Source organism: Lonchura striata, chromosome 27 (assembly GCF_046129695.1).
Source record: "Lonchura striata isolate bLonStr1 chromosome 27, bLonStr1.mat, whole genome shotgun sequence".
Taxonomy (NCBI): Eukaryota; Metazoa; Chordata; class Aves; order Passeriformes; family Estrildidae; genus Lonchura; species Lonchura striata.
Window position 1 is genome coordinate 8,596,920 of NC_134629.1, and position 137,381 is coordinate 8,734,300.

Sequence of the window (137,381 nt, forward strand, 5' to 3'; positions counted from 1 at the left end):
CGGGACCAGCCGGACCCATCCCCTCGCCCCAAAACCGATCCTTCCCCGCCCTCGCCCTCCGCGATTTGCCATCCTCCGCCAGGAGTTAATTGGGGCCGCGTGGTCCTTTGGGGATAGGACAGCAATTAACACCCTAATCCCGGCCGGGAGCCCCATCACGCATATTAAAAGTGGGATTTTCCGCGTGGGATGCTCGGGAAAGGGGAGCAGCGGCTCGGGCAGCACTTCCAGCAAAGCTGCTTAGGGGCTAAAGCTTTATGGAATGAGCCGGGGCGGTGATGGGATTTGGGGGGGCCGATTAACGGGGACCCGGGGCCGCCACCGAGGGCTCGGGGAAGGAAAATCTCCGACCGGGAATTGCCAGCCGCCTTTTGTCACCCCCAGTGTGACAGTCGGGGTGGAGGGTGTGGCGAGAAGGGATTCAGGAGTGGGAATCACCCCGAAACGGATGGTTGGAAGCTCCGGGAATGTGGCCGGAGCTCAGGGAGAGGCATCTCCCAGATAAAATTCAACATCTCCCGAATAAAACCCACTGGAAATGGAGAGGGAAATAAGTGGGAAAAAGGAATCGGTAGGTGCTGGTGTGTCTGGAGGGAGATGCTCCCGGCGTGCTGAGGATTCTCGCTCTGGGGTCCCTCCCTTGCAGGTGCCCCAGGCCTGCGGCCACCCCCGGCCATGGCCGAGCTGGGCAGCGGCCAGGCCTGGCTGCAGGAACCGCCGGCAGCCGGGGCCGGGCTGAAGGAGGACAACGCCGCGGCCGCTCCCTTCGCGCTGCTGCCGGCCCTGCCCGAGGAGCGCGACAGCGTGGAGGAGGAGGAGGAGGAGGAGGAGGAAGAGGACGGTGAGAAGCCCAAGCGGAGAGGCCCCAAGAAGAAGAAGATGACCAAGGCCAGGCTGGAGCGGTTCCGGGCGCGGCGGGTCAAGGCCAACGCCCGGGAGCGCACGAGGATGCACGGCCTGAACGACGCCCTGGACAACCTGCGCAGGGTCATGCCCTGCTACTCCAAAACCCAGAAGCTCTCCAAGATCGAGACGCTGCGGCTGGCCAGGAACTACATCTGGGCCCTATCCGAGGTGCTGGAGACGGGGCAGACGCCCGAGGGGAAGAGCTTCGTGGAGATGCTCTGCAAGGGGCTGTCGCAGCCCACCAGCAACCTGGTGGCCGGCTGCCTGCAGCTGGGCCCGCAGCCGCTCTTCGTGGAGAAGCACGAGGAGAAGCCCTGCGAGCCGGCCCTGCCCGGCCACTCCTTCGGCTACCAGGGGCTGCCCAGCCCGCCCTACGGCTCCATGGAGTCCCACCTGCTGCACCTGAAGCCGCCGGCCTTCAAGAGCCTGGTGGACGCCTCCTTCGGGAGCCACCCCTCTGAGTGCTCCACGCCGCCCTACGAGGGGCCCCTGACGCCGCCCCTGAGCATCAGCGGGAACTTCTCCCTGAAGCAGGACGGGTCCCCGGAGCTGGAGAAGCCCTACCCCTTCATGGCCCACTACCCCTCGGGCAGCCTGGCCGGGGGCCACGGACACGGCTCCCACTTCCAGAGCCCCGTGCCCCGCTACGAGATCCCGCTGGACGTCGCCTTCGAGTCCTTCCCGCCCCACGTGGCCGGGCCCCAGCTCGGTGCCATCTTCAACGAGTAGCGGGGCCGGGCGCGGGTTTGGGGTGGGGAGAGGTCGGGCCTGGAGCCGTCCCCGGGACGGGCAGGGCTGGGTGAGGGACCTCGAGCATCTCCGCAGGACGTGACCCTGGAGGTGGCCGGTGTCACCGCGCCGCTGTCCCGGCTGTCCCCAGGAGCCACGGGGACCCTCCTGGGCTCTGAGTGTCACTGCTGCGTCCCCCAGAGATGCTCCCGAAGGTGTTTCTGCCTCCAGGATGTCCGTTCTGACACCAGGTCCAGCCCTGGGATTGTCCATCCTCCCCCTGTCCCCCCTGGTGTGGGGACACAGCCCCTCCTGCCACTTGGGGTGAGCGCTGTCCCTTCCCCGAGCTCCAGTGGGGTCATGGATTTCCCAGTCCAGCAGTGGCCGGGTGGGAATGAGCCGGACACTTGTGGGAAACCAGCACGAAAATTCCCACCCCAGGGAGAACCTTCTCCTTCTGCCATCACGAATGGGGGGACAGCGTCCAGGGATGGGGGGACAGTGTCCAGGGATAGGGGGACAACGTCCAGGGATGGAGGGACAATGTCCAGGGATGGTGGGACAATGTCCAGGGATGGGGGGACAATGTCCAGGGATGGGGGACAGCGTCCAGGGATGGGGGGACAGTGTCCAGGGATGGGGGACAGCGTCCAGGGATGGGGGGACAGTGTCCAGGGATGGTGGGACAATGTCCAGGGATGGGGGACAGCGTCCAGGGATGGAGGGACAGCGTCCAGGGATGGGGGGACAGCGTCCAGGGATGGGGGGACAGCGTCCAGGGATGGAGGGACAGTGTCCAGGGATAGGGGGACAACGTCCAGGGATGGAGGGACAGTGTCCAGGGATGGAGGGACAATGTCCAGGGATGGGGGGACAGTGGCCCATTGTCCTGTGGCCCTCCCTCCACTGCTCCCCTCCCCAAACTCATCTCCCCTGTGCCCCACAACAGCCCTGGGAACCTCGGATGGGATCCCACTGATCCCTCCCAGAATCCCAGTGGGATTGGGATTGGTCTGGATGGGATCCCATTGATCTGGATGGGATCCAGCTGATCTGGGTGGGATTCCCACTGGTCTGGGTGGGATCCCACTGGTCTGGGTAAAATCCCGCTGATCTGGGTAAAATCCTGCTGGTCTGGACTGGGATCCCACTGATCCCTCCCACAATCCCAACTGGAACAGGAGCCACCGACCCCCTCTCCCTTCTTGGTTCACATTTTCCCCTCCCCTGCTCCGAGTCCTGATCGCCAACAAAAACCTTAATTCCCTGCTTTATTTATTAATTAATCACTGTGTGTGAGGAATCCTAATTTATTTCCTCCCGTTTTCCATGGAAATCTGGGATGTGCCCAAGGTTTTTCCCCCTCTGCCTTCCAGGCTCGTAGTGGGAATTCCCGGCTTGGAGACCTCGTGGTTTTTGCCGTGCTGGCACTCCAGGGTTATTTATTAGCCATTATTTATTTAATTTATTTCCCTCACCACCTGTTTTGGTTCTTTTTCTCGTGATAAACCCCAATATTTCCAATATTTCCATGTTTAACTCCGTATTTAACGGGTGTTCCAAGGATTTGGGGTCCTGCCAACAGCTCCCAACTCCTCTGAGCATTTTGAGATGAGCAATAACTTTTAAATGCTATGCAACGATTTTATTTTGTTTCGCAAAGAAAATCCAAGCAACTATTTTTGATGCCCCACTGGCCTCGCGAGCCCAGCTGGCCAAATCTCCCTGGTTTTGTATAAAGTTGGGAATTTGGAGATGATTTGAGGTCCCTGCCCAGCCCCCGGGTCCTGGGGCTTCTTCCCTTTTGTACTGAAAATGTTTTATCCTTTTGTAAAGAGAACAGATTTGGGGTTTTTAGCTCAAATAAAGTCGTGGTCTTGTTTCAAGCTTCTCCCTGGAGCTGTTTGTCTTTTTTGGGAGGCTGGGGTGAGGGTGGGGGGCTGCCAGAGGATCTGAGCCCCCTGTGCTGGGGTCCAGCCGGGATCCCAGACCTTGGAGTGGGGCTCGGTGGGACTGGGGAGATTTGGGGTCCCAGGAATGGGGTAGAGAAGGGTACTGGGGGGATTTGGGGTGCCAGGAATGGGGTAGAGCAGAGCCCTGAGGGTGCTGGTGGGATCTGGGGTCCGAGGAATGGGGCAGAGCAGAGCCCTGAGGGTGCTGGTGGGATTTGGGGTCCAAGGAACGGGGGCAGAGCAGAGCTCTGGGAATACTGGGGGGATTTGGGATCCCAGAAATGCGGTAGAGAAGGGTGCTGGTGGGATTTGGGGTCCAAGGAATGGGGCAGAGCAGAGCCCTGAGGGTGCTGGTGGGATTTGGGGTGCCAGGAATGGGGCAGAGCAGAGCCCTGAGGGTGCTGGTGGGATTTGGGGTCCGAGGAATGGGGCAGAGCAGAGCCCTGAGGGTGCTGGTGGGATTTGGGGTCCAAGGAACGGGGGCAGAGCAGAGCCCTGGGAATACTGGGGGGATTTGGGGTCCCAGAAATGCGGTAGAGAAGGGTGCTGGTGGGATTTGGGGTCCAAGGAATGGGGCAGAGCAGAGCTCTGAGGGTGCTGGTGGGATTTGGGGTGCCAGGAATGGGGCAGAGCAGAGCCCTGAGGGTGCTGGTGGGATTTGGGGTGCCAGGAATGGGGCAGAGCAGAGCCCTGAGGGTGCTGGTGGGATCTGGGGTCCAAGGAACGGGGGCAGAGCAGAGCCCTGAGGGTGCTGGTGGGATTTGGGGTCCGAGGAATGGGGCAGAGCAGAGCCCTGAGGGTGCTGGCGGGATTTGGAGTCCCACAAAATGGGGCACAGCACAGTCCCGGGGTCCCAGGACCGATTTGGCCTCCCAGAAACTGGGGTGCAGGACAGCCCCGGGGGTACCGAGGGGATGTGGGGAGCTGAGCTCTGCCCCAGCCGCTCCACGGAGGGGACACGGCCGTCCTGACTTCACCCCGTCTCCTCCCCCGCAGCACCCCCGGGCTCCCTCCGTCCCTCCCCAGCTGTGCCCCGATCCCCGGCAGCGTCTGGCGGCCTTGGGGGCGCGTCCCCCCCGCGTCCCCCGGCGCGGGGACCCCGCTCCGCGCGTCCCCCGGCCCCGCGCCGGCTGCGCCGAGCCCGGGGGAGCCGCCGCCGCTCGGCCCCGCAAGCTGCGCCCGGCTCGGGCAGCGGGCGGGGGGCTCTCCCGGGGCCCCCGCAGCTGCAGCCGGGCCGGGGGGGCCCTGCGGGACCGCTCCGAGCGAGAAGCGGGCCGGGAACGGGCGGGGGGCGGGGGGGACCTCGTGTGTCCCCAGAAAAAGGGATTTAGGGACAGGGATGCGCCGGGAGGGGATGGAGCTGCCTGGGAGGGACCCACCTGGGCGGGATTTACCTGGGAGGGGGCTCAACCTGCCCCGCGCCGGGGGAGGGGAGGGGGAGCGGGCGACATCAACGCGTCACCCAGCCGCGAGTGCACGGAGGGACACAAATAGAGGGGTGGGACACAAATAGAGGAGTGGGACACAAATAGAGGGGTGGGACACAAATAGAGGGGTGGGACACAAATAGAGGGGTGGGACGCAAATAGAGGAGTGGGACACAAATAGAGGGGTGGGACACAAATAGAGGGGTGGGACACAAATAGAGGGGTGGGACACAAATAGAGGGGTGGGACACAAATAGAGGAGTGGGACGCAAATAGAGGGGTGGGACGCAAATAGAGGGGTGGGACACAAATAGAGGAGTGGGACGCAAATAGAGGGGTGGGACGCAAATAGAGGGGTGGGACACAAATAGAGGAGTGGGACGCAAATAGAGGGGTGGGACACAAATAGAGGAGTGGGACACAAATAGAGGGGTGGGACACAAATAGAGGAGTGGGACACAAATAGAGGGGTGGGACGCAAATAGAGGGGTGGGACGCAAATAGAGGAGTGGGACACAAATAGAGGGGTGCGACACCAGCACCGGGCTGGGGCAGAAACAGAGATTTGTGACACTAACAGAGGGGTGTGACACAAACCCCGGGCTGTGACACAAACCCCGGGCTGGGACACAAACCCCGAGCTGGGACAGAAACAGGGACTGGGACAGAAACAGGGGCTGGGACACAAACCCCGGACAGAAACAGGGGCTGGGACAGAAACAGGGGCTGGGACACAAACCCCGGGCTGGGACAGAAACAGGGACGGGGACAGAAACGGGCTGTGACACAAACCCCGGGCTGTGACACAAACCCCGGGCTGGGACACAAACCCCGGGCGGGGACACCCCCTGAGCCCCACACGCCCCCACGGCTCCGTGCCAGGCGCCCCCACGCCCCCTCGCACCCCCCCAGTGGCATCGGGACCCCCCCAGCCATGCCCTGGCCGGGGCCAGCGGCCGGGCCGAGGGTCCAGCTGTGCCCCGGCCCCGCTGCGCTGGCCGCTGGCCAAAGCCCGCTCGGTGCCAGCTCCCCCGGGCACGTGTGCGCCCTCGCAGCGGCCCCGGCCCGTGCCAGCAGGGCAGGAGCCGTGCCAGGCCCGCGCTGCCAGGGCACAGCTGGCCCCGGCTCGCGTGGGGAGGGGGCGCGGGGCACCCGGGGGTGGGGGCGGCCCCCGTGTCCCCGCAGGACGCCAGGACGGGGGGGTGGCACTGCTGAGGATGGGCAGCTCGCTGTGCCCAGCCCGGGGCCGTGGGGAGGGTCCCGCGTCCCCTCTGGGGGTCTCTGGACAACCCAGAGCCCCCCCAGGGGTCCCACGGGCGGGGGGACATGGGGCAGGTGGGGTGGGGGGGCAGCTTCCCATCCCACCCCACCTGGGGAATTATTGGGGGGGTTTGAGGGGTCCAGCCCTGGCCAAAGCCAAAGGAGGGGACACTGACCCATGGAGGGGACAGGAGGGGACATTGACCCCCGGAGGGACTCCCTGACCCACAGAGGGACACCCTGACCCACAGAGGGACTCCCTGACCCACAGAGGGACTCCCTGACCCCCGGAGGGACACCCTGACCCAAAGAGGGACTCCCTGACCCATGGAGGGGACATTGACCCCCGGAGGGACACCCTGACCCATGGAGGGACTCCCTGACCCACAGAGGGACGCCCTGACCCACAGAGGGACTCCCTGACCCACAGAGGGACACCCTGACCCACAGAGGGGACACCCTGACCCACAGAGGGACTCCCTGACCCACAGAGGGACTCCCTGACCCACAGAGGGACACCCTGACCCATGGAGGGACTCCCTGACCCACGGAGGGGACATTGACCCCCGGAGGGACACCCTGACCCACAGAGGGACACCCTGACCCCCGGAGGGACTCCCTGACCCACGGAGGGACTCCCTGACCCCCGGAGGGACACCCTGACCCACAGAGGGGACTCCCTGACCCACAGAGGGACTCCCTGACCCACGGAGGGACTCCCTGACCCACAGAGGGACTCCGTGACCCACGGAGGGACTCCCTGACCCATGGAGGGGACACCCTGACCCATGGAGGGACTCCCTGACCCCTGGAGGGACACCCTGACCCCCGGAGGGACTCCCTGACCCATGGAGGGGACACCCTGACCCACAGAGGGACACCCTGACCCACGGAGGGACACCCTGACCCACGGAGGGACTCCCTGACCCACAGAGGGACACCCTGACCCACGGAGGGACTCTCTGTCCCACCCCCCAGCCCCGGGGGTCAGCGTTTGGGGCCGCCCTGGTTTCCCTGGCAGGGTGGGGCTGCCCAGGGCTGGATAATTGCTCATCCCCCCTAAAGCCCGGCTCTCAGGGCTGTAATTCTGATATTTGTCTGTAATCTGATAACGCCGCCGGCCAGGAGCTCCTAATGTGCCCGGCTCGGGAACCCACGCGGATTTTCCCACTAAGCCGGGATATCAGGCTGTGGGGTCTCCACTTAATCGTCTTTTCCCTCCTGGGGACGGCGGATTTCGGCAAACGAACTTTCCCTGCTGAGCGGAGCGGGGAGAGGAGCCGGGAGGATGGAGGTGGTGGCACGCTGGTGGCCCGGGGAGGCAGGGGTTAAATGGGGCCGTGCAGGGCCGCGACCCCCGGGTGCAGAACCCCTGTCAGTGCCACCCTGGGGAGGTGCCAGTGCCACCCTGGGGAGGTGCCAGTGCCACCCTCGGGAGGTGCCAGTGCCACCCTGGTGGCCTCGGGAGCAGCTCCTGCTCTCCGCCAGCCCCAGGGGCTGGTCCTGCATGAGGCTGTGAGGGTGGGGGGCTCCTGGGTGGGGTGTCCCATCCCTGCGGTGTCATCCGTCCGTCTGTCCACCCATGGGTTCTGTCCATCCATCCATAGGTTCTGTGCATCGATGGTTCTGTCCGTCTGTCCATCCATCCATGGGTTCTGTCCATCTGTCCGTCTGTCCATCCATCCATGGTTCTATCTGTCCATCTGTCCATCCATCCATGGGTTCTGTCCATCCATCCATGGTTCTGTCCATCTGTCCGTCTGTCCATCCATCCATGGGTTCTGTCCATCCATCCATGGTTCTGTCCATCTGTCCGTCTGTCCATCCATCCATGGGTTCTGCCCATCTGTTCGTCCATCCATGGGTCCTATCCATCCATCCATCTGTCCATCCATGGATTCTATCCATTCGTCTGTCTGTCTGTCCAACTGTCATCCATCCATCCGTCTGTCCATCTGTCCATTCTACCATCCATCCATGGATTCATCCATCCACCTGTCTGTTTGTCCATCCATCCATCCATCCATCCATCCATCCATCCATCCATCCATCCATCCATCCGTCCCTGTGTCCATCCATCCATCCATCCATCCATCCATCCCCTGCACATTCCCTGGCCAGGGCAGGAGCTGTGCCCTGCAATGCCACCGAGGGCTGGGAACACCGGGAACACCGGGAACTGGGAATACTGGGAACTGGGAATACTGGGAACACCAGGAACACCAGGAATGCTGGGAACACTGGGAACACCGGGGAAACTGGAAACACCGGGAACACCGGGAGCCGTCCCCAAGGCCGGCCGGGCGGCGATGGCACCGGGGCCGTTCTCCCCGTGCCGGGCGATCCCCGGAGCCCTCCTGGGAGGCTCCGGGAATCCCACCCAGCCCCTTGCCGGCAGCTGCCGAGGCAAACTCTCACAAACCCCAGCTTTGGTTCTTTTTTTCCCGTTCTAAAGCAAGTTCAGGGAGCTCCCGGCTTAATCCGCACCAGATAAACCAACAGCGCGGAGATTTGGGGTTATTGACGGAGTCTCTGCTCGGGCGAGATTAGAGCTCGGCTTAGCGACGTTGCAGGAGGGTTTGGGGCCGGTTTAATCAGAATTTGTACAGCAATAATCCCATCTTTAAACTCGTCCCCGGGCCAATCCCTCCCACGTTGCAGTCGGGGGGGAGATGAGGAGGTCTCGGGGGGGAGATGAGGAGGTCTCGGGGGGGAGATGAGGAGGTCTCGGGGGTGTTTCCAGCCCAAATGAGTCGGGGGGAGTTCACAGGGCAGAGAGGAGATTTAGGGGGGCGTCGGGGAGAAATTCCTGCCTGTGAGGGTGGGGAGGGCCTGGCACAGGGTGCCCAGAGGAGCTGGGGATCCCTGCAAGTGTCTGAAGGGGGTTTGGAGCAGGCAGGGACAAGGGGAGGTGGCCCTGTGGCCCTGCCGGGGTGGCACGGGCTGGGCTTTGAGTCCCTCCAGCCCAACCCGGTCTGGGTTCGAGCATGTTCGAGCATCCCCGCCTTCGATTCTTCCACGGAATCCCTGCACCAAACCCCATAAATCAAAACCGAGCCGCGAACTCAAACCAGCACCGAGCCCCGGCTCTGCCATCCCCCCCCCCCCCCCCCAAAACCCTCCACGAGCTCCTCTCCCGTGCCTCAGTTTCCCCCCGGGGAATCACCGAAACGTCGCCCGGCGGGGCCGCGGCGGCTTTTGTGGCTCCGCGGCGCTTTCAGGGAGCACAAAGGGGCCCCGGCGGCACAGATGGAGCCTTTCAGAGGGGAGCCGGGCTCCTTTCGCCGTCTGCCGCCGGGCGCTGCCTCCCGCCGCAATCCCCCTTAATTGAATCCACACTTTCATAGCTCATTACCCCCCTGATGGATTGGATTAGCGGGGGCTGCGCCCGCCGGCCCCGCCGGGGAACAGTTGGCAGCTCCGCGCCGCTCCGCGCTGCTCCGCGTCCCCGCGGGCGGCGACACGAGGGGGCCGGGGGGCCCGGGGGTCCTGGCCACGGGCAGCAGCGCGGGGGCGACGGGCGCGACCCCGGTTTGGGTCCCCAGCGGGCCGGGCCAGCTGCGGGCCAGCGGTGCTGGCATCACCTGGGCATCCCCGAGACCCCCTGGGCATCCCCAAAACCCCCTCGGCATCCCTGGAACCCCCTAGGCATCCCTGGAACCCCCTGGGCATCCCTGAGACCACCTCGGCATCCCTGGAACCCCCTGGGCATCTCCGAGACCTCCTGGGCATCCCCGAGACCCCCTCAGCATCCCCGAGACCCCCTGGGCATCCCCGAGACCACCTGGGCATCACTGAGACCCCCTGGGCATCCCTGAGACCCCCTGGGCATCCCTGGAACACCCTGGGCATCCCCGAGACCTCCTGGGCATCCCTGAGACACCCTGGGCATCCCCGAGACCCCCTCAGCATCCCCGAGACCCCCTGGGCATCCCTGGAACACCCTGGGCATCCCCGAGACCCCCTGGGCATCCCCGAGACCCCCTGGGCATCCCTGAAACCCCCTGAGCATCCCCGAGACCCCCTGGGCATCCTCGAAATCCTCTCAGCAGCCCCAAAACCCCCTGGACATCCCCGAGACCCCCTGAGAATCCCCAGCACCCCCTCAGCACCCCCATGGCATCTGCAGCACCCCCTCACCCGGGGGACCCCTCAGAGGATGCGCTGTGGGGCATCAGAGCCCTTGAGGGGCAAATCTGGGGTGCTGGATCCCCCGGAGAACGAAATTTGGGGTGTTTGGGCCCCTGAGGACAAGGTGTGGGGTGCTGGATCCTCCGGGAAATGAAATTTGGGGGTGTTGGGGCACCCGGGGACAGGCTTGGGGTGCTGGAAGCCCCCAGGGTTTGGTTTTGTGAGTGGTCGATCCTTGGAACAAGCCCTGGCAAGGGAGGGATGAGGGAGGGGGGGATCAGCGCCCTCCCCCCGCCCCTCGGGGGGCTCGAGGAGGGGGTGGGGGGTGGGTTCCGCCTCCCCCCGCCCCAAAACGGGGGCAGGAGCCGCCCCCTCCCCATCCCCGGGTCCATATGGGCCCAACGGCCCTGCCTCAGTGACCCCTGCCCCGGGTGGGACCCCCGGCCCAGCTGCCAGCGGGGCTGGGGGGTCCCGGGGGGCTCGGCTCTGCTCTCCCCCACCCCTCCGTGCCCGGGCTAAATCCCTGGATTTGCCATCCCAAAAAACCTTCCCGGGCCCGAGCCCCTCCCCGGTGCGCCCCTGGGCTGGGGGATGCTTCGGGGGTCCCTCCCCAGCTCACGGACACCGGGGTTGGGATTTTGGGGTCGGTTTTCCCTTCCTTTGGTGCTCGGGGCTGCGCCGGAGGGTGCTGAGACTCTTGGGGTGCTCCCAAACGCAGGAATCCCCACGGGGCTTTTTGGGATTGGCCCAGTGATTTTTTGGGATCAGCTCAGTGTTTTTTTTGGGATTGGCCCAGTGGTTTTTTTTGGGATCAGCTCAGTGGTTTTTTTTTGGATTGGCCCAATGGTTTTTTTTGGGATCAGCTCAGTGTTTTTCTTGGGATGTGCCCAGTGTTTTTTTGGGATTGTCCCAGCAGTTTTTTTGGGATTGGCCCAGTGATTTTTTGGGATCAGCTCAGTGGGTTTTTTTTGGGATTGGCCCAGTGGTTTTTTGGGATCTGCTCAGCAGTTTTCTGGGATCAGCTCAGTGGTTTTTTGGGATCGGCCCAGTGGTTTTTTTTGGGATGTGCCCAGCAGATTTTTGGGATGTGCCCAGTGGTTTTTTGGGATTGTCCCAGCAGTTTTTTTGGGATTGGCCCAGTGGTTTTTTTGGGATGTGCCCAACAGATTTTTGGGATGTGTCCAGTGGTTTCTTGCGATGTGCCTAGCAGTTTTTTAGGATCGGCCCAGCGGTGATTCTCTGGGGCTGGCTCCAGCTGCAGATCCCGTCCCGACCGCCGTGGATGAGGAGCTGCAGGGCTCTAAAGGGTTTAACAAATGCCCATCCTCATCCTCATCCTCATCCTCATGCTCATCCTCATCCTCTTAGGCCGCTCTGGAGCTCCCGGAGCAGCTGTGGCCGGAGCCCATCGGGGCAGTTAGGGCCGGATCGGTTACGGGGGGATTAGGGAGGCTCCGCTCCCCGGGGCCGCTCGGATTAGGGCCGAAAGCCGCCCTGGCGGGGGCTCAGCTGCAGCCAGAACCCTCCTCATCCTCACCGGCTGCGGGGCTGAATCCCGCGGGGATCCCCCGGGGAGCCGGAGCCGAGGCGGGACCAGGGACGGGAGGGGGACAGAGCCCGAATGTTCCGCACCCATCCTAAAATCCATCGGGGGTCTCTCCTTCTCTGGGGTCTCTCATTCTCTGGGGTCTCTCATTTTCTGGGGTCTCTCATTCTCTGGGGTCTCTCATTCTCTGGGGTCTCTCATTCTCTGGGGTCTCTCATTCTCTGGGGTCTCTCATTTTCTGGGGTCTCTCCTGTTTCTCTGGGGTCCCCCGGGGAGCCGGAGCCGAGGCGGGACCAGGGACGGGAGGGGGACAGAGCCCGAATATTCCACACCCGTCCTAAAAACCATCGGGGGTCTCTCAATTTCTGGGGTCTCTCATTCTCTGGGGTCTCTCCTGTTTCTCTGGGGTCCCCCGGGGAGCCGGAGCCGAGGCGGGACCAGGGACGGGAGGGGGACAGAGCCCGAATATTCTGCACCCATCCTAAAATCCATCGGGGGTCTCTCATTTTCTGGGGTCTCTCAGGAGCTGGACCCAAGGTGGGACCCAGCAGAGGATTTGGGGAGCGTTTCCTCCTCCCGGGACCCAAAATATTCTGCACCCATCCTAAAAACCATCGGAAAACCATCGGGGGTCTCTCATTTTCTGGGGTCTCTCATTTTCTGGGATCTCTCCTGTTTCTCTGGGGTCCCTCGGGGAGCTGGACCCAAGGTGGGACCCAGCAGAAGATTTGGGGAGCGTTTCCTCCTCCCGGGACCCCGAATATTCCTCACCCATCCTAAAAACCATCGGGGGTCTCTCATTCTCTGGGGTTTCTCAGGGGTCTCCCTGAGAGGGAGGGGATGATCCCCGGATTCCGTGGCAGAGCACGGGAAACGCGGGGGAAAACAGGGAGAAAAGCCAAGAAAACAAGGGGGGAAATAACCCAAGAAAACATGAGGGAAACAGGGAAAAAGTCCAAGAAAGCATGGGGGAAACAGGGAAAATGGGGAACAAACGTATTATATATAATAATATATAATATATAATATATAATATATAATATATAATATATAATATATAATATACTATATTTAATACTATATTTAAATATAAGATACTCTAATATATATTAATATACTTTATGAATGTATATATATACGTTTTAATATACTGTATATGCATCTATATATTAAAAAGTAACTTTACATATATAAAGTATATCTATAAAGTATATATATAAAGTGTATATATCAGTGTTATATATGAGTATCATATATATTTTATATATAAAGATACTTTTTAATATACATATGTGTATATATATGTTTTAATATACTTTATATATATATTTATATTTATATACATAAAGGTACTTTAAAATATACATATATGGTTTATATAACCCAGGACGCCCTGAGCACCCTCCCAGTGCCCACCCACCCTCGGGGCACACCAGGACCCCCTGAGCACCCTCATTGTGCCCACCCACCCTCGGGGCACCCCCTGAGCACCCTCCCAGTGCCCACCCACCCCCGGGGCACCCCCTGAGCACCCTCCCAGTGCCCACCCACCCCCGGGGCACCCCAGGACCCCCTGAGCACCCTCCCAGCGCCCAGCACCCACCCCCGGGGCACCCCAGGACCCCCTGAGCACCCTCCCAGCGCCCAGCACCCACCCCCGGGGCACCCCCTGAGCACCCTCATTGTGCCCACCCACCCCCGGGGCACCCCAGGACCCCCTGAGCACCCTCCCAGTGCCCAGTGCCCACCCCCGGGGCACCCCCAGGAGCCCTGAGCACCCTCCCAGCGCCCACCCACCCCCGGGGCAGCCCCTGAGCACCCTCATTGTGCCCACCCACCCCCGGGGCACCCCCAGGACCCTCCCCGGGATGGGCTCGGAAAGCGCCGGAGGCCGCGGGCGCGGGGCTCTGTGTGAACCTGGGGGCACCGGGGACCTTCGGCGTAGCCAGGCCGGGATTTGGCACCCGGGAGGCGGCGGGAGCCGAGGAGGCGGCTCCGGTGCCAGGCGGGCGGGGGCACCGCTGCCCGCCGCTCCCGGCCGGGCACCGGAGCCGCCTGGAGCATCCCCGGTGCCCGCAGCCGGTCACCCCGCGTCCGCCCGGCTGCGGGGGACACCCCGCGTCCCCCCAAACCGCGCTCCCCCCAGTTCCCAGCGCATTTCTATAAATCAAGCTCTGGCATGCCCCCTCCCCCCGGCGGGGTTTGGGGGTCACCCGTGACCCCGGCAGATGGCGCGGGGCTCGCAGGAGCCGCCGCGGCCGGACCATCTGTCAGAGCTCCGAGCGCCCGGCCCCGCCGCCCCGGGACCCCCGGGAGCCCCCCGAGCGCGGCCCCGGGGCTGAGGAGGAGGGGACGGGGCAGCGCGGGGAGCTGGGGGCTGTCGCCCCCCTCCCGGGACCCCCCAAATCCGGGGGTGCTGCGTGGCCTCGGTCGTGTCCCGGGAGCGGGGAGTCATCCTCACGGCCCGGCCCGCAGAAAGGGCCTGGGGGTCCCGGGGGGTCCCGCTGCCCCCCGGGCTCTGCGCTGTGCCCCTGAGGGCGCTGCCGGAGCAGCTGGAGCCCCGAGCAGCCCCAGCTCGGGGGATTTGGGGGTCCCCGGGGAGCCGCGGCCCTCGGGGAGAGCTCAGCTGGAAGGGGTCGGGGAGGCACCGAATTCCCGGGGAGGGGCTCCAGGGGATGGAGCCCCCGGGACCGGCGGTGTCCGGGGGGGACAAGGCCTCGGGGGTGGCTCAGAGGGGGGGCGGGAGGACAAACGGAGGGAGAAATGGGGTGCGGGGCTGGATAAAGGGGCGCTGCTGCACCCAGAGCCCAGCGCTCCTCCAGCCAGGGCAGCGTTTATTCCGCTCAGCGTCCTCCTTTCCGTGCCAAACCCTTCCCTTCCCGCCGCTCTTCTGCCGAGCCCGGGCCCGCCACACGCGGCGGGGTCTGGGGGTGTCCCCTGCTCCCCTCCCCGCAGGGTTCGGTCCCCGCCGCCCCTCCCAGGCCCCTCCGGGCCCCCGGGCCGGGCCCGCGGTGCCGCCGCTCCCGTCCCGCGGCCGGAGCGGCCCGAGCAGCGCGGGGACGGCCCCGGAGCTCGCCCACCGCCGAGCCCCCTCAGGTCGACATCACGTAGGCGGTGGCGATGAACCTCCTGCCGCCGCCGTAGGTGGATTTGGTCCAGGGGTAGGTCTGGATGCTGAGGCGGTGCCCGCCCAGGCTCAGGTGGCATCTGTGGGGGCACCGCCTGTCACCGCCCTGCTCCGTGCCTGGGACCTCTCTTGGTGTCCCCACAGCCGCGGGGCCCCAGCCCTGAGCCCCTCATCCCACAATCCCATCTCCAGGATGCTCTTGGTGTCCCCAGGCAATGCTGTCCCATCCCATCCCCATTTCCATCCCATCCCATCCCCATTTCCATCCCATTTCCATCCCCATTTCCATCCCATCCCATCCCCATTTCCATCCCATCCCATCCCCATTTCCATCCCATCCCCATCCCCATTTCCATCCCATCCCCATTTCCATCCAATCCCATCCCCATCCCCATCCCCATTTCCATCCCATCCCATCCCACCCCAAATTCAGGGCCAGCCTCAGCTCTGATGGGGCTCAGGGAGGTCCCGCTGCCCCCAGGACCAGGCTTGGGATGGACAGAAGGACACGGGGTGGACAGAAGGACACGGGGTGGACACAGGGACTCAGGATGGACAGAGGGACTCAGGATGGACAGACAGACACAGGGTCAGCACTCACGCCCGGCCGGGCCGTGCGAGGAAGCAGAGGGAGTAGAGGCCGAACTCGAACTCGGGGCTGCAGCCGATGAAAGCCGAGCCCACCTCCTTGTAGAAGCCGTCCCAGCTGAACTGGAGCCCCAGCACGTCGGGGTACGAGTCCCACTGGGGCCGGAGCAGGGTTTGGGCTCAGCAGGGTGGGGATCCATGGCCAGCACGGCCAGGAACCCTCAGAGCCCCACCAGGGTGGGAATCCACACCCAGCCTGGCCAGGAACCCTCACTCCAGGGAGGGAATTCACACCCAGCCCAGCCAGGAACCCTCACTCCAGGGAGGGAATCCACACCCAGCCCGGCCAGGAACCCTCAGAGCCCCTCCAGGGAGGGAATCCACACCCAGCCCAGCCAGGAACCCTCATTCCAGGGAGGGAATCCACACCCAGCCCGGCCAGGAACCCTCACTCCAGGGTGGGAATTCACACCCAGCCCGGCCAGGAACCCTCACAGCCCCTCCAGGGTGGGAATCCACACCCAGCCCGGCCAGGAACCCTCACTCCAGGGAGGGAATTCACACCCAGCCCGGCCAGGAACCCTCACAGCCCCTCCAGGGAGGGAATCCACACCCAGCCCAGCCAGGAACCCTCACTCCAGGGAGGGAATCCACACCCAGCCCAGCTAGAACCCTCACTCCAGGGAGGGAATTCACACCCAGCCCGGCCAGGAACCCTCACAGCCCCTCCAGGGAGGATCCAGAGCAGCTCCCGGCCAGGCTGAGGGGTCCCAGCAGAGCCCCCCAGCCTCAAACCTCTGGCTCATGGCTTGGGGGAGGGATTGTCCCTGGCACTGTGGGTTCTGGCCCACCCCACCCCGCAGCAGGGATGGGGCAGGGGCAGCACCCCGATGCTGTGGGTTCACCCCCGTGGGCTGAATTCGGGGTGCCCCGGCCCCCCAGGAGCTCTCACCGGCCCGTTGAAGTTGTGGCTGAAGTAGTTGACGACCCCCTGCTTTTCCAGGAGGTAGAAGCGGATCCAGTTGTGAAATCCAGACACTTTCCCCTTTTTCACCTCCCCTAAAACAGCAGAGGAGAGGCCGGGATGAGCCCCCGGGGCCGGCGCTGCCCCGGCCCGGCCCCGGCGGGGGCTGTACCTGAGAAAACGTGCTCGAAGCCGCTGGAGTCGCGCTCTCCGTCCCCTCGGGAGTACAGCCCGAACCACATCTGCGCCAGGTCCTGCAGGAACTCCTGCTCCGAGCCGTAGCGATCTGCAGGGAAAGGTGGGAGCACAGGGAGAGGCGGAGCTGGGGCTCTGCTGCAGCTCCGGGGGCTGAGAAATTTGGATTTTCTGTGCTGACAGCCTCTGACCCCCAGGAGAACGCTGCATTTGACCTCAGGCCGTGGAGAAGGCTTCTAAAATTGATCGATAGTGCTGGGATTGTGGGTGTGTGATGTCAGACTTTAGGGTTTTAGAATATAGGAAAAGGAGGCTGGTCCTTCATCTTCCCTTTTTTCTTCATGGGTTTTGGGTGGTGTTTTGTAATTGAACAGAAAAATCCGCACTGAGGACTTTGAGGGGTTAGTTATTGGGTTAAAAGTGAAATAATTTAGGTGTCATTCCTTAATTGGAACCTTAAAACACCTCGTAACAAGAGGTAGTGAACCATTTTGTGCCTGGTTAATGAGGGACTGCAGAACTCACTGCTGTGAGACTGTAACATGGAAAAGGAATGATAAACACCTGAGTGTGAATGTGAAATATCCTGACATGGAAAAGAAATTACAGACATCTGAGTGGGAATGTGAAATATCGTGATAAAAAATAATAAACGCCTGAGTGTGAATGTGAAATATCCTGACATGGAAAAGAAATAATAAACACCTGAGTCTGAATGTGAAATGTCATCTCAAGTGCCTGAAATCCTGACCTCGAAAAAGGAAGCTGAGAACCAGCGGGGTTCCCCCATCCCTTCCCTGCTCCTGTCCCTCGGGAATTCTCCCAGGAAGTTTTCCAGTGACTTCTGACAGCCAAGGAGAAGGAGAAGTTTGAGAATAGGATCCACGTTTAGCCCTGAGAGAATTTCCTACCATGGTCGTTGACACAGAAACCAAGAAAGAAAAAGAGAAATCAGAGAAAGCTGGTCAGAAAAGGAGAAATCACAGAAACCTGACCAGAAAAGGAGAAATCACAGAAACCTGCAGCTGCCTGTTCCAACGAGCACTTTTGTTTGTCTCTCCTGACCAAAGTGTAAATGTAGGAGATTTGTAAGAATGTATAAAAAGCATGAATGATAAAGTAAAAACAGGTTTGAAGCCTTCTGGAAATGGAGCGTGCAGCCTTGGATCGTCTCCCTTTGGGGTCCCCCGGCCCTGCCCTGCCCCACACTCACTTTTTCCCTGCAGGAACACGAAGAGTTTCTTCATGAGCTCCGTTTTCATCACCTCCTCCAGGAAACGCTCCTGCTCCTGCAGCTCCTCGGCCGTCACCTCCTCCTCCCTGCCCGTGGCCCTCTGGTAATTATCCAGCAGCTTAATGAAGCTGGCGTAGGTGGGCTTGGAGAAGAGCTCCTCGTTCACGTATTTGTAGAGCCTGGGGGAGAATTCCTGGAATTGCAGCTCCCTTCCCGCAGCCAGCCCGGCTCGGGTGGCCGTCCCTGCCCCGGGGCCACTCACGGCTGCGGGGACCGGTCCTGCTTGTCCCCGGTCTCCTCGGGGCCCGCCAGGTGCTGGGGGTTGATGGCGATGTCGCCGGGCCGGGCTTTGTTGTGATCCAGCCCGTAAAGCTGCTCCGAGAGCTCCAGCAGCTCCTGCTCCGTGATGGCATCGCTGCTGCGGGAGGACCCGGCTGTGGGGACAGGCAGGGGCTGGGGACAGCGCTGGGATCCACGGGGAGGGAGTGGGACCCAGGGGATCCATGGAAAGGGAGTGGGAATCCAGCTGGGTCCATGGAAAGGGAGTGGGACCCAGGGGATCCATGGAAAGGGAGTGGGAATCCAGCTGGGTCCATGGAAAGGGAGTGGGAATCCAGAGAATCCATGGAAAAGGGAGTGGGATCCAGCTGGATTCATGAAAAAGGGAGTGGGATCCAGAAGATCCATGGAAAGGGAGTGGGATCCAGCTGGATTCATGGAAAGGGAGTGGGATCCAGAGGATCTATGGAAAGGGAGTGGGATCCAGCTGGATTAATGGAAAAGGGACTGGAATCCAGAGGATCCATGGAAAAGGGAGTGGGGTCCAGAGGATCCATGGAAAAGGGAACTGGATCCAGAGGATCCATGGAAAAGGGAGTGGGAATCCAGCTGGGTCCATGGAAAGGGAGTGGGAATCCAGAGGATCCATGGAAAAGGGAGTGGGATCCAGCTGGATTCATGGAAAAGGGAGTGGGATCCAGAGGATCCATGGAAAAGCGAGGATGTCCCTGTGGGGACAGGCAGGGGTTGCGAGTGACACCCGAGGAATGGGGGGACACCCAAGGCACAGGGGGACACCCGAGGAGTGGGGGATACCCGAGGAATTGGGGGACACCCGAGGAATGGGGGACACCCGAGGAATGGGGGGACACCCGAGGAATGGGGGACACCCCGAGGCACAGGAGGACACCCGAGGAATTGGGGGACACCCGAGGAGTGGGGGACACCCGAGGAATTGGGGGACACCCGAGGAATTGGGGGACACTCGAGGCACCCGGGGCCGCTCTGCCCCTCCCGACTCACCGCGGCTTCGAGCTCCATCCTCGGCGCCTTCGGCACCTGCGGAGCAGAGAGGAAAGGGAGCTCAGGGGGATGGGGACACCCTGGGGACACCCTGGGGACACCTCAGAGGCTCGGGACCAAGCCCCGGCCCCCTCGGCAGGGGTGGGGACACCCAAATCCCTGTGGCCGGGCGCTCACCGGGCCCGCAGTGCCTCTCGTGGTCCTCGCAGCAGTTGTTGTGTGCCACGCACTCGGGGTGACAGTGACACTCGTCCTCCTCGCTGAAGGGCTCCCCGCAGCGGCCCTCGCACGAGTCGGGGGCTGTGTACAGATCTGTGGGGGCACAGAGAGGGGGCGACCCTCAGGAGGGGCTGAGTGCGGCCACCCCACCCCGGAGCACCCCCAGGCCCACCTCTGTCCCCTCCGGGCCAGCCCCCGGCAGCGCGGCAGCCACCGGGGATTTTTGTCACCAGGGTCGCTCCCGGGATGAGCCCAGCGCCCCGGGACCCCGGGACTGCTCCCCGTGATTCACCCCGGAATGAGCCCCAGGACCCCGGGATGATCCCGGAATGAGCCCGGGACTGCTCCCTGTGATTCACCCCTGGATCTCGGGATGATCGCGGAATGATCCCCGGGCCCCCGGGACTCCTCCCTGTGATTCACCCCTGGATGAGCCTGAGCACCCCGGGGCCCCGGGCCTGCTGCCCGTGATTGAGCCCGGGATTCCGGGATGATCCCGGGATGATCCCAGCCCCGGGCCCCGCCGGAGGAGCTGCCGCATTCCAGGCAGCGCTCGTGTCCTGCCTGGGAAACTGGGAGCACTGGGAAATCTCCTTCCCCGGCTGTTCCTAAGGAACGAGCTGCTGGGCGCCCGCTCTGGGAGCGAAGCAGAGCTGAAAACTGCAGCGCTGAGGCTTTGAAGGGGACAAGGGACACTCTCAGAGGGACAAGGGACACTTGTCACCGAGCAGTGAGGAGCTGGAGGTCACCAAGGGGTTGGGATTGTCCTGGGAAAATCCCAAAATGAAAGAATTCAATAGAAAGCAAACTAGTATTTTTTAAAAACACAAAAATGTGTTTTGTTCCTTCTGCTTTGTTTCTTCTTCTTATTTTATATTATATGACCAATTATTTTAGAAATAATTGATCTGAATTTCAGCCTTGGGTTACATGTGAAGGCACAGAACAGTCTGGCTTTATCCAACACCAGTTTTGGTGGAATTTGGTGTTTTTCACAGTGGCTCCACGTTGATTTCTGTACTTTAAAGGGTTTCTCACGCTGTCCTGTGCTGAAACGTGGAACTACAGATCACCAAAATCATTTGGGGTTGGGATTGTCCTGGGACAGCCCCGAGGAAGGAGCTCCTGCTCCTCACCAGCTCCTGACCGGAGGAATGGCACAGAAAGAGCCAAAAAAACACCTCAGAGGGAGGGTGGCACTGTCCCGGCAGGGTGACACTGTCCAGCAGGGTGACACTGTCCCGGCAGGGTGGCACTGTCCAGCAGGGTGACACTGTCCCGGCAGGGTGGCACCGTGCCCAGCCGTGCCAGCAGCCCCGTCCCAGCAGGGTGGCACTGTCCGGGCAGGGTGGCCCTGTCCCAGCAGGGTGGCACCGTGCCCAGCCGTGCCAGCAGCCCTGTCCGGGCAGGGTGGCACTGTCCTGAAGGGTGGCACCGTCCCAGCAGGGTGGCACCGTGCCCAGCCGTGCCAGCAGCCCCGGCCTGCCCGCAAACGCAGCCCTGGAGGATCGGGCGTTGCCCTCGCTGGCAGAGCCGCAATCTCCGGGCGGCTGAGGCACCGCGGGCTCGCCCAGCTCGGCTGAAAGGTGGCCCCGGGGCAAATCCTGCTGCGGCACGTCCTGCCCAGGCGGTGACAGCGCCATCCGGGCCGGGAGGGTGGCATCAAACGGCTGGTTTGTCCCCTTTGTCACTTCTCGCCGATTATTTGTGCCCGGTGATGTCACCCAGGCCCTGCGGGTGCTGGGGGACCCCTTGGCTCCCCTCGGCCCCCCAAATCCCAGCTCCTGGGGGTGTCCTTGCCTTGGTTTTCCCTCTTGGCTTCCCATTCCCTGCAAACCCACTTTAATCAGGAGGATTTTAGCAGCGGGAGGGTCTCGATGTTCTCCCGAAGCCCCCGAGAAGAGCTGGAGGAACTCCCAGGGCAGGGACATCCCATGGATGGGTCGCTCCCAGTCCGACCAGCCCAGCCCAGCGCCGTTCCCGGGCGCTGGGATAAACCCCCCGGGATCCCCCACGCTCCTTTTCCAGCCGCACTCGCGGGGGTTGTGCAAGGCGGGAGCTGCCCACGCTCCCCGCCACCGCCGAGCCCGTCCCGCTGCCGGTCCCGCGGGCCCGGGGGTGTCGCGGCGGCCCCGGCGTGTCCCGGCAGGGCCCGAGCCTGACTCAGCCCTCGGAGGGGCGGGCTCAGCATCATCCCGAATCCCCGGTCCCGAATTCCCAGTGCCACGGGGCTCCTGAGCGGACTTAGGACACGAGAACGGCTCCTCCTCCTCCTCCTCACTCAGACACGACCCTAAATCGACCCTAAACGACCCTAAATCAGCGCAGGGTTCTCAGCTGTCCCTGGTGGGGCGATCAGAGGCTCAGCATCATCCCAAATCCCAAATTCCCAGAGCCACGGGGCTCCTGAGCAGTCCCAGGGCAGGGGAAGGCTCCTCCTCCTCACTCAGACCCCAAATCGACCCTCAATCACTGCAGGGCTCTCAGCTGTCCCTGGTGGGGCGATCAGAGGCTCAGCATCATCCCAAATCCCAAATTCCCAGAGCCACGGGGCTCCTGAGCGGTCCCCTGCTCCAGCCAGTGAAGATTTTTTTGGCTGGTCCTGCCCCAGGATTTTCTCTGGCTGCACAAAGCACAGAAATATTTCTCCTTCTCAGGGACCAGACCTCTCCCTCCGCTCCCAAACTCGGTTTGCCTTTGCCAAAGTGGCCTCGTGGCCGAGGGAAGGGGATTGTTCCCTGCCCAGCTCCGTCCTCCGAGCAGTGGGGAGGTGCCGGAGCTCTCCCAGTGCTCCCAGTTTGGTTTCGGGCACGGGGATGAGTCAGCTCAGCCAGAGCCGCGTCCTCAAGCCCCTGGCCTGACTCAGGCCCTCGTTCCTCCAGGAAAACGCGGATCCAAACCCAGCCCAGGCTCCAGAAGGGACAATTTGAGGGACAAATGAGCCTGGAGCAGAACTATGGACAGCCTGAGCTCCCCAAAGCCTCAGCTCCTGTCCCAGAGCCCCGGCTGTGGGACAGGGAACATCTCCTGCTGCCCACGCGAGGAGAAGTGAGGAGGCTCCAGGCCACCAGACAGGTCCTGCAGGTGGCCAGGGCTGACCACGAGGCAGCCGAGCTCCTCAGCCACCTTCACCACGGGTTTTCCTTTGGAACAGCTCGGGACTCACGTGGAAAGTTTGGAACTCAGGACTCACACGGGAAATTTGGGAGCTCAGGATTCACATGGGAATTTGGGAGCCCAGGACTCACACGGGGGTTTGGGAACTCAGGACTCACACGGGAAATTTGGGAGCCCAGGACTCACACAGGAGCTTGGGAAATCCTGCTCCCAGCCCCACGCTGGGTTTGCAGCTTCTCCTGGGAGCTGGCCTTGCAAAACTCCTCATCTTTCATCCCGAGGGGACTCATCCTCTCCTGGGACATCAGATACGAGCTCCTGGCAGCGTCGGGGCTGATGAAATCCTGTCCTTGGTGCCAGTGGATCACGCTTTGTGCAAGAATTTGGCACTGCCAGCACCTCCTCACCCCCGTGGCTGCCAAATCCTGGTGGCCCCGAGCTCATCCCTACAGCCGGGGCTCCTCTCCCTCGCCCACCTCGAGCCTCTCGTGGGCACCTCGGGGCCGGGAGGGGTGGCACAGCCCGGCCCGTGCTGCCTTTGCCACCTGAGCTGCCCCAGTGGCCACGGAGGGAAGGTGGGTACGGGATGGGGACTGGAGAATTCCCAAAGCTGGTTTTCCATGGATAAATGGGAAGGAGGAGCCAGAGGAGAGTTCCCTGTGCTTTGCAGGACCGGCACAGGCTCAGAGCCACCAGGAACCCACTGCTGGGCCAGGCTGCGGAGCAGGGAATTCGGACAGTCCATCCCCAGCCCGGGCTGGTTTTCCAGCAGGGAATTCGGGCAGTTTCCAGCAGGGAATATTGACAGTCCATCCCCAGCTCGGGCTGGTTTTCCAGCAGGGAATTCGGACAGTTTCCAGCAGGGAATTCGGACAGTCCATCCCCAGCCCGGGCTGATTTCCAGCAGGGAATTCCAGCAGGGAATATTGACAGTCCCTCCCCAGCCCGGGCTGGTTTTCCAGCAGGGAATTCCAGCAGGGAATTCGGACAGTCCCTCCCCAGCCCGGGCTGGTTTTCCAGCAGGGAATTCCAGCAGGGAATATTGACAGTCCCTCCCCAGCCCGGGCTGGTTTAAAGCCCCCGCTCCATCCCAGCTGCCCCAGCGGAGCCCAGCTCCCGGTGGAAGGTCCCCGCTCCCCGCTGCTACTCACGGCCGGCCGCGCAGCCCAGGGCGGTGGCGGCGCCGAGCAGGAGGATCCAGCGCTCCATGGTGCCCCGGCAGCGGCGGGCAGTGCCCGAGCTGCCCGAGCTCCCGGCTATTTGTGCGGGGAGCGAGGGAGGGGCGTGATGGCAGCGAGGGCTCCGCGGGCGGGCTGCACCCAAACTTCCCCAAAACTCATTAAGAGCGCGGCTAATTACAGGCTGCCCGCAGTGGGAGGAGGGCTGGTAAATCCAGAATCCCGGGCTTGCGCCACGGCTCCCGGGCCTGACCCCCGGGGGAGGCCGGGGCTGCGGGGCGAGGGTCCCGGGGGGGCTTTGCCCACCCCCAGAAGCGGCACCGGGGGCACAGCCGGGTCCCTGACCGGGCATCGCGCTCGGGGAGGCTGCTGCGAACTGGGAGCAGCGTTAATTGGGGTAATGAGCTCCCCTAACTCACCTGGGAGGTTGTGACCCCCCCCCTCAGCACGGATCCTTGGAGCCTCCGGGTGCTCCAGGACAACCCGAAACTCCACCGCAACCCCGGGGTGAGGTTTTGGGGTTACTCCAGCCTGGTCCCACTCCCGGGGTGAGCCCAGAGCTGCTCCAGGGACCCTCCAAGGTCCTGGGGGGCTCCGGCCAGGCCTGGGGGGTCCCAGCCCCTTCCCTGCCCCGGCTCAGCCCCGCCAGCCCCGATGGGAAACGTTCCTGGAGCCTGCCCGGCGCTGAGCAGGGGCTTTGCCAGGGAAATCGTGAAGCACCAGCAAGGTCCCTCTTGGGCACCACCGGGCTCTGCCTCCTCTTCCTCACCCCCTGGCAGGTATTCCCACAAAACCGCATCCCAAAGCCGCAGGGTTTGCTCCAAACAGCCCAGGGTGGCCAAGAGCGGCTGCTCCTGGTGGCCCAGGTCCCTCTGGCTTGCCCCGGGGCAATTCCAGGCAGGGTCAGCGTTTGGGGGGTCCTGGGGCAGCCCCTGGCACATGGCCCCGGTGCTTTGGGATCCGCCACGGCCCCAGGACAGCGTGTCCCCCACCCAAGGGGAGGCTCACACCCCGTGCCCCACACCTGGGCAGGTGAGACCCGACCCCAAAGAGCCCCCGAGGAGCCGGGGCGATCCCCGGGATCCCTCCCGGGGCAGGGAGCGGTGCCTGCTGTGCCCAGGCGGTGCCAGCTGGCACGGGAGCGGCGTTTGGTGTAATAAGGGCCGGGTTTGGCTTCTCCCTCAGCCCTCAGTCATTTCCTGACCCGTCCCCTGCTGCTGCCAGCGCTGTGTCACCTCCCCTGGGGCTGCTGCAGTCACACTGGGGGTGCAGGAGCAGGGGCTGACCCCGAGCTCGGGGAAGAACAGGAGCGCAGCCGTGAGTACAAAAATACCTCTATTGCTCCACCCTCACCTGCCCGCAGCTCACCGGGGCTCGGCTGCCCACGGGGTCGGGTGTGAGTCCATGGCCGAGCTCTGGGTGGCTCCAGCAGAGCTTGGGGCAGGGTCTGAGTCCATGGCCGAGCTCTGGGGCAGCTCCAGCAGAGCCCTGAGCCCATGGCCGAGCTCTGGGGCAGCTCCAGCAGAGCTTGGGGCAGGGTCTGAGTCCATGGCCGAGCTCTGGGGAGGCTCCAGCAGAGCCCTGAGCCCATGGCTGAGCTCTGGGGCAGCTCCAGCAGAGCTTGGGGCAGGGTCTGAGTCCATGGCCGAGCTCTGGGGCAGCTCCAGCAGAACCTGGGGCTGGATCTGAGCCCATGGCCGAGCTCTGGGTGGCTCCAGCAGAGCCCTGAGCCCATGGCCGAGCTCTGGGGCGGCTCCAGCAGAGCCCTGAGCCCATGGCCGAGCTCTGGGGTGGCTCCAGCAGAGCTCTGAGTCCATGGCCGAGCTCTGGGGCAGCTCCAGCAGAGCCCTGAGTCCATGGCCGAGCTCTGGGGAGGCTCCAGCAGAACCTGGGGCTGGATCTGAGTCCATGGCCGAGCTCTGGGGCAGCTCCAGCAGAACCTGGGGCTGGATCTGAGCCCATGGCTGAGCTCTGGGTGGCTCCAGCAGAGCCCTGAGCCCATGGCCGAGCTCTGGGTGGCTCCAGCAGAGCCCTGAGCCCATGGCCGAGCTCTGGGGAGGCTCCAGCAGAACCTGGGGCTGGATCTGAGTCCATGGCCGAGCTCTGGGGGGGCTCCAGCAGAACCCGGGGCTGGATCTGAGCCCATGGCCGAGCTCTGGGTGGCTCCAGCAGAGCCCTGAGCCCATGGCCGAGCTCTGGGGCAGCTCCAGCAGAACCCGGGGCTGGATCTGAGTCCATGGCCGAGCTCTGGGTGGCTCCAGCACAGCCTGTGGCACTGGGAGCAGAGCCAGGGGCTGCCCCGCTGCCAGCAGCCAGGCCCCCATCCTCGCTCTAGGCCCCCATCCTAATTCTGGTGTCCCATCCCCATTCTGGACCCCCATCCTCTCTTTGGGCTCCCATCCTCGTTCCTGACCCCCATCCCCATTCTGGGCCCCCATCCCCCCTCTGGTCCCTCATCCTCAGGACTCCCATGGGAAATTTGGGAACCCATCTTTGCTCCAGACCCCCATCCTCACTCCAGGTCCCCATCCCCATTCTGGGTACTCAGCCCCGCTCTGGACCCCCGTCCTCACTCCGGACCCCTGTTCCTGCTTTGGGTCCCATCCCCATCCCGGGCCCCCATCCCCATTCCGAACCCCGTCCCCTCTCTGCTCCTCCATCCTCTCCTGGGGCCCCCATCCCCGCTCCAGCCCCGCTCCCTCAGGGCTCCAGCTCCCGGGAGAGCCTCAGCAGCTCCTTCTGGCTGTCGATGGCCCTCAGGTGCTGCAGGTAGGCCCAGGTGGACACGGGGCTCCGCGCGCTCAGCGACTGCTCCGAGCCTGCGGGGAGGGATGAGCTCGAGGCTGGGGTCCCCTCCGTGCCCCCAGCACAGCATCCTGAGCCCCTCCATCCCTGCAGGACCACCCCCGCCTCCCCCTGTGTCCCCCCAAACCTCCCCAGCACCCAGCACAGCATCCTGAGTCCCTCCATCCCTGCAGGACCACCCCCACCTCCCCCCGTGTCCCCCCAAACTTCCCCAGTGCCCAGCACAGCCTCCTGAGCCCCTCCATCCCTGCAGGACCACCCCCGCCTCCCCCCGTGTCCCCCCAAACCTCCCCACCACCCAGCACTGGCTGCTGGGTCCCTCCATGGATTCTCTGTCTCCATCCCCTCTCCCTCAGCTCGGGGACCCCCCCAGAGGGTTGGGGGTCCCCTGGAACCAGAGGAGGGGTGGGATTGAGGAACTCCAGACGCACACGTGGAGATCCTGACGGCCTTGGCGTCCTCGGGCCGGTGCGGGGAGCGGCTCCGCAGTGGGGACAGAGGTGCTGGGGGGACAGAGAGAGCGGGGCTCAGGCGTGTCCCCCTGTCCCCAGGGACTGAGCCCTGTCCCTGTCCCTGTCCCCAGGGACTCAGCCCTGTCCCCAGTGGCTCAGCCCCATCCCCAGGGGTTCAGCCCCATCCCCAGGGACTGAGCCCTGTCCCTGTCCCTGTCCCCAGGGGCTCAGCCGTGTCCCCGTGTCCCCGAGGCCCAGCCGTGTCCCCGTGTCCCCGAGGCCCAGCTGTGTCCCCGTGTCCCCGAGGCCCAGCTGTGTCCCCGTGTCCCCGAGGCTCAGCCCTGTCCCTGTCCCCAGGGGCTCAGCCGTGTCCCCGAGGCCCAGCCGTGTCCCCGTGTCCCCGAGGCCCAGCCGTGTCCTCATGTCCCCGAGGCCCAGCCGTGTCCCCAGGCCCTCTCCAGGACCCCCCCGGCTCCCCGCAGCGCTCACCGTGCGCGTGGCCCCGGCAGCGCTGCAGGACTCGCACGGTCTTGGCCATCATGTGCTGCAGGTGAGGCACAGAGGTCACCTGCTGCCACCTGGCCCCGCCTGGATCCCCAAAAACTCTGTCCCTGCCACGGCCGTGACCGTGCCGGGACCCCCCTGGTGGTTCCAGCGGCAGAGCTCCGCGTGCCGGGGCACGGGGGCACAGCAGGTCACCACCCCGCTCACCATCTTCTCAAAGTTGATGAGGTTCTCGGCCAGGGTGCGGTTGCCCTCGTGGATGAAGGTCATGTCTGGAGGGGTTTAGGGGTCAGAGCGGGGCCCCTGGGAGGGCTGGACACACCCAGAGGGTCCCCAAAAGCCGACACCCACCTTTGAGCAGCAGGGGCACAAAGGGGATGATGGGGGGGCTCAGCTTGGCCACGGCCAGGCGATAGACACGGTGGTTCCACGAGGGGTCCTGGGGACAGGCAGGGACACGGGGATGGAGGGGACAGGGGGGACAGTGCCACCCCCTCCCCATTGCCCCAGGGGCAAATCCCACAGGGAAGGGGGACACGGGGAGGGGCAGGGGACACAGGGAAGGGAAGGGGACATGGGGAAGGAAAGGGGGACACGGGGTGGGAAGGGGACATGGGGAAGGAAAGGGGGACACGGGGTGGGAAGGGGACACGGGCAGGGTGGGCTGCGCTCACCAGCATCCTCTCCAGGGCCGAGTGCAGCTTCCGAATCTTGTGGGGCAGCCTCTGTGCAGGGACGGGATCACGGGGCTGGTACCTGCCTGTCCCACCCAGAGACCCCCGGCTGCCCCTCCCCAGAGACCCCCGGCTGCCACTCCCCAGAGACCCCCGGCTGCCACTCCCCAGGGGCTGTTTCCCCCTCCCGTGACCCCCCTGCTGTCCCCCCGCTGTCACCTCCCAGGTCTTGGCCAGGCGAGTCACGGCCGTGTTGCTCACACCGAACATCACCGCGAAGAAGGAATTCAGGTTCTTCTGCTCCTTGAGGCTGCAGGCGGGGACGGGACGGGTCAGTGATGGGGACACGGGGACAGGGACAGTGATGGGGACACGGGGACAGGGACAGTGACGGGGACACGGGGATGGGGACAGTGATGGGGACATGGGGACAGGGACAGCGATGGGGACACGGGGACAGGGTCAGTGATGGGGACACGGGGACGGGTCAGCCATGGGGACACGGGGACGGGGACAGCGATGGGGACTCACTGCGCCGCCAGCTTGATGAACTTGCGCAGGAGCTGCGCCCTCCGCCCCAGCTCGGGGCACAGGCACAGCTCGGTGGCCACCCAGAACTGCAGCTCGTTGAAGCGCCGCATCACCCGCGCCAGGTTGGCCGTGGCGACCTCGTGGGACTTGTGCGGCCCCACGATGTAGTGAATCATCTCCACCTGCGAGAGGAGGCAGGTGAGGGGCGCCCCGAACCCCCCAGCCCGCCGCGCTCCCGGGGACACCCGGTGGATGTCCCCCACCTGGTGGGTGTCCCCCTACCTGGTGCATGTCCCCCCACCCAGTGGATGTCCCCCCACCTGGTGGGTGTCCCCCTACCTGGTGCATGTCCACCCATCTGGTGGGTGTCCCCCCATCTGGTGCATGTCCCCCCACCCAGTGGATGTCCCCCCACCTGGTGAATGTCCCCCCACACGGTGGATGTCTCCCCACCTGGTGGATGCTCTTGAAGAGGTTCCAGTCGTAGTCGGTCAGGTGGCTGGCCAGCTCCTTGGAGCTGATCAGGTCCAGGGTGTCCGAGGAGCCGGCGTGGGGTCCCAGCTGCTCAGGGTGGGGGGTCTGGGCACAGCACAGGACCCCTGACCCCTCCTGCCCTCAGGAGGGGCAGACGCCCCAAACCGAGGCACCCCCCAACCCCTCTGGGGGCCCGCCCGGTGCTGCCCACCCCGGCCCTCACCCCGCGCTCACCAGGCTGCCCAGCTCGTCCGTGCTGACCACGAAGAGCCTCTCGTTGAGGCCCAGCGCCGTGAACACCCCCACGGCGTCCTGCGGCAGCACCGCTCGCTCTGCGGGCAGGGAAGGGCGGGCGGCATGGAGCGGGGACAGACCCTGGCTGGCCACGGGGACAAGGCCACCCCGGGGGAGTCCCTCACCTCCGGCCGAGTTCACCTTGACCAGGACGTGCTCCCGGTCCCGGCGCAGCCGCGGCGCCAGGGCCCGCAGCACGTCCCGCACCGCGGCGTTCACGGGCAGCACCGGCGCCACGCACGAGTGGTCGGCCCTGAAGATCTCGTAGGGCACTGCGAGGGGACAGAGGGACCTCAGCGTCCCCGCGCCGCGGGGTGCATCCCCTCCGTGGGGGCACTACCTTTGTCCTGGGCTCTCAGGGCGCAGCCGCTGTCCGGGATCGCCTCCTCGGGGCTCCCGAGCCACATCCCCGAGCTCCGGGCCTGCCGGGGGGGACAGGCGGGAGGACGCGGCCGCTGCCACCGGCCCGCTGTGGCGCGTCCCCAAAGGGCACAGGGGACCCCCAGCCTGCCCCATACCCCCTCCGGGGCTCCCTACCTTGGGCTGGGGGGACACGCTGCCGTCTCCGTTCTCCAGCCTGCGGGAGGGGATGGGGGACGGTGGAGCCGCCGCTCCCGGTGGGAACAGAACCGGGACCGGCCACTCCGGGGGCTGTGGTCACTCCGGGGACTGTGGTCACTGCGGGGGCTGTGGTCACTCCGGGGGCTGTGGCCACTCCGGGGGCTGTGGCCACTCCCGGGGACTGTGGTCACTCCGGGGGCTGTGGCCACCTCCGAGCCCCCCTGTCCCACCCGGCTGCCCGTGCCACCCTCCCCACGGCCGGGGACACCCACACCGGGGACAAGGTGGCACCAGAGCCGCGCCAAAAGCTCCTCCCCAGGGAAGCGCCGCCCGCGGTGGCACCCGGGGACACCGGGGGGACAGCAGGGGGACACTGGGGGGACACGAGGGGACACGAGGGGACACGTGGGGACACGAGGGGACACCAGGGGGACACTGGGGGGACACGAGAGGACACGAGGGGACACCAGGGGGACACTGGGGGGACACGAGGGGACACCAGGGGGACACTGGGGGGACACCAGGGGACACCAGGGGACACCAGGGGGACACTGGGGGGACACGAGGGGACACGAGGGGACACCGGGGGGACACGAGGGGACACCGGGGGGACACGAGGGGACACCGGGGGGACTCACGGCCGGGGTCGCCGCCGCTCCTGGCCCTGCTCCTGGCCCAGCCCGCCCAGCTGGGGGTCCCGGCTCGCCAGGTCCGCCAGGTTCTGCGGGGACAGGGGCGCGGGGGTGAGCGCGGGGCGGTCCCGCCGTGTCACCGTGTCACCGTGTCACCGTGTCGCCGTGTCGCCCTGGCCGTACCTGCAGCAGCGCCGTGGTGCTGCGGTCACCCTGCAGCAGCCGCCCGTAGAGCAGCACCCACTGGCTGACGAGCCGCAGGATTTTCCGCCGCTTCCGCAGGGAATAGGCGGCCTTGTCCTGCTCCGAGCCCTCCAGCGGCTCCGCGCGGAAACTGGCACCAGTCAAGGGCACCAGAAAAACGTGGAGAGGGGTGGGGAACCCCCAGGGATGTCACCCCGGGAGATGGGGATGCGCCCGCGAGCATTAAAAGGGGACGTGGGGCTCCCCACGAGGTGACAGGGACAGTTCTGAGCGTGTCCCCAGCCCCAGGGATGTCACCCCGGGAGATGGGGATGCACCTGACAGCACTAAAAGGGGATGTGGGGCTCCCCACGAAGTGACAGGGACAGGGCTGAGCGTGTCCCCAGCCCCAGGGATGTCACCCCGGGAGATGGGGATGTGCCCACGAGCACTGAAAGGGGACGTGGGGCTCCCCACGAGGTGACAGGGACAGTTCTGAGCGTGTCCCCAGCCTGCGGCGGAGCCCAGTCCCCCCAGTTCCCGCTCCGAAGGATACTGGTGCAGCAGGGCCCGGCAGAGCTGCGAGGTCGGCATGAACACGGTGTAGGTGAGCAGGAAATCCCCGAGCAGCGTGTCTGAGCGGGACCGGGGCACCGTCACTGCTGTCCCCAGCGCCTGGGGACACGGGCACCCAGCCAAGGACCCCCCCGTGCCCTGCCTGGGGTGGCCCCAGGGTGGCCCGGGGTGTCCCCACCGCGGGGACCCCGCTGCTGGCGGGGCAGATTCTGTTCCTAAAGCCCACGGGAGGGGCCGGATCGCAGACCCCGGGGATGCAGGGAGGGATCGCAGATCCCGGGGAGGGAATGCAAAACCCAGGGATCCAGATTGCAAATCCTGGGGACCCAGGGAAGGAGCGCAGATCCCGGGGATCCAGATTGCAAATCCCGGGGATGCAGGGAGGGGTCACAAATCCCGGGGAGGGAATGCAAATCCCGGGGATGCAGATTGGAAATCCCGGGGACCCAGGGAGGGAGCGCCGTTCCCGGGGATGCAGGGAGGGATCACAAATCCCAGGGAGGGATCGCAGATCCCGGGGACCCAGGGAGGGAGCGCAGATCCCGGGGAGGGAATGCAAATCCCGGGGATGCAGATTGCAAATCCCGGGGACCCAGGGAGGGAGCGCAGATCCCGGGGATCGGCTCCCAGGCAGCGCCGGTGTCCCCGGCCGGGATGTGTGACCCGCTGGGGACATCTCCTGGCTCCCGGCTCGCCCGGGTTTCTCCTCTCGAAGGCAGAGGGAGACCGAGAGGCGCGGCGGAGCGGCCGCTCCCCGCCCCGGAGCTGCCGCCCTCTCCCGGCCTCGGCTTTTGGGCTTTTAGCGATCCCAGGGTGGCACGAGCGGGATTTGGGGTTGGACACCGGGAATGAGGAGCCCCGCTCGGTGCCACCGCCCCGTCTGTCCCCTCTCGGTGGCTCTGGGACGGTCCCCGGCGCAGGGGGACACCCCCACCCAGGGGGGACACAGGGGGGACACCCCCACCTACCCACGGGGTCGTAGAGGGTGGCATCGAGCCTCATGAACTCCAGCAGGTGCTCCAGGATCTTCTCGGGCGTCCCGGCCATCACCAGGTACCTGCTGGGGACAGGAGGGGCCGAGGTGACACCTGGTGCCAGCGGTGCCACCACGGGCTGGTGCCACCACGGGCTGGTGCCACCACGGGCCGGTGTCCCTGCTCCTCATCCCCTTGTTCCTCCCCAAAACTGCCCCGAGAGAGGCTGGAAAGGGCAGAGGGGGAGGCTCAGGGGACAGGGGTGACACCTGCCACAAGGACAGGGACACGAGTGTCACCTGCCACAAGGACAGGGACACGGGTGGCACCTGCCACAAGGACAGGGACACGGGTGGCACCTGCCACGGGGGGCACAGCGGTGTCACCTGCTGCTCCGCGCCGAGGCCGCCTGGCCGCTGCCCCCCTGCAGGTCCTTCTGCAGCACCAGCACCACCTTGCCGTGCTCCTTCAGCCGCACCGTGTTGGCCTCCACGTCCTGGGGGGCGATCCCGCCGTCAGCCCGGCCGGGAGTCCCCAAAATCCCCCCTAAAATCCCCCCTAAAATCCCCCCAAAATCTCCCCAAAATCCCCCCGAACCGGCGGGGAACGGAGCCCCCGGGCCCACCTTGAGGATGCGGTTGAAGTCCTGCTTGTCCACGCGCAGGAAGTGACAATTGTCCTCGCGCAGGAGGATGGTGGCCGCCCGCGGGGCGTCGTTCACCAGCGCCAGCTGCCCGAAGTCGTCCCCCTCGTGCAGGGTGGCCACCAAGCCCTGGGGACAGCACGGGGTGTGAGGGGTGGTGGCACTGGGGTGTCCCCGGGGTGTCCCAGCAGTTCAAGGTGGCCACCAAGCCCTGGGGACAGCATGGGGCGTGAGGGGTGGTGACATTGGGGTGTCCCCGGGGTGTCCCCACAGTTCAGGGTGGCCACCAAGCCCTGGGGGAGTGAGGGATGGTGGCACTGGGGTGTCCCTGAGGTGTCCCCAGGGTGTTCCCGCAGTTCAGGGTGGCCACCAAGCCCTGGGGACAGCCCGGGGGGTGAGGGATGGTGGCACTGGGGTGTCCCCGGGGTGTCCCCACAGTTCAGGGTAGCCACCAAGCCCTGGGGGGATGAGGGTTGGTGGCACTGGGGTGTCCCTGAGGTGTCCCCAGGGTGTTCCCGCAGTTCAGGGTGGCCACCAAGCCCTGGGGACAGCACGGGGTGTGAGGGGTGGTGACATTGGGGTGTCCCCGGGGTGTCCCCGCAGTTCAAGGTGGCCACCAAGCCCTGGGGACAGCACGGGGTGTGAGGGGTGGTGACATTGGGGTGTCCCCGGGGTGTCCCCGCAGTTCAAGGTGGCCACCAAGCCCTGGGGGGATGAGGGTTGGTGACACTGGGGTGTCCCCGGGGTGTCCCCAGGGTGTCCCCCTCGTGCAGGGTGGCCACCAAGCCCTGGGGGGATGAGGATTGGTAGCACTGGGGTGTCCCCGGGGTGTCCCCGCAGTTCAAGGTGGCCACCAAGCCCTGGGGACAGCATGGGGCGTGAGGGGTGGTGACATTGGGGTGTCCCCGGGGTGTCCCCCTCATGCAGGGTGGCCACCAAGCCCTGGGGGGATGAGGGTTGGTGACACTGGGGTGTCCCCGGGGTGTCCCCAGGGTGTCCCCACAGTTCAGGGTGGCCACCAAGCCCTGTGGAGGTGAGGGTTGGTGACACTGGGGTGTCCCCGGGGTGTCCCCAGGGTGTCCCCCTCATGCAGGGTGGCCACCAAGCCCTGGGGGGATGAGGGTTGGTGACACTGGGGTGTCCCCGGGGTGTCCCCAGGGTGTCCCTCCGGCGCGGGGACAAACCCACCTTGCCGTGGGTCACCACGTTGACCGAGCCCTTCCAGATGATGTACCAGGAGGTGCCTTTGTCACCTTGGCTGAACACTGGGACAGCGCCCGGGAAAAGACGGGGGGGAGGGAAATCCACGATTTTGGGAACGGCCCCGGTGCCCCCAGGCCGGGGACCCCGGGCGCCCCCGGTGACTCACGGACGGTGCCCGCACGCTGGTGCCCCTCGAACATCAGCACGGCCGCCAGCTCCCGCTTCACCTGCGCCAGGGGACAGCGCTGTCACCCGGCTGGGCCAGCGGGGACAGGCAGCGGCGGGGAGGGCCCCAGGGAGGAGCAGGAACATCGGGAGGAGATGCTCGGAAAGGAAGCAAAGGGGTGCAGAAGGATTTGGGGAGGAAGCCAGGACAGGAATCGATGGGCGTCAGGAGGATTTGGGGCCCAGGGGACGTCCCAAACCCGGCGGCTCTCACCGAGTTGGAGAGATGAGCCACGGCTTTGATGTGAAGCAGCTCCTCAAAGATCAGCTCCAGCTCGTCCTGCGTGCGCTGGGCAGGCCTGGGGGGGCCGGGGGCTCAGCGGCTCCCTGCGCCCCCCAGCCGCGCTGATTTTGGGTTCATTTTAGGATCTTTTGGGGTTGGTTTTTGGAGTAGTTTCGGGGCTGCTTTGGGGTGATTTGGGTGTTGGTTCTTGGGTGATTTGGGTTTGACTTTGGGGTTGTTTGGGGGCTGATTTTGGGCTGAATTTGGGGTGATTGCACAGTGATTTTTGGGGCAGTTTGGGGATGGTTTTTGGGGTGATTTTGGCTGATTTTGGGTTTGAATCTGGGCTGATTTGGGATGAATTTGGGGGTGATTTCGGGGTGATTTTGGGGCTGATTTGGGGTCTGTTTTGAGGTTGATTTTGGCTGATTTTGGGGTTGGTTTTTGGAGTAGTTTTGGGGCTGCTTTGGGGTTGATTTTGGGGTGTGTTTTTTGGAGCCCAGCCCCTTTCCCTCCTCGGCTGGCATCGCTGGCTCACCCAGCGCAGCAGCCCCGCGGCTGCTCCAGAGCCCCCAGCAGGGGCCAGGAAGGTTCCAGAAGGTGCAAAAAGGAGCCCCCCGGGGCACTCACGGCTTGCGCAGGGCCATGGAGAGCAGAGCGTCGGGGCCCAGCTGGGCCAGGAACCCCAAAGCCTCCAGCAGCTCCTCGGGGTCCCGCGGCCCCGCGCCGGGCTCGGGGCTCAGCTCCAGCTCGGCGAAGCGATAAAACTGCGTCTCCTTGTCCTGGAAGTGCCACTCCTGCCTCACTGCGGGGCACAGCGGCTGTCAGCTGGGCTCTGCGCCCCCCGAGCCCCCCAGAGCACTCCTGAGACCCCCAGAGCCCCCCCAGCCTCACCGTGCGTCAGGACCCCCCCGTCCAGCAGCACCTGCCCGATGCCCACGGCCTGGCCGCGCGTCTGCACGGCCGCGCCGGCGCCCAGCAGCCAGTCCACCAAGTCCTTCCCCGAGCAGCAGCGCCTGGAGGGGGGGACAGGGGGTGAGAACCCCCCCGGGACAGCACCCCCGGAGCCCCCCGGGGGTCCCCCAGCTCCCGTCGCACCGGTGGTGCCGCAGGTGGTGCTTGTGGTCGCGGATGAGGCCGGGCCGGGAGCTGCTGAGGTGGGCCAAGAGGAGTTTGCCAGCGCGCCGGATCCTCTCCGGGGATGCCTGGGGGTGCCAGGGGGACAATGGGGTCGTGGGTGGGGGGCTGGGGTGTCACCCGTCCCCCCCCCAACTCCAAGCCCTGGCATCGCCGTCACCCACCCCAGCAACGGCCGAGCCCAAGGAGCATCGCGATGGTGCCGGGATGTCGGGGTGCTCCGTCCCTTCACCCCCCCCCCGCCTCCCCAAATTCGGTCCCCGGGGGCTTCCCCGGCCCCCCCACCTGGGTGATGCTGTGGCCGCAGTCCAGGCTGGATTCCGAGTCCAGGAGAGGGGTCTGGGAAAGCAAAGGGGAGGGGGTTGGGGGCTGTGGGGGCTCTGCTGTGTCCCCATCACCCCACACAGCCGGGGGGGGTCTGGCACCCCCAGAGCAGCCCCAGCTCTGCAGCAGGTGAGGGGCAGCACCCAAATCCTGAACCCAGCACCCAAATCCTGAACCCAGCACCCAAATCCAGCAGCCAGATCCTGAACCAGCACCCAAATCCTGAACCCAGCACCTAGATCCTGAACCAGCACCCAAATCCAGCACCCAGATCCTGAACCCAGCACCCAGATCCTGAATCCAGAACCCAAATCCTGAATCCAGCAGCCAAATCCTGAATCCAGAACCCAAATCCAGCACCCAGATCCTGAACCCAGCATCCAATTCGTGAACCCAGCAGCCAAATCCTGAATCCAGCAGCCAAATCCTGAATCCAGCAGCCAAATCCTGACCCCAGCACCAATTTCCTGACCCCAGCACCCATTTCCTGACTCCAGCTCCCCTCTCCAGCTCATTTTTTCCCCTCTCCAGCTCATTTTTCTCCCAGCTGTCTCACTCGGAGATGCTCCAGGTAAAAAAACAAAGGCGCGGAGGGACGAGCCGCGGTCCCCGCGGCCCCGCCCGGACCGGGGGGCAAAGGCCGGGCCCCGGTGCCGGCGCTGCCCGCAGGGACCGGGGCACCCGAGCTCCCTCCTGGCACGGCCCTGGACAAACAAGCCGGGCCCGACCCGTCAGACCAGTTCCCGGCACCGGGAGCGCTCACCCGGCACGGGGCACGGCCGCCCCTCCGCGGGACACCCACCCGCTCGGGGGGCGCCCCCGGGGGGATTCCGGGGTCCCCTCCGGGTATTCCCGGCTCTGGGGGCCCCGCAGCTCCCGGGAGGGCACCCAAAAAGCGGCCGCAGGGATCCCCCCGGGGTCCGCGGGCTCCGGGCGGGGGAGGTTGGAGCGGTCCCAGCGCAGGGGGACGGTCCGGATGGATTTCCAATTAAGGAGGGCAGAAGTTAATTAGCGCAGGAACTAATAAGCGCCGGATCGGCGAGGCTGAGCCTCTCCCCGCTCCCAGCACTCGGCAGCGGGCTCGGGGTGATTCGAGGAGCCGGTGGGAAACGAGCGGCTCTGGGACCGCTGCAGGTCCCGGGGGATTGTGCCACCCGGCCGCGGTGTCACCAAAGCTGGGCCTCAGTGTCCCCGGGCAGGGACACGGTGACTCAGGTGCTCTGCAAACTCTGCCGAGCCCCGTGACGGCCGCGGGGAGCGGGAACCGCTCCGAGCAAATGTTTGCGAACGGAGCCGGAGGCGGCCGGGGCGTGGGGCTGCTCCGGGGACACGGAGGTGGCACCCGTGGGGGCCAGAGGGCCCTGTCACCCGTGGGTGCAGGAGATCTGTGTCACCCCGTGGGGGCCAGAGGGCCCTGTCACCCGTGGGAGCAGGAGATCTGTGTCACCCCGTGGGGGCCAGAGGGCCCTGTCACCCGTGGGTGCAGGAGATCTGTGTCACCCCATGGGTGAAGGATGTTCCTGTCACCCGTGGGTGCAGGAGATCTGTGTCACCCCGTGGGAGCCAGAGGGCCCCGTCACCCGTGGGAGCAGGAGATCCCTTTCACTCAATGGGAGCAGGAGATCTGTGTCACCCCATGGGTGAAGGATGTTCCTGTCACCCGTGGGAGCAGGAGATCTGTGTCACCCCGTGGGGGCCAGATGTACCTGTCACCTGTGGGTACAGGATGTCCCTGGCACCTCTGTGGGAGCACACCTGTGGGTGCAGGAGGTCCCTGTCACCCGTGGGAGCAGGAGATCCGTGTCGGTGCAGTAGGTCCCTGGCACCCCTGGGTGCAGCAGGTTCGTGCCACCCCGCGGGTCCAGGTGTCACCCCGCGGGTCCAGGTGTCACCCCGCGGGTCCCGCTGCCCAGGTCCCCAAGGGCCTCTGCTGTCCCCCGGCAGCGAGCTCTGTCCTTGGGGCACAGAGCCAGGCTGTGCCCCGGGCCACGCTCCAAGGACACCGAGAGAGGCACAAAAACCCCGCTCAAGGATCAGCTTCCTCCTTCCCGGGGGTTCCTCAGAGCCGGGACAGCTCTGGGATCACCCAAACCCTCCCGCTGTCCCCACAGCCCCTCCCTGCAGGGGTCGGGACCGGCAGGACGACCCCGACCCCCCCTCCTTGTCACGGCCTGGCTCCAAGCAGCTTCCTAAGGAGTTGCCTTTTCCATCTTCCTGCCCACGGGCCACGCCGGGATCCTGCCTTTCTCCAGGATTCCGGCAGCGCCGGGCGCCCGGCCAAGGCCGCCGCCGGCCGTTCCGCGCTCGCGGCCGCTTTTGTTTGGGATCCCGAGGAAAACAAGCGCGGCTATTTCGGGCCTCACGGCTCCGGAGAAAGTCCTCGCCCATCCGCAGCCTCCGCAGCCTCCGCAGGCGCGGCCGCCGGCCGGGGCTCGGTGTCCTCCGGGAAGGGGCTCGGCACTCCCGGGAAGGGACTCGGTACCCCCGGGATTGATCTTGGCTCCCCCGGGAAGGGGCTCGGCACTCCTGGGAAGGGGCTCGGTACCCCCGGGATTGATCTCGGCTCCCCCGGGAAGGGGCTCGGTACTCCCGGGATTGATCTCGGCTCCCGGGAAGGGGCTTGGTACCCCCGGGATTGATCTCGGCTCCCGGGAAGGGGCTCGGTACTCCCGGGAAGGGGCTCGGCACTCCCGGGATTGATCTTGGCTCCCCCGGGAAGGGGCTCGGCATTCCTGGGAAGGGGCTCGGTACTCCCGGGATTGATCTTGGCTCCCCCGAGAAGGGGCTCGGTACTCCCGGGAAGGGGCTCGGTACCCCCGGGATTGATCTCGGCTCCCGGGAAGGGGCTCGGTAGCCCCGGGATTGATCTCGGCTCCCGGGAAGGGGCTCGGTACCCCCGGGATTGATCTCGGCTCCCGGGAAGGGGCTCGGTAGCCCCAGGATTGATCCTGGGACGGGGCTCGGGGACCCGCTCCGGCTCTGCTGTCCTCGCCAGGGACACGGCGGGGGCTGGCCCGCTGGCACTTGTGGCTGGCCCGGTGGCACTTGTGGCTGGCCCGGTGGCACTTGTGGCTGGCACGGTGGCACTTGTCCCGGGGCAAGGACGGAGCCGCCTGGGGACAGCGCTGTGCTTCGGTGCCGGGAGGGATTTGCTGGCGCTGGGATCAGATCCCCCAGGGGGATGAGAAGGAGCCAGGACGCCGGGAGGAGTTTCCAGGACAAGGGACAATAGGTGGCTCCTGAGGCACTGCCCTGCTGCTCACCTGCCCCAGGAACGGCTGTGCTGGACAAATTCCCCCTTTCCCTGCTGGCTCCAGTCCCCTTGATCCCCGGGTGTCCCTGGCAGAGGGGACACTCCTGCCACGCCGCAGGTGCCACTGCTGCCAGGGCTGCTGGGACTGATCCCAGTTTATCCCAGGGATGCTCCAGGCCTGCTGCTCGCCCGGCTTCCCACGCTTAGTGCCCCTCAAAAGCCCTCCCCAAAGTCCATTCCTAAAGGTTTTGGAGAGAAAAATAAATCGGGACCAAGAGGAAAAAGCAAGGAAAGCTCTTATCTGGGAAGGAGCCTCTGTGCTGCACGGAAATGCCCAAAGGGGAGCTATCCCCTAAAATAATTCCACTTTTTTCTTGAAAAGTGTCCCAGGTCAAGCAGCATGGGAAGGGGAAGGACGCAAAGCTCCGGAAGCTCTGCAGGACTCCAGGGTCACCTCCCTGCCTAGAGGGGACAACGAGGGGCCAGGAGCAGGGCCCGGGACCCCCGGGACCCCCCAGCTCCCGGGGCCAGCGGGGAGGACGTGATGCCGGGGGATGAATCCCTGCAGTGGGAGCTGGGGAACGCTCCCGGGAATGTCCCCCTGGGAATGTCCCCCCGGGAATGTCCCACTGGGAATGTCACCCCAGGAATGTCCCCCAAGGAATGTCCCACCGGGAATATCACCCCAGGAATGTCCCACCAGGAATGTCACCCCAGGAATGTCCCCCAAGGAATGTCCCACCAGGAATGTCACCCCAGGAATGTGCCCCCAGGAATGTCCCACCAGGAATGTCCTTCCTGCTGGGATGCGCCGCCGGGCACCTGGCACCGGGCTCCCTTCACGCCTGGCCGCTCGTTCCGTTCCGCTCCGCCCGGGGCGGGCGGCTGGGGAAGTGCGCAGCCTGCGCAGCTCACCTGCATCCTCACCTGCCCCTCGTGCCCTCACCTGTCCCCTCGTGCCCTCACCTGTCCCCTCGTGCCCTCACCTGGCCCCTCGTGCCCTCACCTGGCCCCTCGTGCCCTCACCTGGCTCCCTGCACACCCGGATTCACTCCCTGTGCCCTCACCTGGTTCCTGCTTCCCTCCCTTCCTCACCTGGCTCCTCGTACCCTCACCTGCACGCCCGGATTCACTCCCTGTGTCCTCACCTGGCTCCTTCCACCCTCACCTGGCTCCCTGCACGCCTGGATTCAGTCCCCTCCTCTTATCCCCGGATTCCCGGTGCTGGGGTGACCCCGGCCCCACTCACCCCGCGGATTTGGGGACACGCTCCCCGCTCTCCCCACTCACCCCGCGGATTTGGGGACACGCTCCCCGCTCTCCCCACTCACCCAGCGGATTTGAGGACACGCTCCCCGCTCTCCCCACTCACCCAGCGGATTTGGGGACACGCTCCCCGCTCTCCCCACTCACCCCGCGGATTTGGGGACACGCTCCCCGCTCTCCCCACTCACCCCGCGGATTTGGGGACACGCTCCCCGCTCTCCCCACTCACCCAGCGGATTCCCTGGATGCGGGGCAGGCTCCCCCCGGCCCCCTCCAGCCGCACCTCGTAGCTGGAGCTCCGGAACAAGTGCATCTTCCTGAGCAGCCCCGAGAGCCGGGCTCCGTCCGCACCGGGACCCCCGGGGGGCTGCGGGGGGGCGGCGGCGGCGCCGCTTCCCGGCTCCGGCCGCGCTCGCCCCGGCCCCGCGCCCCTCCGCGCCCCCCCGGCCGCTGCCCCGGGCCCGGCCCCGCGCACCTTCATGCGGCGGCGGCGGCGGGGGGGGGCGAGCCCATCGCGGCCGCGGCGCCGGGGCTGCTCCGCCGCTCCTCGGGACGGGGCCGGGCTCGGGAGCGGCTCCGCCGCCGCCGCCGCCGCGCCGGGCCCGCCCCGGGCACGGCAGCTCCGCCCGCGGCCCCTCCCCGGCTCCCACGGCCCCGCACCGGGACCCCGCGGCTGCGGGGGCAGGCACAGCCCCCAGCCCCGCGACCCCCCGGACCCACGGGACCCGCGGAATCCCCGGGAACCCCCGGCACCCCCGCGACCCCCGGGACCCCCGGGACCCGCGGGATCCCCGGGACCCCCGGGACCCCCGGGACCCCCGGGACCCCCGGAATCCCCGGGACCCCCGGGACCCCCGGGACCCGCGGCACCCCCGGAACCCCCGGGACCCGCGGCACCCCCGAGACCCCCGGGCCTGGGTTTTGGTCTTCTCCAGGGGTCTCTGAGCACCTCAAACCTGGGGTTTGGGTGGTCACAGGGGGCTCCCCTGCCCTGCTCAGCCCGGTTGGGGAAAACGGGAGCCAGAAGGGCTGGGAAGAGGGAGGGGGGTTCGTGCTGGGAATGGTTCAGACTGGGAATGGTTTGCACTGGGAATGCTTTGCACTGGGAATGGTTCAGACTGGGAATGGTTTGCACTGGGAATGCTTTGCACTGGGAATGGTTCAGACTGGGAATGGTTCAGACTGGGAATGGTTTGCACTGGGAATGGTTCAGACTGGAAAAGGTTCAGACTGGGAATGGTTCAGACTGGGAATGGTTCAGACTGGGAATGGTTTGCACTGGGAATGCTTTGCACTGGGAATGGTTCAGACTGGGAATGGTTTGCACTGGGAATGGCTCAGACTGGAAAAGGTTCAGACTGGGAATGGTTCAGACTGGGAATGGTTTGCACTGGGAATTGTTCAGACTGGGAATGGCTCAGACTGGGAATGGTTTGCACTGGGAATGGTTCAGACTGGGAATGGTTTGTACTGGGAATGGTTTGCACTAGGAATGGTTCAGACTGGGAATGGTTTGCACTGGGAATGGCTCAGACTGGAAAAGGTTCAGACTGGGAATGGTTTGTACTGGGAATGGTTTGCACTAGGAATGGTTCAGACTGGGAATGGTTTGCACTGGGAATGGCTCAGACTGGAAAAGGTTCAGACTGGGAATGGTTCAGACTGGGAATGGTTTGTACTGGGAGGTGGCCCCACCCTCAGCCAGAGCAGCAAAGCTGGAGCGAGGCCCAGCGGTCCTGGGAGAGCTTTTGCTGGGCTTTTTGGCAAAAAAGGAAAGGTGTTTCTGCCAAAAAGAGCCTTCACTTCTGAATGAAATCCCAATTTTTAAAATTCAAACCTGCCTTTAAATCGGCCCCCACGCCAGCTAGAGCAGGGATGGGAAACATCAGCTGGATTCGAGGAATTCGGGGAAAGAGCCTTGAGCCTCCCTTGCTGCCCCTCCTGCCCAGGCACCCCAGGGGCTCTGGGGGTCACATCGGGGTCCCAGATCCATCCTTCCAGGACAGGATCGTGATCCTGATCCTTCCTCCCCCCGATCCCTCCCGCTGCTGCCTCTGCGAGCGCCCGGAGGCCGGGGGGGCTTTTCCCGGGATTCCTGGAGGCTCCGGGGCCGCAGGAACCTCCCGGGCTGGGGAAGCCCCGGAGCATCCCCGTGGCCCCGGAGCTGCTCCGGGGCTCTCCCCTCGGTCCCGGGCGCGGGATCCCGGCCGTGCACAGACACGTCCCCCCATGCAAATCAGGGCTCATTAGGAGAAGGAGGAAGAGGCCTGAGGAAGGCAGCAGCTCCCGGAGCCCGGGCAGCCGCACCCCGGCCGCCGAAGGGGAGGCACCGGGCCTGGCCCCGCGGGGGGACCGCGGGCGGTTCCTGTCCTGGCTGGGGCTTCCACCGCCCCGTTCCAATCCCGTTCCTGTCCCGGCCCCGTCCCATCCCAGCCTACCGCATTCCATTTTATCCCACCCTACCCCATCCCAAACTATCCCAACCCTATGCCAATCCCATCCCTATCCCATTTTATCCCACTTTATCCTGTCCTATCCCACCCTTTCCTATGCCAATCCCATCCTAATCCCATTTTTTCCTACCCTACCCTATCCCTCCCTTTCCCATCCCATTTCCAATCCAAATCGCATCCCATCCCACCCTTTGCACTCCCAATCCCAATCCCAATCCCAGCCCACCCCTCCCCATCCCATTTCAGACCCAGCAATGATATATAATGTAATGTAATGTAATATAATGTAATGTAATGTAGTGTAATGTAGTGTAATGTAATATAATGTAATGTAATGTAGTGTAATGTAGTGTAATGTAATGTAATGTAATGTAATGTAATGTAATGTAATGTAATAATATAATATAATATAATATAATATAATATAATATAATATAATATAATATAATATAATATAATATAATATAATATAATATAATATAATATAATATAATATAATATAATATAATATAATATATATTTAGAATGTTAATATTGAACATATTTTGCCTTTAATTTTTATATTTTAAATATTATATAGCTATATAATGATATATATATACTACTATGTCTCATAGGATAATTATATAATTATAACACATATATATATATATAATTATAACACATAAGCACTTCTTGGCCCATCAAATTTCCTACAAATCCATTTCCCACATCCCTGAGGAGTCCCTGGGGTGTCCCTGAGCCCGCTGGTCCCTGCTCCCGCTCCAGGCAGGAGAATCCCACCGCTCCCGGTGCCCCCGCTGCCCTCCGGGGCCCGGGAGCCGCGGCCGTGCCCGCTGCGGGCGCGGGGTCACCGATCCCGGCCGTTGGCAGCGGCCGCTCCGCCTGCCCGGCTCCGGATCTCCGGGAGCAGCCGCTCCTGCCCCCCACCTCTGCCTTATCAGCCTCTTATCGCTCCTTTGGCTCGCGCGTGGACAATCATTAATTAATCCCGCGCGCTTGGACAATCATTAATTAATCCCGCCGCCCTGCCCAGCTCCGCGGGGTTTTGGGGCAGCTCTGGCCTCACCACCCTCCTGGGCAGGAAGCTCTTCCCGAAATCCCGAATCCTAAAGTGGATTTGCAGAATCCCCTCAAATGCAGAATGAAGTGAAATTGGAGTTAAATCCCAATATTTTCACTCCATCTCCTATTTCGGCTCCGTTTGCTGGAAATCAGCGGCCGGGTCTCGTCCCTTGGCGCGGCCGAAATTCCAGGAGGAAGCTGGGAATGTTCTCGGTGTCCCCCAGGAGGGTTTGGCTGGCAGGTGGAGGTGCAGGAAATATTCCATATTTATCCTCTCCCCGGTTCGCCAGGACACGGCCACAAATCAGCCCCGAAAATCCAATCCTGGGGAAAGCGGTTGGGAATTTACAGCGCTCCAAACACCGCGGGTTTATCCTTTAATGCTGCTGCTTTATGTATTTCTCTCCCTCCAACCCTATTTATTTCCTGTTTATTGGCCCAGCCTCCCCTAATTTATGTTTTCATTACTTTGATTAACGCTCCTGCTCCCCTGACATCGTTATTCCGGCGCAGCTTCCCCGAGTGTCTTCCCGAAACCCTCGGTGTTAAATAATCCTCGGATTTAGCCGGGATGATTTGTAATTTAATAAGCGGCTCCACCGCCGTGTTTTATCTCCTAATTGGGCCGGAATTAGCAGCAATTCCGGAATTAACACAAATTATGGGCTACCCCTTGCTATTACGCCGGGTTTTATTGGGTTGGAACAACAGCTGTAGGAATTATCCGAGCCACATTCCCCAATTCTGGGTGTGATTCATTTCTGGATCACCCACGGGCGATAGCTCAGGCAGGAATCGCTGCCGTGGAGGGGATGCTGCTCCCGAGGAAGGGAGGGAGGGAGGAAGGAGAGTTTTGGTCTCCCAGGTGCTTTAATTTCATTCCCTCATTATCATTTGGGGAACGTGATGTGTCTTGTTCTCCCGGTCTTTCCGTGCCCGCTCGGCTTCTTCCTGAAACAATTCCCAGATTTGCGTCTCCGAGGAGCTGCAGACGCCTCAGATCTGAGTCCAGCAAGAGCTGAGCGCCCAGAAAATCATGGAAAAGTGGAATTGTTCAGGTTGGAAAAGCCCGCTAGGGTCACTGAGTCCCACCAGTAACCCAGAGAGGGGAGAAAGAAAAGCAATGTTTTCCCAAAGGTGGGATTTGCTTTTCCCAAAGATAGTATTTGTTTCTTTTACCCAAAGGTGGGATTTGCCTTTCCTAAAGATGGGATTTATTTATTTTTCCTAAAGATGGGATTTTTTTCCCCAAAAATGGGATTTGTTTTTTCCCAAAGATGAGATTTGTTTTTCCCAAAGATGGGATATGTTTTTTTCCCAAAGACAGGGTTTGTTTTTCCCAAAAATGGGATTTTTTCCCCAAGGATGAGATTTGTTTTTCCCAAGGATGGGATTTGTGACCTTTCCTAGCACCAGGACGGGCTGGGACCTCCCCTTTTCCTCAACTTTTCCTTCTTCCTTTCCCCTTTGGGTCTCTGACGTTTCTGGGGTGTCGATCCCAGTTCTTCCCACGGCTGAAACGTTCCTTCAAAAGGGGGAAAACAAAAAGGCCTCAAGGACAAACCCTCAGGACAAAACTCCAGGCTGTTCCCAGCTCTCGGGAAACAAACAGGGCTGTCCCCATCCCGGATGATTTTCCTCCTTTTGTTCCTAGCTCCAGCCCCCAGGAGGGAGGAGGAGGAGGAGGAGGAGGAGGAGGAGGAAGGATCCCTCATCCGGTAAATCCGGCTGTTTCCCAGCTGTTCCCGAGGCTCTGGGGCAGGAGCAAGAACCAGGAAAACGACTCCGCTCTGGGCAACCTGGCCACCAGGTGCTGGGGAACGGGGCCAAGGTCCAGAGCTCTGCAAAATCCAGGTGTCACCTGGAGCTGCTGCGGAGGTGGGCAGTGCCGAGGGGCTGGGAAGCCAATTTTGGGTCAAAAAGTGAAAAACCAGGGTGGGAACTGCAGGTGGAGGAGCAGGAATGTTGCTGTTCCCACCTGGAGTGGTTCCTTCTCCTCTTCTCCCTGTCCTCATTTCCATCCCATCCACCTCTGGAAAATCCAGGTGTCACCTGGAGCTGCTGCCTGAGGTGGGCAGTGCTGAGGGGCTGGGAAGCAAATTTTGGGTCCCTCCTCAGCAGGAGTGGCTCCTCCTCCTCCTCCTCTCCCTGTCCTCATTTCCATCCCATCCATCTTCTCCTGACAGAGAGAGGGCCACCCATGGCCCATTGGGGCGAGGATTTGGGGTGGGATTCCATCCCCATGAGGATTTGGGGTGGAATTCCATCCCCATGAGGATGGTGAGGGTCTGGGATGAGGATGAGGATGGTGAGGGCCTGGGGCAAGGATTTGGGGTGAAATTCCATCCCTGTGAGTATCTGGGGAGGAATTCCATCCCCATGAGGATGGTGAGGGTCTGGGATGAGGATGAGGATGGTGAGGGCCTGGGGCAAGGATTTGGGGTGAAATTCCATCCCTGTGAGTATCTGGGGAGGAATTCCATCCCCATGAGGATGGTGGGGGCCTGGGGCAAGGACCTGGGGTGAAATTCCATCCCTGTGAGTATTTGGGGTGGAATTCCATCCCCTGGAGGACGGTGAGGGCCTGGGATGGAATTCCCAGAGCAGCCGTGGCTGCCACATCCCTGGGAGTAGCCACCCCTCAAACCCCTCCATTTATTTTATCACCTTAAAATCATTCTGGGTGAATTTCTGCTGATCTTGCCTAAATTTGAACTTTGATTAAAAAAAAAAAAAAAACCAACAAAACCCAAACCAAACAAACAAAAAAAAAACCCCACAAAATGCAACCAACCAACCAAAAAATCCAAAAAAACAACTGTCATGGTTTGACACTGGCACAATGCCAGTGCCCCCATGAAAATGCAATCTCTCAATTGAATGCTGTGAAATGGAATCGAGAACAGAGCAAAGCAGGCCTAAGCTTAATAACAGGAAAAAACTTTCTTAAGCTACTACTACAAAACAAAGAAAGGAAAAAAGAAAAAAAAACCCACACAAAGATCAAAATGAAGACCTTGCAAAGCATTCCTACTCCCACCACCCAACTCCAACAAACCACAGTGAGACACAACCTGGACCCCAATCAGGTTTCCACCCTCCAAACAATCGATACTCAGTCCATCGGGGGAACAGAGTCTCTCCTGTGCCACAGACCCCCCAAGAAAACACAGCTCCACATCCTGTGTTTCCATGTCACCGCCCGGAGAAGAGTTTGCCATGGTGACCCTTCTCCTTTCCATGCACAGTGCTCTCACCACCAATGCATGGATGGACAGACTGCTTTTAGGATTTTCCCTTTCAAGGATGTCCTGCCAAGAGGGGAGAAAACAACAGTTCAGTTTTTCATTGTTTGGGACCACAGTCTCCCCATTTTCCCCTGGGGCCGAGGGTCCAAGAACAGAGATCTTCCTCTCCTTCTTTTGAGGACAGGGGGCACCACCACAAACCCCCTAACTTTTTCTCTGTTCACTCCACTTCTGTCTTTCCCCAGCTGAAGCAGGTCTCGACTCACTGTCATCCTCCCAAAACACGGTCTCTCTTGGAGGAGAAGACTGATTTCAGTTGGTGGCTACCAAGGAAAAAGTCCAGCTAAAAGCCACTCCTTGTCCCCCTCCCATCTAGAATTTCTCCTTCTAACATCCCAGGGTCCAAGGTGTCCCTCTTCCTCTCTTTCAAACCGAGGAGGGGAAAAAGAAATTCCCAAAGCTTTCATTTCTCAAGGAAGGGTTGAGTGTCCTGACTCTCAAGGATGGCTCTCTGCCCAGGCTCCAACTCCCACTCCTCCTTCCCCACGGTGGAATTGCTGACAGAACTGCCGATGTCTCCTTCTCTCTCCCTCTCGGGAGAGAAACTCTGGGGGGGGAACGGAGACATCCCAGATTTTCTCCACCCTTCCATCTGCAGGGGTTCCAGTTCCTCCACCCTTCGTCCTACCTCCGTCAGGCCATGGGCCTTCCCCTCCCTCACCCAGCTCGTGGCTGGGCAGGGAAGAGGCTGCACTGGACCCTGACCAGAACCAAAAAGAGCGAGTTCTCCTGGGAATTCTGCTTTTAACCCTCTGTGTTCTCAGAGGCGTGTCTACCTTCAATTGGTCAATATCCAAATTGACCTCTTCCTTCCGGAAAAAATTCTTTTTCCGTGTCGAACCACGACAACAACAAAAAACCCAAACTAACCAAACAAACAAAAAATAGAAAAACAAAAGAAACCACCCTAAAACAAACCCCAAAAAATCCTAAGAAAACCCCCCCCAAAAAAAAAATAACCCAATAAAGACAAAAAAAAAACCCAAAAAAAACCCAAAAAAGAACAAACCCCCCCCCAAGAGCTGACTTCACCTGCTGCCGCTTGTTACGCTCCGGGAGCCGAATTCCTGCAGCAACAACAGGAAATGGAATTTCTTTTTTTTTTTTTAATTATTTTTTGGGGTTTTTTTGCTGCTCTCGAGGTTTTTACGCTTCAAATCCCACGGCAGCCACGCCTCACCCCTGCAAGATGGGAGCTGTGAGTCCTTGGGCAAGGACAGCCGGGATTTTTGGGGTTTCACGGGGTTTTTGGGATGTCACTGGGTTTTTGGGATTTCACTGGGGTTATTTTTGGGGGGGGATTTTGGGTCAAATTGGGGGGGAGTTTTGGGTCAAATTGAGGAGGAGTTTTGAGTGAAATTGGGGGGAAAATTTGGGTCAAAATGAAGGGGAATTTTAAGTCAATTGGGAGGAATTTTGGGTGAAATTGAGGGGAATTTGGGTTCAAATTGGGGTGGAATTTTGGGTCAAATTGGAGGGGAGTTTTGTTTCAAATTGGGGTGGAATTTTGGGTGAAATTGAGGGGAATTTTTGGTCCTTCAGCAGGGTGGGAGCTGCGGGCTGGGGTGCAGGAGCAGGAACGTTGTCCCCTTCCAAGGACAGGGATAATTCCACCGCCCCAAGGTGCTCCAAGCCCCGTCCAACCCCTGCAAAACCTGAATTCCACGGGGGAACACCGAGGGTGGAGGAGGAGGAGGGGTGGGGAGGTAGATGAAGAGCGGGGAATGTGCTTGGGCAAGGAAGGAGGCTGCTGCCATCTAGAGCAGCCCAGCCGAGCTTCCCCATTCCCAAAAATCCTCTGGGAAGAGGCTGAAACTGGGAAATTTCGGGAAAAGCCGAATTGCCAGGCTCGGGGAGCGCCTCAGTCCCCGCGGCGCTCGCAGGACAATTAATTAATGGTGAGAAATATGAATTAATGATGAGAAATAGGTCGGAAAATCCCATTCTCACCCAATCCTCACTGGAAATTTCTGTCCCCGCCGATGAAGCAGAGCCGGAGCCAGCCGAGGGCTCAGAAAGGGGAAGAATGTTTTTAAAAAATTGAATAAATGTTAAAAAGGAAGGCAGAAAAAAGGGAACGGGAAAGCCCCAAAAAGTCTTCGAGGATTTCGATGAGGTGTCCCCAGACCGCAATCCCACAGGATGGGCCGGGGGGAAGCGAAAGCCATCGGAGATGTCCCCAACCCACAGTGTCCCCACCCGAGCCCCGTGTCCCGCGGGATCGCGGTGTCCCCACGTTCCTCGGTGTTTTCCGTGTCCCCCCGTGTCTCCCCGGTGTTTCCCGTGTCCCTGGTGTTCTCTTTGTCCCACCCCGTGTCTCCCCGGTGTCTCCCCGGTGTTTCCCGTGTCCCTGGTGTTCTCTTTGTCCCACCCCGTGTCTCCCCGGTGTCTCCCCGGTGTTTCCCGTGTCCCTGGTGTTCTCTTTGTCCCACCCCGTGTCTCCCCGGTGTCTCCCCGGTGTTTCCCGTGTCCCTGGTGTTCTCTTTGTCCCACCCCGTGTCTCCCCGGTGTCTCCCCGGTGTTTCCCGTGTCCCTGGTGTTCTCTTTGTCCCACCCCATGTCTCCCCGGTGTCCCCCGTGTCCCTGGTGTTCTCTTTATCCCACCCCGTGTCTCCCCGGTGTCTCCCCGGTGTTTCCCGTGTCCCTGGTGTTCTCTTTGTCCCAACCCCGTGTCTCCCCGGTGTCTCCCCGGTGTCCCCCGTGTCCCCCCGCCGTGTCCCCGTCCCTTCGCGTCCCCTCCTCGGTCCTCCCGCCCGCCAGGGGGCGCGCTGGTGTGGGGCGGGGCCAGGGGCGTGTCCCGGTCCCGGTGGGCGTGTCCCAGTGCCTGTGGGCGTGTCCCGGTCTGGATCCCGGTCCCGGTGGACGGGGCCATGTGCCGGTGCCGTGTCCCTGTCCCGAGCGTGTCCTGTTCCCGGAGTGTGTCCCGTTCCCGGGGCGTGTCCCGGTGCCGTGTCTCGCCGCCGTTCCTGAGTGTGTCCCGTCCCCGTCCCCGTCCCCGTCCCCGTTCCCGGGGCGTGTCCCGTCCCTGTTCCCGCCGCCGTTCCCGGTGCCGTTTCCCGTCCCCGTTCCCGTTCCCGGGGCATGTCCTGCCGCCGTTCCCGGGGCGTGTCCCGGTGCCGAGTCCCGTTCCCGTCCCCGTTCCCGGGGCGTGTCCCGCTGCCGTGTCCCGGCTCCGTCCCCATTCCCGGGGTGTGTCCCGGCCCCGTTCCCGTCCCCGTTCCCGGGCCGTTTCCCAGTGCCGTGTCCCGTCCCCGTTCCCGTTCCCGTTGCCGGGGCGTATCCCGGTGCCGAGTCCCGTCCCTGTCCCCATCCCCGTCCCCGGGGCGTGTCCCGCTGCCGTGTCCCGTGTCCCGTGTCCCGTCCCCGTCCCCGGGGCGTGTCCCGGCCCCGTCCCCGTCCCCGGGGCGTGTCCCGGTGCCGTGTCCCATCCCCGTCCCCATCCCCGTTCCCGGGGCGTGTCCCGGTCCCGTGTCCCGGTCCCGTGTCCCGTCCCCGGGGCGTGTCCCGGTGCCGTGTCCCGTGTCCCGTCCCCGGGGCGTGTCCCGGTCCCGTGTCCCGGTCCCGTGTCCCGGTCCCGGGGCGTGTCCCGCTGCCGTGTCCCGGCCCCGGCCCCGTTCCCGGGGTGTGTCCCAGTGCCGTGTCCCATCCCCGTTCCCATCCCCGTCCCCGGGGCGTTTCTCGCTGCCGTGTCCCGTGTCCCGTGTCCCGTGTCCCGTGTCCCGTCCCCGGGGCGTGTCCCGGTCCCGTGTCCCGGCCCCGTCCCCGTTCCCGGGGCGTGTCCCGGTCCCGTGTCCCGTGTCCCGGCCCCGTCCCCGTTCCCGGGGCGTGTCCCGGTCCCGTGTCCCGGCCCCGGCCCCGGCCCCGGGGCGTGTCCCGGTGCCGTGTCCCGTCCCCGTTCCCGGGGCGTGTCCCGGTCCCGTGTCCCGGCCCCGGCCCCGTCCCCGGGGCGTGTCCCGGTGCCGTGGGCGGGCCGCGCCGAGGCCGCCATGGCGCTGAGCGGGGCCCTGGCGCTCCGTGTTGCTTACGCGTCCTTCGGTGCCCTGAGCGGCCTCTCGGCCTTCTGCGCCTGGAGCGCCGTGCCCGCGCTGCGCCAGCCCGGCACGGCCGCGGCCGGCGGCCTCTCGGGTACGGACCGGGCCGGGACACCGGGCGGGGCCGGGACACCGGGCCGGGGCCGGGACACCGGGCTGGGCCGGCGGGGCGATCGGGTACGGACCGGGGCGGGGACACCGGGACCGAGGGGACACCGGGCCGGGCCCGGCGGGCCGGAGGGGATCGGGGACCGGGGGGATCGGGGCTGGGCCTGAGGGAGCGGTCAGGGCGGCGATGGGGCGAGGAGCCCCTTCCTCAGCCGTGAGGGGACTGAGGAGCCCCTTCCTCATGGGTCCGGGGGCTGTGAGGGCTGGGGGGGAGTGAGGAGCCCCTTCCTCAGCCATGAGGGGATGAGGAGCCCCTTCCCAATGGCTAAGGGGTGTGAGGAGCCCCTTCCCAATGGCTGAGGGGTGTGAGGAGCCCCTTCCTCAGCCGGGAAGGAGGCTTGAGGGGAGTGAGGGGCTGAGGAGCTCCTTCCCGAGGGGTGAGGGGTGTGAGGAGCCCCTTCCTCATGGCTCCGGGGGCTGTGAGGACTGAGGGGCAGTGAGGAGCCCCTTTCCAATGGCTGAGGGGTGTGAGGAGCCCCTTCCTCAGCCGGGAAGGAGGTGTGAGGGGAGTGAGGGGATGAGGAGCTCCTTCCCAATGGCTGAGGGGTGTGAGGAGCTCCTTCCCGAGGGGTGAGGGGAGTGAGGGGTGTGAGGAGCCCCTTCCCAATGGCTAAGGGGTGTGAGGAGCCCCTTCCTCAGCCGTGAGGGGATGAGGAGCCCCTTCCCAATGGCTGAGGGGTGTGAGGAGCCCCTTCCTCAGCCATGAAGGAATGAGGAGCCCCTTCCCAATGGCTAAGGGGTGTGAGGAGCTCCTTCCTCATGGCTCCGGGGGCTGTGAGGACTGAGGGGCAGTGAGGAGCCCCTTTCCAATGGCTGAGGGGTGTGAGGAGCCCCTTCCTCAGCCGGGAAGGAGGTGTGAGGGGAGTGAGGGGATGAGGAGCTCCTTCCCAATGGCTGAGGGGAGTGAGGGCAGTGAGGAGCCCCTTCCTCAGCCGTGAGGGAAGTGTGAGGGGCGAGGGGAATGAGAAGCCCCTTCCCCGTGGCTAAGGGAGCTGTGAGGAGCCCCTTCCTCAGCCCTGAGGGGAGTGAGGGGTCTGTGAGGTCTGAGAGGAGAGTGAGGAGCCCCTTCCTGATTCCTGAGGGGGCCGTGAGGGGCGAGATAGGATTGAGGAGCCCTTTCTCTATGGCTCAGGGAGAGGTTTGAGCGGGGATCTCAGGGCTGAGGGGGAATTTGGGGGGTGTCAGGGCAGTATTTGGGGGGGTGTCAGGGCAGTATTTGGGGGGTGTCAGGGCTGAGGAGGTGTCAGCAGCATTTGGGGGGTGTCGGCAGCATTTGGGGGTTGTCAGGGCTGAGGGGATGTCAGGGCAGTATTTGGGGGTGTCAGGGCAGCAATGGGGCTGAGGAGCCCTTTCCTTGGGGCTGAGGCTTTCAGGGAAGCAAAGAAATCCTCCCGATTTCCCCAGATGCTGGAAGCAGACCCTCTGGAAGAGGGGTTTGGGCCGCAGGGATAAAACTGCATCCGATGTGCCCAAAAATCTGTGAGATTTGGGGGTTTGTGGCTCTGGGTTGGAGCAGGACAGAGTCCTGCAGCTCCAGGGCTTCCCTGGCTGAATTCCTGGAGGAACAGTACAAAGTTAAAATTTAGAAAGGATCTAGGGGTGAGGTGCAGGGCTGGGCTTTTCTATGCTTCCTTTCCCTCAAAAAATAAAAAAAAAATAAAATAAAAAAAAGCTTTTAATTCCAGCTGGAGCTGGGATTCAGCAGAGAATTCCCACACTTTGCTTTGCTGGGTGGCACAAAACTGGGAGGATCTTGACCAGAAATGCAGGAGGAAGAGCAAATGAAGGCATTTTCTGCTGTGCTTGTGTTCAGGGATGAATTTTGACCGTGAAATTTTGACAGAGGAATTTTGACAGCAGAATTTGCGGATCCTCATTAAAGTGCCCTGATTAAACCAAGCTCTGCCTGTTGGTCCGTGTTTATCTGGTTTTTAATGCCTCTGCTGTGCCTTTGGATCTGTGTTTGAGGATGTTTATCCACAGGCTTCCTGGCTGGAAGAATTCCTCCTGGTTCTGAGGGATCTCCAGCTTTGTCTCTGCAATCTGTTTGTTGATATTTTTCCCTTATCTCCCAGAGAACCTTTCCTGCTTGGGAATTAGCTCTAAATGTCACTCATTCCCTGTTACCTACAGTCAAAACTTCATTTGATCCAGGTCTGAAGTTCCATGGAGGGGAAACGAGGCTGGGGCTGGATAAATGGAATTAAATCCCTTATGTCCCAGGGATTTAATTCCATTCCCCACCCAGTCACAGGGGCTTTGGAGACTCCTGGAGAATTTTAAAAACACCTGAGAAGTGGAAGGAGTGGGAGCTGAACACGGGATCTGGTACAACACCAGAATATTCCAAAGGTTCCTCTCCTTCCAGAGCTGTTTTCCTAAAATATCTCAGTGTGTATCCCCAGCAGTTTTGGCAGGAAAATCCCCCCATTTTTGACCTATTCCAAACCCAGCTGAGGCTCCCGGGTTCCCCCAGGAGAGGCAAAGTTTGGCAAACGTGGAAATGGCAAAATTTCACTTGGCAAAGCTGCAGCTCCTGTTGGAATGGGGATTTCAGCTCGTTCCAGCTGATGCTGCAGCTGGAGTGGATAAAAGGGGATTGTTTAGCTGGAAAAGGACTGAAGGCTTTGTAAACACCCAGAAAAATCCAGTCTTGGAATTGGTCACCGTTTTCAGGGAGTTTTTAATGTTACTTTTCATTTTTACCCTCTTTTTCTTTGCCATCACCCCACATTTGGAGCTGGAATTGGGATGCTCCTTGCAGGAATGCTGGAGTCAGGGGACTTCTTGCGGAATAAATCTGGATTTTTTGTGTTTGTTTGGGGATTTTTTTTTTTTTGGCCTTTGCTGCAGATTTGTTGTTTTTCCCGGGATTTCCATGTGAGACACATGGAACATTCCCAAAAAAACTTTCCCTGGGGTTGAATGATCCCTCCAGGAGGAGCAGGAGGCTGACAAAACCATGTGTTTGTCCCAGTTTTTGTTTGGATGTTTGCAGAGAGGGAAAGCTCGTTTCCCTTGAGCTCAAACAGCCCAAATATTATCCAAATATTTGGATCTGATGGAGGAGGATCATTCCCCTTCTTCCAGCCCAGCTTTGAAATTCTGGGATTTATTTCAGCTCCTTCCAAGGGTGCTGGGAGGCTTTTTGTGTTTTTGTATCCTGGGATAATTTGGGTTGGATTCCCTGTGGGAAGTCCTTGGGTTGTGTCTGACGGAGCAGCTCCTGCTCCAGGGCTGCTGCAGCCCTTGGGTTTGGGGTAAATCCAGAGGGATTTGTGTTTTTATGGAGGGGTTTGGGTGCTGTTTGAGCCCAGGGTGGGACTGGAGCTGTCTGGGCTCTGCTGCTCTGGGTTTGGGGTAAATCCAGGGGGATTTGTGTTTTTATGGAGGGGTTTGGGTGCTGTTTGAACCCAGGGTGGGACCAGGGTGGGACTGGAGCTGTCTGGGCCCTGCTGCTGCTGTGGGGTTTTGTCCCCTGGCTCAGGGTTTATGGACAAAGTGCTTTAGGGCAGGAGGGCTGGGTTTGGGGGAGTCCCTGAGGTGAAAACCTGCAGCTCCTGCACTCAATCACCCCAAGCTTTCAACAAGTCACAACTTGTATTTAATTTCCCCATAAAAACGGTTTCAAAGCCAGAGTTTTTCAGGTGATGTTTGGGCCCAGAGCTGCCTCTGGAGAGCTGGGCCAGGGCTTGGATCAGGTTTGGATCGGTGTTTGGATCAGGGCTTGGATCAGGGCTTGGAGTAGGGTTTAGATCAAGACTTTGGTCAGGGCTTGGATCAGGGTTTGACTCAAGGCTTGGATCAGAATTGGACTGGATTTGGGTCAGGGCTTGTATCAGGATCTGGGTCAGGGTTTGACTCAGGTTTGGATCAGGATTTGGGTCAGGGTTTGACTCAGGTTTGGATCAGGATTTGGGTCAGGTTTGGATCAGGTTTTGGAGTGCCATTGGATCAGAGTTTGGATTGGAATTGGATCTGGTTTGGATCAGGGCTTGGATCAGGGTTTGGGTCAGGGTTTGGATCAGAATTGAATCAGGGTTTGGGTCAGGGTTTGGGTCAGGGTTTGGATCAGGGTTTGGGTCAGGTTTGGGTCAGGTTTTGGAGTGGCATTGGATCAGGGTTTGGATTGGAATTGGATCTGGTTTGGATCAAGGCTTGGATCAGGGCTTGGATCAGGGTTTGGGTCAGGGTTTGGATCAGAATTGAATCAGGATTTGGGTCAGGGTTTGACTCAGGTTTGGATCAGGATTTGGGTCAGGTTTGGATCAGGTTTTGGAGTGCCATTGGATCAGAGTTTGGATTGGAATTGGATCTGGTTTGGATCAGGGCTTGGATCAGGGTTTGGGTCAGGGTTTGGATCAGAATTGAATCAGGGTTTGGGTCAGGGTTTGGGTCAGGGTTTGGATCAGGGTTTGGGTCAGGTTTGGGTCAGGTTTTGGAGTGGCATTGGATCAGGGTTTGGATTGGAATTGGATCTGGTTTGGATCAAGGCTTGGATCAGGGCTTGGATCAGGGTTTGGGTCAGGGTTTGGATCAGAATTGAATCAGGGTTTGGGTCAGGGTTTGGATCAGGGTTTGGATCAGGGTTTGGGTCAGGTTTGGGTCAGGTTTTGGAGTGGCATTGGATCAGGGTTTGGATTGGAATTGGATCTGGTTTGGATCAAGGCTTGGATCAGGGTCTGGATCAGAGCTGGATCAGGGTTTGGATCAGAATTGGATCTGGTTTGGATCAGGGCTTGGATCAGGGTTTGGGTCAGGGTTTGGATCAGAATTGGATCAGGGCTTGGATCAGGTTTGGATCAGAACTTGTATCAGGTTTTGGGTCAGGGTTGGGATCAGCATTGGATCAGGTTTTGGGTCAGGGTTGGGATCAGGGTTTGGATTAGAATTGGATCAGTGTTTGGGTCAGGATTTGGGTCAGGGCTTGGACTGGGGGGCTCGAGGGGAACTCGAGGGACTCTGCTGCTGCTCTCCCCGTGCAGAGCTCGTGGCCGCAGCAGCAGCAGCAGTTTTGGGATGGGAACAGCAAACCTTGACTCAGCATTCAGGGCACTTCTGCTGAGTCATCGGGCGGGCTCAGCAGGGAGCAGCTTTTTGCTGACTCCAAACCCCCAGTTCCCCATTTCTGTCCAAAATGTGGGCTGGAAGCGCTGGGCCCCGGGGCAGCAGGAAGTGGGGGAGGCGGATTTTGGGGAAGTCGAGGCTCAGCTCTGTCACCAGACCCTGGGACAGCGTTTGGGGTGCAATGACTCTGCAGCTGCGGCCACGGGACCCCCAGCACGGGGGGATTGGTCATGGGGTGTCCATGGGGAGGTCCTGGCGTGGGAATCCAGCCTGTCCTGAGCAGGGAATGTGGGCAGGGGGGCAGCAGGTCCTGGCAGCTGCAGGGATGGGTTGGGCAGGAGGGGCTGAGGAGCCGATCTGATGTCCCTGCTGTCACCTGGGCAGGTGTCCTGCTGTTCCCAGGTGTTCTGGGGGGTTCAGCTATACTTTACCTGTCCATGGGTGCCTTTCTGATGTCCCTGCTGTCACTGCACAGGTGTGCTGGCGCTCTGGGCCCTAATCACGCATGTGATGTACCTGCAGGATTACTGGAGGACCTGGTTAAAAGGGCTGAGGTTCTTCCTCTCCGTCGGGATCCTCTTCTCCGCCCTCTCCGGGCTGGGCTTCTGCGCCTTCCTGGCCCTGGCCATCACCCAGCACCAGTGTGAGTACTGGGAGGGACTGGGAATACTGGGGGAGGGTTGGGGACAGAGCAGGGCTGGGGATGCTCCTGCCACCTTCTCTTTTGGGGACAGCCTGCAGGGTTGTCACAGCATTTCCCTGCCCTGCTGAGACATCCAAAAAGCCTGGAATTACCTCATTTCCATGACAAAGTCCGAAAAAAACCTGGGAATTTCCTCATTTCCATGACAAAGCCTCCCCAAAAGACTGGGAATTTTGTCATTTCCATTACAAAGCCCCAAAAAACCTGGGAATTTCCTCATTTCCATGACAAAGCCTCCCCAAAAAACTGGAAATTTTGTCATTTCCATTACAAAGTTCCCAAAAACCTGGGAATTTCCTCATTTCCATGACAAAGTCCCCCCAAAAAACCTGGGAATGTTCTCATTTCCATGACAATGGTCACATCCATCCCTCTTGGAACAGCTTCAAGGCTTCAATCCCCACAAATCCTGAAATCTCCACAGTCCAGGAATCCCCATGATCTAGGAATCCCCACAATCCAGAGATCCCCCAAATCCTGGAATCCCCCCTAAAACCCAGAACCCCCACAAATCCCAGAATCCTCACAATCCAGGAATCCCCCCAGTCCAGGAATTCCCCCAATCCAGGAATCCCCACAAACACAGGAATCCCCACAAATCCCAGAATCCCCCCCCAAATCCTGGAATCCCCACAAATGCAGGAATCCCCACAATTCCCATCCCTGAACCAGGCGAGTTCGGGTTGGGGGTGGCAGAGCCGGGGCAATCATCCCACTCTGGTGGAATCCAGGGAATCCAGAGCTCCTGGGGGCTGGAATTCCCAAATCCCTGTTTTTCCCCCGACAGCCCTGACTGACCCCAAGAGTTACTACCTGTCGTGCGTGTGGAGCTTCATGGCGCTGAAGTGGGCGCTGCTGCTGAGCCTCTACTCGCACCGGTACCGGGCCGAGTTCGCCGACATCAGCATCCTCAGCGACTTCTGAGCCTGCCGGGAAAGGTGTGAGAGGCGGGGCACGGAGCAGGGAGCCCCTCCCGGCACCCCGGGGCTGCCTGTCTGTCTGTCTGGCTGGCTGGCTGTCCGCACAGAGGGGCTTTGCCTGCTGGCTTTTCCTCGCTCATCGTGGCAGGTTCCAGGAGGAGGGAGGGACAGGAAGGACTCCCGGAGTGCTCCAGGGGGTGGCAGTCCCCTGCCTTTGTCACTGCCCTGCTCCTGTGTCACCTCTCTGCTCCTGTGTCACCTCTCTGCTCCTTTGTGGGTGAGCACAGCTCATCCCAAAGTGTTCAGGGATGGGAATGCCGCCTCTACCAGAGCACAGCTCATCCCAAAGCTCATCCCAAAGATCCCAGGGAGGGGATGCTACCCCTGGCAGAGCACAGCTCATCCCAAAGCTCATCCCAAAGCTCCCAGGGATGGGAATGCTGCCCCTGGCTGCTCCCCGGGCTGGTTTTTAAAAGGAATGGGATCCTGTGTTTAACCATAAATGCCGTATTTAACGCTTGAAGTTGCAGCAGCAGGTGTGTGGGGAAAAGGTGTTTGGTGGAAAGGGGTGCAGGGCCTCTCCCCTGAGCCCCAGGGAGAGGATTCCTGGGGAAAAAATAAAGAAAAAAATGTTTCTGTGGAATCAGGAGGAGAGGGGAGGGGAGAGGGGCTGCTCAGGTGACCCCATGGATTGAGGATCACCTTTGGGGTGAGGCTGTGACCTGCTGGAGTCCCTAAACCGAGCCCCTGGGCCACGTTCTAATCCTGGAGTTCCCACCTCAGCTTTTTAAAGGTTCCTGTGTGTAAATATTCTCTATTTTTACATGGATTCCTCCTGGTTTGCACCTCGGGGGTGCTGGGGTCGGTGCCACCCTTGCTGTCACCCTGTGGCACCACAAATACAGCCCTCCCTCACCAGCCTGGCTGCACTGGAATTCCCTGGCATCCTGGGGAGGACGGGCGGGAATGGCACTTTTTGGGGTGGTGGGGAGGGTTTAACTCCTCACTTCCTCCTCCACAGGGAGTCTGAGCTGGATTTTCCCCTCACAAATCCTTCGGGATTCGGGGATTTCAGCCCAAAGGAATTTTGGGGGAAGTGGTGGTGATTCCATGGATGAGGTGCAGGGGGGCTTCAAGGGGGATTTGGGGTCAGCCTCAAGCGAGTTTCCATTCCCAGCCCATCCCAATCCCATCACTGGCCATGGGATGGGGTCCAGGGCAGGGGACACCCCGGGGACACCCCGGGACCCCCGGGACCCCCGGGTGCAGGGCCCGCAGCAGCCGCCAGAGGGCGGCAGTGGCACAGCCCAGGCTGGGGAGGGGGCACGAGCGAGACCCCAAAACCACCCGGGACACCCCAAAAACCAGGGACATCCCCAGGCCAGGGACATCCCTGTGCCCGGGGGCCACCGAGGAGCTCAGCGTGGCCCCGCAGGGGAGACCCGAGTCCCCACAAGGACCCAGCCCTGCGGTCCGAGGGAAGGATCCCAGCTGGAATTCCTGTCCCCTGGCACTGGGACAGGCGAGCACAGAGATCCTGGTGCTCCAACGAATTCCCAGGAGACTCAAAGCCATCCCCTCGCCCTGACCCCTTCTCTCCCCACAGCCCCCACAAAGTCCCAGCCACCTCACCGCATTCTCTGGCTGCAGCAGCCTTTCCCAGCCCCATTTTTCATAGAATTTTTCCCTTTGCAGCATTCCTCACTCCCTAGCACTGGGCAGCCTGAGGAATCTTCAGGAATTGGGGAGCCTCTGCTGGATTTTGAGAGATGTTTAGGGTCATGGAGGACCCCTATGGCTCTCACTGGGTCCCTTTGTGGGGGTGGTCTTGGCACCTCCTGAGGGTCCGGCAGAGGCCCCAGTCCCACTTTTCCTGCCCGTGGAGGGATTCAGAGGCACCCGAAGGAAAAGCACAGATTTTTTGCATTTTCCCAATCTGCTCTCAAGATGTGGCGAGGGCGGAAGCGGCGCCTCAAAGGCTCCGGATGAGCCTCGTGGGGCTGGGGACCCTCCAGGTGGCTTTGGGGGAGGGAGGTGCTGGGGACACTGTCCTCGTGTGCAGGGACACAAATCCCAGCTGGGTGTCCCCAGCGTGGCTCTGGGGGTGTCCCTCAGCTCCGGGGTGGGGCAGGGCTGCAGCAGAGGGGTCCTGGGGCTTCCAGAGGGTGATGCTGGCCTTGGGGACAGGCTGGGCTTGGGGACAGAGCTGGAGGGACCTGCAGGGGGGTCTGGACTTGGGGACAGAGCTGGAGGGACCTGCAGGAGGCTCTGGGCTTGGGGACAGAGCTGGAGGGACCTGCAGGAGGGTCTGGGCTTGGGGACAGAGCTGGAGGGACCTGCAGGAGGGTCTGGGCTTGGGGACAGAGCTGGAGGGACCTGCAGGAGGCTCTGGGCTTGGGGACAGAACTGGAGGGACCTGCAGGTCCCTGTTCCCAGGGGAATCCTTCCCCTGGAAGTCCGTGGGGGAAGTGGGGGCTAGGTGGGTGAGGCACAGGCACGGACAGGAGCATGTCCCAAACCTTCCAGGACACGGAGATGTCACCACACGTGTTGTCCCTGCTCCCTGGACACGGCACTGGCTCAGCTTGGGTTTGCCCTTTGTTCCCCAGCTGGGAAAAATCAGAAAATCCCCCAAATTCCACCTCACTCACGGCATCCTGGGCATCTGGAAGAGTCCCTGAGGAAGAGCTTGGGGCTGGAGCCAGGAATCCCAAAGGAGTGTCCTGGCTCCCAGGGGCCGTGTCCAGCTGGACAAACGGACACGAGCCCAGTCCTGCTGCCATCCCCCAGGGAATCCTCGTGCTCCAGCCAGGGCTTTGGGTGAGAAGCAGCCAAATTAAAGATCCCCAACGGAGCCGTTTTGGTGTCGGGATGAACTCACCGGAGCTGGGGGAGCTGGGACAGAGCCAGGCGCTGGGAGAGGGGGGAGAACATCACACACAGAACTGGGAATGGTTATTTTTAGGACAATTCTCAGCTTGGAGAGCAACCAAGGGAATAAAACGGTTCAATATGGGCCCAGTGCTTAACGAGGAGGCTGAAAATCCCCAGGCTGGGAGAGCTGGGAAGAGCCTTGGGGATGGGCTTTGGGGTTTGTGGAGAGCCCCAAGGGGCCGAGGCAAAGGGGTCATTAGGGGGTCCCAACCCCTCCGAGGGTCCCTCTGCTCCTTCCCAGCCTGGAGCTGGGCTGGAACCACTTCCCATGGAAGGGTCACTGCTTCCCTTCCTCCTCAGCTGGGAGTGGGAGAGAAGGACGTGGGGAATGGGCTGGAATAATGACCAGGGGGAAGCTGCTCCTCCGGCCTGTCCCTTGGGATGGCTCTGCCTCACTTTTAAGTGGCTTTTACCCCTTTTATAGGCTGATAAATCCCAAAATCCATCCCTTCCAGCCCTAGGGAAACCCCAAATTCCGCAAGACCCCGTGGTCCCCCTGAGAACCCCAGCCTCCCACAACACTGGGACATTTCCCTTCTCCAGCCTGGAAAAACCCCATTTTATTCCTGGTGCTGGAGGGGGTGAGGAGCTGTAGGATTCCCCTTCCCTGATGGAGAGGGGAGAGGAAAACCGGGAGAGGAGGAGGCTCCATCCCTTCCTCCTCCACCTTTTCACAAACCCCCAAAATTCAACTCCCCATTCTGCAGCCGTGAAATCCCGGGACCTTTGAGCCGCTTCGTAAACCCCATAAAGCCCCCACAACTGGAGAGAAACCAACCCCACTGCGGCCTCCCCCCACCCGCTCCGCGCAGATCAAACGCCTTTTAATCGGAATAGAATTTCCTGGGACGAAATGAGGAAAATCTGTCGCTCGCATCCGCCCGGCAGCCGCTCCCCTGCCCCGGGCTCATCTTGGAGGAGCTTTTCCCTCCCCATCCCACTGCCCCTCATCCCCCCCAGCCCACGGAGCATCCCAGGAGCCCCTCGGGGAGCCCGGAGCCCTCTCAGGCCGGGAATGTGTGGTGGAGTCCCTCTGGAAAGGCGGCGCAGGAAATGGGCCCCTGCGGCCCCGCTCCGGAGCACCGGGAACTCGTTCCAGCCGCCGAGGGAGAGTTTTCCTTTCATCTCCGGCCAGGAGTTGAGCCGGGCCTTTCGTCTCTCCCCAGACACGGCTTTGAAGGCTCCGGGGGTGTCCCACATGTGCTGCTGTGGGGCTGGGAGGGGCTGGGGGCGGCTCTGGGGTCGGGAGAGCTCTGGGAGAGCCAGGTCCTTCCCTCTGCCCCTGCCAAGCACCCCCACCCTGCATGGTCTGAGGGGCTGGGGACACCCAGGCCTCGGGGACATCCGTGGGCGGTGGCTCCAGGTGTGGCTTGCAGCTCCAGGGGCTTTTCCGAGCCCCCTTTGGGCTCCGGTTTGGCCCAGCAGAGAGGCAGGAACTGAAGTCAGCTCTGAGGGATCTCAGCCGCTCACACAAAAATAATTTTGTGTTCTCTGGGAGGCAGTTCCATCCATCTGTCTGTCTGTCTATCCAGCCCTCCATCCCTCCTTCCATCCATGGATCCATCCATCCATGGATCCATCCTTGCATCCATGGATCCATTCATGGATCCATCCTTCCATCCATCCATCCATGGATCCATTCATGGATCCATCCTTCCATCCATCCATCCATGGATCCATTCATCCTTGGATCCATCCATGGATCCATCCATCCATCTATCCATTTATCTATGGATCCATTCATGGATCCATCCCTCCATCCATCCCTCCATCCATCCATCCCTGTGTCCATCCCTCCCGAGGGGCCGAGCCGGGGCTGATCCCAACATTCCCAACATTCCCAACATTCCCAACATTCCCAGCTCCGTGTTGGGAGAACTCAGGACAGCTCCCAGCAGCGAGCCGCGATCCGGCGCTTCGCTGCTTGGATGGCCAGATGGGAGCAGACGGGGGAGAAAAGGGGAGAAGAAACTTCCAGTGTTGGAATTACGTGGAACAGGATGGGCCCAGCCCGGGGATGGGGGAGCGGCACCCTCGGGGTCCCTCTCTCGCCTCATCCCAACCCCATCCCGCAGGAAAACACCGGGATCGCTCGCGGTGCCCCCAGGAACCCCCTGCACCCCCCGGGACCCCCTGACCCCGCGTTCCGCCCCAGATCCCGGCGCGTTCCAGGGACGCGAGGTCACCGCGCCGGGGAAGGAGATCGCGGGGCCATCCATCAGCCCGCCATCAAAGGGCCCCGAATTCCCGCGGGGTTCCCTTCCCATCCTCTCCCGGCGCCCCGAATTCCCGCGGGGTTCCCTTCCCATCCTCTCCCGGCGCCCTGAATTCCCGCGGGGTTCCCTTCCCATCCTCTCCCGGCGCCCCGAATTCCCGCGGGGTCCCCTTCCCACCTGCTCCCGGCGCCCCGAATTCCCGCGGGGTTCCCTTCCCACCCGCTCCCAGCACCCCAAATTCCCGCGGGGTTCCCTTCCCACCCGCTCCTGGCGCCCCGAATTCCCGCGGGGTTCCCTTCCTGCCCACTCTGGGCACCCTGAATTCCCGCGGGGTCCCCTTCCCACCCGCTCCCGGAGCCCCAAATTCCTGCGGGGTCCCCTTCCCACCCGCTCCCGGCGCCCCGAATTCCCGCGGGGTTCCCTTCCCACCCGCTCCCGGCGCCCCGAATTCCCGCGGGGTTCCCTTCCCACCCGCTCCCGGCGCCCCGAATTCCCGCGGGGTCCCCTTCCTGCCCGCTCCCAGCGCCCCGAATTCCCGCGGGGTCCCCTTCCCATCCTCTCCCGGCGCCCCGAATTCCCGCGGAGTTCCCTTCCCATCCTCTCCCGGCACCCCGAATTCCCGCGGGGTTCCCTTCCTGCCCGCTCCCGGCGCCCCGAATTCCCGCGGTTGCTGTGGAAACCACACGCGGCGCGGATGCTCCGCGTTTTTGGCCGTCCCGCAGCTGTTTCCACTCGAGGCCGCCGTAAGTGGAAAAACCTGCGGGTCTGAAGGCGCTTCCCGGCCTCCAGGGGCAGCGGCTATTCCCGGCTCCCTTTCATCTTCCCCGTTTATCAGCGTTATCCTCTTTCTTTCTTTCTTTTTTTTTTTTTTTTTTCTTTGCACGAAATGAAACAGGGAATATTTTTGTCCTCTGGAACAAAGAAAAAGAGCTTGGAAAGAAAATCCCAAAACAAAGCAACCCAAAACCTTCTGAGAGCACCAAACGCTTCCCCACCACTGCCAAGGCCACCCTGACCATGTCCCCAAGTGCCACCTCCGCTTTTGAATCCCCTCAGGAAGGGGGACCCACACCCCTGCCCTGGGCTGGAGGGTCCTGCCCAGGAGGAATTTTCCCAAAATCCAACCTGAACCTTCCGTGGCACCACTCGAGGCTGTTTCCTGCTGTGCTGCCCCTTGTCCCCTGTGAGGAGATTCCCCCAAAAACCCCCCAAATCCTCCTGGGAGGTGATGGATGTGAGGGGTGAGGGGAAACCAGGAGGAGACGTGTCCAGAGGGGTCAGGAATTGGTGGGAATCGGGAATTCAAATCTCCCATCCGGTGACTTCTCCCTGAGTCAAGCTGGGCTTGGCTGAGTGGTTTTGTTTTTTTTTTTTTTTCTTTAAGGCTTGAAATTTTCCCCGATGTGTCAAAAGCAGCACCAGAAAAACCCCCAGCGAGCTGGAGGAGTTACTGAAACCACTTTGGTGCCTCGTGACCTTTCCATGAGAAGTTTGGATGAATATCCTCCCAGAAAAACACTCACTGAAAGAACAAATTGAAATGTTTGAGGGAAAAGCCACAGACCCTCCAAATGTGGGGACAAAAGCCCCTTGGGGTGTGGGGCTGCTCCTTCCTGCACTTCAAAGCTCATTGTGTTCCTCCCTTGGCTCCGGGATCCCAGCCCCGATCCCAAACCTCCCCTCCCCCGGCCAGAACCCTTCTCCTGGTGAAATTCAATTCAATTTTCTTTTATTTTAAAAGGAAAACAATAAAAAACAAAACAAAAAAACCCACATTGATTAAGGAATAAAGGCCAGGCACAGGCCGAGCCTCAGCTGGAGCTGGTGGCAGCTCCTCAGCCCTCGGCAGCCGAAGGCTCCGGATCCGGCCTCAATCCCGTCCTCCTGGGGGATTTCCAGAGAGGTCCTGCCCTTCTCCTTCCCCTTCCTCTTCTTCCTCTTCCTTTTCCCTTCCTCCTCCACCCAGGAGCTGCTGGATTTACTTGACAGGAATTTGGTGATGGGTGAGGGAGATGAGGATGATGAGGGAGATGAGGGTGATGAGGGATGCTGGGAATGGAGGCAGGGGAAGGAGGGATGGAAGGATGGAGGGATGATGGATGGATGGATGGATGGATGGATGGATGGATGGATGGATGGATGGATGGATGGAGGGATGGATGGATGGCCTGCCAGATGGACAAATGGACACAAACTCAAGCTCATTTTGACCAAAGCATTTCCTCAAGATCCCTATGGATGCCGATATTCCTTTGGTTGCTTCTTCCTCTGGATTTTGGGAGTTCCTGACCCGCTCATTGCAACCCCAGTGGCTCCACATCCCCATCTGGCTCCCTCACAGGTGAAAGTCTCCTCCTCCACCCCAAACAAGGGGATAATTCCTTTTTGAGGTCAACTGGGTTGAAAAATCACTTTAAATAAACCCCAAAACCACCGCTGAGCTCCATGGCTGGGGCTCCCTTGGCACCGAGACCGTCCCTGACATCCGGGCGGCAGCCGGAGCATCTGTGCCGGAGGGCTCGGGGTGGCGGTGGGGAGGGAGAGAGGAAATCTGGAACCCATAAGCTCCAGAGCCGCTGGCGTTCCCCTGCATTGGTCTGCGCCTGGTCCGCCCCCGCCCCGCTCGCCCTATCAGCAGGAGCCGTTCCCGAAGTCATCCCAGCGCCCTCCTCTCCTGGCCCAAAGGAGAAGCCAAGGAGCTCCTTGGAGGGCTCTGCGGGCTTGGGGCGCCCGGGGAGCCCCGAGGGCGAATGCTCCGGGCCTCGCCTCGGGAGCCACCGCCGGCTCCTCCGCAGCCCAGCGAGCCGAGGAGATGAAGGAGGAAAACCTCTCCCCGGACTCCCCCGAGGGCAGCGTGGCCACCAGCGAGGACGAGGCCGAGCGGCCACCCAGGAAAAGCGGCCGCAAGCGTGGGCAAGGCCCCGGCGGAGCCCCCTCGCCGCACGGCAAGCGCAGCCGGCGCAGCCCGGCCCCGCAGCCCCCCGAGGACGCCCACGCCCAGCGCGTCATCGCCAACGTGCGGGAGCGCCAGCGCACCCAGTCCCTCAACGACGCCTTCGCCGAGCTGCGCAAGATCATCCCCACGCTGCCCTCGGACAAGCTCAGCAAGATCCAGACGCTCAAGTTGGCCGCTCGCTACATCGACTTCTTGTGCCAGGTGCTGCAGAGCGACGAGCTGGACCACAAGGTCGCCACCAGCTGCAACTTCCTGGCCCACGAGAGGCTCAGCTACGCCTTCTCCGTCTGGAGGATGGAGGGCGCCTGGTCCATGTCGGCGTCCCACTGAGACGGGTACGTGTGGCCGTGTCACCGCCGTGTCCCCACCGTGTCCCCGCCGTGTCCCCATGGCCTCCAGACGTGTCCCAGCTTGATCCCACCATGGTCACGGCCGCCCCTCCTGGCGCTCCGGGGACGAGGGATTTGTCCCACCGGACCCCAGAGCGGGAGGAGCTGCTCTGGAGCGGCTGATCCCGCTCAGCTGGGGTGGGAAAGGTTTAAAAGGGGGTTTTAAAAATCTGGTTTATTCCCAAAAACCCCATCCTGGCCTTGCTGGAGCTGCTGAGGTGTCAAACCCGCCCTGCCCTGGGGTGGCTTCGTGTCCTCCAGCCTGCCTGGCTTCCCCCTGCTCCTCTCCCGGAGCTCTGCAGACAGGATGGGATCCGTGATCCCATCGGATCCACGGGAATCCTGCACTGTGTGGAGAATTCTGAGGGACTCAGCTCCGTCCTGAGCGTCCCTCAGGATGCTGGGAGGGGGATAATCCAAAATTCAGAGCTTTAGGGCTGGGAGGAACCGGGAACAGGAGGAGCGGGGTCGACAAGGCGCCGGCACTTCCCGCAGAGCAGGAGCAGAAAGTTCCAGAGGACATTCCTAAGCCAGGAGCTCCAGGGACACCTCATGGGACCCTGACTCCTGAGAGGCCCCACTGTCCAGCAGGGCTCCTCCTGCCTCTCCTCGGGCACTGAACACCCCCAAATTCGAGGCCATGCAGGTGCCAGCGCTGGCTCAGGGTGCCGAGCACCTCCCAGGGGATTTCCTTTCAGGATGGGCCACCTTGAAACTCCCTTTCCCAGCCAGATCCCTCCCAGCCAGCAGGAAATCTGACATTTTGCTAAATTTATATATCAATTTTGGGGGGCAGGCCCTGCTGTTTCAGACATTAAATCCTGTCCTTGCCGGGTCACCTCCCCTCGGGGCCAGCCAGAGGAGGAGCGGGTGGCCCCGAGATGGGATGCCCAAAATCTGCCAGGCCCAGTCGGGATGCTGAGACCCCCGTGCCCCCCGGATCCCTCACCCTCTTCTGGGCACCCCCTTTTGGGTTTGGCACTTTGGGGTTGGATTCTCCAGTTTTGGGGCTGTTGTGGGGGCGCTCCCCAAAGGCAGGGAAGCTGCTTGGCACGGCTTCATCCCGAATTTTGCAAAGCTTGTCTAAAATCCCTTTGCCCAGCACCCCCAGACCCATTTTTGCTCCTCAGTGTGCAGAACCCGCCGCGGCTCCGGCTCCGAGTGCCGGAGCTGTTTATTTAAGGCGAGTTCTTGGCAGAACCGAGGGATAACCAGGGGGATTAAAGCCCCTTCCGTCACTTTGGAGAGCTCCCGTGAGCGCGGCGGGATCATCATTCCCTTAAAATCCACCCGAGCGGCTCCGCGCCTGCATCCCCCAGCCGGGGAGGGAATCGCCCTCCCCGGGCCCAGCTGCGGCTCCGGGGTCCCGGGAACGATCCCAGCCGGGCGGGGAGGGAGAGGGACGGGGATTGTCCCGGCAAAGCCCCAAAAGCAGCGAAGAGCCGCGGGCGAACCGTGCCGGGCTGGGGAGCGTCTCCCTCCCGGCAGGGAACGAACGCCGCGCTCGCAACGGGGCCGGGATTTCCTAATGGAAAGCAGCCCCTGGATGCTGGAACTCAGCCGATTAAATATCAAAGCGGGCAGGAAGAGCTGGATGTGCCCTTGTTAACCGGGAGACACCAGCCGGGGAAAAAAGAGGGATGGAGCCCTCAGGCAACAGAAATCACGTTTGAAGTTCCCCCAGCTCAGCTTTTCTCGGCAGTCTTGAGCGCTTTAAAATGGTTTCTTTCCCTGCTGGAGGAGAAAATGAGGCTGGAAGCTGGAACTGCCGGGGGGGAGAGGCTGAGGGCTGATGTTCCTTGCCCTTCATTTGTCTCCCTGGATTTATCGCCTCTCTCGCGTTGCCCTCACTTAATTGTCTCTCCTGGAAGACCTTGGATAAATCTTCCCTTTGGGGACTGTTGCTCTCGCCTGGAATCGGCTTTGTCTGGCGGCTGCTTCATTTGCTTTTATTTATAAACACTTCTCGCTGCTCCGGGGCACTGGGGGAGCTCGGGAACAGCTCCCATCCCTATTCCCTATTCCCTATTCCCTATTATGATTTCCCTGCTCAGGAAATCCATCTCGAGCTGCTTTAAAATCTCCCAGATCCCTCTGCAGCCCGGCAGGAGAGCAGGGATCCCTTCCTACCCCAAGTCAGTCCCTTCAAAGCAGATTCAGCCCCTGGTTAAAGGGCTCAGGGTGGTCCAGGAGTCCCGGTTTGGGGCTGGGTTCTCAGGAGGGGTGAGGAGCTGCTGAAATCCTGGGAAATCTCTTCCTGGGTGGTTCCTGGGATTTTCTCCTGGAACGGAGCAGGTTTGGAGGTCGGAGGGCTCCCCAAAATCTGCTCTTCCCGGAGCTGCGGTTTTCACTCGGGGTGGAAGGGGAAGTGTTGGAGGGGCAGAAGGAGCTGCCCTGCTTTGGGGTGTGGGACATTCCCCAAAATCCCCCCAACTGTCACAGGCATGACCAGAGCTGCTGCATTCAAAACCCTCCACATTTTCATTAAAAATAAAAAAAAACACCCAGGGGGACTGAGCTGCTCTCCATGGCAGAGTCCCCGCACTGCTCAGGATTAGTTAAAATTAATCCAGACATAAAATTGCGGATCCAGCCCTCGGGAATGAGGAAATATCTCCGGGTTTATGGCCCCTGCAAGGAGCTCGCTGGAGCTGCCTCGGCCCCGGGAATGCCGCTGGAACGAGCCCGTTTTTCATCCCGGCTGTCGGGGAAAGCTCCCGCAGCTGAGGGGGAGCGAGGAGCTGCGGGACCCCCGAGGAACTGTGGGACCCCCGAGGGGCTGCGGGACCCCTAAGGAGCTGCGGGACCCCCGAGGAGCTGCGGAACCCCCGAGGAGCTGCGGGACCCCCGAGGAGCTGCGGAACCCCTGAGGAGCTGCGGGACCCCCGAGGGGCTGTGGGACCCCCGAGGAGCTGCGGGACCCCTGAGGAGCTGCGGGACCCCTGAGGAGCTGTGGGACCCCCGAGGAGCTGTGGGACCCCCGAGGAGCTGCGGGACCCCCGAGGAGCTGTGGGACCCCCGAGGAGCTGCGGGACCCCCGAGGAGCTGTGGGACCCCCGAGGAGCTGTGGGACCCCCGAGGAGCTGTGGGACCCCCGAGGAGCTGTGGGACCCCCGAGGAGCTGCGGGACCACCCGTGCCCGGCTGCAGCTCCCGTTCCTGGGGTGCTGGAGGGAGCAGGGAGCTCCGTGAGCTTCTCCATCCCAAATCCTGCAGGTCCAAGCTCCTCCGGAGGCTCCCGCAGCCCTTGGGCAGCCCTGGAATCTCCCCGTGAGGGTTTTTTGGTGTTAAATCTTGTCCAACCCTGTGGAGGATCCCAAAATCCCACCGGGAACGCGTTTTTTTGGGATCAGGCCTCACTGAGCTGATCCGTTTTTCCATGGGCTGGGTTGAGATGGTCCCACCTGGCCGTGACTCCAAAATTTTGGCTGCCTGTTGTCCTCCAGCCCCGGATGTGCCCATCATCCATCCCAAGGGCTCAGCCATGGGACACATCGGCCTTTGGGGGATTTTCCCTTCTGTCCCCACCCCCTGCACGACCTCAGTCCTTCCCGGGGCTGAATTCCTGGAGGATTTGATTTATCCTCCCCAGGCTCCTCTCCAGAGAGGGGAAGCTCTCGGTGAGGAGGAAACAAAGCGGGAGGGAATGGAATAAATTTGGAAAAAGCCTTGGAAGTGCCGGGAATGCCAGGGCTGGGATCCCACAGGGATCGATCCCAGGAGCCGATTCCCTGCTCCATCCTCCAACCTCTGCCCCAGGAGGGCTCCCAAAGGGCTCCCTGAGATCTGATCTGCGGGAAAAGCTGGGATTTGGGTGGTTTTAATTCCCGGCCTCAGGTGTGGGGACGTTTCCCGGCACATCCCTCGTGGCTCTGGGCAAATCCGGGAATGCGAAACTCCAGAGGCAGCGGCCGGGGGCGGCTCTGCCCCGCTGTTTCCAGGGCATGGATCTGTAGGATTTTGGGAAGCCGAGCCCAGATTGACCTGCTGTTTCCAGGGCATGGATCTGTAGGATTTTGGGGAGCCGAGCCCAGATTGACCCGCTGTTTCCAGGGCATGGATCTGTAGGATTTTGGGGAGCCGAGCCCAGATTGACCCGCTGTTTCCAGGGCATGGATCTGTAGGATTTTGGGGAGCCGAGCCCAGATTGACCCGCTGTTTCCAGGGCATGGATCTGTAGGATTTTGGGGAGCCGAGCCCAGATTGACCCGCTGTTTCCAGGGCATGGATCTGTAGGATTTTGGGGAGCCGAGCCCAGATTGACCCGCTGTTTCCAGGGCATGGATCTGTAGGATTTTGGGGAGCCGAGCCCAGATTGACCCGCTGTTTCCAGGGCATGGATCTGTAGGATTTTGGGAAGCTGAGCCCGACGTGACCCCGCTGTCTCCCCCCAGGTCTCCACCTCGATGGAAGCAGCTCCAGCACCCCACAGAAACCTCCCCGGAGATCAGAGGGAACGACCCCCCAACCCCCCGACAGCCCCGGGGACCCCAAAAACTGCAGGAACGTGCCCGAGGGAGCCGCAGCAGGAGCTGGTTTGAGCTGGAGGAGCTCGGGGCTGTAATTTATTGTGGGCAGGTAAGGAACCATCCCAATTTCCTCCTCCGGGACTGCCGGGACGCCGAGCCCTTCCCGGAGCTGCCTGGAGCCGGGACCGCCAGGAAAATTCCTCCAGGATGAGGGGAAAGGGAAGGGCTGGAGCCCCTCAGGAGCCCTCCAAGGACCTCGGGGGTCCCCCCGTTTTTATCCTGCTCCGAAGGCTCCACGTTCCCATGGATGAGGATTCGGGGGGATCTGGGGGCTGCTGACCCCCCCCCAGGGCACCCCCAGGCACTCCTGCCCCGCGGATGGGACCTCAGAATGTCCTGGTGGAAACTCCCAATCCTTTGGGATTTATTTGGGATCCAGGAACGCCCTGCTGGGAGCTCCCAATCATTTGGGATTTATTTGGGATCCAGGAACGCCCTGCTGGGAGCTCCCAATCCTTTGGGATTTTTTGGGAACCCAGGAAAACGCTGCTGGGAGTTCCCAATCCATTGGAATTTATTGGAAACCCAGGAAAACCCTGCTGGGAGCTCCCAATCCTTCGGGATTTATTGGGAACCCAGGAAAACCCTGCTGGGAGCTCCCAATCCTTTGGGATTTATTGGGAATCGAGGCTGGAGACGGAGGGGAAGGGCCCATGGAGGTGTTGGGGTGACCAAAACAACCCCAATAAAGCCCAGGGGGAATTTTCCAGGGTTCAATCCATGTTTTTCCTATGGACATAGTGTTGCCTCTGCACCTCCCTCAGCTGGGCTGCTTTTATTGGAATCAGGCAAAAAAAAAAAAAAAAAAAAAAAAAAAAAAAAAAATCAGATTTTTTGTGCCTGTTATGGTAGAAAAAGAAGGAGAAAAATCCCTTCCAGGGAGGCTGCAACAGGTCTGAGCCCCCAAATATTCCATGGGAGAGGAATTCCTGCTGTGTGCACCAGAGAATCCACGGAGGAGCCACAGGAAAGCCCAGAGTGACTTTTTCTACCCAATTCTCAATTTTTACGTGCAGTGGGAATGGATTTCCTGCTCCGGGGAGTCGACTGCAGCCTTCAAAAAATCCTGGAGGTGCTTAAAAAAACCGAAAATTCTGTTAAAAACGGGGCTGTGGTGGCTTCGTTCGGCGCCTCACGGGAAGGATTTTGCAGCTGGGAAACAAAACTGGCATCAGAAGTTAAAATTTTCTTACAAAAAAGAATCAATTGTGTTTGAAAAATAAAGGGCAAAAACTTATCTGTGGAGTGAGACTCCAGCTTCCAACCAAATTCTTTTTCAAAAAGGTGAAATATATTTTTAAAAAAATATTTTCAAGTATTTTGGTGCGTCTCATTTGTTAAAAAAAAAAAATCCCTGCATTTTACATGAGCAAAAAAAAAACTTTTAAATGAGCCAAAAACCCTTAAAATGAGGAAAATGTCATCCTGATGACCCTTCTGACCCATTTTTTTGGGGGGGAATCCCCCAAAATCCATGCATGGTGTTTTTTTCCTGGTACAATCCAGCAGGATGGAGCTTGGGAGGTCCCTCCATCCCCCTCTGGGGACCCCCACCCTGGGCCACACAAAGGGTTTTGATTCATTTTTTTTTTATTTTTAAATTTCTTTCTTTGTTTTTTTTTTGTTGTTTTGTTTTTTTGGGTTTTTTTTTATACAAAATCTCCTCCCTCCTCCGCGGCCGGAGCCGTCCCCACCCCCAGCTCAGCCGGGGCTGTGTCCCCTCTGTCCCCAGAGCCCCGGGACAGCGCCTGGTCCTGCTGGGAAACCCTCGGGGTGCAGGGAAGGCTCTGGGGAAATGGGAAAAGGGAATTCGGGGAGGAAGCCTCGGCCTGGAGGCTCTGCACATGCCCCCAGGACAGGGAATTTGGGATTTTGGGATCCCCGGGGAGCCGCGGCTGGGGAGGGGCTCAGGGGCTGCACCCACACCCAGCCGGGGCCCCGGGGTGCTGCCAGGGGCTCGAGGCACCTCGGGAAGAGGGGGAAGGTTCCCAAAATTCCCCCGGGAAGAGGAGTCGGGTTCACATTAGCGCTGGCAGGGTCCATAGTGCAAATCAGCGAGGGCAGGAGGGACCCCCGGGCACTGCCCGCGCCCCGGCCTCGCTCTGCCCTCGCCGGGGGTGCCCCAAACCTTCCTCGGGGGGCTCCAAATCTTCCTGGGATCCCCAAATCTTCCTTGGGGGGCTCCAAACCTTCCTCGGGGGGCTCCAAACCTTCCTGGGATGCCCCAAACCTTCCTCGGGGGGCTCCAAATCTTCCTCGGGGGGCTCCAAAGCCTCCTTGGGTGGCTCCAAATCTTCCTCAGGGAGCTCCAAACCTTCCTGGGATGCCCCAAACCTTCCTCAGGGGGCTCCAAATCCTCCTTGGGGAGGCTCCAAACCTTCCTGGGGATGCTCCACATCTTCCTTGAGAAGCCCCAAATCTTCCTGGGGAGCTCCAAACCTTGCTGGGGATGCTCCGAGCCCTCCCGAGCTCCCGGCCCCGTCACTGCTGCTCCATCCCCGTGCCCCAGCAGGGCGAGGGGAGCCAGGGAACCTCTGGAGAAGGTGCAGAGATCCAGTCCCACCCAGCAAACCCCGGGATGCTCCTCGCAGGCTCTGGGAGCCGTTCCCAGGGTGGTCCGAGCGTCCATCCCAACGTCCGGCCCTTCCCGCTGAGGAGGGTCCCGGGATCGGGGGGTCAGTGCCGCAGGGCTGGGGGGGTTCCACCCCACTCGAGGGGTCCCAAAACGGGGGGGAGGGGGCTGCAGGCACGGTCCGGGCTCGGGCTGTCCGTGGTCCCATCCATTGGATGCGGGAATGTCCCTTCCAAGAGTCCTGGCCCGCCCAGGGCCTCGGGAGCGAGGGGGACAAACGGGGATCGGGATCTTCGGGGGCTCCGGCCACGCCTGGGGACCGTCCCCAAGTGTCACTGGGTCATGGGCTCCTCCTGCTCCATCGGCTCCTCCTGTGCCCTGCGGACACGGCAGAGGCCCGCGGGTCACATCCCGCTCCTGCGGGGACCCTGAGAAGGGAGGGGACAGGAGGGGACCCTGCAGCAGAGCCGACACCCCCCACCCCCAGGCGGGAGGGTTTGGTTGGGATTCACCCAGGAAGAGCCCAGCACGGGGTTCCCAGGAGGATTTGGTTGGGATTCACCCAGGAAGAGCCCAGCACGGGGTTCCCAGGAGGATTTAGTCTGATTTCCATTTGGGAAGTGCCCAGCACGGGGTTCCCAAGAGGATTTGGTTTGGTTTCCATTTCGGAAGAGCCCAGCACGGGGTTTGGTCTGGGTTTCACTCAGGAAAAGCCCAGCACAGGGTTCCCAGGAGGATTTGGTCTGATTTCCATTTGGGACCAGCCCAGCACGGGGATCCCACGGGGAGCCCAGAACCTCCTCCAGGGTGGGGGACACTGCCCTGCCCGCTGCCACCCCCTGGCACAGGGGAATCCCGGGAATGTCACCTCTTCTCCACCATCACGGCCACCGAGAGCGACGCCAGGGCCGTCACCGTCTCCACCTCGTCGGCCTCGTGGTGCTGGGCCTCGAGGAAGGAGCAGCCCAGCTTGGAGGCGAAGCGCTGCACGGCCACCCAGTATTTACCTGCGGGAGGGACAGCGGGGCTGGGGACACCGGCAAGGCTGGCCCGGGACAGTGGCCCGGGACAGGGTGGCCCGGGACAGGGTGGCCCGGGACAGGGATAACCCAGGACAGGGATAGCCAAGGGCAGGGATAACCTGGGACAGGGATAACCATGGACAGGGATAACCCGGGACAGGGATAGCCCAGGACAGGGATAACCCGGGAGAGGGATAGCCCAGGACAGGGATAACCCGGGACAGGGATAACCACGGACAGGGATAGCCCGGGACAGGGATAACCTGGGACAGGGATAGCCCGGGAGAGGGATAGCCCGGGACAGGGATAACCCGGGACAGGGATAACCCGGGACAGGGATAGCCCGGGACAGGGATAGCCCGGGACAGGGATAACCCGGGACAGGGATAGCCCGGGACAGGGATAACCCGGGACAGGGATAGCCCAGGACAGGGATAACCCGGGACAGGGATAACCTGGGACAGGGATAACCCGGGACAGGGATAGCCCGGGACAGGGATAACCCGGGACAGGGATAACCACGGACAGGGATAACCCGGGACAGGGATAACCCGGGACAGGGATAACCCGGGACAGGGATAGCCCAGGCTGGCACTCACTCTGGACCTGGATCACGGCCTCCAGCGAGCGCACGGCGTTGGCGTTGGGCTTCTGCCTTAGGCTGTCCTCGGGGAGCGGCTCCGGCTGGAGGGGACACGGGGGGACACGGGGGGACACGGGGGGAAGGTCATGGGGTGGTGGCACCAGGGGACACGGGGGGACACAGGGGTTCATAGGGGGTGGTGGCACTGGGGGACACGGGGAGCTCACAGGGGGCTGTGCCAGGGCTGGGGTGGTGGCACTGGGGGGAACGAGCAGGGCATGGGGGTGGTGGCACCAGGGAACACAGGGGGGACATGGGGGTTGGTGGCACTGGGGGACACAGGGGGGACATGGGGGGCTCTGCCTGGGCTGTGGTGGTGGCACTGGGGACACGTGGCATCCAGCTGTGCCCAGTGAGGTGGCACTGGGGACACGTGGCATCCAGCCGTGCCCAGTGAGGTGGCACTGGGGACACGTGGCATCCAGCCGTGCCCGGGCCGGGGCAGAGGCACAGGTGCCAGTCTCACCTCGTGGCCCAGCAGGGCGGACACGCAGGCCTCGGAGGCGTCACAAATGGCCGTGAGGTCGTGGCCCCCCTCCAGCGCCAGCACCACGGCCCCCCCGGCCAGGCTCATCAGCTGCTTGGTCATGTAGCCAAAACCTGGGGGACACCCCGGGAACGTCACCTACCCCTGCCCAAAGCCAACCCCAAAACTCTCCTGAGGCTCCCCCAGGAGGGGCTGCTCCTTCCTGGGGGTCCCAGCTCGGGTGGGAGGGGAACATCCCACCCCAAACGGGGACATCCCACCCCAAATGGGGACATCCCACCCCAAACGGGGACATCCCACCCCAAAGGGGGACATCCCACCCCAAACAGGGATACCCCACCCCAAAGGGGGACATCCCACCCCAAACGGGGACATCCCACCCCAAAGGGGGACATCCCACCCCAAAGGGGGACATCCCACCCCAAACAGGGACACCCCACCCCAAGCCACCTCCTTACACTTGGCAGAGACTTTGTAGCCCCCCAGGGGGGGCGGGTGGCCCTCGGCTGCGTCGAAGCCGGCCGACACCAGCACCACGTCGGGGCAGAACTCGTGGGCGATGGGCATCACCACGGTCCTGGGGGAAAGGGTGGGGAGTGGGGTCAGCCCAAAATGGGGTAAAAAGGGGATGAAGAACGGCATCAGCCCCACCCAGAGAGGGCACACGGGCACGGGGGCAGTACCTGAAGGCAGCCAGGTACTCGGGGTCCCCCATGGGCGGGTCGAGCCCTCCAGCCCAGGCCACGTTGACGTTGAAGCCCTCGCCGGGGCCAGCGCCCACCTGTGAGGGAGAAAGGGCAGGGTGAGGCTCTGGGGGAACCAGGTGGGGGTCCCAGCCCCCCGTTCTGTGCCACAGGAGGGTGTCTGGGGGTCCCAGCCCCCCGTTCTGTGCCACAGGAGGGTGTCTGGGGGTCCCAGCCCCATGTTCTGTGTCACAGGAGGGTGTCTGGGGGTCCCAGCCCCATGTTCTGTGTCACAGGAGGGTGTCTGGGGGTCCCAGCCCCATGTTCTGTGCCACAGGAGGGTGTCTGGGGGTCCCAGCCCCATGTTCTGTGCCACAGGAGGGTGTCTGGGGGTCCCAGCCCCATGTTCTGTGCCACAGGAGGGTGTCTGGGGGTCCCAGCCCCCCGTTCTGTGCCACAGGAGGGTGTCTGGGGGTCCCAGCCCCCCGTTCTGTGCCACAGGAGGGTGTCTGGGGGTCCCAGCCCCATGTTCTGTGTCACAGGAGGGTGTCTGGGGGTCCCAGCCCCATGTTCTGTGTCACAGGAGGGTGTCTGGGGGTCCCAGCCCCATGTTCTGTGCCACAGGAGGGTGTCTGGGGGTCCCAGCCCCATGTTCTGTGCCACAGGAGGGTGTCTGGGGGTCCCAGCCCCCCGTTCTGTGCCACAGGAGGGTGTCTGGGGGTCCCAGCCCCCCGTTCTGTGCCACAGGAGGGTCAGGACCAGAGGGGTTTTCCTGCTTTCCATCAATCTCCATCCCTGTGCTGGGTGACCCAGGGGTGGGAAAGGAGCCCCCAGGGCACTGTCCCTGCTCAGCCCCCGTGTCCTGCAGTGTCCTGCAATGTCCTGCTGTCCCCTGCTGTCCCCTGCTGTCCCCTTTGTCCCCCGGGCCCCCTCCCACCTCGTCGGCGGCGCCGCTGCCCGGGAAGAAGTTGCCGTCGTCGTGGCGGTGCAGGGAGATGTAGAGAACCTCGGGGTCCCTGTAGAAAATCTGCTGGGTCCCGTTACCGTGGTGAACGTCCTGCAGGGATACCCAGAGAGGATTTTGGCAGCTGCTGGGTGGCCCCAGAACCCCAGGGAGCCCAAACCAGGCGGGTCTGGGTCCCCCAGCCGAGGATCTGCTCCCACTCCCCAATCCTGAGCACACTGGGGGGGTTCCAGCCACGTTCCCACCAGGAGCTGGAGCAGGAACCGGCCCTGGGGACATCCTGGGGATGTCCTGGGGATGGGGCGACTCACCCAGTCCACGATGAGGATCTTGCTGAGCTTCCCCTTCTGCTGCAGCTGCCTGGCAGCGATGGCCACCGAGTTAAAGAAGCAGAACCCCCTGGGAAGAGGGGTGGGAGTCACCTCCAGGCCCTTCCCGAGCTCGCCCTGGGCAGGGGAGGCTCCCAGGGGGTTTTTTGGGGGTGGTTTTGAGCCCTGGAGCTGCTCCTGGGGCTCCCCAGGTGCCTCGGGGAGGGAGGGGCCTTACATGGCCGTGGAAGGGTCCGCGTGGTGTCCGGGCGGCCGCACCACGGCGAAGCCGTTCTGGGGACAGAGCAGAGCCAGGGGTCAGAGCTGCCACCCCCAGGGGGACACACCCCCCGTGTCCCCAGTGCCACACAGCCCTGGCACCCCTGGCCACGGGGGCACACAGCCATGGGACCCCCAGGAACGGGGTGACGCCACTCAGGGACACCCAGCCAAGGGGTTGCACCATTCTGGGACCCCAGACCATGGGGTGACACAACCCAAGGACCCCCAGGAATGGAGTGACACAGCCCTGGGACCCCAAACCATGGGGTGACACAACTCAAGGACCCCCAGGAATGGAGTGACACGGCCCTGGGACCCCTGGCCATGGGGTGACACAGCCCTGGGACCCCAAACCATGAGGTGACACAACTCAAGGACCCCCAGGAAGAATGACACAGCCCTGGGACCCCAAACCATGGGGTGACATAGACCTGGGACCCCAAACCATGGGGTGACACAACTCAGAGACCACCCAGCCATGGGGTGACACAGCCCTGGGACCCCAAACCATGAGGTGACACAACTCAAGGACCCCCAGGAATGGAGTGACACGGCCCTGGGACCCCAAACCATGGGGTGACATAGACCTGGGACCCCAAACCATGAGGTGACACAACTCAAGGACCCCCAGGAATGGAGTGACACGGCCCTGGGACCCCAAACCATGGGGTGACATAGACCTGGGACCCCAAACCATGAGGTGACACAACTCAAGGACCCCCAGGAATGGAGTGACATGGCCCTGGGACCCCTGGCCATGGGGTGACACAGCCCTGGGACCCCCCAGGCCACCCCCTACCTTCAGCTCCCTGGTGGCCACCTTGAAGGCCAGCTCGGTGACACTGCCGGCGGCCCAGCGGGCAGCGTTGGACGAGTGCAGCTCGTTCCAGATGGTGTCACTGTCCACCTGCCAGGGGACATGGGTCACACAGGGGACACAGCACCAGGGGACGGGAGCCACGGCCTCACCCAGCCTGGGTTGGTGTCCTGTGCCAGCCGAGGGTGACACTGGGCCACCCCCCGTTCTCCTCCCTGCCCAGCGCCCTCCTTTACCTGATTTCTCTTATTTTAGCGTTTAACCAAACATCTTGCTGTGATCAGCACCAGGCAGAGGCGGGAAACTCAAAAATCTCTTCTGCTGGGGGCCAGCGGGGAGCTCCCCGTGCCCGGGGGGGCAGAGCAGGGAAAGGAGGCAGAGCAGGGAAAGCAGAGCTGGTGCCCAGCACGGGGGCAAGGAGAGGAGCAGAACCAGAAGAGGCAGCAGGAAAGGCAGCGAGGGAGCCCCTTCCTGAAAGAGAGACAGAGAGACAGGACAGGGACAGGACAGGGACAGGACAGGGACAGGACAGGGACAGGGACAGGACAGAGGAGAAGGCACTGAATGCTGAATGCAGAGAAACCAGGAGGGAAAGCTGGGAATGGAGAGGCTGAGCTGCTGTCCCCGTGTCCCTGCTGCCCTCCCTCAGCAGGAAAGGGGTGACCCCACTCAGAGACCCCCAGCCGTGGGGTGACACAGGCCTGGGACCCCCCGGAATGGGGTGACACAGCCCTGGGACCCCCAGCCATGGGGTGACACAGCCCTGGGACCCCCAGCCGTGGGGTGACACAGCCCTGGGACCCCCAGCCGTGGGGTGACACAACTCCCAGGCAGCCCCGAGACCCTGAGGGGCCAAAATGGAACAGCCCCGTGCAAAGGGCAGAGCAGGGATGGAGCAGTGACCCCAAAACCTGGAGCAGGGATGGAGCAGTGACCCCAATACCTGGAGCAGGGATGGGGCAGTGATCTCACACCCCAAAACCCGGAGCAGTGACCCCAAAACCCAGAGCAGTTACCCCAAAACCTGGAGCAGGGATGGAGCAGTGACCTCACACCCCAAAACCCAGAGCACTGACCCCAAAACCCAGAGCAGGGATGGAACAGTGACCCCAAAACCCAGAGCAGGGATGGAGCAGTGACCCCAATACCTGGAGCAGGGATGGGGCAGTGATCTCACACCCCAAAACCAGGAGCAGGGATGGAGCAGTGACCCCAAAACCTAGAACAGTTACCCCAAAACCCGGAGCAGGGATGGAGCAGTGACCCCAAAACCCGGAGCAGTGACCCCAAAACCTAGAACAGTTACCCCAAAACCCGGAGCAGGGATGGAGCAGTGACCCCAATACCCAGAGCAGTTACCCCAAAACCCAGAGCAGGGATGGACACTCACCCCCACCCCTCCGCAGGGCAGCATCACGAACGTCCTCTGCGACAGGATCCCTGCGGACAGAGGGGCAGCGGCACCTCAGGGCTGGGCAAGCAGGACCGGGCTGGGACCAGGCTGTGCCCAGCACCCGGGACAACTGCTGGGAGCCATCCCCAGCGCCAGGGCACGGCTGGCACGGCGGGCACCCACCTGCCAGCTTGCCATTGTCCAGCTTGAGGCGGCTGAGGGGGTTGGTGCCGTAGAGGAGGACGTGGCGCTCGCTGTGGACGCTCTGCAGCTCCTCCAGGGTGGCCTTGCGGCCCCGCAGGCACTGGGGGGACACGGCCGTGACCGGGGGGGACACGCGGGGGATGCCCCCCGTCCTGGTGTCCCCCTCCTGCAGCCACGGCTGGTGGCGGGGGCAGGACCGCGGGTGGGGAACCCGAGCACCCCCAGATTGCAGAGCGGGGTTTTACTGGGCCGGGCTGGGCTGGGCTGGGGGATCAGCCCCTGCCCGGGCCCAGAGCCCGAATCCCGCGGGAGGTGGAGGGAACGAACCCAGGGAAGGGCGATAAACAGCGGGAGGAGGGGTGGATGGGACCGGGAGGGGTGGGATGGGACCGGGAGGGGTGGGATGGGTTAAGGATGGATGGAATGGGTTAAGGATGGATGCAGGTGGGATCAGGAGGGGTGGAATGGGATCGGGAAGGGTGGGATGGGATCGGGAGGAATAGGATGGGTTTAGGAGGGGTGGGATGGGTTCAGGAGGGACGGAATTGGATCAGGAGGGATGGGATGGGTTCAGGAAGGATGGGATGGGCTCAGGAGGGATGGGATGGGTTCAGGAGGGATGGGATGGGCTCAGGAGGGATGGGATGGGTTCAGGAGGGATGGGATGGGCTCAGGAGGGATGGGATGGGCTCAGGAGGGATGGGATGGGTTCAGTGGGACGGGATGGGCTCAGGAGGGACGGAATTGGATCAGGAGGGACGGGATGGGTTCAGGAGGGACGGGATGGGCTCAGGAGGGATGGGATGGGCTCAGGAGGGATGGGATGGGTTCAGGAGGGACGGGATGGGTTCAGGAGGGACGGGATGGGCTCAGGAGGGACGGGATGGGTTCAGTGGGATGGAGGCGGGCCCAGCCCCTCCCAGCTCACCTCGCAGCGGCTCCGCAGGCCCCGCTCCTGCAGCCGGGACCAGATGCTCTGGATCCTCCCGGCGTGCTCGGGGTGGTTGCTGTTGTCCCCGCAGGAGCATTGGTGCTTCAGCATCACCGAATCGTAAACCAGCCCTGCCAGGCAAAGCCAGAGCTGCACCCCCAGTTCCTCTGCAGGGGGCTCCGAGACCCCAAATATTTACCAACATTTCCCCCAAACCATGGGAGATTCTGTCCCCAAACATGGGAGATCCTGCTCCAAACCATGGGAGATTCTGTCCCCAAACCTGAGAGATTCTGCCCAAAACCATGGGAGATTCTGCTCCAAACATGGGAGATCCTGCTCCAAACCATGGGAGATTCTGTCCCCAAACCTGAGAGATTCTGCCCCAAACCACGGGAGATTCTGTCCCCAAACCTGAGAGATTCTGCCCAAAACCATGGGAGATTCTGCTCCAAACATGGGAGATTCTCCCCCAAACCTGTGAGATTCTTCCCCAAACTCCAGGAATGCAGCCAGGGCCAGGTGAGCAAACCTGCCTGGAAAAGCCCCCCAAGACAAGGAGAAGGATTCCCCCACCCTCCCCGGGTCTCTCCTGGCGCTCCCAAATCCGGGATGCCCAGGATGGAAGTGCAGCCTCCCGGGACACCCCCAGGTCCCCTCCTGTCCCCGCCTGGGGTGACAGCCCCGCAGGTGCGGCCATACCTGTGGTGAAGTGCGGCTGGGGCGGCTGCTCCTGCACGGGCAGGGCCAGCGCCTTGGTGTCCTGGGCAGGGAGGGACACGGTGGCCGTGGCCGGGGACGACTGAGCCCTGGACAGCGGCCGGTGGCCGGGGGGGAGCACGGGGGGGTCGGCCAAGGGCTGGCGCTTGAGGAGCTGCTGCTGCACCCGCTGGAAGGAGTCCCAGAGCAGGGCCTGGGGACACAGGACACCCTCAGGGGACAGGCCAGTGTCCCCAGCACGGGGGACAGGGGACAGAGCCCTGCTCGGCGTGTACAGGGCTGGATCCAGCGGCTGTGCCAGCCTCAGAGCTGGGACAGGACAGGAGAGGATGGGACAGGATGGGACAGGACAGGATGGGACAGGATGGGACAGGATGGGACAGGACAAGCAGGACAGGACAAGCAGGACAAGCAGGACAAGCAGGACAAGCAGGACAGGCAGGACAGGACTGTCCCAGCATCTGCTGTTCCTTGCCGGCTCAGCCCTGCAGTGACAGCAGCGATGGGACACAGCCCGGCAATTTGGGGACAAACCCCAGCAATTTGGGGACACAGCCTGACAATCTGGGGACAAACCCCAGCAATTTGGAAACAACACCTGGCTGTGCTGACACCAGTGGTGACTGCAGCTCTGCCCCCCAACCACAGGAGATTCTGCTCCCAAACCTGGGAGATTCTGCCCCCAAACCTGGGAGATTCTGCCCCCAAACCTGGGAGATTCTGCTCCCAAACCTGGGAGATTCTGCCCCCTAACCTGGGAGATTCTGCTCCCAAACCTGGGAGATTCTGCCCCAAACCTGGGAGATTCTGCCCCCAAACCTGGGAGATTCTGCCCCCAAACCTGGGAGATTCTGCCCCTAACCTGGGAGATTCTGCTCCCAAACCTGGGAGATTCTGTCCCCTAACCTGGGAGATTCTGCCCCTAACCTGGGAGATTCTGCCCCCAAATCTGGGAGATTCTGCCCCCAAACCTGGGAGATTCTGCCCCCTAACCTGGGAGATTCTGCTCCCAAACCTGGGAGATTCTGCCCCCTAACCTGGGAGATTCTGCTCCCAAACCTGGGAGATTCTGCTCCCAAACCTGCAAGATTCTGCCCCCTAACCTGGGAGATTCTGTCCCCAAACCTGGCAGATTCTGTTCCCAAACCTGGGAGATTCTGCTCCCAAACCTGGGAGATTCTGCCCCTAACCTGGGAGATTCTGCCCCCAAACCTGGGAGATTCTGCCCCCTAACCTGGGAGATTCTGCCCCCAAAGCTGGGAGATTCTGCCCCCAAATCTGGGAGATTCTTCCCCCAAATCTGGCAGATTCCACCCCAAATCTGCGAGATCGTCCCAGGCGAGGCACAGCGCGGTCCCGCGTCCCCAGCCCTCCCGTACCTGCTGCAGGAGCAGCTCCTCCGGGGGCTGCCCCATCTTCTGCGTCCTCTCGGGCTCCTTGGCGCTGCTGCCGGGCCGGGGGGGCTCCGCCCGTGCCCGGCTGGGGTCCCCGGGCTCGGCCTCCGGGAGGGTCCCCTCGGCCTCCATGTCCTCCGAGGAGGGGATCTGCCGCAGCCGCGGCTTCTCGCTGGGCTTGGCCGCGCGCTGCGCCGGGGACAGCGAGCGGGGCGTGAGAAATGCATTTCTAGAAAGTTCTTCACGCCTAACGAACGGCTGACCGCGTGTATGTTTGTGCACAAACTTCTATTTGTGTATCTATATATGAATATATGCTGAGGGGACAGCGAGCGGGGCGTGAGAAATGCATTTCTAGAAAGTTCTTCACACCTAACGAATGGCTCAGCGCGTGTATGTTTGTGTATTAACTTCTATTTGTGTATCTATATATATGTATATATGAATATATGCTGAGGGGACAGCGAGCAGGGCGTGAGAAATGCATTTCTAGAAAGTTCTTCACGCCTAACGAACGGCTGACAGCGTGTATGTTTGTGCACAAACTTCAATTTGTGTATCTATATATATGTATATATGAATATATGCTGAGGGGACAGCGAGCGGGGCGTGAGAAATGCATTTCTAGAAAGTTCTTCACACCTAACGAACGGCTCACTGCGTGTATGTTTGTGCACAAACTTCAATTTGTGTATCTATATATATGTATATATGAATATATGCTGAGGGGACAGCGAGCGGGGCGTGAGAAATGCATTTCTAGAAAGTTCTTCACGCCTAACAAAGAGCTCACCAAGTATAGGTTTGTGAATTCATTTCTCTTTGTTTATATATATATATATATATATATATATATATATATAATATATATAGACGTATGTATGTATGCATGTATGTATGCTGAGGGGACAGTGAGCAGGGATGTGAAAAATAGATTTCTAGAAAGTTCTTCACGCCTAACAAAAGGCTCATGGAGTATTTGTATATACACTTCTATTTGTGTGTATATATATATTTATGTGTGTGTGTGTGTATGTATATATATATGTATATGTGTGTATATAAACATATATATTTATATATATTTGTATATAAGGAGATAAAAAAGACTTACTTAGAAATGTTATAGAATAAGACATTGTTGAGAGGAAAATGGAACTAAAACCAAGTCTATAATATATAATATATAATATATAATATATAATATATAATATATAATATATAATATATAATATATAATATATAATATATAATATATAATATATAATATATAATGTATAATGTATAATATATAATATAATATTATATATTATCATCTATTATCTATTATTTATTATCTATTATCTATTATCATATATTATATAACATATATTATATAATATATAATATATAATATATTATATATTATATATTATATATAAGATAGATATAAGATATAAGATATAAGATACAATATTATAATCTATTATCTATTATCTATTATAATATATTATATATTATATATTATATATTATATATTATATATTATATATTATATATTATATTTCATAATGCATATAGTCTATATTATATATTATATATCTGAGGTGCATATAGTATATATTTTATATATAGTATATTACATATAATATGTTATCTATTATCTATTATATATAAAAAACAAAATAGAAGTTTTAAAGCAGAATCTAGTCCTTCTCCTTCCCCTTCTCCTCCAGCGCTTTAAGCAGTATTTTGCAGCTGGACACAAACGCAGCCCAGCGACGTTCCCCTCTCATTTTGCAGCTGGACACAAACCCAGCCCAGCAACGTTCCCCTCTCATTTTGCAGCTGGACACAAACCCAGCCCGGCGATGTTTCCCCTCTCACTTTGGAACTGGACACAAACCCAGCCCGGCGATGTTTCCCCTCTCACTTTGGAACTGGACACAAACCCAGCCCGGCGACGTTCCCCTCTCACTTTGGAACTGGACACAAACCCAGCCCGGCGACGTTCCCCTCTCATTTTGGAGCTGGACACAAACCCAGCCCGGCGATGTTCCCCTCTCATTTTGCAGCTGGACACAAACCCAGCCCGGCGACGTTCCCCTCTCACTTTGCAGCTGGACACAAACCCAGCCCGGCGACGTTCCCCTCTCATTTTGGAGCTGGACACAAACCCAGCCCGGCGATGTTCCCCTCTCATTTTGCAGCTGGACACAAACCCAGCCCGGAGACGTTTCCCCCTGACTTTGCAGCTGGACACAAACCCAGCCCAGTGATGTTTCCCCTCTCATTTTGGAGCTGGACACAAACCCAGCCCGGCGACGTCCCCCTCTCCCTGCCCTCCTTCCCGCCGGGCTCTCACCTTGCCCAGGTGCGGCTGCTGGCGCAGGAAATGCGCGTGGTGCTGCTGGAAGAGCAGGTGCTGCTGCACGGCCCGCGGGCTGGGCGGCAGCGGCTCCGAGCGGGTCCTGCCCAGCGGCTTGTGCTGGCCCGGCAGCGCCAGGCGCTCCGCGGGCACCAGCGACGGCGCCAGCGACAAGGGCACGGTGCCCAGGCCCGGCACTGCACGGTGCAGAGGGGATGTGGCGCAGGAAGGTCGGGAAACAGAAAAAAAAAAAAAAAAATTAAAATAATGGGTTTTAAAAATAAAAAATAAAAATAGCATAAATAATATACATGTTAATAATAATATATTTGATTGTATTCATAATATAAATATTAATATAACTATTAATAATAATATATTGAATTATATTAAGAATATAAATATGTCTGTCTGCCAGCCTGGTTGTCACTGTCACAGTCACTGTCATGGTCACTGTCCCCACACCTGGCTGTCACTGTCACAGTCACTGTACCCACACCTGGCTGTCATTGTCACAGTCACTGTCGCTGTCCCCACTCCTGGCTGTCACTGTCACTGTCCCCACACCTGGCTGTCACTGTCACTGTCACTGTCCCCACTCCTGGCTGTCACTGTCACTGTCACTGTCACTGTCACTGTCACTGTCCGCACACCTGGCTGTCATTGTCACAGTCACTGTACCCACACCTGGCTGTCACTGTTACAGTCAGTGTCACTTCACTGTACCCACACCTTGTTGTCACTGTCCCCACACCTGGCTGTCATTGTCACAGTCACTGTCGCTGTCCCCACACCTGGCTGTCACTGTCACTCACAGTCAGTGGCACTGTCACTGTCCGCACACCTGGCTGTCATTGTCACAGTCACTGTCGCTGTCCCCACTCCTGGCTGTCACCGCCACTGTCCCCTGGGGACACTCACCCGCCACCAGCGGAGCGTGGGTGACCGAGGGCTCGAGGATGATGACGGGCTGCAGCCGAGGGGACAGGGCACTGCCCGCCTCGTGCTGCTCCAGGCCGGCCGGGATGAAGACGGGCGAGTGCGTGCCCGGGAGCACCGGCCCGTTCAGCACCGGCACCCGGTGAGCCAGGCCGGGCAGCGCCCGGCGCTCCGCATCGCCCTGGGGGGACGGGACAGGGATGGGACAGGGACAAGGATGGGGACAGGGACAGGGATGGGACAGGGATGGGGACAGGGACAGGGATGGGACAGGGACGGGACAGGGATGGAACAGGGATGGGACAGGGATGGAGACAGGGATGGGGATGGGACAGGGACAGGGATGGGACAGACGTGGGACAGGGACAGGGATGGGAACAGGGATGGGACAGGGATGGGACAGGGACAGGGATGGGACAGAAGTGGGACAGGGACAGGGATGGGACAGGGATGGGACAGGGATGGGGATGGGACAGGGATGGGACAGGGAAAGGGACAGGGACAGGGAAAGGACAGGGATAGAATAAGGATGGGGACAGGGACAGGGACAGGGTCAGGGATGGGGATGGGGACAGGGATGGGGATGGGGACAGGGATGGGGATGGGGACAGGGATGGGGACAAGGACAGGAACACGGTCAGGGACAGGGATGGGACAGGGACAGGCTCAATCACAGGGAGCAGCACCAGGAGGACACAGGATTGTCCCCACCGTGCCCATGGGCAGCACCAGGAACCCCAAACCCCAGGGGAAGCCCCACAGGGACCCGGCGCTGGGGGTACAACGTGGCCACCTACCCTGGCACCGGTGGTGGCCGGCAGGCCCAGGGTGATGGCCGGCAGCGAGGCCGCGCTCTGCAGGGCAAACTGGGCCAGGGAGCTCTCCTGCATCATCAGCCGCTGGGCCAGGGGCGTCTGCAGCACACGGAGCCATCAGAGCCCTGCCCAGCCAGGGACCCGCACCAGGGACATGGGGACAGCCCTGGGGACACCCCCACGGCACAGGACAGCGCTGGGAGAGGGGAAATGCACCCGGGAGGAGAGGTGGGGCTGGGAGAAGTGCTGGGCTGGGAGGAGCATCCCAGAGCAGGAATTCCAGGGCATTCCAGGGAATCCTCAGGGCATCTCAGAGTATCCCAGGGTATCCCAGAGCATCCCAGGGCATTCCAGGGAATCCTCAGGGCATCCCAGAGCATCCCAGGGCATCCCAGAGCATCCCAGAGCGGGGAATTCCAGAGCATCCCAGAACATCTCAGGGCACTCCAGGGCACCCCAGCACGCAGGGAGGGGCAGCTCCAGGCAGGGGGTCCCCAAAAGCAGCAGGGCTCACCTCGTGGGCCACGCCCGGGGCGGCGGGCAGCGCCGCGTGCTCGGCGGGCAGGCTGTCGTTGGGAGAGCTGCAGCCCGACACCGGGGTGCTGCTGCTGCTGGGGGACGAGTCTGGGGGGGCATGGATGGGGGTGAGGGCAGAGCCACCCCCCAGCCCCTCCAACCACTGCCCCCCACCCTTCTGGGGCTGAATCCCCCTCGGAAGGCACCGCTCGATGGTGGGATCCTCCACGCTGGACCCGGGGCATTTCCAGCCCTGCAGGTCCATCCTGGGCCCCAGAAGCAGCAGGAGCAGCTGCACCAGCACCTCCAGGCTCCCCAGTCCCACACCAGCACCCCCATCCCAAACCAGCACCCCGGTCCCACACCAGCACCCCCATCCCAAACCAGCACCCCCATCCCAAACCAGCAGCTCCCAGTCTCCCCATCCCACACCACCCCAGCCTAGCCCCTGGGGAGGACACACCAAACCCCGGTGTCATTGTCCCCAAGCTGAGGTGACACAGGACCTTCCTTGTTCTCCTGTCCTGCCTGTCCCCTCCTGCTGTCCCCTCCTGCTGTCCCCTCTTTCTTGTCCCCTCCTGCTGTCCCCCCTCACCGATGGCGTCGGGCGGGCGCCTCTTCAGCGAGGGGGGAGCGCTCTCCTTGCGGGTCAGGGGGTTCTTGCGCCGGTCCAGGCACTTCCTGGGCTTGCACCGAACCTTCAGGTTGGGCTCGGACGCTGCGGAGACAGGGGTCAGTCCTGGCCACGCCTGGGGGGCTCTGTGGGGCCACCCCCAGCTCCAGACGGGGACATGGGGACAGTCCCGAGGCACAGAGGGACACGGGGACATTCCCAAGGCTTTGAGGACATGGGGACATTCCCAAATCCTTGAGGGACACAGGGACATTCCCAAATCCCAGAGGGACACAGGGACATTCCCAAATCCCTGAGGGACACGGGGACATTCCCAAATCCTTGAGGGACACAGGGACATTCCCAAATCATTGAGGGACACAGGGACATTCCCGAGGCCCTGAGGGACATGGGGACATTCCCAAATCCGTGAGGGACATGGGGGCATTCCCAAATCCTTGAGGGACACGGGGACATTCCCAAATCCCAGAGGGACATGGGGACACTCCCAAATCCCTGAGGGACACGGGGACATTCCCAAATCCCTGAGGGACACGGGGACATTCCCAAATCTGTGAGGGACACGGGGACATTCCCAAATCATTGAGGGACACAGGGACACTCCCAAATCCCTGAGGGACACAGGGACATTCCCAAATCCCTGAGGGACACGGGGACATTCCCAAATCCCAGAGGGACACAGGGACATTCCCAAATCCCTGAGGGACACGGGGACATTCCCAAATCATTGAGGGACACAGGGACATTCCCAAATCCCTGAGGGACACGGGGACATTCCCAAATCATTGAGGGACACAGGGACATTCCCAAATCCCTGAGGGACACGGGGACACTCCCAAATCCATGAGGGACACAGGGACATTCCCAAATCCCTGAGGGACACGGGGACATTCCCAAATCATTGAGGGACACAGGGACATTCCCAAATCCCTGAGGGACACGGGGACACTCCCAAATCCGTGAGGGACACGGGGACATTCCCAACTCCCTGAGGGACACGGGGACATTCCCGAGGCCGTACCTGTTTTCCGCAGCGGGAAATGCTCGGGGGTGTCGAGAGCCGTGCTGGGCACGGGGGACAGGAACGTGCTGAGCATGGCAGGGGAGGGACCCTCGGGCTCCAGAGGCTCCAGGGACCTGCGGGGAGAAGCCGGAGCCCCTTCCCAGCTGTCCCTGAGCAGGTTTGGGCAGGGGCGGGTCCCTGTGGGGGCCGAGGGTGCCGATGCTTTACCTGTAGGGCAGGGCTGCAGCGGGGGCGTTGCTGGTCCTCTCCAGAGCCGCCTGCTGCTTCTTCAGGATGACCTCGGCCAACTTCTGCTTCACCACCGTGCTGGCCACGGCACCTGCAGGGTGACCATGGTGAGCGACCACGGGGACCCCAGGGGGCTCAGAGCCCTTCTGAAGGGTCCCCGCGGGCAGGATCCCGACCCCGGGAGTGCCACCAGGATGGTTGGAGACCCCCGAGAGGCGCAGCTGGCTCTGCTCCCATCCCGACCCCTTCTGTCTGCGCCAGCAGGAAGCTCCACGGATCTGTGCCAGCATTCGGCACCTCCGAGCACGAGTTCATTAACTAAGTTATAATTAATTAGGTGCGATGCGGAGCCCTGAGCATCCCGAAATTGGGAGCGAGCCCCTGGCAGCTCCTCCAGCGCCGGCACCAGAGGGCGCCGAGAGACCGCGGCTGGGAGGGGGCCGCACCCCAGCCCGGGGGGCTGCAAACCCAGTTTGGGGGGCTGAAATCCCAGTCTGGGGGGCTGAAAACCCAGCCCGGGGGTCCCAGAGGGGTCTGTTACCTGAACGGGGTCCATAACCCGCCCGGGGGGCTGCAAACCCAGTCTGGGGGTCTAAAAACGCAGCCCGGGGGTCCCACTAGGGTCTGGCGGATGAGTGGGGGTTGCAACCCCAGTCTGAGGGGCACCAAACCCAGCCCAGGGGTCTGAAAACCCAGCCCAGGGGTCCCACTGGGGTCTGTCACCTGAATGGGGTCCATAACCCAGCCTGGGGGTCCCAGCAGGGTCCATAACCCAGCCCGGGGGTCCCAGAGGGGTCTGTCACCTGAATGGGGTCCATAACCCAGCCCGGGGGTCCCAGGGGGTCCATAACCCAGCCCGGGGATCCCAGAGGGGTCTGTCACCTGAATGGGGTCCATAACCCAGCCCGGGGGTCCCAGGGGGTCCATAACCCAGCCCGGGGGTCCCAGCGGGGTCCGTACCCCAGCCCGGGGACCCAGCGGGGTCTGCAGCCCCGCTCTGCGGATGCTCTCCCACCCGTTTCAACCCCGGGAAGGCAGAGGCGGGTCTGGGTAAGGGCAGAGCCCCCCGAGCCCCCTCCCCAAAGCCCCTCTGGTGCCCGCCGGGCGCAGGCAGCCCTTACTGCGCTTGCTCTTGTCCTTGTTGAGGATCTGCCGCAGCTCCTGCTCCTGCTGGCCCGGCTCAGCCTCGCGGTGCGGGGACTCCATGGCCACCTGTGGGACAGGGACACCGGGACATGGGCAGGGACCCCAGCCCCACCTGAGCCCTCTGACCCCCAGGCAGGGGGACACGGGGCACAGAGCTCGCCTGGGACAGTCCCCGGTGTCACCCCGGCTGATGGGAACCCGTGAAATTGCTCCATCACAACAAACCGGACGCGTTTCGGTCTCCAGGGATGCTTTGCTCTCCCCGGGGACATCATAAAAGTCAAAACCTGTCTGTTCCTACTCGCTGCCTCCTCTCAGGGTGTTTGGACACGTCTGGGTGTTGCAACGCGGCAAAAAATAAAAATCTTTGTTGAGTACAAAAGGAAAAAAAGATCCATGATCGGAAATCCCAGCTGATCCACGGAACTGGCTCCTGCCCCGAGCCCAGAGCAGCCCTGGGGACAGGCAGGGGGATCTCGGTGCCTGAAGATGGTCACACATCCCTGGACATGGTCACAACTGCCTGGATGTGGTCACAACTCCCTGGACACGATGACAACTCTCTGAGCATGGTCACACCTCCCTGGGCATGGTCACACCTCCCTGGACAGGGTCACACCTGCCTGGACGTGGTCACACCTCCCTGGACACAATCACAGCTCCCTGGACATGATCACACATCCCTGGACAGGATCACACCTCCCAGGATGTGATCACACCTCCCTGGACGTGGTCACAACTCCCTGGACACAATTGCAACTCCCTGGATGTGGTCACACCTCACTGGGCATGGTCACATCCCCCTGGACACGATGACAACTCTCTGGACATGGTCACATTTCCCTGAACATGGTCACAGCTCCCTGGACGTGGTCACAGCTCCCTGGACGTGTCCTCCCACCTGCCTCCCTCTGAAGCCTCCCGGAGGAGCCATCCCCGGGACTGGAGGAGCCATCCCCACCAAATCCCGCTGGTTTCTTGTGCCAATGGAACCTGGCAGTGCCCCTGCGTGGGGCAGGAGCTGCGGGTGGCACCAGAGCTCGGTGACACTTCCCAAAAAACCACTTGCCGAGCAGGGGCAGCTCCCGGCCCGCAGGGATCCCCTGCAGCTGCTCTGGCTCCTGCTCTGCCCGTGCTGGACACGCCGGGAGGCTCCAGCTCTGGAATTTGGCCTGGAATTGAGACACAACCCCTCCACCTGCCTCCCCGAGCAGCCTCCTTGCGTCACAGAGGTCCCTGGGCTGGCTGGAAACCCCTCCAGATGTTCCAGCTCAGGGAAGATCAGGAATTCACCTGGGAATGTCATTTTGGCATTGGGATTTCCAGCCTTTTCCTCTGAATCCCTGCCCAGAGAGGGGAACTCAAAGCCAGCCCCGATTCTGCCAGCGCTGTTGCGCTCTGGGGGCAAAATTCACCTTCCAAAGTGCCCGATCCTGCCCCAAACCCTGCCAAAAATGGGGTGTGGGCCCCCCCATGCCCTGCCCCATACCCTGACGTGCTGGTGGGTGAGCTGCTCCACTTGCTGCTGGTGCAGGCTGGCCAGGAAGAGCTGGTGCTGCAGCTGCTGCTGCTTCAGGGCCAGCAGCGCCGAGTCCTGGGGCTTGACCACGCGCTGCCCGATCCGCAGGTCCATGGGCACGGCCTGGGGCACCCGCGGGGAGGTGCACGGGCTCACGGCAGCTGCGGGGACACAAAGGGACACAGCTCGGACGCGGCAGCTGGGGCAGGAGATTCCTGGAAATGCCACTGCTCTGCAGAGGCTCCTGGGGGCTGCAGGCGCCTCTGCCCGGCGCCGCGGTGGAGAAGGGCTCTGAAGATGCTCCCTGCACAACCTCCCTGAGGGGTGAAACCCCAGCGCCGTGGGGACACCAAACCAGTGCCAGTTACACACCAGAAATTATACATAACACACCCAAAACATGCCAGTTACACACCAGAAATTATACATAACCCACCCAAAACATGCCAGTTACACACCAGAAATTATATATAACACACCCAAACCAGTGCCAGTTACACACCTGAAATTGTCCATTACACATCTGAAATTATCAATTACACATCCAAAACAGTGCCAGTTACACTGAAATTGTCCATTACACATCTGAAATTATCAATTACACACCCAAACCAGTGCCAGTTACACACCAGAAATTATACATAACACACCCAAACCAGTGCCAGTTACACACCAGAAATTGTCCATTACACATCTGAAATTATCAATTACACATCCAAAACAGTGCCAGTTACAGACCAGAAATTATACATAGCACACCCAAACCAGTGCCAGTTACACACCAGAAATTATACATAACACACCCAAAACATGCCGGTTACACACCAGAAATTATACATAACACACCCAAACCAGTGCCAGTTACACACCTGAAATTATACATAGCACACCCAAACCAGTGCCAGTTACACACCTGAAATTGTCCATTACACATCTGAAATTATCAATTACACATCCAAACCAGTGCCAGTTACACACCAGAAATTATACAAAAACCCCTATCCAAAACATGCCGGTTACACACCTGAAATGATACATTACACACTTGAAATTATCAATTACACGCCCAAACCAGCCCCAGTTACACACCTGAAATCGTCCCTTACACCCCCAAAACCGCTCCATTTTTTCACTGATCATGGAGCACCCACTGCCGCAGAGGATTTCCCCCTCACAGAAACACCCTCGACCTCAGGCCATGAAAAACCCCACCAGGAAACCTCACCCCACTCTCCATCTCCTGATAACGGCCTGGCACTTCATTAGTGGCCAGTTAATTGGCTCTAATTGCACCCCGGGACAGGGAGGCTGATGGAGATCAGCAACCCTAGCCTTGGGAAGGTGCCCCTGCCTCGGGGCTCCCCAAAACCGGGCTGAGCATCCGCGATTTTGGAGGATGCAGTGACAAGTGGGGTTGTCCCCTCCTTCTTGTCTTCTCCTTCTTTTCCCCTCGTTTTTGTCCCCTCCTGCCTGTCCCCTGCTGTCCCCTCCTGGCTGTCCCCTCCTGTCCCGTCCTGCCATCTTTCCCTCCATCTTTCTTGTCCCGTCCTTCTTGTCTTCTCCTTCTTTTCCCCTCGTTTTTGTCCCCTCCTGCCTGTCCCCTGCTGTCCCCTGCTGTCCCCTGCTGACCCCTCCTGCCATCTTTCCCTCCATCTTTCTTGTCCCCTCCTTCTTTTCCCCTCGTTTTTGTCCCCCCCTGCCTGTCCCCTCCAGCCTGACCCCTCCTGGTTGTTCTCTCCTGTCTGCTCCGGCCTGTCCACTGATGTCCCCTGGTGTCCCCTGGTGTCCCCTCCTGTCCCCTCCTGTCCCCCCCGTCCCCTGGTGTCCCCTCCTGTCCCCTCCTGTCCCTCCTGTCCCCCGGTGTCCCCTCCTGTCCCCTCCTGTCCCCCCCTGTCCCCTGGTGTTCCCTCCTGTCCCCTGGTGTCCCCCGGTGTCCCCTCCTGTCCCCTCCTGTCCCTCCTGTCCCCCGGTGTCCCCTCCTGTCCCCTGCTGTCCCCTCCTGTCCCCTCCTGTCCCCCGGTGTCCCCTCCTGTCCCCTGGTGTCCCCTGGTGTCCCCTCCTGTCCCCTCCTGTCCCCTGGTGTCCCCTGGTGTCCCCTCCTGTCCCCTCCTGTCCCCTCCTGTCCCCTGGTGTCCCCTCCTGTCCCTCCTGTCCCCCGCTGTCCCCCGCTGTCCCCCGCTGTCCCCTCGCCGCTCAGGACGCGGGAGCAGGGCTGGCAGCGGCGGTGGCACACGGGCTGCTGGCAGGGGGACAAGGACAGGCTGGCACTGCCACATCCCGGGATGGCAGCCGGGCCCCGGGACGCCGCCGGTGTGCGGGAACTCGGCCGTGCCCGTCCATGTCACCGCACGAGGGGTGTGCGACAGCCGGGACGCTGCCGGGGGCTGTGTTCGGGATCATCACTCCAGTGGGAACGGGGTACCGGGGGAAGGAGCAGCCCAGCCAGGCACGGCTGGTGGCACCCCAAGAGTTGTCCCAGCCTTTCTCTGCTCCCTAAAAATGCCCACGGGAAGATCCGGGGTTTGGCGTGAGCTGCCCATGGTGGCCCAGCACAGCCTCATGATGCCCCTTCCCGGGAAAAATGGGGTGGGAAGGGATTGGGGGGAAATGGGGTGGGAAGAGATTGGGGGGAAAATGGGGTGGGAAGGGATTGGGGAGGAAAAATGGGGTGGGAAGAGATTGGGGGGAAAATGGGGTGGGAAGAGATTGGGGGGGGAAATGGGGTGGGAAGAGATTGGGGGGAAATGGGGTGGGAAGGGACTGGGGAGGAAAAATGGGGTGGAAGGGATTGGGGGGAAAATGGGGTGGGAAGGGACTGGGAGGAAAAATGGGGTGGGAAGGGATTGGGGAGGAAAAATGCAGTGGAAGGGATTGGAGGAAAAATGGGGTGGGAAGGGATTGGGGGGAAAATGGGGTGGGAAGGGATTGGGGGAAAAAAAGGGATGGGAAGGTTTGGGGAGGAAAACTGGGGTGGGAAGGGATTGGAGGGAAAAAAAAGAGTGGAAAGGGGTGGTGGGGGAAAGGAGTGGGAAGCGATTGGGGCACCCCAGGTGAAGGAGGGGCTGCTCCAGACACCTCCAGGAGGGAGCAGAGCCGAGGGGAAGCTCTGGTGGGGGCTCTGGGAATCTCTCTCTGCATCATTTGTTTCAATCCCTGTAAAAACAAACTGCGAGGCGGCGGAAGCGGAGCAGGGAGGGATGGGGGCTGCTGGGGGAGAGGGAGGCCGGGCAGCAGCCAGAAAAACAAAACAACTCCTCACCACTCGCCTGGAGCCAGGAAAATGCTGTCGAGCATCCCCAGGGCCAAGAGGCTCTGGAGCCAGGGAAGAAGAGGCTGCGTGGAGCCCGCTCCTGCCGCGGCCCCCAGCTCTGCCCACCCCGCGCTGGGGATGCCCGAGTGGATTTTCAGAGGCTGGGATGAGAAGAGGCGCCCTGGGAGCAGGACCTGGCCTGGCGTGCCCCGGGGTGACACTGGCGTCCCAGCCCCGGTGCTCGCGGCCAGGATGAGGCCACCAAACTCGGGGCGGTTTTGCAGAGCTGGGAAACAAAACGTCCCGTGCTGGGTGCCAGGGCGGCGCGGGACCAGGGCTGGTGGCACTGGGAGACAAACCCGGGCTCTGGCCAAGAGCCACTGTCCCCATGCGGGGACCCTCGGGGGTGAGGGCCCTGCACATGGCACCTCCTCAGGGATGCTCCCCAGCCCTGAGCTCCGGACCCCCCGGCAAAGCCCCTCCTGCCCCGGGAGCTGCTTGTGACCTCCCTGTGCAGCTTGAATTCATTTGGGGTTTGCTGCCGGGCCCTGGGCCAGGAGTTACAGTAAACAACCCCCTCCCGCATGATCCAGGGGCCGGCGGCCAAGCCCGCGCCTCCTCCCCTTCCCCCCGCCCCAAAAAAGCCAAAAGTGAAGTGCCAGCGCGGCTCCTGGGGGTTTGTCCCTGTCCCCAACCCAGCCTGGCTCCTGCTGCTGCCCAGTGGACCCTCAGGAGCTGGGACTGGGAGGCACAATTTGGGACTGGGATGCAGAGTTTGGGACTGGGAGGCACAATTTGGGACTGGGATGCAGAGTTTGGGATCAGGATCACAGTTTGAGACCAGGATCACAGTCTGGGACTGGGATGCACGGACTGGGACCGGGATCACAGTCTGGGACTGGGACCACAGTCTGGGACTGGGATCACAGTTTGGGACTGGAATCATAGTTTAGGACCAGGATCACAGTTTGGGACTGGAATCACAGTTTAGGACCGGGATCACAGTCTGGGACTGGAATCACAGTTTAGGACCAGGATCACAGTTTGGGACCGGGATCACAGTTTAGGACCAGGATCACAGTCTGGGACCGGGATCACAGTTTAGGACCAGGATCACAGTTTGGGACCGGAATCACAGATTAGGACCGGGATCACAGTTTGGGACCGGAATCACAGATTAGGACCGGGATCACAGTTTGGGACCGGGATCGCAGTTTAGGACCAGGATCACAGTTTGGGACTGGAATCACAGATTAGGACCGGGATCACAGTCTGGGACCGCAGTTTGGGACTGGGACAGCCGCGGGGCCAGGAGCCCATCGCACAAACCATCCCTGTGCCGGCAGCTGCAGACCCAGCCCGTGGATCCTCCGTGGGAAGGGCAGGTTGTGACTCGGAGCCTCCCCGCGGGCCCTGGGAAAGCCGCGGCCGGGCATGAATGAGGGCTCTGTGCTCCGGGCCCGGCACGCCTGACCAGCATTTTCCAGGCTGCCGGCACGGAACGGAGCAGGGAACGCAGCCGAGGGGCCACGGGCTCGGCCACGAGGTGGGACAGGCACAGAGGGAGGGCCGGGACAGCCAGGGCACGCTGGGGAGCCCCACTTTGCCCTGCAGCACCTCCCAGGCTGCTGAGCAGCTTTGGGACGGGGGGAATCTGGAGGCAGCGAGTTGCCCGGGCTGGGGGTGGCAGTGCTGGGTTGGTGTCACTTGGACACCACCACGCTGCTCCCAGCCAGCCATCCCGGAAAAGAGAAAAAATCCAGCACAGAAAACTTTGCTTTGGCATTTCCTGATTGTTTTTAAAGAGGCAAATCAGCCGTCCACAGAGCTGGGCTTACATAAGAGGGAAATAAAGCAAGAGGCAAACAAAGCAGGGCAGGAAGGTCACTGAGGAGCAAAGCAGTGGCATCGCAGCTCTGCTGTTCTGTGCATCCCTGCCTGCATCCCCTGTTTATCCCTGCCTGAATCCCAGTCTATCCCTGCCCTTATCCTTGCCCGAATCCCAGTCTATCCCTGCCTGCACCTCTGCCTGTATCCCTGTTCATCCCTGCCTGCATCCCTATTTATCCCCACCTGTATCCTTGTTTATCCCCACCTGTATCCCTGTTTATCCCCACCTGTATCCCTGTCTATCCCTGTCCTAATCCCTTCCCTCATCCCTGCCCGCCCACAGCTCGCCCTGAGGTGGAGCAGCAGTTAAATCCAGGCTGGGTTTTTCCAATAAACCATCTTCCTTTATAAAAGCGTTTCCCATCTTATGCTGATCTGCTGAGAAAGGTTCAGAGTTCAGGCGGGTTGAAGAATGCGGGTGATTAAAAACATTCCTCTCTAAATAAAAGGGAAAAGGTCTTCTCCAGAGCCCTGCACAAGGAGCAGGAATGAGCTGGAGGGAGCTCGCTCAAATTAAAAACACTTAAATAAGAAACCACACCAAAAGGGCCGTGTTGAAAGAACGCGAAGATCACAAAGGGAGGACTCGAGAAATAGGAAATCCCGGGGCTGGGGTGCCTCGTTTAACCCCGCCGGGCCCCGGGGCGCTGGCTTTAATTAGGGACCAAACTCTGCCCCCCGGAACAACAGAGAAACATCACCAAACCCACCCAGCCCAGCTTTTGGGGGGACAGTGGGGACCCCCAACAGGTGCCCAGGCGTCCCTTTGTCCCCTACCTCCATCTCGTGTGTCCCCGAGGGGTTTCCTCACAGGATGCCACAAAATCCCAGCGTTTGGGGCATTTTCCTCTTTCCTCTCCTTAGCACAGAGATCCAGGGGTGGGAGATCCAAGGGTGGGAGCTCCAGGAGCTCCAGGGAAAGCTGCTCCGGGGAAAGCTGCTCCGGGGAAAGCCCTGCACCACCTCAGCTATCCCCGCACGCAGAGAGCACCGGCCACGTCCCGCAGGAGCCATAAGAGAGCAGATGATGCTCAGGGAAGATGTAATGTTTGGAGCAGCCGGGTGCCAAGTTCTGATAACTCTTTCTGGAGCTCATGGAGTGGGAGTTTCAGGGGCTTTACGCCTCAGCCAGATGTGGGTGGGTCCCTCCCCTCCCCACCAGACAGCAAATTCCTGCTCCAAAACGAGAAGAGGCGGATGCTGCTCCAAGAAAAGCCCCCTGAGAGTTTTTCCACCAGGGTAAACCCAAATTTTTCTGCTCTGATTCTTGCAAACTTCCTTCTGCAGAAAGTTTCCAGAAAAAAAAAAAAAACAAAAACTGAGACAGACGATGATTAAAGTTTGGCAAAGCCACCAGAACAGCACAAAACCCTTCCCACAACCAAAGGCACGAACCAGGATTCAGCCACACACCCAACCATGCCGTGCACCTGTGAGCAGAGCAGTTATTTAGGCATTCCAAGCACAAAAATGGGAATTTTCCCTGCTGGAGCCTAGAAACGAGCCCCACATCAGGCCTGGGGAGACAGATCAGGGCGAGCTGCTTCCTCTGATTGCTCTCCCTGGTTATTTGCAGCTCGTGACCTTTGAGTCAGACATTTAATAGCCCTCCCTGGAATTTTCTCCCCACAAATGTGCACATTTCCTTTTGAAACTCATGGCTCCGGGACCCAAAAACCTCGGGGCCAGCCCAGAGTCCGGGGACGGGGAGGAAACACCTTTGGGCCTGGATGTGCTGCTGGTTTTAACATTCCCTGTTCCAGCCCAAATCCCGGTTCTGCTGTTCCCATCCCACCCGAGGGGACCACGGGGAGGACAGGGCAGGATTCCTGGGAGAGGCACAGGGAACTCTCCCGGGCTAAGTCAGACACCCCTGGAGGCGAGCCAGGTCTGTGTTCCAAGGCAGGTTTTCCACATGCTCTCAAATCCATTGGCCCTGGATTTTTGCCTCCAGGGCGAGGATCCCAAGGTGACCCCACATCCACTGAATTACCCCAAAGCCCCAAACCTTAACAGTGGACACAAACTTCACCTCAGGCACTGCCCAAACCACCAAACAACTTCTTTCCTGTTCCTTCCTGCTCCCAGAGGAGCTGGAGGGATTTGCAGGAGTTCCCTGGATGCTGCCCCTCTCCCAGGGATGAGCTTTGAAAGCCTTCAGAGCACCTCAGTGCTGAGGCAAAACCCACCAGCAAAATCTTCTGAGCCTAAATTTGAGATCTCAGGGACATCCAGGTACTAAACCACAGGAAATTCTGGGCACAGGCAGGACGGAGCTGCCTCACGGGTCCCACAAGATGTGGTTTGAGCGTGGGCAGCAGCAGGGACAAGGGGGGATCAAAGGGCTCGCTCATCTCCTGCAGCCGCAGCCGGGCCAGGGGAGAGGACGGCCAGCGAGTGGCTCCAGCCCCACCGCAGCCCTGGCACAGCTGGAAACCTCTGGCAGTCATTTCCTGCACCCTCCCACCCGCACGGGTCACCCAGCCCATCCCAAAGAGCGGAGGAGGGAGAGGTGTCCCCAGGAAACCTCGCAGCGACCGCGGCTTCCTGAGGAGCCCCGGGAAAGCCGCGGGGGCTCCGAGGGGCAGCCAAGGCAGCGCCCGGTGCTCCCCGGAGCGGCGCAGGCAGCCTCGAACCACAGCAGCTCCCGAGATTTGGGGGAAATCCTCCCTTCCCAGGAGAGAAACATCCCCCAGAGCGCATCCCGTCCCGCTGGGTCCCTCCCTGCCCAGCCCGGCCGGGATCTGCCGGCTCCTCCCGGCTCTGGGGAGCCCCAGACATCGCCCTGTCCCTGCGGGGAGGCAAATCTGCCCCTCCCGATGCTCCCGCGGGGCCTTTCCCTGCAGCAAACACCCTGCAGGGAGCTGCTGCTCCTCCGCACCGCCCAGCTCCTCTCCTTGAGGGGTTCCTGGGTGAAAAAAGCTCCAACACCGCCCGGAGCCGCAGGCAGGGACGGATCGGGACACAGGCTCCAGGCTGGCAAAGCCAGGGATGGACTGGGACACAGGCTCCAGGCTGGCAAAGCCAGGGATGGATCGGGACACAGGCTCCAGGCTGGCAAAGCCAGGGATGGATCGGGACACAGGCTCCAGGCTGGCAAAGCCAGGGATGGATCGGGACACAGGCTCCAGGCTGGCAAAGCCAGGGATGGATTGAGATGAAGGCTCCAGGCTGGCAAAGCCGGGGATGGACTGGGACACAGGCTCCAGGCTGGCAAAGCCAGGGATGGATCGGGACACAGGCTCCAGGCTGGCAAAGCCAGGGATGGATCGGGACACAGGCTCCAGGCTGGCAAAGCCGGGGATGGATCGGGATGAAGGCTCCAGGCTGGCAAAGCCAGGGATGGATTGAGATGAAGGCTCCAGGCTGGCAAAGCCGGGGATGGATCGGGATGAAGGCTCCAGGCTGGCAAAGCCAGGGATGGATTGAGATGAAGGCTCCAGGCTGGCAAAGCCGGGGATGGATCGGGACACAGGCTCCAGGCTGGCAAAGCCAGGGATAGATCGGGATGAAGGTTCCAGGCTGGCAAAGCCGGGGATGGATCGGGACACAGGCTCCAGGCTGGCAAAGCCAGGGATGGACTGGGACACAGGCTCCAGGCTGGCAAAGCCAGGGATGGACTGGGACACAGGCTCCAGGCTGGCAAAGCCGGGGATGGATCGGGATGAAGGCTCCAGGCTGGCAAAGCCGGGGATGGATCGGGATGAAGGCTCCAGGCTGGCAAAGCCGGGGATGGATCGGGATGAAGGCTCCAGGCTGGCAAAGCCAGGGATGGATTGAGATGAAGGCTCCAGGCTGGCAAAGCCGGGGATGGATTGAGATGAAGGCTCCAGGCTGGCAAAGCCAGGGATGGATTGAGATGAAGGCTCCAGGCTGGCAAAGCCGGGGATGGACCGGGACACAGGCTCCAGGCTGGCAAAGCCCGCGGCTCTGGAGGAGCTGGAACCCCCCAGGGCCCTCCAGCAGCCTCGTCTCCCCCTCCAGGCTCCCGGCAAGGGGCACCCAGAGCTCGGCATCCCCTCCTGCCCGCGGAGCTGCTCTGGGGAGAGGCTCTGGCCCCGCTCCCGGCGGGACGAGCTCTCCGTTGTCCCGGCAGGACGATGCCAGCGGGGCCGAGCAGCCGCGGGGAGCCGGGGAAGCGCCCCGGGGCTCTTCCCGCAGCCGCTCCGGTTCCATCAGCGCGGGAGGATGCGGCCGCCGCGCCAGGGGAAGCAGAGGAGACATCAAACGGCTGCAGAACCTCTCTCTCCTCGCTTACCCAAGCGCAGGAGAACGCTCCCGACCGGTTTGGAAGGAGGGCTCGGCGGCTCCTCCCGCCCCGCTGCCCCCGAGCCCTTCCCGGGGCATCCACCCGGAGCTGCTCCGGCACCAGCACCGATTTATTCTTTGGATTGCTGCGTGCAAGAGCCCAGCTTGAGTCACAACCCCCCGGGGGAGGCTCAGCGCTGCCCGAAGCGGCTTCGTGCTTGATCTGGAAGCGCTGAGACAAAAAAAAAAGCTGGAATCACTCAATACCCACTCCCGGCAAGGCGACCTGCCCGTTAATTAGAGCCTCCCAGCGAGATGCAGGGTAGGAAATCCCTTTGGCAAACGCTGGTCGAGGTCCAGGGCTGGGTTGAAGGGCAGAACAGAAAATTTAAGGAAAAAACCCGAAGCTCAGGAGAAGCAGAAGGAGCTGGGAGAAGCAGGAGCAGCCCCAGCTCCATGGGCACAAAGGGGAAAGAGGCACAAACTCAATTCCCTGTGCAATCCTTGGGCTGCTCCACCTCCACTAGCCAGGGCTCACCCCAAACCTGCCCTGTGCTGACCCTCGGGTGTCTGAGAAGGAGCCGCCGAGGAGCTCCCCAGGGCAGACCTGGGGCCCAGCGTGAGTTATTTCTGTCACAGGGAGGAAGCCACAACATTTTCAGTTTCCTGCACAAACACACTTCGTCTGCCCTTCCCCATGGGTGCTGCCTCCCCCCGCGGGTGCTCAGGAAGAAGCTGGGAAAGCTCAGGGTTGGCATCAGCGAGGCTGGGAAAGGTGCAGGTGTCCAAATCCTCGGTGCAGGGGAGGATGAAACCTGCCTGGATCTGAGGAGCCACACCTGGGGACAGCGGGGACAGCGGGGACAGCCACCCTGGGACAAACCTGGCTTGGTGCCGGGGCTTGCGGACAGCTGTGGGGAGATGCTGGGAATTCCATCCGGGATGGAGAAGCTGCAGGAAAGGCAGCAGGCAGGATTTCTGGCTGGAGGAAATGCCAGGAGCACATGGAGTCCCAAAGAGCCGGGAGAAGCCTTGGAGGAGGCCGAGGCTCCAGCAGAACTGAGGCTGCAGGTGGGTGTGTGAGTGCTCCACACGCATGGAGCAACTCTGCCCTGGGGGTTTAACCCAGAAAGAGGAGCTGCTGCTGCTCCTGCTGAACTGTCCAGAAATGGGAAAAGGAGAAAGAATCAGCAGAGAAACTCCCGGTGAGCCCAGCGCAGCCGCAGTGACTCGGACACCGAGGAATCAGTGCTCATGGCGGGGACTGAGCCCTCAGAACCTTTCACAGCTCAGCACAACCCCAGACACATCCAGCCCCTTAAAGCTCACCTGGCACCCAAAGAACCGGGCACAGGCCCGGACCCCCCGTGGGCCCGGCTGCAGGTGCACGCCAACCCGCCCGGCACACTCACCCACGGCTGGCATTGCGTCCCCGTGGCTCCTCGGGGTCCCCGTGCCCACCGAGGCCGTGGGAGGAGCGGCCAGATCCGCGATCCCGGGCGCGGCCGCCACCACACCCTTGCAGTTCTCACGGGCAGATTCGAGCCTTGGCAAAGCCCTCGCTGGCAGCCGGCCTCGTCAGGCTGATTAAGTGCAATTAAAGCAGAGCGGGCATCCCTCCCCCCATCTCGCCCCTCTGGGGGATATTTTGCTTTTAGACAAAATAAACAAGGAGGTTTTGCGTGGGCTCGGGCAGGTGCTGGCAGCGGGCAGCAGCAGCAGGTGGAAATGCCGAGGTCTCTCGGGGGAAGCCACGGTGAATCAGCGTCCAGCCCCAATTCCAGCCCTCCTCCTGCTCCCAAGCCAACCTCCCTGGCCCGGAGAGAAGCACCAGACCCTCTCCCCTTTGCAAACAGCAACATGGAATAGGATAAACTCTAAGGAAGCTGCCCCTCCCCACCCCACCTCACCACTCTCGCTGGGATTTTAAAACCACGGGGTTTAAAATTCCAACCTAAAGTGGAATTTTATTGCAGCAGCTCCTCCAGCATCACTTGAAGCTGGATACAGAACTGCTGCTCCTCCACGGCCACAGCCCCAGACCTGGGAGAAGGGAGAGCACAGCACAACTTCCCAGCGCCCTCCTCCTTCCACGCCATCCCTGGGGACCCCGGCAGGGCCAAACCCCACCCAGGACAGACACTGGGGAGGTTTAAACCACGCAGAGCATCAGCCCAAGCCCCGGGGGCCGTCACGAGGCCACAGCCCAGCCGAGATTTTGCCTCGCACGCAGGAACGGCCCTGACGCCGCCGAGGCGTTGCTCCATCGCCCTGGCACTGCCGGACACCTCCTGTCAGCAGCGAAATCCTCCAGCTCCGGGTGCTCCTGGCGGCTTCCAGGGGCTGGCCCTGACCCTGGGGTTTGTCAGAAAGCTCCGGAGCAGGGTAGGGAGGGAGTCCCAGGGACCCAAGCGCGGCCGGTGCTGCTCGAGGAGGATAAAACAGCCCCGCTCCATCCTCATCCACTCTGGGACAAAGGAAAAGCCAAAAGGGATCCTTAAAACGTTCTGCTGCCCCATGGAAAAATCAGCTGGAGCTGTCCCAGGGCAGACTCGATGCCAGCACATGCGAGAGCTGGGTTTGGACTCCTGTGGCTGTCCCAGGCTGATCCTGGCTCAGCGGGGATCCGGGTCACTCAGAGATGGGCATTTCCCAGTCTGGCTCCTGCCAGGAAGCACCAACAGCACCAGTGAGACTGGGAAGGCTCTGCCACCCAGACAAACCCCCGAGATGGGTCACGGCCACTTCTGAGGCGTGGCCATGCCCCGACTGGGAGCTTTGCTTCAGATGTTTGGGGTTTACTGCTGCTAAAGGGATTTAGCCAGAACAAATTAAGATCATTTCCCGTCTTAATTAATTCTGCTTTCACTTCCTGGCACGTGGGAGCTCGGCCTCCTCACGGTGAGGAGCCTCAACTCTGCCCCACCAACAGCAGCAGGAGCTGTGCAAAAAGCCAGGAGGGGCTTTGCAGCATTCCTTTGTCACCATCCGAGCCCTGTCCACACTAAAAAATCCCCAAAAGCCAGAATTCCCTTTGTTGTCTGCATTTCTCCATCGCAGAGCAAGAAGAGATTTTCCCCTCCTTCCTCCCACCTCTCCTCAGTCAGAGGAGCTTCGAGGAGCAGCGATTTTGCCTCTTGCACAACAAATCCCCTGCTCTCCCTGCCCGCCCCACGTCCCTTTGGGGCAGAGAGGAAGCAGGCTGGAGACATCCTTCCTGTGCCACGGACAATGCGCTGGAAATAGCCCGGGAGGAGCAGAGCGGCCGCGGGAGCCGCACGCGGTCCCGGCTTCCGCCCATTGTCCGGCCAGGAGCGGCCCGGGAGCTGCAGCCAGAACCCCCTCTGCGCCCCAGACCCAAACCCGCCCCATCCGCCTTCACCCAGCACCCCTCGCAAGGAAGGGATTTTGGATTTCAACCCGAAATCCGCCGTGGGCACGCCGAGGTCACTGCTCGGCCTCGGCAACCAGGGATGTCACAGCAGCGCAAAAGCCGCCCCAAAAGCCTGGCAGGGTTTTCCACTGCAGGGAAAACCCCCAGGACACTCAGATGGCAGAAGATGCTTTCTCCAGACCCAGCCCTGAGGGTGAAGCGAAGACCCCGGGGAGCGGGTTCCGCCCTCAATCCCCATTTTCTCCTCCAGATGGGAGGTGCAGGAGTTGAGCTGCTCCAGCTCACGTCAGCAGCTGGAAAAGCCTGCGAGGACCCACGCAAGCCTGGCCTGCCAAGGACGCTGCTGACGGCAGCTGAGCAGGGCAGGGTGGCAGCAGCAGAACCGCTCACCAACCGGCCCCCAAATTTGGGGTTGCCGCTCAAGTCGGTGCCGGTTTCGGTATTCACCTCCCATTTCTGAGGGCTCTGGGAGAGCAAGTTATCACTTGCAGTCCTACCATGATCAAGGTGGTGACAGAAGCTGTTTTCCTTTAAAAACACCCCAAAACCACACATATTTTCAAGGTCTGAGGTGGTTTTAGGCCCGGGATTTCAGGAGTGGCAACACCTGGATGAGCAGCACAGAGCTATGGCCAGAGCCACACTTCCAGAGGGAGGGAAAAGGGAGGAAGAGGGGGATGGTCAATGCCACTTGTCCCGTGTCACAGGACCTGCCACCAGCCCCTGAGCTCCTTGGAGCAGGGGGACCCTCCCAGCACAGCCTGGCCCCTCTTTACAGGCCCGAAAGTGGGGCCAGTTCCTCTCCGAGCTGCTGGTCCGGGGCTGCTCTGCTCCCTGAACATTCCCAAGTGCATTTCTGCCCTGCTGATGGGTTAAAAATAGAAACCATCAGTATTATTGTCCTGCAAGCAAATATAGAAAGATCACATCCTCCCTGCAGAAAAACGACACAGCAGGGACCTCTTGGAACACAGGCACAGGGCAGAGCTCTATTTCGGGAGTGGGGAACTTGGGAAGTTAGAACAGAATCCCGAAATTTGTGATGTCGACGCACTGCAGTGTTAAACATCCATGGAAAACTCGCCTTTCCCCTCCTCTCCCGGCTTCCCTGGGGTTTTGTTCAAACTTTCAGGCTCGAGGAGGGTGCTCGGGCTTGCACGGCACTCCCAGCGAGGAGCGAGGAACGAGCTGCCCCAGTGCTGCCCTCGCAGATGGGAACGGCCCCGATCCAGCCTGGGAGTGGTCTTGTCACCAGCGTCCCCATTAACGCTTCCTTGCTCCCATCCTTTTCCCTCTTTCCTTCCCCATTTCACTGCTCCCATCCTCATTTCCCTGCTCCCATCCCCATTTCCCTGCTCCCATTCCTTTCCCTGCTCCTTTTCCCTGCTCCCATCTCCTTTTCCCTGTTCCCATCCCTTTTGCCTATTCCCATCCCTTTCTCTGTTCCCTGCTCCTTTTTCCTGCTCCCATCCCTTTCCCTGCTGCTTTTCCCTGTTCCCATCCCTTTCCCTGCTCTCATCCCCTTTCCCTGCTCCCTTTCCCTTCTCCAGTTCCCCTCTCCCTGCCGGCTCCAGAGGGAGGGGTGCCTCAGCCTGAACCTCGTTTTTTTTTTTGGAAAAGGAAGATTTCTACGCCAGCCCGGCCTTTCCGTGAGTGTTTGTGCTCAAGGCACGGGGCCGCTCCCACCCAGCTGGGAGCCGGCCCCAGCCCCAGCCTGATTCCCCAGCAGATCCCCGGGGAGAGGAGAGGAATGCGGCAGGGTCACATCCAGCTGCGCCCGGGAATCCTGCAAGGGAGGGGGAGATGCACGGCCGAGGGGATGGATGCCTGTCCCTGCAGCAGCGCCCTGGGGACGGCTCTGAAGTGGGGGTGCAGCACCAGGACCCCAAACCACGCCGGCTCTGAACCCCAAACTGACCCCAAGCAGCACCCCGGGGACCGCTCCCCTCCCAAACCAAACGTGCCCGAGCAGCCCCGGCAGGAGCTGGGGTGCTGAGGTCGCTCCAGCACCCCAAAAGTCTCCCCCCATCCCCACCGAGACCCTCAGTCCCCCCAGGATGGGGGAAACGCACAGAGCAGAACTCACTGCACCCCCTCCCCTCTCCCCAAAACAAAACACACACCCAGAAACAGAAGGGAAGCGGTCAGGAAAAAGCTCCACAACAATTCCAGGCAGCTCCGTCCCCAGGAGGAGCCTCTGCCCTCATCCCCCCTCCAGCAGAGCCCCTCGGTGATCCCGGCCAGGTGCCCCGGGCCAGCCCCGGGGGCCATTCCCTCATTTCATTCCGTGCACATCCCAGCTGGCATTTCAGCCCCCAGCCAGTGCCAGATTTCTCTCTGCTGAGCCAATGCACTTGGAAATACATGACGACTTCAGCAGATTAATTGGAAACACAGCCTGGGTGTTGCAATCCCAGGCATGACTCCAATTTCAGGAACAAATGTTTTCATAGAATCGCAGAATCATAGAATATTCTGAGTGGGAAGGGACCCACAAGGATCATCCAGTCCAACCCCTGGCCCTGCACAGACAGCCCAAAAATCCCACCCTGTGCATCCCTGGGAGCATTTTCCAAATTCCCCCGGAGAATTTGGCATAACTTCATCAGTTTGCTGAACATTTCCAGCTAAACTGGGACAGACTCCACTCACACCTGGGATTATCCTTTTAGTGTGGCGTGCTCCAATTAAAAACCTTCTCAAGAAGATTTAAGGCACACCACGGAAGAAGAGGCAAGAAGAACAATTTCATTTTGCTCTGTAAATCTCCTCTTAAAACCTCAGTGGTTCTGAGCGTCCCAGGGCTCCTCTCAGCCCCTCTGCAAAACCAGACCCAAACTGTTCCACCAAGATCCTGAAAACCCACCAGGGCTGGGAGATGGAGGAGGGGTGCAGGAGGGTTCCCCAGATGGAAATAATTCCTGTGCTTCCATACTTCCCACCCCTCCACAGCAAAACCTCTCCCCTTGCAGGGGTTTCAGCATCAGTCAGCCCTTTCTCTGCTCATCCCCGTTTGCTGCCAACCTCTTGCAGCCATTGCAACCCTTCAGAGGCTGCACCTGATGATACTGGAGGGTCTTTTCTCACCTTAACAATTCCACGATTCTCCCCGTGCTGCCAAGAACTCAAAACCCCTTTCGTGGCCGGCAGCTGTGCAGCAGCTTCCCCAGTGCCCAAGCTCAGGGTGATAAGGGAAGGAGAAAAGCTGGTCTATCCACCCTCAGAGCCTGGCAGGGAGCTCTGCTTTGGCACCCCGCTGCCAGGGCTCCTGCAACCCAACCAAAAAAACCTGTGTGGGATGTGGAGGGAAAACGGGGAGCCCAAGCTCGGCTCCGAGGGTTGGAATGGCTGCAGAGGTTGGCAGCAGAAAGGGATGAGCAGGGAAAGGGATGAGCAGGGAAAGGGATGAGCAGGGAAGGGGATGAGCAGGGAAAGGGATGAGCAGGGAAGGGGATGAGCAGGGAAGGGGATGAGCAGGGAAAGGGATGAGCAGGGAAAGGGATGAGCAGGGAAGGGGATGAGCAGGGAAAGGGATGAGCAGGGAAAGGAATGAGCAGGGAAAGGACTGACTCATGCTGAAGGAGAAAAATTTTGCTGTGGAGGGGTGGGAAATATGGAAGCACAGGAATGGTTTCCATCCAGGGAACCCTCCTCCATCACCATCCCTCTCCCAGCCCTGGTGGGTTTTCAGGATTTCGGGTGAAAGAAGGGGTTCTGGAGGGAGGGACTGGCTCTGGAGGGGCTGTGGCTGCTTCTTCAGAGCCCTGTGGCTGCTGCAGCCACGGGGCAGTGCCCGGGTGCATTCCTGCTTTGGCAGAGCTGGAGGGGTCTGCAGCGAGGAGCGCAGCCCCTGCCTCGCAGGCCCCCGTGGAGGCCACGATTCCAGCGAGATAAAACACATCTGAATCTTCCCAGAGAAATCAGCTCCCACAGGCCTGGCTCCCGGAGCTGCACCTCCTCTCTCCCCCAGCTGTTTGGCTGCTCCTCTCAGCCCAGCCCTGCCAGAGCTGGAGCCCGAGCCAGGAGCAGCACAAACCCTCCCCGGAGCCCCCCCTGCCCCACTCCAGGCTTAAATCCACCCAAATCCCAGCCCCAAACCCAATTCCCTGCTTAGCCTTTGCCTCACGGAGCTCTTCTTTTCCTGCACGAAAGCCACAATTCCCAGCGAGACCTTCGGGGTGTGATTCCTCCTCCCTGCCATGAAGTCAACCTAAGTCAGAGTGTTCCTGCCATTCATTTGGGTAATCTGACAAAATAAAAACCACCAGGTTTTGTGGTGAGACGTCACTTTGGGAGCTTTGCTCATCCCAGAGATCTTTGGAGTGTCCCCATCCCCATGACTGGGAGATCCATGGGCTGATGCTGAGCACATCCAAAAAGTGCCCAGCATGGGGATGGGGATGGGAACCTCTGCTCTGAGCTGGGCTGTGGGGTCAGGCTGGCTGGTCAGCGGGAGAGCTCCGGCCAAGCCTCATCTCTCGTTCCCAGGGTCAGGAATGTGCAAGAGCTGCTGCGAGGGGATGACCACAGAAGCCACGTGGACAGAGGGAATGTGGCGGGGTTTTGCAAGGATCTGCTCCAGCCTCCCCCTGCAAGCCAGGAGATCCAGGAGGAGCAGGGAGGACGCAGGGATTCGTGCAGATCCAGCACACGCCCCAGCTCCAACCAAGCTGAGCCCACAAATCCTTCTGCAAGTTTCTCTGTCCCACCTCCAGATGTGCCAGCACCCCGTCCTACACCCTGCGCCCCTCCCAGGCACACCCTGCACCCTCTGGGCTCTCCTGGCACCGCGTCCCAGGCGCGTCCGTGTGGGGCTGGGCTGGTTGGGCTGCGCTGGAGCTGGCGTCCCCCCGTGCCAGCGCCCGGCTCCCCCAGCCCAGCCCCATCCCTGCTCCCCAGTGCCGATCCAGCCCGGCCCCGGCTGGGACAGAACCTCCACCCAGGCCCGGTTGCTGTGACTAAACCAGCCAGACACCCCGAGAATCCAGCTCTGACAGCAAGGTCCCACCAAGGCAAAAACAATTCCAACCCTCCCAGTTCCCTGCTCCCTTTCAAGGGCTCGTCATCGGCACTGATAGAGATCCACACCTCGGAGCACAAACAAGGAGGCGGCCAAGGAACCCGCGGGAACGGCAACCGAGACTTGTGGAGCCCTGGCCAGGGCCAGAGCCGACTGCAGATGCTTCTCCAGGGACTCCCTGGGCTGTGATTTGACACGAGCACTGATCAGATGAGGTGTTGTTCACGCAGGAAGGACGAGGCCAACGCACAAACCACAGCTCAACCCCTGCCTCCAACACGTCCTGCTCTGCTCCAGCCGCCAAAGGAGCCGAGCCCTCGAGTGTTCCCAGCCCAACCAGCCAGCCTGGGCTCCACCATCGCCTCTCCCTGCAAGGCAGGGCCGCCTTTCTGCAGCTTTTTGAGCCTTTCTGCAGTGAGGAGTACAGTGCTGACACTGCATTAAGAGCATCAAAGTCACCAGTCCTTACTCCTACCTGATGTCCCATTTCCTCACTCCTACCTGATGTCCCATTTCCTCACTCCCACCTGATGCTTTTTGGCACCACCCAAAAGCACAGACTCAGCAGAGGTTCAGTCCTGCAGGGATTTTGGAGGTGTCCCAGGTGCTCTGTGTCCCTACAGGAGCTCTGTGTCCCTACAGGGGCTCTGTGTCCCTATAGATGTTTGGTGTCTCTGCAGGAGGGGAACCAGCTGCTCTCACACCACCAGAGCATCTGGAGAGCTCCGTCCTCCCAGGTCCAGCCCTCCCAGACATCTCCAAAAAGAGCACAGGGGGAAGGATTCCCAGCCCCCCTCTGAATGCCCCAGGACATTTCATTTTTCACAACAGCAGGACCCTGACTCAGGGCCGGCTCCCCCAGCTGGTCCCCACCATCCTGGGCAGCTCCTCCTGCCCAAACCAGCTCCAGCTCTGCTCTCCCCTCACCCTGGGCTCAGCCCTGGACCTGCTCAGGTGAGGGCACCGAGAAACTCCTCTGGCAGGGCAGAGCTCTGTGCTCGTGGCCCCGGTGCAGCCTCGATGCAGAGCTCAGCTCTGGGGAAACCTCAGCTCTGGAAAGGCTGTGCTGCCCATGACAACCTGGGAAACTCTGGCCATCCCTGGCTGTTCCAAGGGGATGAGGTGGAGGAACCAGCCTGATTTAGGAGCTGATCCTAAACCCCACCTCCAAGGAACCAGCCTGGTTTAGGAGCTGACCCTAAACTATAATCCCACACCTGATGAACCAGCCTGGTTTAGGGGATGATCCTAACCCATAACCCCACCCCTGAGGATCCAGCCTGGTTTAGGGGCTGATCCTAACCCATAACCCCACCTCCAAGGATCCAGCCTGGTTTAGGAGCTGACCCTAAACCACAACCCCACCTCCCTTCCTCTCCCTCCCCCACAGCCCCGGGCCCTTTGCTCACACGGTTCCTGCAGTTCCTGGCCCTCGGCTTCTTCGAGGCTTCCGCCACCATCTGGGCTCCATTTAGGGGAGCTGATGTTTTTCACAGGGCTGTAATCTAAACTTTGGGATTGAGTTTACATCTCGCATACCAGCGTCTCACCGCCGGGCCTGGCTACGCACCGGGGGCTGGCGGTTGCCAGCCCTGTGCCGGCGGCTCCGGGCACCTGGGAACGGCGCAGGGTCGGTGCAGGGATCCCAAACCAGGGATCCAGCCACCACCCACCTCTGGATCCAGCCAGGCACTGTCCCTGCAGTGGGTGAGAGCTGGGAGAGCCCAAGGAGCTGGGAATCAGCTCAGCTCGCCCCGGGAGGCTGCGATGGGAGACAAAGCCCCACATCAGCTTTGCCATCCATCGCCAGCAGCAGGAAATTCCCCAGCCCGGGCAGCTGGAGATGCGAGCGCAGGAAGGAGAAGCAATTTGGGAGCAGGGATGTGGAGAGGCAGGTCCAGCCCTGCTTGTGCTCAAAGCCCAGGGTGACAGACCCACCTCTGGGCACAGCAAGGCTCCTGACCCAGCCCTCAGGTGACAACTGGCACCCCCAAATCCCTGCCACCTTCCTCCACCCTCCTCGCCGGCTGCAAGGTGGGCAGAGCCACAGGCAGTGTCCAGAGGCAGCCAAGGTGGCTCGATCCCAGCAATCCACGAGGCTCAGCCAAACCCAAAAAATAATGTTTTCATACTTTGACTTTTCAGGCAGGATTTAGTCATTTGTGGACACGAGGCCTTGGCAGGGCCGCGCTGCCTCCACTCACCTACCCCAGCCTGTGGCTGTTTACGGCAGCAGAGCCTTGGAAGGAGAGGGAAGATTTGTGGTTTAATCCAGGTGAATTATTCCTGCTCGCTTCTATGGAGCCTGCAGCTGGTGGGGAAGGGGGGATTCAGCATCCCCACAGCAGGAGAAGAGGCGTCACAACACAGCCCAGCCCCACAGCTCCACAAACCCTGCCTGGACAAACCCAGCAGGACTTTTGCCCCGTCCACCTAAAGGCTAAAAAATGAGTTAAGGGCAGAGAAGCCAAGCCCTGGCTGAGCACACTCGTGGTAAAAGCAGAGTGGCTGAGAGCTGCTCTGCCATAGGAGAAAAGCAGGTTCCACCCCAGCCTCGTGGGGCTGTGCAGGCTCTGTGTGCTCAGCCCGGCACGGGGCACTCGGAGCTGCCAGGGGGAGGAGAAGGGCTGATGGATCCAGGCCCCCGGTGGCTGCCAGGGTGTCCCTCAGGAGCCCTCCGTGCCCAGGATCCAGCACGAGCTCCTCGCCTCGGTGTCAGATCCAAACTTCCCAGGCACGAGCCCAAGGATTTATCTGCCTTTGTCCCCTCCCTCCTCCCACATTTGTAATTAAACATTTGTTATTTGTTATTAAACTATGGCCGCTTATCTGCAAATCCTGCCTCTTAAACCAGCAAAGCCACGCCACAGCTCCTGAGCGCCACGCTCTGTCCCACAGCCCGGGGGACACCAGGAGATCATCGCCACACACCCTGTCTGCCCTCAAAGCTCACCCACCATGAGGATCCCACCATGACCAGGATCCCACCAGATGAGGATCCCACCAGGATGAGGATCCCACCACGACCAGGATCCCACCAGGATGAAGATCCCATCATGACCAGGATCCCACCAGATGAGGATCCCACCAGGATGTGGATCCCATCATGACCAGGATCCCACCACGACCAGGATCCCATCAGGGTGAGGATCCCACCATGACCAGGATCCCACCAGGATGAGGATCCCACCAGGGATGAGGATCCCACCATGACCAGGATCCCACCATGACCAAGATCCCACCAGGATGTGGCTCCCACAACGACGCTTCTGCATTTTCACCCAGCGACCAAACCACCCAAAGCAACCTCGAGGCCGAAGCAGCCAAGAGGATCAAGTCCTCAAGGAAAGGAGCCATTCCAGAGGGACAAGTCCTCAAGGAAAGGAGCCATTCCAGAGAGGAGCTTCACCACCAAGCGTGGGATAGAGCCGGGAGACAGGAAGGATTCGCTGAGGCAGCCCTGGCATCAGCAGCACAAACCCACTGAGGCCGGCCAGGGGCAGGAGGAGCTCTCTGAGGAGCCTCCGTGCCCTCCAGGCGCTCCAGCAGAAGTTGCACAGCTGTCCCGGCTGGGGAGGACAGATAAGGCTCCAATGATTCATTCAGTGTAAACCTTTATTTGCTCTTGCTCACCCAGAGCAGCCAGCAGCTGCTAGCGCTAAACTGGGCCGGCTCCCAAGCACAGACAAAGGCCTGCAAAAATGGCTTTAAGGAGGAACTGACTGTTCAGAAAAGCAATCCTAGAAGAGGGAGTTAGAAAGAGGGAGTGCAGCGCGGCGCAGGAGGAAGAGGAAGCCAGAGAGCACCTAAAAATAAATTTTAAAAAAAGCAGCGAGGCGCAGGACAAAGGCCTCGCGCGCACGTGACCGCTCCCCGCAGCGGAGGCAGGATGCGAGCTCGGAACACAACACTCCCTCCCCAGCAACCCCACGTACAGAGCCCCAAGCACCTCCCAGCTCAGCCAAAGCCACCACCAGCACCTTTCTCACCCAGTTTGGGCTTTTTCCCCCCTGCCATAAATCCCCCAGGTGCAGGATGCTGGCCGTGCCCCAAGCTGGGCATGACCAACACCAGGGTGGAAATGCACCCAACCCAGCAAGGCTGGAGGCAGAATAGCTTGAAAATGTTAAAGGAGTTGAAAGGAAATCTGGAAAATGAGGTTCCTCCCAAGAAGAACCCTCAAAAAGAGGCAAAATCCTGCAGAAGCATTACCCCTTCATCCCCCCAGGCAGTGCCTTCACCAGATCTGAGCAGAGCTGGTGGGAAACTCGTGAGTTTGCTCTGGAGCAGCCAGAAAATGCAGCTGACAGAGGAGCCTCTCCTGTGCCTGCTGCTGCAGCTGGGACGGGCGCTGTGGCTCCCGTCCCGTGGCTCCAAGGCTGCAGAACGACCCGAGCTGGGACATCAACCCCCAGTGCCCTGAGCCTGAGCCAGCCCCGCTGGTGGCTGGTCCCATCCACCCTCAGTTTCCTGAGCCAGCCCATCCATCCCCAGTGCCCTGAGCCAGCCTCGCTGGTGGCTGGTCCCATCTACCCTCAGTTTCCTGAGCCAGCCCATCCATCCCCAGTGCCCTGAGCCAGCCTGGCTGGTGGCCATGGCCACCGGACCACCCCAGGAGCTCCACTCCAGGCCCAGGAGCGAACCCGGCCTTGTTCCCTCTCCGTGCGCATCCTGAAGGATGCTCCCTCCACACCTTCCCCCAGCCCCGCCGGGGCTCACAGCCGTGCAGGGAAGGAACAAACGCCCAGGGATGGGAGAGGCACTTACAGGACGGGCTGAACATCACCAGCGTGGTGGAGATCTCCAACCCTGAGAACATCCAGCGAGTTTCGCTCCCGGGAAGCCGCGGCTCCGCATCCCACATTCACTTCTGCTTCATCCCTGCCGCCCACCCGCTCCTCGGCGCAGCGGGGAGAGCAGCTGAGCCGTGCCGAGCTGGGTCAGACACAACCCAGGCCGCCGCTCAGAACCAACGCATCCCGTCCCGGTCCCGGAGCGGCTCGGGCTCCGCCGGGAGCGCGGTGGCTCCGGCAGCACTTATTTCATGCCCACCCCGGGGTCTCAGAGCCCGCAGCCGTGCGGCTGCCGAGCCGGGCTGTGCCCACAGTGTCCCCTCGGAGCCACCCCGGGCCAGCAGGAGCCCTGCATGGCACTCGCCGCTGCTCCTCACGCCGCGCTCCCTGAGCTCATGACTGAGTAACGCCGGCGAGCCAAGAATAGAGACCTTGAAGTGAAACCTCCCGGGATTGGCAGCTATTTCGGGCGCGCTCAGCCGCCGGGGCTGCGTGACATAAGAGGATATAAAAGAGGAAACTCTGCACAACAACTCTCACCTCACCGAGAGAGACCCGGGTCGCAGCAGGTAGGGCTGCTGCGAGCGCCCTTGGGGCGAAGCCAATGCTGGGACAGCCCCCGAGGCCACCTCCGGCAGCATCGGGACCCCGAGGTGGCTGTCCCCAGCCCCAGAGTTCCCCGAGCATCCCCAGGGCTGAGCTGCAGCCCAGCGTGGCCACGGCTGCTCCGTGCTGGGATGAGGCCAAGCCCCAGCACAAACCACCTCGAGCCCACGTCGAGCCGAGCCTGTTGCCACAGGTCCAGCCCGCCCAGGCACCTCCGTGGAGCTGGAGTTGCAGAGATGCTGCTGTGGCCAAAGGAGCCTCAAAGGGAGCCGGCAGGACCGAGGCACCCGGAGCACCCCAAATCCCAAAGCTCAGATCCCAAATCCCAAAGCCCAGCTCTGCCCAAGCAGCTCCTCACAGCTCCTGGCTCAGCTCCCCCCTGGGAGGAAGGGCTGGGATTGCACCCAGCCACCAGATGTGGGGAGGAAAGATCTGGTCCTGGTTAATAACCAGCATCAAGATTAATGCAGGGAAATTTAAATGGCAATTCTAGGAGCATGTTGATTAGGACCCTTAGGTACACAAGCTGCAGTTTCTGGAGATCAAACTCAGCACCTGAAACCAGTCCCTGCCAGTTCCCAGCGTGTCCATCCCGTCAGCAGCTGCATTTGAATACTCGTGATGCCACTGTGCTCTGCCAGCTCGCTCACATCCCAGAAATGTGCTTCCTCCTGGCTTTTTTGTCAGGAGTAAGTCACCAGCACAGCATCTACATTGCTAATTGGGAAGAAATTCCTCCCTATGAGCGCGGTGAGGCCCTGGCACAGGTTGCCCAGAGCAGCTGGGGTTGCCCCTGAATTACTGGAAGTGTCCAAGGCCAGGCTGGACAGGGTTTGGAGCACCCTGGGACAGGGGAAGGTGACCCTGCCATGGCAGGGGTGGCACTGGATGAGCTTTAAGGAACCTCCCGTCCTAAACCACCCTATGATTCTATGAAATAACTGAATTCCCCAAATTCTCTCTGTTCTAAAAACACCCTCCAAAACGTACCCAGGGCATGAGGGGGAACAGGGCACCTCTGATTCCATCCCTCACCCAGACAGTGACGGCCAGTTAGGGCCCTCCAGTTAAACCCAGCTTCCAAAGGCTGAATAACCACAAGCCACAGATCTGCTTAACGTGCAGTTCAATTATCCCAGAGCTGCTGTCCCCGTGCCAGCAGGTGACAGGGCCCAGACAAACCGTGGCCGGGACTGTCCCTTGGCATGGGGACCCTCCCACCTCCACTGCATGCCCAGCACTGCAGCGAGGGGTTGGCGCAGTCCTGGAAGGAGGAAAAGGCCGAGGCAGGGGCGATGCCGAGCTCAGCAGAGGCTCCTGCAGCCAGGACTTCTGTGGTGCCTCCATCCTGGGACAGCAAGGAGCCAGTGCCAGGCTGCCACGCAGGGCAGAGGGGACACATGGGTGACAGGAAGGACACGGCAAAACCCAGGAGTGAGCAAGGCAAGGGCATGGGAGAAGGGACAGAGCCCACCTCGGAGACAGCTCTGCTGTGAATGTTCCCACCCTCGGCCACTGAGGAGAACCCTGGCAGCAGCTGCTTCCAGCAGCCGCCCTGCAGGCAGCAGGATGGGGCAAAGAGGCCAAGGCAGGAGCAGAAGAGACAGTTTTCCAATTTTCATGTGGAAGTTGCACCCCCAGGTTACAAATGAAAGTTATCGTCAGCGCATGCAGCCCTGGGCACACCTGGGCAATTTACATAAGCCTTGAAGTTGAGGAAAGCATAAAAGGAAGAAAGAAATCGAGGGAGCAATCCTGGCTTTGTCTCCAGCATTGCGAGGAAGTTCTTCACATTTTCTGGGCTGCCCAAGGCTCCCCTTACGCAACAGCAGCTTATGAAAAAGCAGCCTCAGCATCAAGAGTTTTCCCCTCCCTCGTGTAAGAGATCCTCCTTCCACGGGAGATCCTCCTTCCATTGGAGATCCTCCTTCCATGGGAGATCCTCCTTCCACCAGAGATCCTCCTTCCACCAGAGATCCTCCCTTCATGGGAGATCCTCCCTCCATGGGAGACCCTCCCTCTCTGAAGTCTCAAGAACATCCCCAAAGAGCCGATCCCAGCACCACATCCCGACTCCTTCCTGCAGCATCAGGGAGCCGCTCCTCCTGCGAGAACTGCCCGGCTCCCACCTCTCTGGAGCTTCCAGGCACTTCCAGGGCTGCAGGAAGCTCCAGAGGCTCCTTGGACACGCTGCTTTCTTTCAGAGCAGCACATCTCCCAAGTGAAACAGGGAGAACCCGGGGAAACACTGCGAGGATGCTCCACCACTGACAGGGACACCCCACACACGTTAAAACTCTCTCCATGAGGAGAAACCTCTGTCCTCCTGTTCCCCACTTTTGGTCCCACCTTTCAGCGTGGAGCAGAGCGTGCCCAGCTCAGCAGGGTTTGTTTTGCACTGGTGTGAGCCGTGTTTTGATCCAGCTCTGCAATGCAGCCCTGCGGAAGAGCCAATTCTCCTGCTGGCACCGTTCCTGCTCCTGGAGAACAACAGCTCACGGGACAAAGCCCGATGGATCCGGGTGTCAGGGTGGATTCCCACTCTGCTGAGGGGCAGGGCAGCCAGGGAAAGCCCCACAAACACCTTCTGAATTCTCCTTCCAGCAACCCTACACCACACTTGAGACTGAAGGTTTGGGTTGAGGAAACCAACAAAGTTGGGCTGGATGTGTGCAGGGATCACAAAAAAAACCCAAAAGTGGGCTGGATGTGTGCAGGGATCACAAAAAAAACCCAAAAGTGGGCTGGATGTGTGCAGGGATCACAGACAAACCCAAAAGTGGGCTGGATGTGTGCAGGGATCACAAAAAAAACCCCAAAGTGGGCTGGATGTGTGCAGGGATCACAGACAGACCCAAAAGTGGGCTGGATGTGTGCAGGGATCACAGACAAACCCAGAGGTGGGCTGGATGTGTGCAGGGATCACAGACAAACCCAAAAGTGGGCTGGATGTGTGCAGGGATCACAAAGAGACCCAAAAGTGGGCTGGATGTGTGCAGGGATCACAGACAAACCCAGAGGTGGGCTGGATGTGTGCAGGGATCACAAACAGACCCAAAAGTGGGCTGGATGTGTGCAGGGATCACAGACAAACCCAGAGGTGGGCTGGATGTGTGCAGGGATCACAGACAGACCCAAAAGAGGGCTGGATGTGTGCAGGGATCACAGACAGACCCAGAGGTGGGCTGGATGTGTGCAGGGATCACAAACAGACCCAAGGGTGGGCTGGATGTGTGCAGGGATCACAGACAGACCCAAGGGTGGGCTGGATGTGTGCAGGGATCACAAACAGACCCAAGGGTGGGCTGGATGTGTGCAGGGATCACAAACAGACCCAAGGGTGGGCTGGATGTGTGCAGGGATCACAAACAGACCCAAGGGTGGGCTGGATGTGTGCAGGGATCACAGACAGACCCAAGGGTGGGCTGGATGTGTGCAGACAAACCCAAAGGTGGGCTGGATGTGTGCAGGGATCAGATGTGAGGCCTCTGCCCCACTCCAGCCCTTCTGTGGGGCCGGGACCCCCATGAAGACCCACCCTTAGGATGTCCCTCCCTGCTGGAGGCCTCCCTGGCTGACAGCGTGGTGCTGACTCAAGGCTCTTTCCTCAGCATCCTCGCACGTTGCCCAAGAGGCACCACCACGGTGACAGGGACGTGTGGCACCCACAGCTCTGCCACCTCAGCGACGCTGAGCCGCCTCCAAGGTGAGCCTGGGAAAGCTCCAAATTCCCTCCAACGGGCACTTGGGCCCTGTTTGCTATTTACAGTGAGACAACTGGCTGGGACAGTGCCACCCAGGCTCCTGGCTCTGCCCAAACTCCAAGCCAAGCGGCCGAATCCCACTCGGCGCTGCCGGAATTCGGCACATTCATTCAGAGTTAGCAACTGCTGCTATATCGGGAGGCAGCTTCAAGGGAAGGCAGAGCTCTCCAAGAGAGAGAAAGAAAACAAATCCCCAGTCTGCAGGCCAGCACTGCTCTCCTAAATTTCCTTGGCTCAGCTTAACAAGACCCGGGTTTTTCTGCTAAAAAGTGAACATTTACCAGCCCTGCACGCCCCTGAACTCTGCACACCCCTTAATGACTCCATCACATCAAAGAGCAAATGTGCCAATTCAGACCTCCCCTGAGTGACAGAATTGTCCCGAACAAACCCTGGCCCAGCCCTGCCCTTCGGGAATGGCACCTGGAGCAGAGCAGTGCAAGGAGCTGGGTGTGGGGTGACCAGAACCAAACCCCGTGCGTGAAGGCACCAACAAAGGCAGGAAAACATCCCGGCCGCTGGCGGGGCTGCTCCCAGCAGGGCTTCCCGAGGTATTTTTAGGGCACTGAGAGCCGCAGACAAGGACCGGCCGTGCCAGGCGGGAGCCGGAGCCGCGGCCACAGGGGCTGGACACCCACTCAGGACGGGCAGGACACGCCGCTGTGCCCGGGTGTCCCCGCCCGGCAGGGCACACGAGTCAGCAGAGAAGCAGAGAAGCAGAGAAGCAGAGAAGCAGAGAAGCAGAGAAGCAGAGAAGCGGAGAAGCAGAGAAGCGGAGAAGCAGAGAAGCAGAGAAGCAGAGAAGCCGTTCATGGGGAGCCGGCAGAGCCCGAACGGGACGGGACGGACGCATTCCTGCCCTCGGGGAGCATAGCGAGGCGATGAGACAGCCACGGCAGCTCCGGCTCCGGGACTGCCTCACCTCCCTCCTGCGCTGTCCCAGAGAGCGGCTGGATGGAGATCAAAAGGTAATAAATCAGATGGGAACAACTCAGGTTTGATGTTTGAACCAGAGATGGAAGAGCAGATTCGCCACCTCCCCTGCTGGAGTCGGGCAGCGGGGCAGAAGGAGCTGCCTGGATTCGGAGCTTTGCCAACACACTTGTTTGTTTTTTCCCCTCCTCAAGGTCCCAGCTGTTAAATCCATGATTGCAGGATTTCCCAGACTCACTGAAAAAGCACGTATGCCATTGTGTCCCGCTGCTGGAACAGGAAAAAGCCTGAAAATCAGAGCCACAGACTCCAAACACACAAGGTCTCCTTACAACTGACGTTTTCAAACCTCATTTTTCTTTCAACAGTTTCTAAATGGTTCCGACTTTTGCAGCACTGCCTTTCAGCTTCCCCAGAATTGTTCCTATCCCAGTGTCCCACGGTGGAGGAATTTTTTTGGCATCAAGTGTCCCAAATCCATTGATGTGGCCACTCACATCCCCAGAGCCTCAGAGGACTTTGGGCCACCAGCCTCCAACTCCTGATGGAAGCTGGGTTTAACTCCAATTCCCATCCAGCCAAACGTGAAGACAGAAGCCAGGGCCAGTCACTTGTGCTCCAGCCACCCGAATTCCGCATCTCTCAACTCAAACCCAGGCCCTCAGTCGCAGGAGGACGCGGAGTTTCTCTCTCTGCTGCTCCACAGAGAGCACGGTGTCGCACTGAAACGCCCCTGCCAGCTCAGAGCCGCCCAGGACAGCAGCCAGCACCCAGCCAAAGCCTCTCCCTGCCCCGGGGAGGTTCCCAATGAAGCCATTTAATAACTGCAGGAAAAGACACGCTCCTGTGTGCCTGTCCACGCTCACCTCATCCCTGCTACGCTGCTGCAGGATGAGACTCACTCTGGGACCAGCCCTGACATGGGGACCTGTCCCTTCCCAAAGGACACGCCTGAAGGGTTCAGGACCCTGCTCAGGACAGGTGTAACCACCCCACAAGCTCCCTGCTGAGCTTCCAGCCCCACTGCGAGAGCCTCTGCTGCCATTTTCATGCTCCCACTTCCTGCTCACATCAGGCAGAGAGTAGGAAGTGCTGAAATCCTCCGACCCTCGCTGCAAACCAGGAAGCGCCTGAGATCCCCTGAGAAAGGCTGAGATTTCAGGCTGGAACCCTCTGCAAACATCTGCTCAGAGGCATCGCATCCGGACCCTCGGAGCGGGGCCCACACTCCCCATCCTCCGGGGCTCCATCTGCTGGAACAAACCCGGGGCAGGACCACTCACGGCTCATCCTGTCGGGAAAACGCTAATGCAGAATCCAAAGCCTGCGGCCACTCGCTTCCCTCCCTCTGCCGCGAGTGACGCCTCATCTCTCCTGGCCGAGCCATGTGCAGCACATCCCGCACCTCCTCCGCAGGAGTGTCCCAACATCCCAGTACTCAGCAAACCTCCAGACCACAGATAACACCTTTACCATGGAAAAAGGTGTGGGAAGCTGCTTTTTGGGATTGCCAGCACAGGGCAAACCTTGGATGGCGCACAAATCTGTGGGCTGCACTGGCTTGTGCCTCTGGCAGAGGGATCTGGTGTATTTGGGGCATCCAAAACTCTTTTCCCATTTGGAGAGAGAGAGAGGTGCCCTTGCAGCAAATGCACCGAGGGCAAAGGCAGCAGCGCTGCTGCTCCTCTGCCCTCACACTCCCTCCACGCGCCGCCGGCCCTTCGGAAGGGAAAGGCAACAGGATTAGCACAAAAACATTCCAGCAAACCACAGGCTCGGCTTTGCCACATCTGAGCACTTGCTCTCCGAGGCAGCGGCGGGTCCGCGGGTCTCGCTGGACCCGGTGAGTCGGGGACTCGAGAGCCCGAGCTCTCTCCCTCAGCGCTGGCAGCCGCTCCGGGCTGAGCCCCGCACCACACGCGCACATCCCGCGGGTTCTGGATCAGCTGCTCCGGGAATCGCCATCCCCCGGTGCTTCCCGCGGCACCGGCACAGCCCCGCCGCTCCCGGGGGCGACAGTCCGGCCAGCAGCGGCCACCGGCACCCCAGCGAGCCCCGGCTGGAGCTGCAGACCCCAGGCAGGCACTGCCGGGATCCGGCACCCCGGGACGGGCTGCACCCGCTGCCAGGGCTACACGGGGCAGCCCGTCCCAGGAGCCAGCTGCGGGAGCGGCGGTGCAGCACCTGGGGAGGGGCCGAGCGGAGCCGCTGGGGAACGGAGCCGAGAGGGGACGGGCACCCCACAACCCCCGGGGGTGACAGACCCGCGACTGCCCCTGGCCGGTGTCCCCTTGTCCGGTGTCCCGGTGTCCCGGTGTCCCGGTGTCCCGGCGCCTACCTTGTGCTGGCGGCGGCGACCGGGGCGATGCCGGAGCGTTCTCGGGCGGGGGCGGCGGAGCGGGGGCGGCCCCGGCCGGGCCGCGCGGGGACTCCGCGGGCTCCGGCTCCACCTGCGCCGCCGCTCCGGAACCGGGCGGGCGGAGCGGGGCGGCCCCGGCGGGAGCTGCGGGCGGTGCCGCTCCGCCCCCGGGACGGGCCGGGACCGGACGGGCCGGGTCAGAGCTCCGCGACTCGAGGGACCGGGAGAGGCGACTTCCAGCGGCTGGAGAGACTCGCGCAGCGGGGATCGGGGCCGAGCACTGGGCGCTGGATGCCAAACCTGACCCCCAGCCCGTCCATCCCGGGTGATGGGGGAGCCACCAAAGTGCTGGGAAAGGGGCGGCAGAACGGGCGAGCCTGGGGAGAGCTCCGTGCACCGAATTAGAGCCGAGCACTTCCACCTGGGGTCTTGCTCCCTGCCCGGGCTCCTCCATCGCCCGGGGGACCGGGACGGGGCAGTTCCCACCGCACCGGGGCGAGCGGGGGTGAGCCGGGAGCAGGAGAGAGGGAGCATCCCTCGGGATGAACTGAGCACAGGACAGAGGGAACATCCTGCGGGATGAGCACAGGACAGAGGGAACATCCCTCGAGGTGAGCACAGGACAGGACAGGACACCGGGAACATCTGAAACCCCTGAGCACAGGACAGGCAGGAACATCCCCACGCAGACACCAGGGGAGCCGAGAACCACAAAGAAAGAAATGGAACCGAGCTCAGAGCGAAGGAGGAAGGTGCCCCTGTGCTCAGGGGCTTCAAATTCTGTCCAAAAGCACACCGAGACCCCGAGGTTCCCTCGCTGCCAGTGGGGGAGCAGGCTGGGAGGGAACAGCTTCTTTTCCAGGAACTCCAAAGCGCAGGGGGATTCTCCAACCACAGAATTACACTTCTCCTTTCCAAGGAAGAAATCACTTCAGAGCCAGAGCAAAGCCCTGCCTGGTGCCAGGGTGAGGAGCCCTGCTCAGCTGCACCCCGGAGTCTCTGGGGTCAGTGGGTGCAGTGAGACAGCACTGAAACACGGGTGGGCAGGGATGTGCTTTTGCTGAGCTATTTTGCTCGCTTTTATGATACCAAAACAGCTCTGGGAAGTTACACATCGAGCCCAGGGGCCGGCACATTTCTAACCCTGCTTACAGAGTGGTTATTTTCGGCACCCGCTGAAGCTGGGAGGTTTCAGGGTGCATCTCACCCACCTCCAGGGCTTTCTCTTTCACTTTAATTTATGCCCGTTCTCTTCGCGATCAGCCTTTCCTTCCCTTTCATTTCCAAAGGCTCGTTGATCCACAGTGAAACTTCACGTGAGGAGAGGCACAGCCCTCAAGCAGCACCTGGCAGTTCAGCCCAGAGCAGTGGCAGCAGCTTTTTAAATAACTCAGAATCACCGGGGTTACACTTAATGCTCTCTGATTTGGAAAATAGCACCAGGACAGAAGTCTCGGCCCAGGTCCCTTCAGAGCCCCAGCAAACCTGAATTGCCCTGACAAGGTTTTTCTGACTAACAGTTCATTCTGAGAACAGTCAATAACTTCACAACTAAGTCCCAGCGGGCTCTGCTCTGCATAAATTTGCATATTACTGAGTGGAGCCAGCCAGAGGTGAGTGGTGGGGACCATTCTATGAACAGCAGCTGCAGAAGGGGATTCATCCTCCCCATCGAGTTCTTTCTGCTGTCCAGTGCTCTGAATTCCCCTGAATTCATCATTCCAAAGGCTCAGACTCATCAGGAAGGACAGGCTGGGCTCAGCCAGCCCCAGAATTCCTGCAGATCATTCCAGTCTGGGGCAGAATCATGGAAAGGAACCATGGAACAGCCTGAGTGGGAAGGAGACACATGGATCATCCAGTTCAACCTCTGTCTCTGCACAGGGCACCCCCAAAAACCACACCACAACCCATGGGAATCTACCCCAGCACATCCTGGAGGAAACTTGTGGTTTTCCCCTACAAATTAACAGATCGGATTTGGGACGGGTTGGAAAACCAGAATTTTCCTGGTCCCTGTATTCAACTTTGAAATCTGTGTATTTTTCCCAATCCCGTTTTGAACTAGAAGCAGTGGAAGGAGCAGCAGCCTGGCTTCTCCCATCAATCCCATTCAAATCCCATTCAAAAATTATGTGAACACCAAGGGCCAAACCTGCCTCCAACAGCAAACAGATCCCACCGAGACCTTCCTCCATCGGGGTGAGGAGCTCAGGCTGAATTGCTGGGGAATTTCAGCAGCCAGCAGCCCTGGGGGGCAACGGAGATCACTGAGCTGAGATTATTTTGGAAGCACAGCTGGTATTTTTAGCCTGGAAAACGAGGCACTGCTTCCCTTTCTGGAGTCCCTCCTCCCGTGGCCGGCCAGGCGCGGCTCTGCTGTGCCAGGCAGGGGGGATATTGCAGAACCCGCTGCCGGTTGGGAAAGAAGGGGTTCTTTTGATCCGTGGAGATGGATGTGCTTCACCCCCACACGTTGTGCAACCCTCAAAGGCGCTCGAGGCTGCCCGGGCTCGTCCGGGCCCCCAGAGCCAGCCCCGGGCGAGCGGGGAGGCTCCCGCAGCCCCCCGAGAGCTCAGCCCTGACAGAAGGGGTGGACGAGAGTCAGGAGAGGGGCTCGGGCTGCCTGGGAGGGGGAGAATGGGTGGGCAAGGGTGGTGGTTTCCCACCTAAGACTTTTCTCTGCTTTGCCAGTCCCCACCCCTGCTCCTGAGTGGAGCTGGAGGGCTGGAGAACGCAAGGATAAAGCTGCTGATGTCTGCAGGGCTGACAAAAAGGCAGGAGACAAAAGCCTCCCAAAGGGGCAGGAGACACAAAGATACACCAGGGGATGACCCAGGCATGGGGGGCACCGGCAGCCTTGTGCTCAGCAGCTCTTCCAACACTCATCCCCCATCCAGGAGCCTCTCAGAGACCCCCGGGCACCCCCCTGAGCTCTGATCCACCTCACTCCCCTTCCAAGGCTTCCCCTTCCCACTGCAAACGGGAGCATCTGGAGCAGAAGAGGCCACGCAGGTGGTGGCAGCGGCAGGTGAGGAGTGACTCGGTTTCGGTCAGACGGGATCGCAGCGTGGCTGGCCCGCCCAGATTTATAGAGCTGGGAAGTTTGGGCTGCAGCCAGCGAGCTCCTGGCACGGGGCTGGTGCACCTGGAGCTCTGGGAACAGGGAGGTGATGGACCTGACCCACCTGGAGCTCTGGGAACAGGGAGGTGACAGGGCTGACCCACCTGGAGCTCTGGGAACAGGGAGGTGATGGACCTGACCCACCTGGAGCTCTGGGAACAGGGAGGTGACAGGGCTGACCCACCTGGAGCTCTGGGAACAGGGAGGTGATGGACCTGACCCACCTGGAGCTCTGGGAACAGGGAGGTGATGGACCTGACCCACCTGGAGCTCTGGGAACAGGGAGGTGCCCGGGATCTCCCCACCAGGCAGAGGTGACCAGGACAACACCTGGATGTTGAACTGGAGGCACTGAGAGCCCTGCATGGCACTGCCTGGCATCCCCCTGCCAAAAGACTTCACCAAAGAGCACCAAGAGCCCTCCTGGTGCCCAGGCAGGGATTAACACGCTCCTGCCAACCTCCACCTTCCCAGCACGGGCTTCCTCCTTTTCCCCTCCGTATTTTCCTTGCTGGGAACAGAATTTGGGATGCTTGGAGGCCAAGCTGCTGATCCTGCCAGGCTCAGCAGTGGCATGGGCTGGCCCAGCAGGCAGGTGGGCGAGTTGCTGATTGGGGCACAAGAGAGCTTGGTGCCTTTTTTAATTTGCTGATGTACGAAAGGAGAGGAACAGCTCACACCCTGTGTTGGGCAACACACGGGAGGAGACGCTCGGATCCTGAGCACCGAGGGGTTTGTGCCACCTCCCAGGGGCTCAGCACGGCTCTGAGCAAGGAAATGGGGCCAAAGCAGCACTGAGCAGGTCCTGGCCACGCTGGACAAGCATTAGCCCACTCCTGGTGGTTTTTAGCCCCAGCTGCATCTTGCCTGAAAACACGGCTGCTGAGCCACCACTCAGCATTAAAACTTCCTGACTTTCATTCAGCAAAAGTCAAATTATTCCTATTTCAATGCAAATCTGGGAGCGTGCTGACGCTCTGCATACAGGAACTTGAAAAATAAATGGGTTTTCTCCTTGTCTTGCTCCACCTCCACCCATGCCACGGTGGGTCCACCCTCCGTGGGGACGTGGAGACCTCCAGCACCCTCAGACAGCCCAAGTGGCTCTGCGGGCTGCCACCAGCCACCCATTTCCCCACGAGCCCCATCCTCTGCTTTGAACTGAGGGGTAACAAGTGCTCAGCGGCCCAAAAGTTTGTTTTAAATAGACACTCCTTGAATAAGACCTACAAAAATACCCCCATGTCCTGCTGCCAGCCGTGAAACCACAGCACGGCAAAGAGGAACCGTCAGCTTCAAAAAATAGAAATAAACACACTTCTGCCTCCTTCACCCTCCTGCTGCCACTGTTGCACCAAGAGAATGGAGATGGGAGGGAAGGGGCGATGCCAGGGGGTGGGGGGCTCATCCCGGGTGTGGAGCCCCCCGGGGTCTCTCAAAGTCCAGAGCCCCCTGGGGTCTTTTAAAGTCTGGAGACCCCAAGGTCTCTCAAGATCCGGAGCCCCTCAAGGTATCTCAAAGTCTGGAGCCCCCCGGGCTCTCTCAAGGTCCGGAGCCCCCCGGGCACCTTCCCCCGCTGTGTTCGCGGGGCTTCGGTTACGTCCCCAGAGGAGAGAAAAACATTTGCTTTAAAAACAGGAAAATGTGATTGTCAAACCACAACAATGGGCCGGGAAGGGGCCGCGGCAGCTCCGAATTTCGCTCCAAAACACCCAGTGAGTGACTCAAAGTTTCTGCGCCGAGCCCGGGTGGCCCCGCGCCCCCTCCCGGCCCAGCGGGACTCGGTGGCCTTTAATGAGCTTTTCATTAAGGTTTCCCTGATAACGGGGTTCCAAATTCACCCCCAAAGCATCCCCAAAGCACAGAAGAACCTGGCGGGCTCCTCTCTGCACCCTCAGCAAGGCACAGCCCGACTTGGAGAGGCTTTTCCCGAGTGCGGGAGTGACAGCGCAGGGGGAATCACTTTGTACTGACAGGGAGCAGATTTAGATGGGTTATTAGGGAGAAATTCCTCCCTGTGATGGTGCTGAGGGCTGCTCAGAGAAGATGGGGCTGCCCTTGGGTCCCTGGATCCCAAGGCCAGGTTAGACAGGGCTTATACTGGGTTTTTATAGATTTCTGCCTTTTTAATATAACCTAAAAGCAGCTCCCACATGGCAAAGCCAGGGAAGTCCATCACACCTGCACATTGACCACTCCCTCCTCTTCCTCACCTGTTTCTTTGGAGAAACCCAGACCAAACAGTTCCACTGAGAGGGGTTGTAGAAGCTCTGCAAGTGTCACTGGGAATTATTTCCCTTTGTTTAAAGCCCAGAGAAGGGAAGAATAACCGGCAAAGCTCTGTTTTTCTAAACACCAGGAGAAGGAACGAAAGCATCTGGCGCGCTCCGGGCGCTGCTGGGCACGCTGGCAGCAGAGGCTGTCACCCCCCAGGTGTGACACAACCTCCTCGGCCACCTCCAGAGTCCCCCACGGACCCTGCTGCCCCTCCTGTGCTTTGAAACAGGAGGAAAATGGGGAGGAAAGAGACTCGGCTGCATCTCCTCTGCCCCTCCCAAACGGCTGTGATTGACCCTAATCTGCACTAATTGCTGGCCACCACCGGGTTCCCATCTGCTGCTGTTCCCAGCTGTTGAGAACAGCCCTGGAGGTGTTTTCTCAGCCTAGAAGCAGCTGTAGGAACCTTGGGACTGAAAGTTTTCCTGTCACAGTCTATGAAGTGCCTCCCCTTTCTCCCCCTGAGCATCCCAGGACAGGCTCAGTTCTTGTGCTGTGTCCTTCCCTCTCCTCCCCTTCCCTCTCTGTCCCTCAAACCAGGGATGAGGTGCTCGAAACAGATCTGCTGCCAAGCCAAGCCTCCAAAACTCACGGGCATCTGCAGGCAGAGGTCTGCAGGCCACGGGACTCAGCTCTAGGGTGCCAGTCTCCAGTTCACGTCCTGGTTTCTGAGCCAGGGCCCTCAAACCTGAGCTCAGCTTTCTCGACAGTCCAGACAACCAAAACCAGTTGAGTTTAGCTGGAAATTCCCAGGAGAGGGTGTGGGAGCATTTCAGCACTTTTGAGATAGGACAAAACTCGACAAATTCATCACAGCATCCCTCCCTGAGCCGAGGTGTCAGGAGCTGCACTTCTCTGCCTTGAAGTAATTTCCCACCCATCCACAAAAAGAGCCAGGGAGTGCCAGGGGTGGCACGAGAAGGGACAAAAGCTGGGTCAGGAGTTCCAGGTGTCTCTGAGGAAGCAGAGATGCCGCCCATGCCCCAGCTCCAGTGGGTGAGGGGAGCTGGGTGAGGAGACAGCCACTCAGAGAAACCAGCGGTGATAATGAGCAACAGCCACCTGCCCTGTCACCCATCCCCTTCCTGGTGTCACCCAGATATCCAAATCCAGCCCTTCACTGTCCAGCAGAGCATCTCACAGCTGCCTAAAATACCAAAGAGGACAGGGACGTTGGGCTGTGCAGACTCTTGCCTGCACAGCCCAGTGAAGGTCCCTAAATCCCTGGTTGATTTTTGAGGTCCCTTCCAACCCAAACCCTCTCACAATGAAGGTCCTTAAATCCCTGGGTGATCTTAGAGGTCCCTTCCAGCCCCAATCCTCCTGCAATGAAGGTCCCTAAATCCCTACGTGCTCTGGGCAGGGCATGGTCCAGTTCCCCGGTGCGGGAGCCACGGGCACAGTGCCCGTGTCACCTGGCAAAGGGCACCCAGGCCCTCGGGCGGGCAGAAAAGAGAGTGAACAGCACCCCAACAACCCACCAGAGCCTCCTCCTCTCCAAACCCTCACTCCCCTCCACCTCCACATCTCCTCGGCCTCCAGAGAAGGTCAGGCCTGCAGGTGCCCAAACCCCCAGGAGATGGAGGGCAGAGGACAGAGATGCTCAGGAGAGAGCAGAGGATAAAGAGACTCCCCAGAAACACCTGAACACAAGAGGTGGGGTGGGTGAGGAGAGCCTGGAGAGGACTCCACAGAAACACCTGAACACAAGAGGTGCGTCGGACCTGGAGAGAATCCCCCAGAGATACAAGAGATGAGGTGGACAAGGGGAACCTGGAGAGGACTCCACAGGGACACAAGAGCTGGGGTGGATGAAGAGAACCTGGACAGGGCTCCCCAGGGACACAAGAGGTGGGGTGGATGAGGAGAACCTGGACAGGACAGGTCGTTTGTCGGTACCTTTGTCGTCACCGCTCATCGGCCCGGTCAGAGCCACCACTGCCCTCGAGGCTCCCGTCGCTCTCCCGTGGCCACACGTGACCGTCCCCAGGCAGAGCCACTCTCTGGCGTGCTCGGTGCGTGTGTGGCGAGGAGCCCGAGCGCTGCTCTCGAGCTTTTCTCCCCGGCACAGTTTCCATGCCTGGTTTCAGAATGACAGGCCCTGGCGCGGCTGCCCTCGCTCGCTGCACCGGCGCCTTTATCTCGCATCCTTTCGTTTTACTCTCACACCCAGCTGGGGACTGACTGGTTTCAAAATAAAATGAAGCTGCCAGAAGCTCCTGGGGCTCTACCAGCTTTTTGCAAAGGCTTGGAGCTGCCACAGGAAAAAAAAAAAAAAAAATGGGCTGTTTCCATGAACGCTCCCGCTGGCACAATCGGCCACCTGGGGATTCCCAGACAATGAACATCCCAGGAGCAGATGAGAGAAGATGCCCAGTTTAACATCTGGGTGCTGTGGGGAGGCTAAAATTGGAGCAGCCTCAGAGCCACCCACAGTCACCCAGGAAGGGAAAAATCCCTCCGTTTGAGAAGTCCAGCTCAGATTTCCCACATCCACCACCCGGACCAGGAATGGTTCCAATTCCTGAGACAAGGAAGGAGAAAGGGGTCACTGTCCCCCCAGTTCTGCAAGGGTGGGCGTGAAGGGTTTCCTCAAAGGCACCAGGGGAGGCTGGAACAGAGCAGGAATCATCCCAGCTCTCCTTGCTGCAGGAGGAGAACCTGGGCCAGTCCTTCTGCTGGCAGGACCCCGTGGCTCAGACAATGGGGCCGTGTCTGTCCCCCACCACGCTGGTGGAGATTGGTTTTCTCCCTGTAATTGTCCTTCTGTTCACAAACACTAATGTGTGCTTTCAGTCTAAATAACTTTTAGTTTAGGTTAAAGGCAAATGGCAAATCAGGAGAGAGCCCAAGGGAAGCTGCCACAAGGCACAAGACTCATCTGTCTCTCCTGCCATGAAATTAATTCACTCCCACTCAGGAACAGCTCTTCCCTAGGAAAGACCTGCACTTGGAAGTGGCCCCAGGGCCATTAGTCCAGGGCTGATCTCTACATGAGCTGAGATGGTTCCAAATTGTCCCTGCAGTCCATCCCTGCATCCCATTCCTGGAGTGTTCCCCACTGCTGTGTTTATTGCCCAAGGGCAAAAGTAACCTGGTGCATGAAGAGAGCGGGAGAAATTAAAGGCACAAACAGCGAGGGAGCTGCTCTTGTTCTGGGGATAAAACTCACAAGGTTTTGTGTGAAGGAAGACCCAAATCCAACCCCACCTCCAAGAAAACTCAGGGATTCACCCTCACAGCGAGACAAGCTGTAGAGTTGTCCTTCATTTTATATCTCCAGGTACATGAGAGGCAGATGAAAGACAGCCCCCAACAACAACAATAAAATAAAAAAAAAAGGTTTTAAGAAACACAGGGTCAAATTATCTTCTTATGCAACACCACTGCAACCTAGAAAATCTAAAGCTGCAGGACATAAATCAACCACCAACTGCCTGGGGTTAAAGAGAAACTTCCTCTGGTAACAGCCTATTGCATAAGTGCCTTAACGGGAGCTCTGCCTTCCCAAATCTCTGTCAGGAAGGGGTCACTGGGCTGCAGGGCTGCCTCTGGAGGATTCTTTCTGTGCCCTTTTGCTCTGACCCATCTTTTGTCTCTTCCTCCAGCCCACGGGCACTGGGGAGAGGCACAAAAGGCAGCAGGGCCCAGCTTTGGGCTGGGGTGACAGCAAAGCTCAGCTCAGGCTGAGCTCGGACCCTTTCTGAGCCCTGCACCAAGCACCAGGGACCAAAATGAAATATTTGAAAGATATTTGAAAGAAATTCCTCCATATGAGAGTGGCTCGGCCCTGGCACAGAGAAGCTGTGGCTGCCCCATTCTTGAAGAGTCCAAGGCCAGGCTGGACAGGGCACCCTGGGACAGGGGAAGGTGACCCTGCCCATGGCAGGGGTGGCACTGGGTGAGCTTTAAAGGTTCCTCCCAACCCAAACCATCCTGTTCTATGATTCCCTGCCTTTAGCACCTTCCCCTTCCCCAGCTCTGACTCAGGCCCTGGAAAATTTCAGCCTCCCTGGAGCTGGCCATGACCACACGTGTCCAGCCAGCCACTGGACACCAGAGCTGCCCCGCAAAGCCCCGTCCCTGAGCAGCTGCTCCTGCCTCACTTCCCACCCACCCCAGCCCTTCAAGGAGCTCAACTGATTCCCAACAGCCACTTCTGGCTGAAACTCTGATTATTCACATTTTAACCCTTGCCTTACTCCCTCCCCTCGCACAAATAAGAGAGAAACCAAGAGAAATCACTGCGAGGGGCATGCACCAGCACGGGGAGCACCAGCAAACACCCCGGGGCTGGGGGATGGAGAGCTGGAATTTGGGTGTGGAGCTGCGGGGTCCGAGCGGCCGGAGCCGCCGCAGTGTTTGGTGACTGCTCTGCCTCGGTTATTTTTAGCTGCTGACGCCCGGGGTATTTCGCTTCGGGACGTCCGGTCTGAGCTTCTTTCTGGGAATCCCACGTTCTCTAATTGTAAACAGCCCCATTCAGGCGCTCCCGAGCGCGAGAGGCCCCGGCTTGTGTCAGGTGTGAGTCAAACAGGAAACTGCTGCTGCTGCTGAGCAGGAGAGGGCTCAGCACCCAAAAGTGCCCAGGATGAGCTGGCAGCACCCGGCCCCGCAGCCCTGCCCTGCCCGAGGCATTGACCCGCTCAGGATGCTGCCCAGGGGATGCTGCCCACGCCAGGGTTTGGCCCTGCAGCTCCCTCCTCCTCCTCGGAGAAGGCTTCCCATGAAGTTTAAATATTTTTTTTTTCTTGGAACTCTGAAAAATACTTAAAATGGTGAGATAACGTTAGGTTAAATGATGAAGTTAATGTAAGGACTAGCTAGAGGGCTGACTTAAGAGATGTTTTAGAAGTTAGAGAAAAAAAAACCCTGCAGGGCCCAGCAGTGCCTGTGCCACCCCCTCTGAAAAATGAGATTTGGCTGATTATTATTCTGATTTGGCTGATTCAGGCCCCAGCTGCTGCTTTTGAATGTGCTGACGCTGTGGGAAAAGGGCTCTGGGGCATCAGAAAGCTCCAGCCCAGGTTGGACAGGGCTTGGAGCAACCTTGGAGCGTGGAAGGGAAGATCTAAGACCTGGGGTGGTCCCTGCCCATGGCAGGAGGTGGCACAGGATGAACTTTAAGGTCCCTTCCAACCCAAACCTTTCCATGGTTCCGTGGCTGGGACAGGATTAACAGCAGGGATTTCCAAAAAGGGGCTGAGGGTTGGGTGCTGCAGAGCATCCAAGTCTGGTAGGAACGTGAGTTCCATGGAGCATCCCCAGGGACTGGGACATGCAGGACCCCTCAGCACACAGCAAAAGCTCCGGGGAGGGAGCAGCAGCCCCGGCACCAGCGCAGGGCAACGTGCACGTTGTGCCCATCTCTTATCTGACTCATTTCAGTGTCTCAGGGGAAACCCTGGCACTGATAAACAGCTCCTGCTCCCTGCCTCCGCCTTTACCAACCGAAATCTGGAGTCTATTTTTAACCCCAAAACACCCACTGCAAGGGGGGGAGGCTGCAGCGGGGCCAGGGTCGGTTGGCACCGCGGGGACGGGAGGGTGGCACTGCCAGCCGCGCTCTGGAGCCCGAGCTGGCTCCTGGTGCCACTCACTGGGGTGATCCGGCTGTGGCACTGCCAAATCTTCAGCCAAAGTGAGACCAGAACGAGCCCTGCAGGCACTTGCCATGCCCAGCACCCTCCGTGCCCCACACAGGGTGTGCAAAACCAAAGGGCTCCGAATTCTCATTTGCCAGCACATGCCCCAAACCTGAGCCTGGCCAAACAAAGGCTGCGGGAACAGCAGCGTCCCATCCCTGCCACGGAACCACACCCGAGCTTTCCTTCCCAAAGCCCCCACACCAAAGGTCTGTGAGGCCTTTGTTTCCACCAGTTCTGGGACAGCTTTAGGAACATCTCTGTGGCCAGGACTCCCAAATATTTTTGGATTCTCCCTGCACGTCATGGTCCCTCCAAAGGCAGTGTGAGCCCCAGCTCAGGTGTGAGCAGGGTTTGAGTCTCCCACTGCTCCACTGTGAGCTCCTGGAGACCTTTCCCCACATTTTCTGCCTGTCCTCTGCTCCTCACACAGATTCTCTGCCTCTCCCCAAAATGCACAAAGTCACAGCATGGGTCGGGTCGGAAGGGACCTTAAAGCTCCCATTTCACCCCATGCCATGGGCAGGGACACCTTCCACTATTCCAGGTTGCTCCAAACCCCATCCAACTTGGCCTTGGACACTTCCAGGGATCCAGGGGCACTCACATCTTCTCTGGCCACCCTGCCCACCCTCCCAGGGAGGAATTTGCCTCTCCTAGGGGTGTTCCAGCCCACAGCAGCAAGCTCAGAGACCAGAAATAACTCAGGAGACACAAAGCAGCCTCGTAACCCCACGAAGCAGGTCCCCGTGTCCCCAGCAGGGAGTCCCAGGCCAGCAGCCGTGGCCAGGGGGGTTCTGCCGGTGCCGGGGCTGCGGTTCCTGCTCCGGCTGTTTCTGCTCCGCTGCAGAGATGTGCTATAAAACCTTCATTTCCTGACACACATGGGATGAGGCCAAGGGGTCGTGTTTTGGACAACCTGGCTTTTCCATGGCAACCGGCGGTGATGTCACCGACGTGCAATGATCCGGAGGGGCCTTGGGAACGGAGAGCTCTCCAGGAATGGGGCAGGAGAGGGGGCTGAGGTGACGGGGGACACGCTTGCACAGGGCTGGGGCTGCATGAGAGCAGCCCAAGCAAAGTTTTCCTTGGATGGCTCCGAGCACAAGTCGTGGCACAACTGCTGCGGGGCTGGAGCAGCTGCAGCCGGGAGCGTCCTGCCCTCTCCCTCCTCCTGCAGCTCCCAGCCCTCCCTCTGTGCATCCCCAGCCCTTTCATCCTCCTGCAGCCAAAAGGCCCCAGCCAGCTGCTCTTGCACAACTCTGGCTAAACCCTCTGACCATCTCCTCTGCTGACTGTCCCCTCTCCTGGCCATCCCCGCTCCGGGTGGGCCATTTGCAGGATTTGGGGGCTGTGAGCATCTCTGCTCCCCCTTCCCCAGCCTTTCCCCTCCCTGCTTTGCTCCTGCAGCCGCTGCTTCTTCCCCTACAAACCCCCTCCCCACAGGGGAGCCCCTTTACAACAGCCAGTTGATAATTAAAACCTCGGGCAGAGAAGTTCTTTCTGCTCGTGGTCACATCTGCTGCCCTGGGGCTCCCACGGCTCTCGTGCTGCAGTGTCTGTCTGTCTGTCCTGTCTGTCCGGGCTTCCTGTGGCTGGAGCCATCTGATACTGCAGCACTTCACCTCTGGGCAGGGTGCTGAGTGAGTGAGAGCCTGTCTGGGTTTGCTGCTGGAGGATAAACACGCTGAGTAACAACATCCCCGTGTGCGGGGAGCTGCCAAGGAGCCGTGGCTCCTCCTCTTTGGGATTCCTGAGGATTCCTGTGGGAAAACCTGTGTCTCTTTTCCACCCTGGAAACAGCTACACAGGTGTGGGACCTCGGCTCGAGCCCCATCCCTGACTCCTCTCTGATGGTTTGTGGGACTGACCTGGGCATGTGGGTAGAAGGGACCTTAAAAACCGTTCCTGCCATGAGCAGGGACACCTCCCATCATCTCAGGTTGCTCCAAGCCCTGTCCAACCTGGCTTTGAACACTCCCAGGGATGGGGCAGCCACGTCCTGTGCCAGGGCAACCTGTGCCAGGGCCTTACCAGCCCTCACAGGAAGGAATTCCTTCCCAAAATCCCCTCTAACCCTGTCCTCTGGCAGTTTAAAGCCATTCTCCCATGTCCTGGCACTCCAGGTCTCTCTCCATCATTCCTGCAGCTCCTTCAGGGTCTGGAAAGCCACAGCCAGGTGACCCCAAATCGTCTGTTCTCTGGGATGAACAACCCCAATTGTGCCTAAAGGTCCTCCAGCACAGCAAGGACATGAGCAGGTGAAGCTGGCAGGGGTGGGCCAGGTGTGGTTTAACTCCTTGTCCTGCCCTGAGCCTCCATGTGACAACAGTCAAGTGGTTTGAATGACCTGGGACAAACACGCCTTCCTGGGCAGTGCTCCCCCCAACAAACACAACAAAAAAAAAAGGTTCAGTTCAAGGTGAACCAACCAACTTCTCAACAGAACTGAAAGATGTGAGGCTAAATGACCCATTTTCATCAAACAGCATCCCCAACCTGCTGAGCGAGCGCTGACTCCAGGCTCTCCACGTGTCCTTCCCACAGGGACCCAGCACCACCAGCGCCGCTCACAGGGGAAGGGGGAAAAAAAAAGAAAAAAGAGAAAAAAACCAAAACAACACCACGTAAAACCTTCCAGAAATGCTGCACGAAAAGTGGCCACTCAGCAGAGCGAGGTTTCCTGAGCAGTGAGAGTTGGCCGGGGACAGAACAGGAAATCACTGCTTCCTGCCTGCAGAGGAAGCGCCTATCTCATGCCCGTGATCAAAAACAAACAGCACTTCAATTAAACAAACAAAGGACCGAAAACTTCAACAGCTCCAGCCTGGGTCGGCTCCAGCCGCGGGGAAACGCGTCCAAAAATAAGAGGTTTGTAACCTTGAAAAGGCCCTTCATCCCCTTCCCCTCGCTGCGCATGGGCAGCAGGAGGGACCCGGCACC

The 137,381-nt window shown here is 60.7% G+C and overlaps 6 protein-coding genes across 7 annotated transcripts; 3 read left to right on the forward strand and 3 right to left on the reverse strand.

Moving 5' to 3' along the window:
* The first annotated feature begins 675 nt into the window (after positions 1 to 675).
* Positions 676 to 1,635, forward strand: NEUROD4 (neuronal differentiation 4). The gene has a single exon (XM_021550373.1). The coding sequence runs from the start codon at positions 676 to 678 to the stop codon at positions 1,633 to 1,635; it is 960 nt and encodes a 319-aa protein (XP_021406048.1).
* A 13,408-nt stretch (positions 1,636 to 15,043) lies between these two features.
* Positions 15,044 to 23,906, reverse strand: ENDOU (endonuclease, poly(U) specific). The gene is made up of 9 exons (XM_077788696.1): positions 23,849 to 23,906; positions 19,539 to 19,673; positions 19,362 to 19,397; positions 18,322 to 18,493; positions 18,039 to 18,238; positions 16,803 to 16,916; positions 16,619 to 16,725; positions 15,680 to 15,822; positions 15,044 to 15,158 (listed from the first exon to the last, which is right to left on the reverse strand). Exons 1-9 carry the CDS (start codon positions 23,904 to 23,906, stop codon positions 15,044 to 15,046), a joined length of 1,080 nt encoding a protein of 359 aa, XP_077644822.1.
* A 2,330-nt stretch (positions 23,907 to 26,236) lies between these two features.
* RAPGEF3 (Rap guanine nucleotide exchange factor 3) lies at positions 26,237 to 41,290 on the reverse strand. Of its 2 annotated transcripts, none has more exons than XM_077788698.1 (27): positions 41,039 to 41,290; positions 36,252 to 36,305; positions 35,928 to 36,034; positions 35,724 to 35,845; positions 35,460 to 35,634; positions 34,821 to 34,905; positions 34,548 to 34,608; positions 34,367 to 34,443; positions 33,161 to 33,307; positions 32,922 to 33,031; positions 32,530 to 32,618; positions 31,542 to 31,620; positions 30,986 to 31,136; positions 30,809 to 30,891; positions 30,147 to 30,186; positions 29,950 to 30,031; positions 29,735 to 29,881; positions 29,550 to 29,647; positions 29,295 to 29,420; positions 28,842 to 29,023; positions 28,530 to 28,620; positions 28,311 to 28,361; positions 27,988 to 28,075; positions 27,844 to 27,908; positions 27,622 to 27,676; positions 27,112 to 27,183; positions 26,237 to 26,694 (listed from the first exon to the last, which is right to left on the reverse strand). In XM_077788698.1, the coding sequence occupies exons 1-27, from the start codon at positions 41,288 to 41,290 to the stop codon at positions 26,576 to 26,578; spliced, it is 2,808 nt and encodes a 935-aa protein (XP_077644824.1). In that variant the 3' UTR covers positions 26,237 to 26,575. The 2 variants fall into 2 exon arrangements, with proteins under 2 accessions (XP_077644824.1, XP_021406046.1); XM_021550371.2 differs by having other exon boundaries at positions 32,530 to 32,621.
* Positions 41,291 to 51,576: 10,286 nt separating this feature from the next.
* Positions 51,577 to 65,447, forward strand: SLC48A1 (solute carrier family 48 member 1). Its single transcript, XM_021550376.3, has 4 exons — positions 51,577 to 51,760; positions 57,377 to 57,544; positions 58,392 to 58,542; positions 65,059 to 65,447. Exons 1-3 carry the CDS (start codon positions 51,622 to 51,624, stop codon positions 58,526 to 58,528), a joined length of 444 nt encoding a protein of 147 aa, XP_021406051.1. The 5' UTR covers positions 51,577 to 51,621; the 3' UTR covers positions 58,529 to 58,542; positions 65,059 to 65,447.
* Positions 65,448 to 66,176: 729 nt separating this feature from the next.
* LOC110481645 (twist-related protein 2) lies at positions 66,177 to 71,563 on the forward strand. Its single transcript, XM_031507201.2, has 2 exons — positions 66,177 to 66,965; positions 71,413 to 71,563. The coding sequence occupies exon 1, from the start codon at positions 66,487 to 66,489 to the stop codon at positions 66,958 to 66,960; it is 474 nt and encodes a 157-aa protein (XP_031363061.2). The 5' UTR covers positions 66,177 to 66,486; the 3' UTR covers positions 66,961 to 66,965; positions 71,413 to 71,563.
* A 2,634-nt stretch (positions 71,564 to 74,197) lies between these two features.
* On the reverse strand, positions 74,198 to 93,296 carry HDAC7 (histone deacetylase 7). Its single transcript, XM_077788697.1, has 24 exons — positions 93,106 to 93,296; positions 91,592 to 91,682; positions 90,450 to 90,561; positions 90,240 to 90,355; positions 89,180 to 89,302; positions 88,583 to 88,692; positions 88,051 to 88,167; positions 87,236 to 87,434; positions 86,312 to 86,511; positions 83,953 to 84,156; positions 82,556 to 82,766; positions 81,851 to 81,984; positions 80,902 to 81,022; positions 80,716 to 80,765; positions 79,308 to 79,415; positions 78,465 to 78,520; positions 78,230 to 78,317; positions 77,892 to 78,011; positions 76,955 to 77,052; positions 76,730 to 76,848; positions 76,251 to 76,384; positions 75,741 to 75,825; positions 74,988 to 75,126; positions 74,198 to 74,497 (listed from the first exon to the last, which is right to left on the reverse strand). Exons 1-24 carry the CDS (start codon positions 93,247 to 93,249, stop codon positions 74,452 to 74,454), a joined length of 2,925 nt encoding a protein of 974 aa, XP_077644823.1. The 5' UTR covers positions 93,250 to 93,296; the 3' UTR covers positions 74,198 to 74,451.
* Between the last annotated feature and the right edge of the window lie 44,085 nt (positions 93,297 to 137,381).

Excerpts from the sequence above, each read along its gene's own strand:
- ENDOU (XM_077788696.1), bottom strand. The coding sequence starts at position 23,906 with ATGGAGCGCTGGATCCTCCTGCTCGGCGCCGCCACCGCCCTGGGCTGC. Across the intron at positions 19,674-23,848 it reads CCTGGGCTGCGCGGCCGGCC|ATCTGTACACAGCCCCCGAC; the intron begins GTGAGTAGCAGC and ends GTGCCCCCACAG. Across the intron at positions 16,726-16,802 it reads CTTCGAGCACGTTTTCTCAG|GGGAGGTGAAAAAGGGGAAA; the intron begins GTACAGCCCCCG and ends CTGCTGTTTTAG.
- HDAC7 (XM_077788697.1), bottom strand. The coding sequence starts at position 93,249 with ATGGACCTGCGGATCGGGCAGCGCGTGGTCAAGCCCCAGGACTCGGCG. Across the intron at positions 78,521-79,307 it reads TGGCCACCAGGGAGCTGAAG|AACGGCTTCGCCGTGGTGCG; the intron begins GTAGGGGGTGGC and ends CTCTGTCCCCAG. Across the intron at positions 76,385-76,729 it reads CTACAAAGTCTCTGCCAAGT|GTTTTGGCTACATGACCAAG; the intron begins GTAAGGAGGTGG and ends GGTGTCCCCCAG.
- SLC48A1 (XM_021550376.3), top strand. The coding sequence starts at position 51,622 with ATGGCGCTGAGCGGGGCCCTGGCGCTCCGTGTTGCTTACGCGTCCTTC. Across the intron at positions 51,761-57,376 it reads CGCGGCCGGCGGCCTCTCGG|GTGTGCTGGCGCTCTGGGCC; the intron begins GTACGGACCGGG and ends GTCACTGCACAG. Across the intron at positions 57,545-58,391 it reads GGCCATCACCCAGCACCAGT|CCCTGACTGACCCCAAGAGT; the intron begins GTGAGTACTGGG and ends TTCCCCCGACAG.
- LOC110481645 (XM_031507201.2), top strand. The coding sequence starts at position 66,487 with ATGAAGGAGGAAAACCTCTCCCCGGACTCCCCCGAGGGCAGCGTGGCC.
- RAPGEF3 (XM_021550371.2), bottom strand. The coding sequence starts at position 41,290 with ATGAAGGTGCGCGGGGCCGGGCCCGGGGCAGCGGCCGGGGGGGCGCGG. Across the intron at positions 28,076-28,310 it reads CGGCCCTGGAGAGGATGCTG|GACCCCTCGTGGAACCACCG; the intron begins GTGAGCGCAGCC and ends GCCTGTCCCCAG. Across the intron at positions 26,695-27,111 it reads GGCCGTCAGGATCTCCACGT|GCTCGGAGCAGTCGCTGAGC; the intron begins GTGCGTCTGGAG and ends CCCTCCCCGCAG.
- NEUROD4 (XM_021550373.1), top strand. The coding sequence starts at position 676 with ATGGCCGAGCTGGGCAGCGGCCAGGCCTGGCTGCAGGAACCGCCGGCA.